The following is a 144,179-nucleotide window of genomic DNA, read 5'->3' as shown; positions in this document are numbered from 1 at the left end:
AAAACTATCAAAGTTGTCACTTTTCTGCACTTAAATCAATTGACTCAATGTCTTGGGGTAAAAACTAAATTAATCTAAAAACTTCATTTTATTCAGACACGTATGCCCATTATTCACTACCTGCCATTTCAATTCGAGAAGCACCAGCTTCTCTGCTGATTCGGGGATGATGTTATAGGTAAATGAATTGTTTACCCATGGACTATCTACTCCCCCTCCCTCCCTTAGCATACGTGCCAATGCCGGTAAAATAAATTTTAAATCATAATTTGAATTATGAATAAAAACTGGAATAAAAAACTGCTGGCTAACGTTTAGGTTGCACGATTGATGTGCTACCCCTTTCCAAAAATTACTACCCCCAGATGATATTTCCTGCCACAAGTGATTTTGGTCTGTGAGTTTCCCCTTCTCCCCTCTTTTTCCTCTAGTCCCTTTCCCCTTATCCCCCTCTTTAAACTCCCCCTTACAAACCCAACATATTTTTTGATTTATAATCGCGAGACGATCCTCTGCAGACAATAACATAGGATAATGTGTATTTCTCAAACGAGAAATAGTGCCATTAGCGGTGCCAATTAATTTAGTCAGTGCCTTGACCATGAACTCACCCTCACTCAAGGTTTCGACTATTTCTAACAGCTGCATAGTGCTAGAACTATCTCTTTGCGCGTGAGCGTAGGAGACTGCAATGGCTCGATGTTCTTTGATTCGATTTGGGAATCGAGGATCGTTCACTTCCACTAGCTTCGCCTCACAATCCAAAGAGATTTTATTGCTCCGGAGGAGGGTATTTTGAAAATTTTTAAAGCGTAAAATGGACCTATCCCCTGAAACCGTTTCAACTGACTGGTAGCCATGCCGTCTAAAATGCTTATATGATCCCGTAGTTTTAAATCGCTACGAAATCGAGACAGGCATGTTCGACAGTAGAAACATACCCCCTGCCCTTTTTACCCTCCCCCAGAACTCTACTGATGTCTGTAATTGATTTAAAATAGCCAATTGCTTTGGGGTCACTAGGTGGTGTGTACAACAACCAAACCCAGTGCTTCACCAATTCAATCGACAGGCTTCTTACTGGGAACACCACCCCCTGCTTTTTAGAGTGAACCTCACCCTCAAATTCAGTTTCATATTATACCACAGTAACGCCGATATTTAAATGGGCATTGGCCCGTTCGAAAATATCAATGGACCTGAGCGTTGTTGGGTATTTTCCCTCAAAACAAGTGGAATCTACAATGGGAAAATCGGACCACTCCTTCCCATGCACAGGCCAATATTCTAATTTTTTCTTTGTAGCAACATCTGCTAGTGGTTCGAAAGCTGAAATGAGGAAAGTGTACTTGAAACATATTTGGCCTGTTTCAAAACGGTTTCGCTGAACACCTTGACATCCTTCTAAATCTGGATTATATTTTAAAACTATTGACCTTTCCCCCGCCCCTCCTTCTCTTAAAATAAAATCTTTTTTAAATTTACAAATATTAACGCTAAAATTTCCAGCAAAAAGAAGTTCATACCCACTCCTATTTTCGCTATAATTTTCGAGATACGTAATAATGTGGTCTATCCAATCCATAAAAACACCCTCAAAATTTTCTAAATGCGGATAGACCACCAACATCTCGGTGTGTACATAATGGTGATAAACTTCGCTTTTTCCCTCATTTAAATAAAACACCTTTAAAACAATTGAAACCTTAATTGAATCACTACCAACCCACAACTGAATTTGGTTTTCTAGCAGTGCACAAATTCTATCTACATATTCATGGACAATTTATATAGGGTCAAACACAAAATTACCCCCCCCCCCCCCATAAGCGAATTAAAAGGATCACAAAAAGTTGCAGAGTAGACAACTATCGTATTTAATATTGAGTTTGAGAGCTGAAAGTCGGGACATGATGTAAATTGGATATTACACTCCCCTCCCCCTCTTGTATATTATAACCACCCCCTCCCCCAAATTGTTCAATAATAGAATTGTTCGAAACCACTTCATTATTTTGAATTGGAAGTATGTTATAAGTGGGGGGAGGGTTACCTGTTAATTCTTGGGTAAAATTCTCCAAAAGCTGTAAGACGTTTGGACTCAAGTCCCCCTGCTCAACTGCGATATTATCTACATTAAAAAATCGCTTAAAAAGTCGTCATTATTATCTGGTATTTCCAGTGAATTCACACTCCATTGTGAATTGTTGGAGAGCTCCAGAGGCGCATCTTCTCCTTCTCCAACTGATGATGAAGGCGACAAGGAATAAGGTACCAATACAACCTATAAAAAGAAAATAGCTTATTTTCAAAGTGTCTAAATCATCCCCATTTTTTAAATTGGATTATTATTTAAAATTCGATTAGTAGAATTTGGTTTACTCTATACATATTCTGAAATTTCCAACTGAATAAAATATAAGATATAAAATATAAGTTTTTGATTTTGTTCGAAAAACCCCTCAAAAAATTTCATATTAATACTCTTTATCTGCTTTGAAAAAAATAGGGGTCTTTACTTGGTAACCTATCCCTTTCAGGCCATATACAACTTTTTCCGATAGAAAATTTTTTTTATAATATATGTAGAAGCAAGATTAAGCATTCGTTAATAAAGCAGTTTATAACGCAAAGATTTTGCTATTTACTATGGGAAATTATGTCCAAGATATAGTGCCTTTTTTGGCTTCGCTATGAGAATTCAGCTGGCTGAATTTATGCAATACTTGACATGATTCAAAATTGAGAACGTTATATTTTATCAGGTTGAAAAATATCTTTGACACGCTTTTACTGTGTTGAAAAATAATGAAAAGAAAGGCCTAAAAAAATTTAAAGAAAAGGCTAACTTCTAAGTCCCTTAAAACTCGGGGAAAACTATAATATTCTAGCGAAAAATAGTATTATTAGTTTCAAATGATGAGATAAAGGCTCTCTAGCAATAAACTAGCAAGTAGTGAAAAATATTATTATGAGGTTGAAAAATAGCAAATATGTCTGCAGTAGGCCGAGAAAATAAGGCGATAGGAGAGATTAAAACAGAGCGGTTTCTTTGACAAGCGAAAAAACTTACATTATATTTAGGTATCTCTGAGGGGAGGGGGCAGTGTAATTTAAAACAAGGGATGGGGGGGAATTATAGCGAAAATAACATTTTAAGTTCTTCGACAAGCTTGTATTAGGTTGAAAAATAGTTTTTTTAGATATTTCTATAGCTTGGTCCTGAATAATAGAAAAAAGTGAAAAGACAAAAGTAAAGAGTAAAAAACTCTCTAACAGCTAAAAATTAGCTTATTCGATTGAAAAAAATTTACTCACGTCTTCAAATTGATCAAACACTTGACAGGAAGCTGGAGGCTTGGACATTACACGATAGGGAGCCATTGGTTGGTCTATGACTTGCCTGGAGGGGCTAACCCTTCTATTTTGCATGGAAGATTGAGCAATTGACGGAGACAGTTTGAGGAGAGTGCACTGACACTTGATGGGGAGCTGATAGTTCAGATATTACATGAGGAGGAGCCTATGTTTGGTCTATGGCTTGTCTAGAAGACCCAGGCATTTTATCTTGTCCTGAAAGCCCTGCTGTATGACTGGGGCTCAAATGAATCATATCATGTCCATCACGATCTTTCGCAGCCGGGCAAGTGATATATCAGGCTCTAGCAGCCGAGGCTGTAACTTAACGAGGTAGCATTTAGGCATGATGAAGAAGGGCTTGCATAGATTAGGTATCAAATTCACTGGCTTGTGCAGCGGGGTTATCCTTCCTTGTGACCCATTGTGTTTTTAGTTTTCGACCAGACTGAGTAGGGGCTGTAACTGATAGGACTGCCTAATCCTCTCTTTCTCTCTTTGACGGAGGGGACATGCATTCTTCAAAATTGCCCCTAAAAAGAAGAAAAAATTTAGTCTGAAAAAATGATCCCCTTTTTTACAGAAGAAAAACTAGTACCCTCCGCCCCTAACCATAATTTTGTCTCAAAGAAGCCTCTCCCACTTTTCAGCAAAGCAAAAAGTAAAATTTTGCGAGAAATATGCTAGGCTTAGAAATCAAACGTTTTTATTACACAACTTCTGAAAAAATAAATCTTGACAATCAGTAGTCTGTAGCCTTAGGGTAGAAAACAATGCTTCTATTTTTACCATTTATAAAAAAAATTATATTATTTTCCTGTCTATAGGGTTTAAAATAGAAAAAAAAATGCTTGTTAACAAACAGCTTATAGGCCTAAAATTTGCGATCATAGGTAAAACTCCTATTCAATTTACGCATAATATAGTCATACCCCTCACACCTAACCACAGTGTTGCGTGTCGGAATGAGCACATTAGTTTTCATGTCAAAGGGTGTACATGTCTGCACAAAGAGTTCCCCCTCCCCGTACTTTTCAAGCGAAGAAAAAGTTTGTTTTCTCCTTGCAACGAAGCTGTTGGAATCGAGACATTGCCCCTCTCCCCTTTTACATAATGTCCTAAAAATATTTGTTGGACCTTAATTTTGGAAATAACTCGTTTCCCTCTTCCTTTTACATAATTTCCATGTCCTAAATATCTATATTAATTTTGCAGACATTTTGTTCCCATCTTTCAGACAACATAGAATTACGCAAAGCATTGAAACCACACAAGTTTAATTAACAGTAATCTCTTTCCACGCGAAGGTTGTCAATGAAGCTCCCCTCTTGTAAAAGGATTAAAGCCTTAATCACACACGGTTTTGTCTATACCGCAAAGAAAGCACATTCCATTTTGATGATTTTAAATGCATGATGGGAAAATGGCATTTTTGAGTAAAAGAATTATTTCTAATGAATGAATTAAAGTCGTAAACAAGGGGGGAAGGGAGGATGGGATTTACGTAATGAAAAAAGAGCGTATTTTACGCTTTCTGTTTAGTATAAACAACACATAGTGCAGTTCATATTGTGGGGGTTAGGGGGGGGTATACCCTGAATTTGAATTTACTGGAGTGGAACTATGTAAAATGATTTTATTTGGAAATAAACTAAGAAAATTTACTAAACAGAACTCACGTTATAAATCTGTGCAGCCAGAGTTTCCAAATCAATAATATCCGATGTATTCTCCATGATGTCTTAAAACTTTATGATAGTTTAATCATAACGCAAGTTCGTTATACACAAAATGTCAAGGGCGAATTGTGATGTAATGGGAAACCTTACATAACTTCCCTGATTGGCTTAGAAAAAGACGCGTGGTCCTGTTCCCGTTAGACTCGAACAATAATTCACCGTCTTTGCTTATGTAACCAATTTCTCAGAAATCCAGTTCCCCTCAAGTCAATCAATACATCTCTTCCCGTCAATGCGCATGTGTAAACTTCTCCCCGGAGTCATTACACCTAGAAAAAATAAATAAATCGACCTTGAAAAGGGGGGGGGGCATTGACCCCATTAGACTCGATCAATAATCCTTGAATAAATTATGTTAGCTTGGCGTTAGACTCAATTGTAGATGGCAGCACATGTTTTCGCGTCGGAGATATTAAAGCTTCCCTACTGATTTATCCTGCACCCCCCCCCCCAAAGGCGGGTTAAACAAAAAACCTAAAAAAAGTATTAAAAAATTGGGTACTTACGCATTATGCGGGCAGTGCATAATTTACAAGTCGGACAAATATTTTTGGGGAGAGGAAGGGGGTGGTGGTACAAACCACTAACCCTCCCCCCTGGATACTGCCTTGCCGAAGGAAACAAATTTGTTATTGTACAAGGAAACCAGTCACAAAAACCTGTCAAATAGACAATATGCAAGAGACAACCATACATAATAAATGACTGCAAAGCCGTGGTTTCGTATGTTTCGCAATTAAGTGGTTCTGCCTCTTCTAAACAAGATGGTATTTTCTCTGTGCTTCACCTAAACATTCAGGGACTTTGTTCCTCTTTTGATGAGCTGAAACGGATCGTCAGTGGGGGAACTCCGGATGTTATTGGTTTATGTGAATCTTTCCTGGATTCAAAAAAGGATATGCTTTTAGATATCCAAAGATTTAGGATGGAGAGGATGAACCGGAAACAGATGGCGAAAGGTGGCCTTGCCCTGTATATTGCTGATCATCTTATACATGATTTCCGAAGTGATTTAAGTAGAAATGAGGAAGGAATCTTCTAGTCCCTTTTTAGTAACATTAAGTCAGTTTGTAACGATTTAGCAGTCAGTTTGGTTTACAGATCCCCTTGTGGATCTACTTCTTCTTTTATGAAAACTCTAGAAGAGGTTTTGGACCTAGTCCAAAAGCATTCTTGCAAACTAATCCTTATGGGGGATTTCATCCTTAACCTGTTGGATCAAAATTCTGCTTCGGCTGCAGATTTTTTGTCAATGATGCTTTCTGCGGGAACTCTACCTTCAGTTTGTATACCAACCCGAGTTACTGAGACGCATGCATCACTTATTGATAGTATTTTTTCGTCACTAGATGTCTTAGATAATTCGGTGATCGTTAGTGATATTTCTTATCATTTCCCTGCTATTTCACGATATAGGACTGCTAATCGATCGCAGCGTGAAGCTTCGCCATCTAATCTCCCATTTTTCCGTTTTGGTGTCAGTGATATCAGTCTACTTAAATCTCGTTTGACTGATCAGTCATGGGATAGTTTGGATTCTGAATCTGATTTTAACCACTCTTTTGATTTCTTTTATGATTCAGTAAAAGATGGTATCCTAGAAGTTTGCCACCGGAATGCAAAGCCTCATACCTCGAAAAGGAGAGTACTGCTGAATCCGCGGATGACTCCAGGTCTCCATAAAAGCTGGAAAAGGAAAAATTATCTGTGGAAACTATACAAGGCTTCGTCATCTGCTTCTCATCATCAGCGGTTCAAGGCTTATAGGAATATATTTAAGTATCTGTGTCGGAAGGCTAAGTCTCAGTATTATCACAAGAAATATTCTGAGAACAGAACAGATGTCGGGGAGACATGGATAATTATCAATTCTGTACTTAAACCTACTACCCGTCCAACATCAGTTCCTAAAAGGCTGATAGTTTGCTGTCAAATTTTCTAAGGTGATAAGATTATTCAGCTAGACCTTACTTCTTCATTTGCTAATATAGTATAAACGACTGCTTCATCTGTGAGCTATAGAACTCCTCGTTGCGATTTCATAGCCTATCTTGGACCCCCATGTTTAAAGTCAATGGTCTTGAACCCTGTTTCTGAGTTTGAGGTAGCTCAGATCGTAAATGCACTTAAAGGTTCATCGTCTTCAGGGCCAGACAGAATTCCTACAAGGGTTATCCGTGCCGTTCTTCCTGCTATTATGTCACCATTGACTAAGCTTGTCAATCTGTCTTTCGTGAATGGAATTTTCCCTAAATCACTCAAGCGAGCTAAGGCTATAGTGCTGTATAAAGGTGGGTCCCGGAGTGATCCTGCTAATTATAGGCCAATTTCTCTTCTATCTGTTTTCAGCAAAATTTTTGAGAAGGCTATGCTATCCAGGCTTCTTAGTTTTCTGGATGTCAAAAAATTTTTCCATGATTTCCAGTTCGGATTCCGAGCGAATCACTCTACAGAGCATGCTTGTGCATCTCTCTTGAATCTCATTCATTCGGCAATAGATTTGGGTCTTATCCCGGCAGCTTTATTTTTGGATGTTCGTAAAGCTTTTGATTCTTTGACTCGTCAGATTCTTCTTTGGAAACTATCGCATATTGGTATAAGATCAAATGCTTTCCCTTGGTTTGAATCATATCTTTCTGGTAGACTTATTTCAATTGATCCGCTTTTCCAGAGACCTTCTGAAGTAGAATATGGTGTCCCCCAGGGATCTGTTCTTGGCCCCGTTTTATTTCTGATTTATGTCAATGATCTTATTTCAGCAGTCAAGAACACCAGTCCTCTAGTATGCTGCAATCTTTGTCATCCGGATGTTCCTTTGTTTCCCAATGCTACTTCTAATGAAGATTGCCTCGTTGCTTTTGCTGACGACAGCACTCTTGGGACTTTAGGGAGGACGGAATGTGATGTCAGATCTAATCTGGTGGCAATATTTGAGAGAGTAATTTCATGGTTTGAGGCGAATTGCTTGGCCTTGAATGTTACCAAGTCACATTTTCTTATTTTTTCTTGAATTGGTGTAGCTTTCCCTCAACTGACACAGCTTCAGGTGTCACAAGGCTCCTTGTGTAGACCAAAGAATAGGTTGGTCCGGTATCTTGGTATCCTGCTTGATGAAAATCTTTCGTTTAGACACAATACAGCCATGATTGGGGTTAAAGTTTCACAGAGTTTGGGGGTTATTTGAAAACTCAAACACACATTTCCTGGATCTATTCTAAAGCTTCTTTTTTTCTGCCTTGTCCAGTCATATGTCTCTTATTGCCCCATAGTATGGATGTCTACTTTTCCTTCTACACTGCGGTCGCTTTCCGGCAAGTATGATAAAAAACGGCGTCTGGTTATTGACACCAACTGTTCTTCACCAACACCGCTTCTAAATCTACAGTCTATCTACATTCTTTCTTGTGCTTCTTTTGTTTTTCATCAGCTTCATGGCAATTTTCCAAAATCTCTTCAAAAAACTCCTCAGTTTATTTCTGATTCAGCTCCATATAACCTTCGTTTGTCACATAATATCTGCATTCCTCCTACTCCCACTGTGCGGTCAGATTTCAATCCCCTCATCGCTTGTCATCAAGTTTGGAACTCCCTGCCTTCTTCAGTACAGAAATGCCACTCGTTTGGCACTTTCAAGAGGATTCTTAAGGATCATTTAGTTAAGAATCAAACTGAATATTTTTTTTTTTTTAATTTTTTTTTTATTTTTTTTTTTTTTTTTTTTTTTTTGGAGTTGATGTCCCCTGAATGTTTTGTTTTGTTTTATGGTGGTCTTTTCTGCGCTGTGACTCCCAGACCTCAGGTATGACTATCAATAGTTATTGCTGAAACTTGTATAGTTCACTAAGGAGTAGCATTCATGAAGACAGGTTAAATTTTATTGCTTTCGCACCATTTTATTACAGTCCAATAATTATAAGCCTTATGACTGAATTAACCCATAAACCTCAATTTTGCTACCTAGCCTCAGAAATAAGCAGAGTTGATTGAATTGAAATTTAGATAGTTTTAAATACAAGCTAAAAGGGCTGTACATGGCTTAAGTTTTGATTTTTTAATATTTTGGATAAGAGTTATGAATAATATCGTAACAGCTATTATGATGTTGGTTTTACCTGACAATACACATAACTCTGTTTCGACGATAGGGATTCGCTTATAGTAATAATAATATTTTTTTTTTTTTTTTTTTTTTTTTTTTTTTTTTTGTGAGTTTATTTAATATAATTAATAAATTTAGTTTATTTATTCTAATTTTTTCTATAGTTTCCAGTTTATCTATATTTTCTTTTCTTCTCCTTCATATGTGAGTAAGTGATCATTTTAAATTTTCTTTTGTTTTTTATCTCTGAGTATGTAATTCATATGTCGTCCCTCTGTACAGGCCAATGAGCCTTTGAGGGATTAATAACATGTAATATTATATGTGTATTTAATGAAGAATAAAACTTATCTTACTTATCTTATCTTATCTCATTGAGTTACAATATTTAAATGATTGTTTTTTGGGGTTTAAGGGGGAGGTAGATAGGTTAGGTTAAGTTACGTACTCACGTATGCTTTATCCTGCATACCCCCCCCCCTCCCTAATGTGCGTAAAGAGCCTAAATTGTGGGAAGAGCGATGCGTTGAGGAGGGGACAGCCCCTTTCATATACAGAGTAATTTCTGTTTGTTTTAAGTTTTAACGTTGTTCCTTACTTTCAGTTAAAAAAAACTTGTTTTTTTTTTAATTTATTGAGAGGGCGACCAGAGAAATGTAAATTCACAAGGGGTCAGAACGTAAAACTTACACCATCAAATGTGATCAGGACAATTTTTAGCGCCCAAAACAAGGGTACTAAAAAAACATTTGAAGTAACGATTATCAAAAGTGAAGAATAAAAAAAAATATTTTGATTAATAGATGCGCGATAATGAGGTTTAGAAGGAAACGAAATTACAGAATACATAAATAATGTGGTTAGAAGATAAGCAACAGCGAGAATTTCAAGCAACAGGAAGAATCAGAACATGTGAAAAATGAAAGGAAAGACAAAATGATTGTCTGGTTAACAGGCATGGAAAATCGAGTATCAGAACATGTCAAAAATGAAAGTGAAGAGCAAAGTTTGCACCTTTAGAGGACAAGTAAAAGCAATAATGAGAACAAGTCCAAAATAAAAATAAGTAAGTATATGTAAGTATGACGGCACTAGACCCTTAGGGCCCAAACGAGCAGTCCTGATCTCTGTTTTGTAATATAACATAACAATAACAATAAATTATTTTTGGTACTTTTTTAAATAGTATCTCGTTACTATATAATATAAGCTAATAACTATATTTTGGGTCAAAATCTAAAATCTTTAGATTTTTGGTCAACTCCCAATAAGTTACTAAGAATTAAATGCCTTGTTACTAGACTATACAAAATATCAAACAGTTTGTGGTAACAAACTTACAGATCATTACCAAGACCTGTTTGATCTGATCTGTTCGGTAAGGAGCGACATGGCTCAATAGTCACCAAAACTTAAAAAAATTGGATTTTGATACCAATAGATATATCAAAAGAATCGTTTTTTTATGCTGGTAAATTTAAATATAGATAAATTTAATTATATAAATGTATTGCTTTACTTAAACACAAAATAATATGAGTTTTGGTACAGTAAAAGCATAACAACAATTCATTTTAGAATTGTAGCTTATTTATTTTTTTCTTGTTTAATTTTGTGTTACCACAGCATGATTGCTCAATTCAATGCCCAGCTGTTATGTTGGTTTTAAAAAGGACCAAATAAAATTAGTTTGAATAAACGTAAAAATTAAATCGCACCTGTTGGCATTAGGATTAGTGCTACATACTAGCTTTATAATTTGTATCATAGCTTGAAATTCACAAATAATCATATTTTCAGAGTTCATATTATGTCTTATTTGATCTTCATTTCCAGTACTACTAAAGTATATTTCTTACATTTGAAGATTGTTTATTAATCACTATTGATATTATAGCTTATGGTACTATTGAATATTATTCCAAAATGCTACCTGATAAATCAATCCAATAATCTGTATGCTGTTCAATGACTTTGCAGTTATTAAAAAAATATTTAATTCTACGCTTATGTTTTTAAGATAATTTTAATTGTATATGGAAAGTTACTGATGTCATAGCTGGTGTAAGACTATGAAAAGCTTTATAGATTAGTTTATTGCTGTCAGGCTTCATACTCACTTTCACTCCCAAATCAATATTCCAGTTTTTAATACTTGGTTTTTGTGTTTTCAGTAAAGCGCTAGTTTTCTATAATCCTAGAAAACATAATTATTTAAGGAAACATAATTATTTGGTTTATTTGTACTAGTTTGATTGATATATATTAAATAGGCTGTGAAGCAATAATTTTTGTCCGTTTTAAGTTTCAACTTTTCTCTTTACTTCCTTAAAAAAATTTTTTTTTAGATTAATTAATATTAGGACTACAAACCAGTCAACTAGTCAAATCAGAAGCTAGTCAAACGTTAGAGAGGGCCTGGTTTGTTAAATTTTTACTTACTGACCAAGTTAAGAAATTACTGGCCAATTTAAGTTTCAATCTCCCCTCCTCGTCAGCAACTGCACCCCAAATATGCTTGTTTTGCATCAATGTCAAAGTTTTTTTTACTTTGGCATTCTTCAAGACAAATATTGAGCTTTCTACTGAAAAAAGGCGCCTTTTATTATTTCTTTGCTTTCAATCTTGTATATACGTGACTGAAATATAGCCCCTTATAGAAGAGAATACTCCGTAATCCTTCGTCCTGATGTCTTAATTTAGCTTAAATTCATTCTTATTATCGGAATTCAATCGAAATTAAGTGCACATGCCCCATCAATATTGATCAAACATGTCACTTCAATACGGCAAAAATTAAGAAAAAAAAGAATCAAATTGCGACTTCTCAAACAGAAACAGCTGTCAAAAGCAACTAAGAATTCTCTTCTCAAAGGATTTGCTAACCAAAACTATGGTCATCACTCAAAGCTTGATTCACAAAGACAGACAGCATGGAAACAAAAGTATTTTGCATAAACTAGCCTACTAATTAGATGTCTAGACATTGCAATACAGAAAGGCTGTACCCATGATTTTTTCTCCGAAGGGAGTTTTAATCAACTTTATTTTTTTTGGGTGGGGGGGGGGGGTTACACAAAAAACGCATGCAAAATTTGTTTATATCCATTTTTGTTACGTTTTCACGAGTCAGACAAATACTTTGGAGAGGGGGGGTCAACCTACTACTTCAAACCCCCTAACCCCGCCCAGCCTCTGGGTACGGCCTTGCAAAACGGTACTTGCAAACTCATTGCTGCAGTTTGAAGAAATACAATTTTTTTTTCGGTAGTGAAGAATGAAAATGCAAAAATAGGTGAAATAAATTAAAAATTTTGAAAGCATTATTAATGATTTTTAGGATTCTATGAGAAGGGCATACTCTTGTCAACTTGTAGAAATATTGGTACTGGTGCATTATGTGGGCACTGCTAAAGAAGTCAAGTTTGGTTCATGCTAATGAGATAAAATAAAATAGGATGAATATGCAAGAGTTTGTAAACAAATTTTGGCTATATATTTGCACATTAGGGAGGGGGGGGGGTAAATCATACTATATATTAAATACGTAAACAAACCTAACCTAGGTACCTCCCCCCTTAAACCCCAAAAAACAATCATTTAAATATTGTAACTCAATGAGAAACCACGGCTTTGCAGTCATTTATTATCTATAGCGGTCTCTTGCAAATAGCTTATTTGACAGGTTTTTTTTACTGGTTTCTTTGTACAATAAAAAATTTGTTTCCTTGGGCAAGGCAGTCCCCAGGGGGGGGGGGGGGGTTAGAGGTTTGAGCCACCACCCCCTTCCTCCCCCAAAAAAATATTTATCTGACTCGTAAATTATGCAGTGCCTGCATAATGTGTAAGTACCCAATTTTTTAATGCTTTTTTTTTAGGTTTTTTTGTTTAACCCCCCTGGGGGGTGCAGGATAAAGCATACATTAGAGTAGAAATGGGGGTCCGACTCCGATCAGTACAAAATTCGGTTATCAAAAGAACGTATCTCGTGACAGTACACCAAATAAGGGCATAGCCTCCATAGGGAGAAAGATTGCGTAATCGGTCAATGACCTCTTTTTCCAAGGTCGATTTATTTGATGTTTCTATGTGTAATAACTCCGGGACGAAGGTTTCACATGCGCATTGAATTCTAACGGGAACAATGTTATTGATCTAGGACTCGAGGGGGAAGTGAATTTCCGAGAACGTGATTGCGTAATCGATCGTGAATGTCATGGTGTCCAGAAATAGTATTTGTTGTTGTTGATCTCACCAAATGTTAAGACTTTCCCGGAAATAGTTAGATCACTTGTTTCCTTCTCAGCCAATCAGCGAGTCGGATACATCCTCCTTCTCAACCAATCAGAGGGCTGGTTACATATTATCGGCGGAGGGAATATAAAGAAAGGGTTTTTTGCTATAGTTTTATTAGTCAGTGAATAGAATTCAAAGGAGTGAGAAGAAGAACAGTGTTGACTTTACTCATTTGGATTTATATTTGTGATGGCGATGAGTTGAATATTTACACTATTAGAAGTTGATAGTGGAGTTGCTGATAATAGTACAAGAGCACCAAACATTGCGGTGGAAATTACTAAAGGATCGCGGCTTTGTCTGGAATGGGATGCAGTATATGCAAGATATGTGATATCCTTGAGCAAATTTAAAATGGAGGATCAATTATGTTTCGCCGCTAAAGTTGATATAGCACATATGAATAGACTTCAATGTGCTTTAAGTGCATTGGTGAAACATATTGAAGACAATAAACAGTATCGTTAATTGTACATGCTCTGTATTATTGATGTTGTTGTTGTAATTATTCAATAAAATTGTTTCGAAATCGAAAATGTTCCCTTTCTTTTCTGGTTAGGGCTAACGAATCAGGATCAGTCTAGAGTCAGCAGTCAGAGTGAAAGGATTGAAAAATGAATGAATTTGAGAAAGAGAGAATTAGATCAAATCTAGTATTTATGGAAAAACATTTGATTTTGGATGATGTTTTTCTCGAGTTATCTCTTAAACGTAGGACATTCTCTTGTCAGGTAACTCTTGACAATATAATGAGGAGTGATTCTCACCAATTGGACTATTGTATGAAACTTTTAAAATGTGATTCAAATGCTTATACTCAATTTTATTGATATATTAATTGGAACAAGGCAGAATCATATTGTGGATATACTTTTGAAAACATTGCCAATGGATTCAATGTAGATGGCTCCCCCATCATTCGAAAGAGGTAACGTTAGAGAGTTACTCCTCTCTCCCACATTTCCCTCTCGTGGAATTTATCGAGCGAAGAGGATCAGTTTCGTTTTAGCTGTGAGTGAGTTGACATCGGAAACCGAAAAATGTTCTATATATGTCCATTGTGCATGTACTCTATTGGCAGTTGGAATCAATGTGAGAATTGTACAATTATTGATTACTATAGTGAAAAGTGTAAATTATGTAATCCTTGTAAATTACATAGAGGCTATGCAGTACAAATTAAAGGATGTAATTCATGTCTTGAGGAGGTGCGTGACTCTCATCCTAGAGGGCACCTGTGCTCCAATTGTCACTATGATAAATGTGATCAGTGGGAGAATACTTACCCCGCTATGATTGGAAAGAATCCCAAACGTGATTTTAGTTTATTTCTACGAGATTGGTATCGTCGCGGATTTAAATTATTCTGGGAAGAAGAATCTGGTCTACGATTCAACTGTTGGGGTAACAAGACAATCTGGTTTCTACGTCATCACTGTGACGACACTGCCTACTATGACTATAAACCAAGTGATTTTTATTTGGCAGTTACCGAATGTGATTCACCACTTGAAAACAATGTATGTGATATTGCTTAAAATAGACAGATTTAAACTCTTGAATTTCATAATATGAATTCAAATAGTATAATTGAATATAAAAAGAGATATGACAAGAGTGAAGTTACATTGTTCTGTAGAAAATGTGACACTGAAATTGCACCCAATCATGATCAGTATATAATGGATCCAAATGATTTACCAGTATCAGCGGCTCGCGATAGTTACCTATGCATTGAAGATGAAGAAATATAAAAGTGGATGTTTAAAGATAATGTTGTATTTATATACATTTTATTTATAAACAAATTCACATACATTTTTAAAGCACTTTACTTTTAGGGCACTGAAATCAATACTATATAGGTCTGAGAGGATATTTTCCACTAGAAAGTCGTTCAGACGTGGATTGTCACCATAAATGTGGAGAAACTGCTTGTAAGTATAGCCATGACATCGGAACACAAAATATAGTAGTGCATGGAAGCCACAGCTTTTAGTCGTTAGATTCTGCACCCTCTTCCGATTTTGAATAATAGTTTTCCCACTGCTCTCAATATAGTTGCTGTTGAGAGGCGTATAGATTGTATAGGGTAGACCAAGAGAATCAAAAAATTCAATCGTCTTCATTGTTAGAAAGATGCACGGCCAATGACCCGTCAGCACAGTCGACGGACTGCTATTAACAATAATCAAGGTATTGTTGACGCTTTGAATTTTCCCAAGAAAGTCCGAGGGCAGACAATAGGATTTGTACTGGGACATGTAGGGGTTCATATTAAATACATTGATTATTTGACTGGTGTTCATGGCGCCAAGTCTAGCAGAACACTGCCTTCGGGAGTGATTTCCCAATAGGTTTCATATTGGTTTAGTGAGATTAGTGCAATACTCTCAGCCAATGGGTCGGTAAATGTACACTCTAAACGCACTCTCCCCGTACGTACTATACTCATATCCTGTGTACCCGACAAATCCAGTACAATGATACCATGTGTTTTAGCAAACATATCTCCATTTATACCATTTTCAAATACTTGTGAATAGTGATATAGGGTTTTCATGGTCAGCTGATTCAACGTTATATAGTATTTGTCAACGGATTTATTGGAGGGTGGTAAACCAATTACTTTGCATAACAGAAATTAATATCCACACATCTTGAAGGGCTATGGGAAGATTTTCCATATTCCTATCACAGTATCGATTATCCCAAATGCCAACGCACATTTCGAAGGGATATTACAATTTAGCAGGTATAAGTTAGTGAAGCTACGTGGCCACCGTGTGCTCTTTCGCTGATTGGTGATTGTATGAGGAACAAGTAGTTTAATATTGTTGCCATTGGCTCTCAGTTTTTCCACGGCCAATGCAACAGAACTCATGACCTGTTGTTTGCGTACATGTAGTATTGCCGAGGTGAGGGAGAGACTTACATTGGGATTGCCAGCAAGTTCTTTTCTCAATATGAAATTGGAGGATGCAAGCGTCAATTTTATATCCACTTTAACGTTGGGCGGCAGCCATTGGAGTATATTAAATATTTCATGATATATTTTTCCAACTAGATGTAATTCCCTAGTTGTAGCATTTTTAAGCGCATCAATACTATCAGTATTAGTAATATGTTCATATCCATTGGAGGCACCTCTCAATTCCTTGTATGACTTGGGCTTAGTCAACACGAATTGAATATAGCTCGCATAGTTGGAGAGATTATTGCTTGTGCTCACCAGCGTGCCATTGATTTAGACACTGATTTGACGAAATAAATTATGTAGTATACAATTTCCATAGGATATCCCATCGGCTCGAATTGGCATTGTATTATCGGATTTCCGGACTTTCATTTGCAAATATGTAAATGTGGACGATAAATATATAAAGTAGTCTTCATTGGAATAAATTTGAAAGTGGATATTATTAGAGAGGGGTTGTAGTGGATAAAATTGTTCATAGTATCCATGTTTGACACTCACATCAAAATTTTCGTCATTGAATAGATTCAGTGAGGCGGTGATTGAATGTTGAGAATCCTTATGTGGCAGGTAGGACATCTTAGGAGAAGAAATCTAGTTTCGATCTAGCAATTTTCTTCCTGGGGCTCCTGGTTACACTACGTGTCGGTTTTTTCCTTCTTTTCTTTGACAAAAGGGATGTCTTATGTTTCTGTCCTGAGTAGAGACTGATGAGTGATGCGCTGTTTCTTGACCTTTTTAAACCTTTACCATTCTGTTTTAATTTCTTGCCAAGGGTTCGCGCACTGGACCTAAGATTTTCCGAAGCACTTTTTTAAAATCCTTGCCAGAGCCCCAATCGTATAGTGTAGAGGGTGCAAAATCTGTCGCAGCCGGTACAAGATATTTTCTAGCCAGTGGTAGTGAAGAGCGAAACAGCTTAGCATACCAACTGCCAAGACCGAAGCCAGACATTGACGAGCGACCCTTGTAATAGTACATTCCATTGCCCTGTTGTCTTGGGCCAAGAGTATTAACATAGCAGTCAATATCAGGACAAGTGAATACCACTTTTTTATTAGACATCTTGCTGTTGAACGATGGGTCGAAAATGGCATGTAATCACAGCCAAACCTTTTGAAATTGCTATTGGATCACCCAATTCGGTTCTTAGTGTTAACTGACAGAGTTCCAAATAGGAAGTGTTTACGGGAATATACTGAAGATGCTTTATATTGTAGTGGTGACTATGTTCTTGATTGGTTTTTCGTTCAAGAACTGGTAGGAGGGGAACATTTGAATTACCAACCCGAGATGTTTCCACAAATGAAGCGTAGAGAACTATACAGGTGTCTGTGGAGAAGGCAGGCGGGTAGTCAGCGAAAATGAAATTAGTGTTTCCGGCACTTTTACCATTGATTATATTGAGCTTAAAGCCAAGAACATCCTTTAGGTTATCGTTGAGAATAACCTTTTCGCTGTCAATAGGTAAACTAATGTATGTCTTGCCTTCCTCTGTTGAATAGCTGAAATGAAAAACTCCTTTTTTACATGCAGCAATTCTTTTATTGATAGTACGACATAAATCATTCATAGAGATGAGCTCCTCGTAGGGTAATTCAATATAAGAATAATCCAACCAATTGATTTTTTGAATTTGCTTTTGATCACCTGGTGGTGGCGGCCAATCATAGGGTCTAATTTTTATTTCATATTTACGATCCTTTCTCAGGATGTCATAGGTATTTTTGAGAATACAGTCGACAAGAGCCACTTCATACTTTCCGTCGAATTTGATGGTGGGGGAGAGTTTCGTCCAAAAATCACTTGTTCTATTCAGATCATTGTAGAGAGGATCAGAAACGTTGGACATGAAAGTCACATAGAAATCATTGGGCATTGTCAATATCTTCAGCACTGACCCAAGAATCAAAATCTGAGTTGTATCCTAGCAAGCGAACAAGCAACTGTTTCTTACCAAGGCGTGTACGACTCTTTAATATCTTTTCAATTTGATAAATTTCACTAGTGTTTCTAACTTTTTGCAGTTCATATTCATAAAAACCACCGAGAATCTCATCATCTTTGGTGTCTCGCAGTTGATAAGTTATGGGTATGGTGTCCAGGATTTTGGACACTTTAAAAAGTTCGGTGCTCCACAAATAATTCCCCTTTTCAAAAATATTGGTGGTTCTATTAATTCGAAGAGTATCACCAACATTGAATTTCTTCTTGTTTTTCTATTTTTCACCCTTGAAATATTGCTTTAGAAAAGCATCAAATGTATTTTCATTATAGTGAACATCCAGGGGTTAAGAGTTGGACCGACATCGCTGTGTTTCTTGGTTATATGTCTGCATGATTTTATCTAAATCATGAATAAAAGCTGGTGTATTTTTCAATGTGCAATATCTTGAAATTAATAGACGAATCGTTCTTATTAATCGTTCAGCCAATGCAGCCTTTATCGGGCTGTGACTATGATAGAGTGTTGTATTATATTTCAAAAGAACCTTTTGCACATGTGGATTAACAAATTCACTGCCACGATCCGATTGAATTTTTCTATACGAATCCTGTTCAAGAATACTTTCAATGGCCCGAGCAAATTCAACACCTCTCTGTGATTGTAACGGAATGGCATAGGCATAGCGACTAAAGACACTGATTGCCACTAGAATATATTTGTAGGGTGCATTGTGACGTTGTTGAAGTGCGTCTAAAGTTAAAAGATCCGTTTGCATTATATGCAGAGGGAAAAAGGCTTTAGTTTGTCGATATTGTTTACTGCGAAGCCTTTGATTTCGATGTAGTGTGTAACTCGGTTCATTTTCTAGATACTCTTTTGCATTTTCCAATATGGTGGTGCCGGAGACTTTGGAAAGCGTTTTGGGGGAACTTAAACTTCCCGCTTCGCCAATATTTTCATAGACACCTTTCAAAACTTCATCCATTTTGAGTGTAAACACATAGTGTAATGTCCACTCCCCTTGTGCAAACTGAAGGGTGAATCAATTCGTCCTCACTTTCGACTAGCAACCACAGTTGTTGTAAAATCACCTCCGCTGATAGTATCTTCAAATACTGAATCTTCTTCTTTTTTGAATGGTGTTGTTGGAGGACTATATTGTTTAAGTTTCTTTAGAATTTGACTATTTACAGCAAAAATCTTGGGAAATTTTGATACATAGAGAAAGGTATATAGATTATCGTCAATGGATATAAGTACTTTACGATTAGTCAACATATCACAAATTAAATCAACTATATTATAAATTTTTACATGAATTATAATTAGTTTCACTTTTCTCTCGACTTTAAATTGATCGCCAGTTTCCAACATGAGATAAGATAATATTCTTTTCCTCTGTTTTTGATAGGTGAATGGCAAAAGGCTTCCAATTTTCGATACAGTTGAATTCAATTCCTTTTCCTTTGATTGCAGTGCTGCGGAATCTTGTGGAGATGATTCTTGTTTAGAGGGATCGGTGACGGTGGGTCTTTCATGACAAGGTTTAAGCTTGTCCAAACGTCGCAATGCATCATGGAGTAAAAGCAGTTTTTTATCATCGGCAATATTCTCTTCATTAATGAATTTGCTTAGATTGTCTTCAAAATGTTCGACGGGCGAGAGGACAAGTTCAAATGGTGTCAATTTATAGGGTTTTTCCATTCTCACTATAGAAAACTGTTTACAAGTCCTGCAATTATCGGTAGTAAAATTGTGAAAAAGCTACCGCCTGCTTGAAGGAGCCGTGTTGTTTTAAATTTTTCCCTTGTTTTTACAAGCCAAGGCACGTACAGTGGAACGATGTTGCTTTGTCTGTTGTCTAAAACCTTCTGGCAGTTGAACATTGCCCTCAGTTAAATTTAAACAAAGTTCAGATATTAGATTAATGAAATCGCTGTCAATACAATGTTTGAGTATAGCCTTCCTAAGCAATTGTTTTGAAGTGCTTAAAACGGAAAACAGATGCCGTTGTTCGTGTAGTTTCTTCAGTGTCATAATGACGATTAATAGTCCTTTCTACTATTCACAGGAAGATATACTGTAATTTCATTGTTGAAAATGTCGGTGACTACACGAAGATCATCGGGCGTGCTATTATTAATATCCAGCAAATTTTAACGGTTGGGTTTGCTAGTCGCCTTTTTTTTCGGTTAAAAAAGAAATTTTGGGGGGCCGGGGTTTTTCGTATTATTTTTTTTTATTCGCTAGATAGAAACCCGCACGACTCGATAGATAATATAGACGGTGCAATTCAAAGCAAGGGTTCGCATACATTTGCTCTGATGAAACAGATTGTGTAGAACCAGAGTAACGGAAATGTGTTCATGATGGGAGCTAACGGTGAACAGTTGTAGCATTTCCTGTGAGAACTGTTCAAAGGATTCAGCCAAATCATCAATAATCAGCCACGAGTTCGATTCCATACTATTGAAAACATCAAGTCCCCGTATGATTTGTATTCGTATACATTTGGCAATCGCTTTTATTTGGCCATAGGACTCCTGCCAGAGGCTCTATCAATCGTAGATTTTTTTCGGCTTTTTAAAAAACATATTATCGCAATTACGAATTATTTTATCTAAAAGTGATGTTTTTAAAAACATTGAGGGGTCACACAGAAATGATCTGAAGGGTTTTTTAAATTGATACATGCTGTTGACAACAGTCGGACTACAACTAACTGTAAATCATATGTGCTCAATGAATAAGTAGTAATTTTCCCCATAGATCTATCTATTCAAGAACAACAAAAACAATATTTCATGGTAGCATTTATTTCGGCACTGCATGAAAACAAATAATTGCATTCAACATGAACAATGATAAAAATAATAACACTTGTTCAACAAGAACAATTGACAAAATTCTATGGTCAACATGAAAACTCTATTTGTTCAACATGAACTGCAATGATAACACTTTATAAATAAGCACTTATTGTCTTTAAACACCTTTATGTACAATAAAAAACACTTTTTGTCCATCATCAACAACACTTTTCTGTACAACACTTTTGTCTTTAAACACTTTTCTGTACAATACTTTTTGTACAACAGAAAATACACACACTCAGGGAACTAGTAGCACAGTTGAACTTGATTACGGTGAATTTACAGGTGTGTGGGTCCCCCCTCCCCCGGGGGGCCGCGGGGCCGCAGGCTGGCCGGCCGCGGACGGGGACCCCCCACCCCCCTGGGTGGCCGCGGGAAGGCCCCCCCCCCGGGAACCGCGGAGGAAAAACAATAGTTGTCGTCACTGCTACTACAGGTTGGGTTAGTGATGGTTAGATGAGGTTGAGTTAAGGTGGTTAGATTGGGTCAGCTTAGTTAATTTATGTACAGGTTGAGTGGTGGTTAGTCAGATTAGGTTAATTTATCCAGACCAAGTGGATTGCGATAGTCTATGCATTCAACTCGATCTGAAAGACGGTAGCGACCATGAGGTAGGAAAGTCGCACCATTCTAGAGCATATAGACTTTGTCGGATATACATGACAGTGCATTTTTTTCTCCTCTCATAATATAATGTCTATACTGTAGAGAGCCACTTTCAAGCACTTGTGCTCTCGGCACTAGGCTACTTTCTACACACTCTCTGTACACGCTCATGTTAAAATTGCTCTTTAAAAAATGTGTAGGCACCCCTTTACACGCCTTATTTTCTTCCCCACTATGAGTTTCCACTCAATAGACTTGGGGACCCGGGAACACCCTCCTGGACATTAACTCGCTCCCCGTCTCTTATTTTAATTTTAATAGTTGGTTGGGGGCTTGACGTTTCACCAGCTCGGGGTAGAGGTTTGGATTCCAGTTGGTGAAATCCATTCGCGAGCTGATATACACCCCCTTTTCTAAATCACCCAATAAATCTTCAGTCCCATTTACCTTTAACAGCAGAGAATCTGTATCACCATAGTAAACTTGAACCTCCCCTCCCGTGGCCATTGCACCTTGCACACATTGTAAAAGAACGACAACATGAGCTTTTTTGAAATTTCTAGTACTGAACTGCCGCCTGCAATATTCTTGTTCAGTACTACATTTCGCTTTCGCCTGTGTAGAAGAACCATGCCGGCCTCTATGCTCGTGAATGATGTAAAATTGGGGTCGGCAATAATTCGTGCACACTCTAGAGGGTCAGTCACGACGTCGCAGCGAGATCTATTACGAACGCTTTCACACATTTTGCCAAACGCCTATTTTAGGATGAGCTTATACATTTCCTTCTCCACCTTTGAATTTGCCTTAGAGCGTTTATCGACAAAGGTGTTGATAAATGTTTTCAAGTAGGGTCGCTGATTGAACTGCAGGACCCTGTGTATTTTGGTGATTTTGAAACCATTGCTCACCATCCAGTGCAAAAGCACATGGTGAACAACGATATTCTCTTTAGGGTCCAAATCAGCAATCAGTTTCTGTTTAGAGGGAGTCCAGTGCATCCCCATATCCTCAACCAATGAACGATTGTAGGGGCTCAGAGAGTCCCTGCTCACCGGCCGATTGATACAGGGAAAGACAAAATCTTTGACTGAGTCGTGAAGCGCCAGCGGAATGTGACCGTCAACTTCAAAGAACCATCCTTGTGGCCCATTGTCCTCGACGGTGGTAATGTCGAGGAACTCACAAGGATTCTCAAGCCATTGATAGTTCCCACACGGCAAAGAGTAGTGTGACATTGCCGAGGGGTACAATGAGTTCATGTCCAAGAACACTGCATTTGACTTTGCACCGCTGCAGTGTCCGCTAGGATCGGTTGATAAGACACGGTCCCCAGGAAAAACATACCCTCCCCTCATTGAACCTTCTACAAACAGGTGCTGATCTACATCGGTGATTAGGCCTAGTTCCTCCCTGATAATTTTTAAAATTAAATCCATCACTAAATGAGGTGTATAAAAATAGTAGACTATATCGAACCCGAACTCTGAATAGTTATGGTCCGTGTTCTTGCAGAATATATCTAGCAGAGTTAAAAAATCACTGGACAAGCAGAGTCTAAAATCATCCCACCCATTTTTACAACTCCCCTTGGACCACACCTTCTTGGCAAACTCATACTCCTCGGCTGTGCATTCACTGTTGGTCAGTGAATTGTAAAAAGCTTCAATTGGAGGTAGTTTCTCCTCACTTAAGCGTGCGCCAGAACAGTAACAATCGTATGCATATTTACCTTTGCAGGTCAACAGGTCATACATTTCACTGTCTGGAGAGTGCTGTTTAAGCAAGGAAAAGCTATCAAAATTGTCGCTTTTTTGCACTTGAATCAGTTGACTCAATGCCTTGGGGAAAAAACTAAAGGAATCTAAAAACCTGATTTTATTCCAGCACATATGCCCATTATCCACTGCCTGCCATTTCAGCTCGAGAAGCAATAACTTCTCAGCTGATTTGGGAATTATGTTGTAGATAAATGAACTATTTACCCATGGACAATCTACTCCCCCTCCCTCCCTCTGCATACGTGCCAGTGCCGGTAAAATAAATTTTAAATCATAATTGGAATTATGAATAAAAGCAGGGATAAAAAACTGTTGGCTAACATTTAAATGACACGATTGATGCGGACCTCCCCTGCAATTACTACCCCCCGAGGATGTTTCCTGCCACAAATGATCATGATCTCTAACTTCCCTCCTCCCCCCTATTTGCCCGTTAGCATCCGTCTCCCCCTCTACACACTCCCCCGGACAAACCCCACATATTTTTTGATTTTTAATCGCGAGACGATCCTCTGCAGACAGCACCATTGGATAATGGGTATTTCTCAAACAAGAAATAGCACCATTAGCCGTGCCAATCAGTTTAGTCAGTGCCTTCACCATGCACTCCCCCTCATCCTATGTTTCAACTATTTCTAAAAACCGCCGGATGTTAGAATTATCTCTTTGCGAGTGGGCATAGGACACTGCAATAGCCTGGTGTTCTTTGACTCGGTTTGGAAATTGGGGGTCATTCACCTCCACCAGCTTAGCCTCACAATCTAAAGATATTTTGTTGCACTGGAGAAGGGTATTTTGAAAATTTTTGAAACGTAGAATTGCCCTATCCCCTGAAACCGTTTCCACTGTCTGGTAGCCGTGCTGGCTACAATGCCTCATATGACCCCATAGTTTTATATCACTACGGACTTATGAAAAGCATGTTGGACAGTAGAAACGTTCCCCCCTGGTCTTACCCTCCCCCCGGCCTCGACGCATGTCAGTGATAGGGGCAAAATGACCGATTGCGTTCGGTTGACTAGGTGGCATGTAGAGCAACCAAACCCAGTGTTTAACCAAATGAACTGAGGGACCCCGTACGGGGAAAACCACCCCCTTCCTTTTAGAGCGAGCTCCATCTTCAAATTCTGTTTCGTATTGTACCACAGTAACGCCGATATTCAAGTGGGCATTAGCCCTTTCAAACATGTCAATAGATCTTAGCGTTACTGGGTATTTTCCTTCTAAGCAAGGAAAATCTACAACTGGGAAATCGGACCCATCCTTCTCATGTACAGCCCAGTGATCTAAATTCTTCTAAGTAGCGTCCCGAGCTAGAGGCTCGAATGCTGATATGAGGAAAGCATACCTGAAACACTTTTGATCTGTTTCAAAACAGATCTTCTGGACACCTTGACAACCTACTAGATCTGGATTATATTTTAATTCAATTGCCCCTGGTCCACTCCCACCTCTTAAAATAAAATCTTTCTTAAATTTACAAATATTAACACTTAAATTTTCAACAAAAAGAACTAGAGATCCACTACCGTTTTCATTATAGTTCTTGAGATGCGTTATAATTTGATCCACCAAATCTAAGAAAATTCCCTCAAAATTTTCCAAATTCGAATAAACCAAACGCATCTCGGAATGTATAAAATGATAATAAACCTCGCTTTTTCCCTCATTTAAATAAAAAACCTTTAAAACAATGGAGACCTTAATTGACTCCCTACCCCCCCCCCACAATTTAATTTGATTCTCCAGAAGTGCACGAATTTAGTCTACATATGAATGCACAATGTCTACAGGGTCAAAAACAATTTTCCCCCCCATAAGTGTATTAAAGGGGTCTCCAACCGTTACAGTGAAAACAACTATACTATATAAAATTATGTTGGATAGTTGACAATCTGGGAAAGTTGTACCCTCCTCCCCCTCTTGGTTATTATCCCCACCCCCCCGCTGGTTCGTAATAACGGGTTTCTGCAACTCGTCAGTTGGTTTACGTTTCCATATTTTTGGATAGGATGCTGGAGGGTTCAATGTTAATTCCCGGGTAAAATCGGCTAAACTTTGCAAGTTATTCTTGACAAAGTATCAATGCTCAAAAACGATACGATAAACATTAAAAAGAAAATCGTTAATAAAACCATCAATATTAAAAGGAACTTCAATGCTATCGTCCCATAGTGAATTGTTGGGGGGCTTCACATGTGCTTCCTCTCCTTCTCCAACTGACGAGCAGGGGGGAGATGGTGAGTATGGAACCAATGCAATCTATAAATGAAAAAATAGCTTATTTTCAAAGTGTTCAAATCACCCCTACTGTTTTTAAAATTTGGATTATTATTGCTTAATAACATTTGGTTAATTCAACTGAAAGTTCCAACTTAACGACAATCACGATATGACATAGAAGCGCTCCCCGTGGTGCTTTTCGGAGCCACAGCGCATCCCTGTGGCGCTTCTCGGGGCCCGCATCGCACCCCTGTGGCGCTTCCCTGACCCGTGGCGCTTCTTGGGCCCGCGGCGCTTCCCCCGGCGCTTCCCGGACCCATCGGCTCCGCGGCTCCCTGGCCATTTATATAATGTCCTCCAAAAACCGTATTGTTAGACTACATAAGTCCAAGTTTCTCTCTAATTCCGTTCTACAGGTTCGGTGAACTCCTCATTAGCTCACAATTATTGTAGGCCACCGCGCGAGTGGTTGAAATGAAAAGCCTGAACTTCAGACGAGGAAACAGTACAATTAAATGCTGTAAACCGTTAACTCAGTATATCGTCAACAATGTTTCCCCATCACTAAAATATTGCCAAGGGTTTGTAAGCTATTTTCAGTGCAAATTAGAACGTCAATATGTACAATAGATAAAGGAATAATCTCTCTTAAAACTATGTGAAGAATAGCATTCACGGAGTTTCAAAGGTACCTAAAAATATTCGCTTATGAGATAGCGGCGAAGAGATAGGGGGAATGCATAGAAAATAGCAAAGATTAGAAAAAATAGCATTTTGAGTTTCAAAGGCAGTGATTATTAATAGAAATTACCTAAAAATATTCGCTTATGAAATATCGAAGCGATAGCAAAGATTAGAAAAAGAGCGGTTTCTTTGCAAAAAAATTACATTTAGATATGTAATAGGGGTTAATATCTCACAGAGATAAGTTTATATTGGGATTGAAAAAGACTGAAAAATGAAGAAATAGAAAGGTAGGAAAAATGCTTACATTTGCATGATCCCTCTGGGCTTGGGCACCCGAAGGACCAGGTAGTGCATGCTGGAGGGTGGACGGGGCGACGTCGCTATGTTCTTGTGCGACTGGGCCGGCTATTTCACGATCTTGCATAGATGAGCCGGCAGGGTTCACCATATTATAAGAAGCCGCCCATTCTCTCTTTAACTTTCTGCCAGGCTGCATTGGGGCTGGCACTGATGGGGCTGCTCACCCTCTCTGGCTTTCTTGGAAGGAGGGGGCACGCATTCTTCATAATTTGCCTTAAAAAGAAGAGGAAAAATTAGTATCAAAATAATTTGCCCCTTTTTTACAGAAAGAAAGTTAGTATCCCTCATCCATATAATTTTGTTTAGAAAAGTATCGCATTTTAGTAAAGCAAAAAGTAAAAATTTCGCGAGAAATATATTAGGCTTAGAAATCAAACGTTTTTATTAGACAATCAGTAGTCTATAGCCATAGGATAGGAATCATTGTTTCTAATTTTAGCATTTAGAAAAATATTAAATTTTCCGGTCTATATGCTTTAAATTAGATCGTTAACCCATCGACCTTTAGGCCAATATTATGCAAACATAGGTTAAAATACTATTCAATTTATACATAATATTTGCTTCATGCAACTCACAAAGACTTTTCTAGCCCTGCACTGTTTGTTTTCATTTTACACTGATGGCGGTAGAATTGAAGGCATTGCCCTCCCTCTATTTGCCTTAAAATGAAGAGAAAAAATTAGTATCAAAATAATTTGCTCTTTTTTTTTTAAAGAAAGAAAGTTAGTACCCTCATCCATATAATTTTGTTTAGAAAAGCATTTATCTCTTTTCACTAAAGCAAGAAGTAAAAATTTCGCGAGAAATATATTAGGCTTAGAAATCAAAAGTTTTTATTAGACAATCAGTAGTCTATAGCCATAGGATAGGAATCATTGTTTCTATTTTTACCATTTAGAAAAATATTAAATTTTCCGGTCTATAGGCTTTAAATTAGATCGTTAACCCATCGACCTGTAGGCCAATATTTTGCAAACATAGGTTAAAATGCTATTCAATTTATACATAATATTAGCTTCATGCAACTCACAAAGACTTTTCTAGCCCTGCACTGTTTGTTTTCGCTTTACAATGATGGCGATAGAATAGAGGCATGGCCCCCTCCCCCTTTCGTCAATGTCCTAAATATATTGTTAGACCTTAATTTGAAAATAACGAGATTTCATCGGCTCTCTGACAAATACAAGGTTAATATACAGCAATCTCTTTTTGCTTAAAACTGTTTTAATTTGACGGAAGAATAGTTCCATTGACTTGACCGCGTTTGTAAACAAAACCGGAAAAAGGGTGACAGCTAATTATAGGCCTCACATTGGAGTCGTGTTTCAAAACCAGAGCGAGCTAATAACAACAGTGACGGAAGTTAGTAGACACTTTAAATCACAATAGAGAAAGGCTATAATTTAACGAAAAGATTATTATTTCCATTTGCGAGAATTTGGTTGTAAAACAGGGGGGGGGGTTAGGGTAAAAAGAATATATTTACGTTTTCCTAGTGAGTATAATGATGTTTGTATGGTTTGGGGGGGGGGGGGTTTGGTAAAGGAATATATTTACGTTTTAGCTGAATATACTGGTGGATGTCCAAGGAAAATAATTTTGAAAATAAAACGGAACTTACATGGTAAATTGTAGTTGCCAAGGTTTCTAATTCATCAATATTATCCATTGTTATATCAACTATGTCAAAATACTTTCTGATAATTTAATCACATTGCATGTCCGTTATATACAAAATCTCAAGGGCGAATTGTTATGTAATGGGGATATTATATGTAATCAGGCCTCTGATTGGCTGAGAAGGAGGATGTATCTGACTCGCTGATTGGCTGAGAAGGAAACACGTGATCTAACTGTTTCCGGGAAACTCATAACATTTGGCTAGAGCAACAACAACAAATACTATTTCTGGACACCATGACATTCGCGATCGATTACGCAATCAAGTTCTCGGAAATTCACTTCCCCCTCGAGTCCTAGATCAATAACATTGTTCCCGTTAGAATTCAATGCGCATGTGCAACCTTCGTCCCGGAGTTATTACACATAGAAACATCAAATAAATCGACCTTGGAAAAAGAGGTCATTGACCGATTACGCAATCTTTCTCCCTATGGAGGCTATGCCCTTATTTGGTGTACTGTCACGAGATACGTTCTTTTGATAACCGAATTTTGTACTGATCGGAGTCGGACCCCCATTTCTACTCATAAGTACGCAACTTAGCATAACTTATCTACATTTCCCCTCCCCCCCTTAAACCCCAAAAAACAATCATTTAAATATTGTAACTCAATGAGAAACCATGGCTTTGCAGTCATTTATTGGTACTGGTACATTTTGCGGACACTTCTATATACTGCCAAAGAAGTCAAGTTAGGTTAGTGCTAATAAAATATAATAGGATGAATATATAAAAGTTTATGGGTTATAAGGGGGGAAAGGTACCAAGGTTAGGTTAAGTTGCATATTTAATATATAGCATGATTTACCCCCCCCTTCTAAAAGTTGACAAAAGTATTTGACAAGTTGACGTTCTGACCCCTTGTGAATTTACATTTCTCTGGTCGTCCTCTCAATAAATAAAAAAAAAAACAAGTTTTTTTTAACTGAAAGTAAGGAACAACGTTAAAACTTAAAACGAACAGAAATTACTCCGTATATGAAAGGGGCTGTCTCAACGCCTCGCTCTTTCGACAATTTAGGCTCTTTACGCACATTAAGGGGGGGGGGTTGCAGGATAAAGCATACATAAGTACGCAACTAAACCTAACCTATCTACCTTCCCCCCCCCCTTTAAACCCCAAAAAACAATCATACTATATATCATACTATATATTAAATACGTAAATCATACTATATATTAAATACGTAAACAAACCTAACCTAGGTACCTCCCCCCTTAAACCCCAAAAAACAATCATTTAAATATTGTAACTCAATGAGAAACCACGGCTTTGCAAGCATTTATTATCTATAGCGGTCTCTTGCAAATAGCCTATTTGACAGGTTTTTTTGTGACTGTTTCCTTGTACAATAACAAATTTGTTTCCTTAGGCAAGGCAGTACCCAGGGGGGGGGTTAGGTGTTTGAGCCGCCACCACAGTTCCTCCCCAACAAAAATATTTATCTGACTTTTAAATTATGCAGTGCCCAAATAATGCGTAAGTACCCAATTTTTTAATGTTTTTTTTAGTTTTTTTTGTTTAACCCCCCCCCCCCCCCCAGAAAAAACAGAAATCCCATCCTTTATGGAAGTTTACTCAAAAATATCCAGCCCCCTAGTACAACTTAACTCCTGCAGAAAATTCCCTTTGGAGAATTTATTCCTTGGAAAACTCCCATGGCAAATTTTTCCCGTGAAAAATCTCCTTTCCTACAGAGTTATTCTAGACAACTTCAACCCAGTAGAAATTTTCACCAAGACAATTCCCCTCATCATTGTTGCAATGGTAGCTGTAACCTAGTAAAGAGCAAACAACTGAATTTGAAAAAAAACTTACTACTGGAAAAAAGTTGACATGGGACATTGATTCAGGAATGGTAACTATTATTTTGATTTGTTTTAAAAGCAAAATTTTATTCCGAAAAGAAGTTTATTGTGATTTCTATAACAAAGCATAAAACATCAAAAATAATGTCAGATAAATATGAAAAATGTACCATTGAAATCTTGCATAGTTGAAAACATTGTACAGGGGAATACCAGTTCCCCTCATTCAGTGGCAGATCCAGCGGGGAGGAGATGAAGGGGCACACGCCCCCCCCCCTAGTGTAGCCTAAAGTAGTGTCATTTACTTAATTAACTCAAGTTTGCGTTAATTAAACTTACTCCTGACGCAAGTTTATCGGATCAACCTATTTTGCGCCCCATAATTTTTTTTTATTGAATCCACATATTTTAGCCCCCCCCCCCCAAAAAAAAAAAAATCCTTGATCCGCACCTGCCTACATTGAATAACAAGGATAATCCCTTTCCTCAATAATTCCAATCTGAATAATTATCTTCTCGGAAAATCAAATTTATTAAATCAATAAGCCTTTAAAAATTTAATGTTTCATTTGCGAAATGGTGAATTAACAACCAATAGCTATTTTGGCTGCTTGTACTACTACTTCTATTGGCATTGTCGCTACTACTACCATTGCTACCACTATAATTAAAGCAAAGGGTATTGAGGTGAACTTTAAAGATTGTTGTGGGGATTTAGAACTAAAAACAAATCTCTGCACAAGGCTGTCAGAATGCATATCTGCCACATTTCAGGAAATGATGTTCCTGATTTTCAACTGACCAAAAGGCAACTACAGTTACAGCTGCTACAACTACTATTGCTACAACTTCTGCTACTGCTACTATTACATAAACTATTGCTTTTAAGGCTAAAGGTGTCAATGTGAAATTTTCATTTTAACACCTTTAGCCTTGAAATTAAAAAGAAATATTGAGAGAGAAGTGTAACTAAATCAAAACACACTATGTGGATACAAGCCATCAAAAAGCTATATCAGTATCTCAAAACAACTTAAAATATTAAATTGAAACTTTAGAACATGTTGAAGTGACAAAAAAAACGCTCTTTGTGCATATTACTATTACTACTACTAGTGCAACTGCCACTAAGATCAAGCGCATTAAGATAAACAATTCATGGAATAATGAGAGGGAAGTGGACCTAAATCAAAACACACTCTTTTCAGGCAGATTGTTCAAAGGGTGTATCTGCAATGTCTTAGGAATGATTGAGAATATTAAGTTGAAACTAACAGGCTTTGTCAAGAAGATACTATGTGCATGCTACTTATACTACTGCTTCTATTGGTACTGTTACTACTACTACCAATACCCTTGTTACCACTATGACTAAAGCAAAGGGTGTTGGGGTGAACTTTAAAGATTGTTGAGGGGATTCAGAACTAAATCAATACAATAATCGGTCAAAAGACTGTCAGATGGCATATCTGCCAGTCTCAGAAAATGATGTTCTGGATGTTCAACTGACCAAAAGGTAGCTACTGTTACAGCTGCTACAATATCTATACAAATACTATTGCTACAGCCTCTTTTGCTACTACTGCTGCTACTTTTGCTAGTAGCTACTATTGTATAAACTACTGCTTTTAACGCACAAAATCCAGATCTCCTTAAAATGACTTGTTTTTTCCAAGTTTATAAAACTACGCCCGGCTGACTACCCATGCGGGAAAAAGGTAGGAGGAGTAATAATTTTGGCAAAGGATTCCATGTATCCGACCCTTATCCATGTGCCAGGACTGGGTGATTACGATGAAATCAATTGGATATCTACTAAGCCCAAATTTCTGCCTTGGCCTTAAACTACTTTAATCATTTGCTCATTTTATTATTCAACCAGACAGATTGCTTGTTCTCATCGTAATTTTCATGATATTCTAAAGCAAGTCTTACTTAGTGATGACAATGTATCTAAAGGCTGATATTTTTATAGTAGGAGACGCGAAATTACTAAGTTTTAATTATCTGTGCAAAGATCAGAAGCTTAAGCAAATTGTTAACTGGATCTGCCACAAACCTTTACCAGAATCAGTCAGAGTGTAAAATTTTCAGACCAAGCGTCGGAGATGCGAAAATCTTCGAAACTGGTGGACGAAGACGATTTTCGAAAAAGTCAGATTTTTATGTACCTTAAATTTTCGTTAGAGACTAATTCACCCTCTCCAACCTCAATCCAAGCTGCTGTAATGGTCTGATGTATGTAGGGATGTTAAATCTAACCCCTAAACCACTTCCTAAGTTCGGAATGTCTTTTCAGGACGGCATTATTTACAATAAAAAAATTCACCCTCAACCTTAACCTAAAACAATTCAAATTTTTGAAAGAGCTAGATCGCAAACTTTTCGGATTTGGAACCAGCACATATTTTTTTGTCGGGTAGCGAAAAAATCATTTGAATAACGATTTTTTTAGATCAAACCCCATTTTTACTAGACTATATATGAAGATAAAGTTTTCATTAAAAGCTTGGGAGGAGGAGTAGAAAGACGGAGGATTTGAAGCTGCATTATTGTGGCATCATGAATGTGAAAATAGCATTCATTTATGCCATAGGGGCGGGGGGGTGGTGGTGGTGGTGGTAGTAGACTTCATTTGCAAAAAAAGGAATGTTATATTTGTGTTCAAGATATTATGCTGGCACTCTATATTATGCTTGCCGCAATTTAAATAATATTCGTTGCTGTACTGATAATGTGTTCTTAAATTTTAGAAAAAGGTGACCGAATTGAAGCAACGAATCTTCGGGCACCAGTTGTCCCAGTTTTATCCCAAAATTTCATAAAGCACTGGTACCCCCAACAAGAGCCATCTATTGCTACGCCGGTGATTTTTAACAGCACTTTTTCTAGGGAGCTGTTTTTCCATACAGGCCCCTATGGCTCTCAGAAAAGTATTTGTCGGGTAAGTCACATCGCTTTCTACACCAGGTCAATACATTGTCTTGGTGCTGTAACTAAATATAACTATAATACGGTCTTTTAGTTAGCTTATTCAAAAAATAAGGAATTATGAACTAGTTCTTCATGTATGTTTACCTTGGTAATTTCACAACTTAATCATTAAATGATGTCATATTAATTTTTTCCTTCTTTTGCGTTAAAAGATTAATCAATTATCTTAAATATTCCAAGCCGGAAACACTAGCGGATAGGTTTTCACAAATATTAAGCGAATCTCTGGCATCAGTGAAACCAGCTCAGAAAAAGAAAGATAGTTTTTATGACGAAGAATGTAAATTCAGCAGCGTTAATCTTGATAAAATATTACACAATGTAAAGAATGCACTGGATGATGAATCAAAAATCGAAGCACTAACAGGATGCTGTTTAATACGTAAAGATCACAAAAAAATTAATAAAAAGGAAAGCTGTAAAAGAAAAGAAAAAGCCACTCTTTTCAAGTGCTTTAGAGAAAATAACAGTAGGGAGTTCTGGAGAATGTTAAAAAGAAATAGGTTAAAAGACCTACAGTCAGAGGAGCCCACCCCCGAAACTTGGCCTGATTACTTCAAACAACTACAAGAATATACCCAGGATAGCAACATACAACTCCAGGAGGCATTAGGTCTAGATAACCGTGAAGGAGCATCATTCCCACTGAACCAGGAAGATTACGTGTTATGCAACCCAATCACTCCGGAAGAAATTAAAGATTAACATAACAAAATACAAGGTGATTCAGCTCCCGGGCTCGGTGGAATTCCTATGAAGACCTTCAAAGCATTTAGAACTGTTCTTTTACCTGTTTTCGCCTCATTATTCAACCTCATTACTTGAAGAAGGAGTAGCCAATTACCTGGAAAACCTCACTTATTTTCCCACTTTATAAGAAAGGTAATCCTGGTACACATGATAACTATAGACCAATAAGCCTCCTAAACAGTGCTGGAAAAGTTCTAGAAAAAATTATAGATAAAAGGCTGGGAATGTGGATAGAAGCGAAAAATCTTGCAAGAAAAACAAGGTGGGTTCAGACCAGGCTGTTCTACAGTTGATAAGAGTTTTTGTTATTAATGCTCTTGCAGAAAAATATTGTAAAGGTAAAGGAAAGTTATATGTGGCCCTAATTGATTTGAAATCAGCATTGGATTGCGTAGATCGTGTTTTATTGTTTAATGTTTTGTTAAATCTAGGCCTAACAATCCCTTTTATAAAAATTCTATTATGTGTGTATTCATTGAATAAAAGTTTTGTGAAAGTTGTTAGGAAGGAAATATCTGCCATTTTTCTCGAAAAGGGGCGTGCGCTAAGGAAGTGCACTTTCGTCAAAATGATTTGCTATGTTTTTTAATGATATTGTTCTTTATTTCCCACAATGATGGGCACCTACTCTCCGACAGAGAAATCTGATTATGTATATGCTACTATTTGCAGACGACATTTTATTACTGGCAAAGACAAAGAATGACTTACAGACTTTCTTGAATCTCCTTGAAAAATATTTGCAAGAGAAAGAACTAGAGGCGAATGTCACAAAATCCCAAATAATCATTTTTAGCAGAAAACCCTTGGAAACCGTGCCACAATTTTTATTGAATGGAAAAATACTGGAAGTGGTGGAAAAATGCAAATACTTAGGTTTCATCGTTTGTCGAAATGGAAAATGGACGAGTCATATTACAACAATGGCAAAGAAAGGAAGAAATGCATTATTTTTGGAATATATAGAAGCACACTAACATCAGAAATAAGTGAATTAAGTCTCCACAAATATGTATTTAATACTAAAATTATGCCTATCCTACATTATGGATCAGAAATTTGGGCTTCAGCTTCAATATTATAAACGAGTTTTTGGCTTACAGAATACAACACATACGTTAGCATTAAAAGGTGATCTTGGTATATTTAACCTTAGATTGAAAAGATACACCCCAGGCAACCAGGTTTGGTTACCTGATAATACGAGCTAGACTCTCAGCCGGGCATACCCATATTGTAGTTGTATTAGTTTGTAAGCAAAAGAAGCTGAACCTCAACCCAAATCATCAAATTTTGGTTAAGACTCCTTAAACTTCCCCAACCTAGACTTGCTCAAGTAGCATATTAAGATCGTCTCCTTCAGTGTAGGAAAACATCATGGACAGCACAAATCAAAAGGATATTAGATGAGAATAAATTTTCAAGTTCGCGGGAGAAAGGAAAAGGGCCAGAAGATCATGAAAGTTCTTCAAGGAATTTAGTGCAAGACTTGAAGACCAAGAAGTGCAACTATGGCAATCAGCTGTGGATAAATCTCCGACTCTTACGTCGTATAGAGAAGTAAAAGAGAATTTTGGACAAGTTTTATTTTAAGCTGGGGTTGCACATTAAATATCTGAGGATTTGGATTTAGATTCGAGCTAATTGTCTTCCAATTTATGGTAAGGTTGTAAGGAAAATGAGGGAAGTTCCGGAGGCCGAGTGTAATTGCTTGAGATGTGGGGAAAATGATTATGGGTAGGGCCATTTTCTCCTCCAGTGTAAGCAGCTTTCTCATTTAAGGGGATCAATTATCCAAGAAGGGGAAGAAAGGCTGCTTCGTGGGTTAATGAGGCCTGGGTCTCCTTGTTATATTGTGGTAGTAGGAAATTTTGTATTGAAGGGGAGGATGTCAAATGGAGTGTAATTTATCTTTGGTATCTGGCTTTTTTGTATATGGCTTTATCAATCATAATTATAGGGGTCAACGCGGTTATTTTCAAATTATCACTTTTATCAATGCTATCTTGCATAATTTATATATTTTTATAGAGTATTGCCAAACAAGATGCCCTCTTTTATCACAAATTTTTCAATTGATTGCCAAAAAAATCCTAATTAGCGAGAGATTAAAGCTATCGAGTGTCAAATTATCGAGAGAAACTATTCTAAATGGCTCCTGATATATAATATTTATCTTTTCTGAAAACATTGCTCTGAGAGGAGGAACTCGGTAATTACTTTATCAATGGGTTTCATATATAATTCAGTATAAATGGGTAGGATGCCTAAATGCGTATAATTTTTCAGGTTTTTCAAATAATAGGTTTTTCTGTTTTGCCAGGAGTTAATGTCCGGGATCACTCTTGATTGGTCACATGACACACGTAAAGACTTCTAAAGATCTTTTATATTAGCCAATCTGTATGCTTGAAAGCAATTGCCTTGTTCTTTAATTGAATATAAAAATTTCTTCTTTTTACAAATGCCTTTTATTAAAAGCCTTGTATAAAAGGTAAATGTAAAACATTTACATTTTATGATGACTTTGTTTCTGTCATATTCTAATTGCTAGGCATATTATGGATTTTGTATTATGAGGCAAAGAGGCACGGCGTTAGATTTTAAATATTTTGTAACTTTCAAAATCACAACTTGGAGTGCCTGGAAGTAGAAAATAAGGTTGGTTTATAGCACAAAGAAGTACATTTTTAGCCATAAGTAATAATGATTCAACACTTCCCTTGAAGAAAAATTCTCTTTTTTACGCTGAATTGATAGCTACACTATAATAGTGAAGATACAAAACTGAAGTTGTAGCTTTGAAATTCTGTTGTTGACAAAACCGAAAAATTTGGCCTTAACTAGGCAATATAAATTCTGTTTTTATCTCATTTTTTCCTTTTTTTTATAAATTCTTTTCTTCTCATGGTATATCTTTTCATATATCGATACTGTTGAAAATTTAGCATATTACGTTATTTAATATTTGCTCATTGAACTTTTTTATACACTCTTTTTTTGCAAAGATCGTTATTTGCATTACTGTATGATTTGAAATTTTTCGCCTATGTTCAAGAAATCGTTTTTTTAGGGTGATTCTGGAGGACCCCTCATGGTCCTTTCGCATGATACGTTTATACAGATTACAGTTATATCGGCACAGCTTTGTCAAGATATAAAAGCATGCTGTAAGAGACAGTTGCCGCCGTACCCAGACAAACACACGAACATAAGTACGGTGATAGAGGTAAGACAAATAGAGGTAAGGCCATAGAGGTTAAGACAAATATCCAAATCATCTGGAGTTGTTTTGTTTTCTAGAACAAAAGCATAATATAAAAAAAAATCAGTAACAGTAAGCTTGCATCTCATGAGAAAAAGTATCAAATTTAAATAAAACCTTTCTGTTTATGCTCCATGGCTAGAATAACATAAGTAAGGTTTTTATGGGAAGGGTTGTCGAATAACCTCCGGAGGGGGCTCATTCAATCGGAAATCGAACAACACAGTGCCCTTTTTAAGATTTTAACCTCTCAATTTTGAAAGTTTTTTTTAATAGATTTTAAATAGAATACAAATGACTTGTTTTTAGGAAAAACCAAGGCACAACCACACATGATACTGATACTTGAAACTAGTCGCATTTGTAAGTAGTTGCTGTTACAGTCGTGGGTATTCGCAGTTGTGCATTGTCATGGTCGAAAGCTGTCTAAGCCACAAGTATTGCAAGTATTCACCGTTGCAAGTAATATTTGTCCCACTCGCCATTTGTCGCCGTTCCAATTACAATAGCATTAGAAGTGGCTTTGAAACTGTTCAGCTAATAGCCTTAGCGATTCCTAAAATGTTGCAGATTCGGATACGATTGGATTCACATAGCATCTTTTGATTTAGTTCAGTATACTCCTGAAGATTTCATGAAGTTTCAGCACGAGATAAGGCCAAAATCTTAAGTTAGGACACCAACCTTCCATGCACGTGGTTCTAAAGGTGCCTAAAAACGTTTTTCTTTTTAATTAGCTTGAAACTTTTATGCCTCATTGTCAGGGCTAAGGATGCTACAGATGTTTGGTGGAATGGCAGTGTTTTGGGACCCAGAAAGAGGCCCTAAACAGTTTACACGCCGTGAGCAACGTAGATGACCTACATGACCAGACAACCGTCGAGGCTGCCCTCAGCGATCACATCAGCACTTGCCACCCGCACCAATGATTCCGAAGATGACGTAATTGACACAAGCTAATGATTTGTGCCTACTAGGGATTCCTGGTTCATGGGGATCCTTGCAGTCCCCAATCCTAACCACGGAAGTGGTTCAGCAGTTACCCGGTCCTCTCGGACAGGGAGGACACGCTAATTCTTCCGGTTTAGCGCGCGTGTTGTCCAGGACATCTAAAGCCATTACAGACCTGTTATTGCTCACTCTCATATGGCTAGACGCCGCTTGTCCCTCTAAGAAGAGCGATCCACCACTAGGATCCATTGTCTATTTAGCAGGCCAGAGTCTCGTTCGTTATCGGAATTAACTATACAAATCGCTCTACCAACTAAGAACGGCCATGCATCACCACCCACTGAATCAAGAAAGAGCTCTCAATCTGTCAATCCTTCCAGTGTCCGGGCCCGGTGAGGTTTCCCATATTGAGTCAAATTAAGCCGCAGGCTCCACTCCTGATCGTGCCCTTCCGTCAATTCCTTTAAGTTTTAGCTTTGCAACCACACTTCCCCCGGAACCCAAACACTTTGGTTTCCCGGAAGCTGCCAACGAAGTTATTCAAGTAAAGTCCGCGGATCGCTGGTTGGGATCGTTTATGGTTAGAACTATCGTGGCATCTGATCGCCTTCAAACCTCTAACTTTCGTTCTTGATTAATGAAAACATTATTGACAAATGTTTTCGCAGTTGTTCGTTTTGCGACAGTCCAAAAATTTCACCTCTAGTGTCGCAGTACGAATGCCCCTGTCTGTCTCTGTTAACCATTACCTCAAGTCCAGAAAACCAACATAATAAGACCGAGGTTCTATTCCATCATTCTAAGCTGTGATATTCAGGTGCAGTGCACCTGCTTTGAGCAATCTAATTTGTTCAAAGTAAACGTATTGGCCACCCAGGACACTCAGCTAAGAGCACCCTGAACGATCAAATGAATTGTCTAATCGCGTCAGTGACCACCGTGAGGTGGCACCACCCGACCGAGACCCATCTCAAACTACGAGATTTTTAACTGCAGTAACTTTAATATACGCTATTGGAAATCATTCAACCTAACAAAATAAAACAGAGGAAACAAAAAAAAACATCAACCGAAGGTAGAAGACCAAAAGGATGTGGAAGGGGTATTTTTAGAAGGTTATTCATCTTATAAATAAAAGGATAAGAACATGGGGGGGGGGATTTCTTTTACATATTTGGGAATGGGTTGTGTAATGGGTTCTGTTTGAAGGGGGGGCTGTTTGAAGAGGAGTTTTTAACGAAATTTTGTCAGAAATTAAAGAGTTGTTTTTAGAAAAATATCCCGTATTTTTTAACACTTCGTATTAGGACAACGGATAACTTATCTACGGATAAGTTTATATATGTTCTTATAGCTCCATTGCTTTCCAGATAAAATTTTGAATTTTGTGCAGAATGAAGAAATAATTAATATAGAAATGGTGCTTGAAATCCTTGATACCACTTTATGGTGTTCATTTTTTTCAAAGGCAAGCCCCCGAAGCCGTGCGGAAATAAAAATCGGAGGCGGCAAAAGAAAGCAAGCAAGATATTGTAATGATAATACGGATCATAAAAAAAAGCAAAAAGGCAATGAATAGGTACTATTTGAAAGATGATTGGAGAGAGACTAGGTGGAGAGAAGCAGATTGTAAGGGTACAATTATACAACCAAAAAATTTGGGCTTGTATGGTGGAAGCGGCGGACATGGACTAGATTGGGACCGATGTGAAAATGCATATATTGTTGCGATGTGTGTTGTGCATGGTTAGCAGTTGAGCAACGGTTTAACCATTCACAACCTAAAACTTCTGTTAGCCACTGCTAAGGTGAGAGAGGAATTCGGGACAATTTTTTGGGTTGCCCATCTGCCCAGTCTCGGGCAGGTGACCTAAAACTTGAAAAATTGAAATTTGCGCAGATTGCGGGGCCGAGCATAGGCATTGTATTGGTAATATTTGGAAAATGATTGGAGAGAGACTAGGCAAAGAGAAGCACAATGTAAGGGTACAATTATAGAACGCAAAAAATTGGGCTTGTATGATGGAAGCGGCAAATATGGGCTAGAGTGGGACCCCATGGGAAAATGAAAAAATATTGCTGGTATGTGTGTAGCGATCAGCCAAATGTTGTAACTGACTACTAATTGAGGGCAGTGCATGTTAAATCATACATATGAGCTATTGCGATCCCCTTTTCTGAAAATTCTAGAGTTTGGGCTTGTCTTGATGGTCCTGGCCCTGCCTGAGTGAGCGCGATATATTGCCTTCTACATTTCTCACGATCATAATTGCCATCCACTATGTTGTCCATTAATCCGATCACTATTGTATCACAATTACTCCTTATTTAGTTTGGTGTCAATCCAAGCGAAAGCAAACGTCTATTGATGTTACTCTTGGTCAATCGTGGCGAAGGGATGCTTCTATCTCACTTTAGCTCGAAGCGTAGCTAAGGCGCTACTTTTGGAGTAGAATTTACTGATAAATGAGTCGGAATCACTTGAAATTAAGTTGGAGTCAGGTGTATAAGCTAATAAACCTCGACTTGGGAAACAACGGAACTTGGGATGCTCAGGACTTTTATTACAAAAGTGTTGGGATTGTCTCCTCGACCTCTTGTCCCAGAAAAATGGTTATTTTCCCCTTGGTAGTGACGAAAGACAGGTCTGTATTTACTGTTACAAGGAATTATCAGAGTCACTGTTTAGGACATAAGGTTTTTTCATTTTATTTATTATATTTTTTTCTGATTAAAATTTATTAGTTATAACCTAAAATTTAAATACAATAATAACACTGAAGTGGATAAATTTATTGCTAAACTCTCTTAATGGAACACTGCTATATATTTTGTAAATTTTCTAAATATATTGTAATATTTGTTAAATATATGTTAAAACTCTCTTAAATATTTTAGTTGAGCTAGGTGAATGAAAGTGTCATTAGATTTTCAGGATTTAAGATTAAGCTGATTCTTGAATATTTCCTTTGGCTCTTCTACCTTCTTCAAAATATCAAAGAAATTCTATCCGGAAAACAGTTATTTACCCCTAATGCCTTGAAAAGTCAGAGCTGGGCCTTACAAAGTGAAGCGAATTACAGTTGGCCGACCCAAGTTTTTACAAATGGAATTAAAAATTCACTGGCCAAAAACCCCCAAGTTCGAAAAAACAAATCTTGAGATATTGAATAATAAAATATATATACCTGGTACACTTTTGAGGGTAAGGAAGATATAGAAGCGATGTTAGGCATCTAGAAAATAGACCGAGTCGACAGCTTCGATTAACTCAGCTCGAGTAGGTCATGTTTTACAGATGAAGGATAATCCACCAAAAACCTGGGATGCTACACCAATAATACACCAAGAACCTGGGATAATACACCAATGATACGCCAAAAACCACTGCAACTGAGGCCAAATAAAAAGCAGGAAGTCCTCGAATGAGCCAAACTCATAAGAAAAGATAAAAAGAAAGCAAAAACTCATGTTTTTGAGTAAAGAATGAAGTTATGGTCAGAATGGGTAGGAGGAGGAGCAAGTGCTTATCCCTGAGCCTCCGGTGGCTTGGAGATATGACGAAAAGTTGTTAGTAATATCAGTAAGGGGTTACCTAACCTGAGGGAATCAATATATCTAGCATATTTACTTTTCCCAAGATCCCAAATCCCAGGACTGAAATTCCAAGCACTTTAAAATATCCCAAAAAATGACAGGCCTTGCGCAAACAGCTGTCATTCCATCTGCCCAGCAAACAGCTGTCTTTAAAGTGCTTGAAATGTCAATAAAAAACTTAGTTTCTAAATATTCATCTATCAGTGTTTCCGCTACCCCGTAGAATCTATTTCATATGACATTTGGTTACCGCAGCCGAAACGCGACGTACATTTTGGTAACGGTGTTATAATTTTTGTTTGTGTTGTTGTTTTCTTTGCTTGTTTTACTTTGTTATATTAGTTTTCGTTATTACTGTGCTAAAAAATAAATGATGAGCTCTTATTGATCAGTTTGCCCTTATAATAATATAGTTTACTTTAATGATATACCGATCCTAGCCGAGTGGTTAGCGCGCTGAAGTTGTAATCCTTTGTCCTAACGATTGGGGTTCGATTCCTGGTGTCGCCAGCTATTAGGTTTATGACGGGGGTCAGTGGTGTGACTCTGTAAGCTCAGCTAGATTCGATCCAGCTCTAAATGGGTACCTGGAGAAACTTGGGGGAAATAAGCAGGAAGGGTGTGCGAAAGCACAGGATGGCTGCCCCTCCTCCCCTCCCATTGTACTTCCTGGTTGAAGGGCCATGAAATGGAGATCAGTACCACCTTTAAGGACTGTAAAAGTTCAATGCTGCATTACTTTACTTATTACTCAATAATATACCCTTATTGATCAGTTTATAACAGTTGCGCGTAGCATAGAGAAAAGATTAGTAAAGGGAATATACAAGTCAACAGCAATTATTAATTAATTAACACTTTAATTAAAAGCAGTAAATTATACGTACAAAACTTTCTTCCGTTATATTTAGAAAAACGTCATCTTTAAACGATAACACTGTTCCTTTACAGGAAATTTTGGCATTTTGTTTTACCGTTTAAAAGGTACGATGCTAACACAAAAGGAGACAACTTTTTGTGGTAAAAAAAACTTACTAATATTGATGATTGCAGTGAAATGATGGGAGTCACGCAAATTACTCTGTAAGCAGCGTTAATCTCGCCGAGGGTCAATTGACTGCATCGCGGTTCTGCTCTACCAAGTGAATTAATCCGATTAGTTTCACTTTCGCTTACCATCATCCATAGTTACATGAACTTAATTATGTTGAAGTTCACCTTAATTCATGTTGAAAAGCAACTAATTCTATGTACAAAATTTGGTCCTTCTTGTGGTCTTTCTTTAACAAAAAAAACAAACCCTCTTGTCACTATTTACACTTAATCTATAAAAATGGCACAGACAAAAAAAAAGCCAACATATTTTCGATACATACATGCAAAAGTTGATGATGGCAGTGAAATGGTGGGAGTTATGCAAATTAACCTGCAAGTATTGCTAATCTCGCCTAAGGCTAGTTCACCAACTTACAGTTGCTCATTGCCAGGTGAATTAATTCCTATTATTCTCCCTGTCCCTTACTATTGCTCTAGTTACTTAAACTTGATTATTAATTCATGTCGAAAAGTAACAAATTGTATGGAAAAAATCTTTAGTCTTTCGTTAACGAAAAAAAACTCTTATCGTTGTTTACTGTTAAATGTGTAAGAAATAGCGCAGGAAAAAAATGGAAATGGAAAAAATCAATGATGAGGGAGATTTTTATTAAATATATATATATACATACAAAAAAATATATATATATATATATATATATATATATATATATATATATATATATATATATATATATATATATATATATATATATATATATATATATATATATATATATATATATATATATATATATATATATATATATATATATATATATATATATATATATATATATATATATATATATATATATATATATATATATATATATATATATATATATATATATATATATATATATATATATATATATATATATATATATATATATTCTGAATTGGTAACGACCGAGGAGAAGTTGGCAACTTCGTCTTTAAGCAATGGGGATGGAGGTTGAGTCTATTCGGCGTTTGACAGCTTTGTACTATGATTGGTTTATTATATTTGCTGTGACTTTAAAGCTCTTAATATGCAAAGACGTTTTCCTCTTGTAAGAATTTGAAAGTATTTTTTACTGTATTTTAGGGACAAGCCACAGATATACAGATACAGGCTGAAGGAATCATGAAGCTGAAGAAGCAGATTAATAATTTATATGTCAAGCACACTGGACTCTCACTGGAGCGGATTGGTGAGTTTTCTCTCTCCCTCTGTCTCTCTTTCTCTGTCGCTCTCTCTTTTTCTCCCTTTATCTCTCTGCCTTTCTGTACATCTTTCTCTTTCTTTTTTTATTCTTTTTCACAACTAAATCTAGATTCTTAGAAACTTTCTTCCCGGGTGGAGTAACAAGAGCTTAATTTTTTCATAATAAATAAGGGCAAATGGAATAATCTTGTGCTTGAAAATTGATAAATTTCCAGATTTTTCCGAAAATATTGCTTTAACCTTAAGCAAATCAGCAAAAATTCAAAGACATGTTCAGAGTAACGAATTATTTTCAAACAAATTTTACAATTTTTCTAATTAATTTTGACTCAATTAATTTTGGCAAATTAATTTTAGATCTGAATCAATATCCTCTTTTGATTCAAACGTGAAAGTGTTTCAGAAGAAGGAAACGTTTATTGCTGTTTAGTTCTTATCTGTTTACTTACCTCTATTTGTGGTCATTCAAGCTGACTTAATTTGTCGCTTATTTTAGGCATGTCGTTAAAGTCTGTCGGTCTGTTAAAAGCAGGGGGCGGGTCCAGAATTTTCTGTAGCGGGGGGTGGCGCATAATAGGTTGCTCCGATAAACTTGTGAACAAAGAAATACCAGCAATTTAATGGGAACCTCATCAATTATACATCGTAGGTAGGTAGTGGAAATGGTCGTAAATTTAATCTAAACCTGGCGAGTGTTAGAGTTCTAATAAATTTGTTGAAATTAAATTGATATAAAATATTGAAACAAAAATAGTAAGTTATAAAAACCACCCACCATAAAAAAAATAAAAAGCTGTTCACCCTCTACAGAAAAATAGGATATTTAATATTTTCTGTATAATTTTTAGCCTTTACACTTCTGACCACTATAGCGAGTGAGTTAAGCTTTGTATTATCAAAAAAAAAAAAAAAAAAAAAAAACTGGTCTTGAACCATTCTTTAGAGTAAAACATTCTTTGTGACTATTTGTGTAGGTCAAACCATTTAGCATGTCGCCTAACTATATCGCATCGCTTAGTAATTATGATGGTAACGTAGAGCAGGAAATGAGGATTAAGATAGAATCTTTTTCTTCAATGCAAGCATCTTGTTTAATATTTTCAGCACTAAAGATTAACTGCTTTGTCCAGAAAAGATGAGAATTTGCTACATATTGGCTCAATCTTAGATTTCAAAGTTTGAAGATCATGTGTGGAATCTAAATTCTGAGGCAGGAGCACATTTATTGAATAATATGTCATTGACACGTCGGAAAATCTTTCTATTTTGTTAGAAATACTGTAATCTAGTACTGGAATAAAAACAGCTCTTTTCTAATAAAGGAAAACATTGTCTTGGTCGTCTTGTGAGACAGTGGGGTAATTTGATCCATAAGTTTGTTTTTTGCCATTCTAGGAATGTAAACAGTCACGTCCATAGCTTTCTCTGCACTTTCAAATATAATCTGGGAAACCTCATCACACTTTTCCCTCTTTTTATTTAAAGGTTTTAGGGTTTCGGATATTTTTTCTGTGGCTGAAAATAAATCTAATGTTTCAGTCTGAAGCAACCTGTTTAGTGCTAGAGTTGTGTCAGTTATATCACTCAGACAGTAAACAATAATAATAAGGTCGTCGGTTAAAATTGCATGCAGCAAGCAATTAGTCAATGAGCAACCGTTACGCGGTGAAGACACGCTTCTAAGTGCTTCAACTATTTTTGGCACAACATCCCTGAATCGCAATATACTTCGTGACGAGCAACCTTGTACATGATGACGTGAAACATTTTTAAGGACAAAATTTCGCTTTGCCGATGTACTAAAAGAAACTTACAACTTCTTTAATACTACCTACAGCATTACTCATATATTAGCTTTTATAGCACTTGGGAATTGATAGGCTAAGAGCATGATTTTAGCATCCACGGAGGCTGCATCTTTTAGCAACTTTTAGGATCCCTGATACTGCTCCTCGCATTTCAGAAACGTTGAGGCCGCATTCAGCGCAGCTTATCCTAACATAATTGTCAACGACTAGTCCAATGTCTTTCATTAGCTTGAGCACAGACTTGCCTAAAATTTCAAAATTTCCAATATTCGGCTATTTGGTTCATGTTCAGTTATACCCTTATAATTCGTTTAGTGAAAGTCCATAATCCAACAATTATGCCTGATGCCTGAGCATCGGTCAAACCATTCAAGGCTATAAGCATCCGTGATTTAAGCAGTGGAAGAGTGCTAAATTGCGATCCATGTTACAATGAAAAAATATTGTTGGTATGTGTGGCGCTATAGCAACAGTCTAACCATTCACTGTATGTGTGTGTGGAATATCTGCCGCTGAGTGTATGGTATGAGATGAGATGGCTAGTGGATTTCATCCATTCAGGCTGCTTCACTGAGACCCCTTGCACCAAAAATGTCTAAATGTTGTTAATGCTTAATTAAAAATTTGCATCCTTAACCCCTGATGATAATCCACAGACCTTATATGAGGGGGTCACTATTGAAAACAAAATTGAGCGTGATTGATAAAAGTGGTGGATATGGGCTAGGCAAGATCCATGTCAAAATGAATCTATTGTTGGTATTAGTGTAGCACGTGGTAGCATCACTTCCGCAATGGTCTTACTATTCACGGCCTTAAGCATCCGTGCACCTGTGTAGCTGTACTCAGTGGATGTGTGTTGAATTTGAAACATCTAAAAAGGGAAGTGGACTAGCATGCGAGTGAAGACCCAAGGAGAGAGAGAGCCCATGTGCCCTACATTTTTTACTAGGGCTTGTATGGTATGTTTTGGTCTGTTTGTTGTTATGGCAAGGCTTACATTAGTTACACCAATTGGTCAGTCAGACTTTGACAGATCAAATCTGTCGCTTCTATCTTGTATTTGGAAGTCAAGTGAAATTTTGACTCCAATATATGTCTTAAATTGTCGTCGAATCTCATAAAGATGAGAGGGCTTGTTGATTTCAACCATTCAGGCTGCTCCATTGAGACCCCAATTCTGAAAATGTCCAAATTTTGTTCATTAATTAATTAATAATTTGTATCCTAAACCCCTGATGATAATCCACAGACCTTATATGAGGGGGTCACTATAGAAAAAAAAAATTGAGCGAGATTGATGAAAGCGGCTGACATGGGCTAGGCGAGATCCATGTCAAAATGAATTTTGTTTTTAATTTGAGTAATGCTTTTAATTGTGTTAATAATAAATTATTTTGTTTTGTATGAGAGTATCTAAATCTATGGTAATTATGAAATTATTTCAAAATGAACCATATATAACCCCAGGGCATAGTTCAAAATCCTTGCTCTGAGAGCTGGGGGTGATCTTCCTCAAAGACATAATTTCCGGATCCTTCAACTATGCTGAACAAAATGGCTATCTCTAAATTTTGACTGGATGTGTTTGGGGAAATGATGGGTGTGGTACGGAGTATGTTTGCCCCTAAATCAATTTTGACTATTAAAAAAGGCACTAGCCCTTTTAATTTTCAATCGAATGAACCCTTTTTGAAGTTTCTACGACTACTCCTTGTATGCGAAATATTCTGGTCTAAACAAAAAATAACATATTGTGCCCACACCGCTCTTTACTTAGGCAGAACTATTGCACTGCCTATGATACTAATATCAGCATGCCAAGTCAAGGACAGATCCAGAGCAAAATCTTGCAGGGATAAGACAATGTGACATAGCCGCCAATAATTAACCAATTGAAAAGTTTGTTTATAAAAAGAATAAAAAAGAGACAAAAAACATTGAATAAGGGTGCCAGAACAATCTTAGGGGCCTGGGGCTCCCCCATACCCCTGAATCTGTCAGTGGATCAGAGTTGCCACCTAATTATTGAGAAAGGTTCGTGTAGGCTCACTTTGTAAAAAAAAACTTCACTTTGGCCACTGGGTCACATTTAAGCCAAGATTTTTGTCAGATTGAACTTTCCTCACCTATATGCACGATAATTTATGGTCATTTTAAGTTTGAATGTTGCTCTTTACTTTTGTTTGAAAAAAACTTGTTATTTTATTGAATCCCATATATCTATGTGCGTAGTCATAAAAAATCCTTGTTTTTGTTATTATGGGTAATTTTCACAATGGACGATTTTAAGAAACGACCCAGCCTTTTTCACTGGATTCCGATTAATTGATCATTCTTCAGGGTTTGGTCTGTTTTGGTGGGCGTTTTCGGGCTAAGAAATCTCTTCTTAGTTAATTTATCTTGTATGGATTGCCTCCAATAGAAGTATAACATTTGTAGGCATTAATATATACTGAGTCAGAGCCAATAGACTTTACATCATGGATCCCACAGCCCACAGCAGGAAGGCAAGCAGGGGGCCGTGCCCCTTGAATATTTGGGACTATAAAGTAAATATGAGAAAATGAAAGGAAAGAGAGCATAGTAGTGAAAAACTATGAAAAAATGTGTTGGCTCATAGTTAGCTGCCCACCAATAGATATTGATCCTTTACAGTTGAGAAATGTGAGTTATAATCTGTGGCCTATTGACCCCCTTTTAGTTTTTTACAAGTAATTTTTTTAATATGATTTGATTGGAGTAAAAAAAGAAAAGAAATTCTTCATTGTAGCAAATGCTAGGTAAATTGCGATCCTTATCAACAACAAAGCACCAGAACCAATATATTATTAACATTAATCAAAGAATTAGCATTTTCTGGTGACTAATTAAAATAAAACTGTTTCCGCAAAATAAGTTTTTCAAGGAAAAGTAAAGATGACCATTAAATTGTAAGGAAAATTCTAATTAATCTTGCAACCCCATCTAACATTTGTAATTAATACAAAAATATTGTTAGCTGACATTCATAGATAGATTTATCAAAAAATTCTGTCTGTAAAAAAAGGAGTTGGAGCAAATTGAGTTCCGAAGCACAATGTGCGAACAAATAATTACTATAAGTTTCAATAAGTGCTTTTGAACACAATTCAATAAATGCAATTGCTGACTAAAATCCAAAAGCTACTAAAACCAGCTGCGATAACCTTAATGGACGCTAGACTGGTTGGTAGGTCGGCATAGCCAGTGGGAAACCACAGTATCTTTGCCATGGGGAAGCCCTATTGTGTTCATTTTCTAAGAAGCTGCAAAACTAATCTTCGCTAGTACTGACAATCTGGGATGCCAAGTGGACACTTTTAGTGGCTTTTGGACACTTTTTCACTCTGAGGGACACCGGGACACTATTGGGTCAAAAAAGGCAGCTTTTTAAAAAAAGGACACTTTTTGGACATTTTTCCAAATCAAAAACCAAATGTTTTTATTTTCTTCTTTTTTCATAAATACGACTTCTTTTAGCATGTACTTTACTTTTAAGCATTAGTAACGTCTTGGGGATTTTTCTTAGATGTTTTTGCGCCGTGCGCGAACACTATTTATCAACCGAATAGGACCTAAAGTCTTAACCAATGTGGTATTCTAGAACTATCGAATCCATCTTTTTCTTCTATCTTACAGTTGACGTTTGTCATCAAGTCGGTCAACTTCAAGGACCCACCTACTGCTGGTAGCAAAGTCACCAAGGCCACTGAGAAGGCTGGAAAGAAGAAGTGAATGGCCATTCCCTGCTGGCGCGTTTTGCGTAAATCCCTGTGGCGTGTATACGTGTGCATATGGCTATTATTACACTGCTGTCATAGAAAGAAGGAGTTTCACAGAAAAGCTGTGTTGCGGGTCAATTTTATTTATAGCCGCTAGCGAATGTTTCTGTTTTATATTCTATACTTTCAGCTGTGATTTTTTGTCAAACGCTGGTCACCAGTTTCTATTGAGTATAACTCAAGTGAATTTATTTCAATCAGCCTTGACTTCTCACTCTTTTAGTTCTCGAAAACGTCATTTTTGCTCAGGGCTACTTCTAAATGTTCAGAAAACAACAAGATAGAGGAGTTGTTAAACAATTTTAACCACTTTACCAACCAGTTGGCACAGCGGTTAAGGTGATCGACGTCTTTTGTTTAACTATAAGACCATGTAGGTCAAAATAGACATTTCGTAGCTACTGCCGTTCGGACCATGTCGCACCCAAAAATCTTTAATAGGTACCGAAGATCAACGACTCGCATCTTTTTCGCATAACTTGTGAAAATGCCGAATTGAAAATGAATCTCTATGATTGGTTCTTTACTTTTCGACTATGATAGGTAGCGGTATCAATAATCGAAATGAAATTTCGCTCTGTTGACATTCTCATGACGATTTTTTTCTGCCATCTCTTCAAATTGAACTAGCACTAAACTTAATTTATTGGTAGCGTTAATGTCAAAGCTGAAAATACCTGCAGAACTCATACAGGTAACAGACCACTAGGTAGCAGAACTAAGAAGGACGAATTTCACAGGTTTTCGGCACTTTTTTCACAGGTTTTGAAAATTCATAGTGACTTACTTTGACTTATGTCTCCTGGCGGCCGCTGCTCGTCGTAGAGAGTGACGTCTGCCTCCTCCATCTACTTCGGTCCACGGCAAGCGTTTGCACTTCGCTCAACCTGATATTTGCCATCGTCAGGAACTCGAACAGGCTGTCAGACCATCGTTTCTTCGGTCGGCCGTGAGGTCGCTTCCAACCGGCTTTGACCGGGTCGAAGTCATGGATCGTTTTCGCAGGTATATGTGGAGGCATTCGAAGTAGGTGTCCGAACCATCGTAGTGTTCGCTCGGCTGCTTGGGTTGAAAACCGAAACTGCTTGGTGAGCTGCAGCAGCTTCTCATTGCTGACAAAGTCGAACCACCGTAGACTTTCGATCCTCCTCAGGCTCTTCGACTGAAAGACATCAATTGCCTTGAGGGTTGCGGCTGAAGCTTGCCACGTTTCAGCTCCATAGAGCATCACAGAGCCGACGAGGGCGTTGAAAATCCGTAGCTTCGTTGTGCGACTGATGTTTGGTTTTCGCCAGAGGTGACGGTTCAGTCTACCCATGGCAGAAGACGCTTTGGATATTCTCGCTTGTAGTTCAGAAAGAAGCGAGCCATCTGAAGAAATTATGGAGCCCAGGTAGGTGAACCTTTGGACAACTTCGATGCTAGTGGTGCTATCCAGGCTAACTAAAGGATTGGCAGCAGGATAGGATGGGTCAATGGCCATAATTTTCGTTTTAGTCCAGTTTATCTGCAGTCCTACTTTTGCAGCCTCTTCTCGTAGGATTCGAAGCGCTTCCAGCAACTGCTCCATGGAGTCCGCCAGAATGGCCTGGTCATCAGCAAAATCAGCGTCTGGTATGACACGATCTCCAAACTTGAGTCCAAAGCTGAGACGTGAAGTAGTCCTTGTCATAATGTAGTCTATGATGACATTGAAAAGATCTGGGGCAACTGCACTTCCTTGGCGCACTCCTGTCATGATTTGGAAGAACGGGCTGCGGCGGCCGTTCACTTGAACACAGCTCTCCGTCCCATGGTGTAGAGCTTTGAAGAGTCTGCAGTATTTCTCAGGGAGGCCGGTCGATTCTAGAATCCGCCAAAGAGCTTCTCGGTCCACTGAGTCCAATGCAGCATGGAAGTCGATGAAGGTAAAAAAAGCTTTTTGTCAGAACTCCGTGGCTTTTTCTATGATTTGTCAGATCGTAAAAATCTGCTCGATGGTTGAACGGTCCGAAATGAAACCAGCTTGCTCCGGTCGCCGGATTTTACGAATGATATTTCGACATCGATCTAGCAGGACCATTGAGAAAAGTTTTCCCGGGACAGACAGTAGGGTTATTCCACGGTAGTTCAAGCAGTCGCTTCTAGAACCTTTCCCTTTCCATAAAGGGATAATGACACCCTTCCGCCAATCTTCGGGAATTATCTCGGTTTTCCAGATTGTAGAGAACAGGGTGTGGAGAAACAGGAGCATAACAGGACCTGCATATATTAGCAGCTCCGCACTCAGGCCACAGGTACCGGAAGCTTTATTGTTCTTGAGCCTTTTTACTGCATTTCCAATTTCTGATGGGCTGAAAGGCTCGTCTGGAGGAGCATCTGTTTCGGATCTTGGACTGCCAGGTTGGCTGGGACTATCAGTAGGAAGCATAGATGGGCTAGTGTTATTCAGGAGTGAGCAGAAGTGGTCCTTCCACCTCTCGAGACAAGAACCCTCATCAGAGAGAAGTGTCCCATCCCTGGATAGGACGAGTCCCAATGCTGGTGTTTTATTTTCTGTGAGATTGCGGAGGTGCTTGAACAGGCTACCCATGCCTTTCTTTTTTGCTGCTAGTTCGATTTCATCGGCTTTCCTTGCAACAAACTGAGTTCAGTCTCGGTGAATAAGTCTGTTCCGCACTCCATTGAGCCTTCGATAGGTGGCCATGTCCCCAAGAAGTCTTGCCCTCTGCCTTTGCTCTATGACCTGCAGTGTTTCGTCAGTTAGCCATGATTTCTTCGGGAAACTCCGCTTGCTAAGCGGCAGATATGCTGCTTCGCTGGTCAGTGATTTAAAATACTTCCAGGCGTCTTCACTCTTGTTGAGTGTGCCCAGGAGCTCAAAGCGATTTGATATCTCAACACTATACTTCTGGCAAATATATGGCTCCTTTAGTTTCCCAATATCCACTGCTACTGGTTTTCTTTCCGATCCCTGTGCATGGAGGAGAAGCTAAACATCAGCACACACAAGCCTGTGATCTGCATTTCCGAGCTCTGCTGATCTGTAAGTTCTGCAGTTCTTCAGCGATGATCTCCAGCGTTTAGAAATAATGACGTAGTCAATCAGCTTCTTTGTGCGACCGTCGCTACTATACCACGTGTACTGGTGGATAGTCTTACGTTGAAAGTAGGTGTTTGCGATCACAAGTTAATGGGATCGGCACAGTTCGAGTAGGCGAAGGCCGTTATCGTTCAGTGGGTCGGGGGATACAGGTCCAATTGTGCCACGCCAAACACCCATATCATCTCGCACTGTAGCATTGAAGTCACCGAGGAGAACAGTGACATCGTGGGGGAAAACTGTTGACAGACATCTGGACAGAGCAGAGTAGAACTCTTCCTTGGTTACGTTGTCGGAATCTTTGGTCGGGGCATAGCATACAAAAATTGTCATCTTGCCATGCTTGTGCCCAAAGCGGGCCTTCATTATTCTGTCCAATACAGCTTCGTGCAAGAGTAAGGCCTTTCTTGCAAGGCCGTTTAGCGCGAGGCCAACACTATTTCTTCTCATGCTCCCTCCAGACCAGACTAACGAGTGATTATCGCCTATTCGCTCTTCTCCACTTCCAGTAAGACGGGTTTCTGTGAGACCTGCAATCGCCACTTTATTCTTACGAAGTTCTTGAGAAAGTAAGTTCTTTGATGCATGTGCATTCAGGGTCAAAACATTCCAGGTGGCTATTCGAAGCCCCCTTTGGTCTAGAAGGTTCAGTTTGTCAGTCTTTGTGACGTCGTCAGCATGTCCGTTGATGCGCGTAGGTCGAGATCTTAAAAGGAGGTCCAGATCCGAGGCTATGTAGTCACTTTGCGTAGCACTTGATTTTAAGGTGGAGGGTCGCTAGCCCAACCGACCCTAGGCCTGGAATCTGATTAGAGCTAGGTTTAACCTAGACACTGATATTCCCGGGGTGGGCTCCACCCGCCACATGAGGTTGCAGCAACCCTGATCGGAGTGTTTAGTTAGGGGATGACCCCATATCCAGAGGCACGTGGTCAGCAGACAAGGTCTGCATCATTCCGGACGAACTCCATTCGTTAAATTCTGGCTAATTTTCTAGGACACTAAAGGTGTCCTTTTTTGGCTGATTTGGAAAATTTTGTTCTTAAAAGTTTTGGCAATACTACTGAAAGTGGCTTATGTTTTGGCATCAATATTTAAAATGATATCATCTGCTGGATTTCTTTCTTTTATTGGACTGCTTGGCCTTTTACATTCGGCTTATTCTGCTGCCCAACGTACGTAAACAATTTAATGTGGAAAATAATTTCTTTACTATAGACAGGTTTAATATGGATTAGCCTAGTGTAGATGACTAATATCTAGCTTAGCATAAGCTAGTAGCCTAGGCTAGCCTTGCTAATTGTCTGGTAGAACCAGCTGGTTAAGAAATCAAATTTTTTGGGTAAAGTTCTACGAAATCATATTATTGAGTAAGGACTAAAGTGAATACACCATTAGATGCCTTTTTTATGCTGATTACAAATATAATAAGCATTTCTATTGGAAATGAATTTCAGCCCCCCCCCCTATATAGGCTATAACCTAACCTCAACCCTGAATTGGCATATATAGGGGGGGGCTGGAAATTCATTTCTGATAGAAATGCTTATTATATTTGTAATCAGCATAAAAAAAGGCATCAAATGGTGTATTCACTTTAGTCCTAACTCAATAATATGATTTCATAGAACTTTACCATGTGTTATAAATAAAAATTAAAAAATAGTCTATTATGCTTAGTAAAGGTGTTTTTGAAACTAAGTAGCCTAAATGATATTTTCAAGGATTTTCCAAAATTAATTCAGCTGGTCCCCAAAGTTTCACTCAATTTCACCAAATGTTGTATTCATGGTAAAATTCTACTTTGGTTACTTTTAGCTATCTTGGAAAGGGGTTGGGTTAGGAAAATGAAACTTTCAGGGATGGATGTACATGCTAAGGTATGTCCTGGGAAGGTACTTTGAAGTACCTACCTCCACTCACCCCCCCCTCTATATAATGGTAAATTACTGCACATTACTAGTTGTTATTAAGCAGGAGAATCTTCGTGACAGATGCGCCAGTCTGCACTCCACCCACACAATCTCATGGCTCGAATCATTGGGGCTACTTAACAGTTTTGATGGTAGGTCTTCACATATATAAAGTCCTACGCCACCTCCTCGTTGGTCAATGCCTTGGTCACATTGAGTGTTGAGGTAGTTTCTGTAACCTTTAATCTGTGCAGTCTCCTCTGTAATGTCCCAACACTTGCTGATAATTGCAATGGGTACGTTATTCTGCTTAATTAACACTTCCAGCTTGTCCATTTTATTGTTCAAAGATTGAGCATTACACATTAGCATATTCGGAAGTTTGTATTTTGCTGAGAATTGCTCTGGACGCAAATTTGGAGGAGTAGGTTCTGAAGCACTGCAGTTAACATTCTCTTTAAACCAGGGAACAAGTAGGGGTGGAGTATCGTGAGGAGGAGCGCAACGGATTACGACTAGGTTACTTGTCCTTGTCAGCTGATCCTTTGTCTTTCTCCTGCGAGAGATATGCACCGGGATTCTCATTTGGCATTTCCCTTTTCCTCCTTGTTTGCCACAATGGGTTCACTTATTCAAGCAGTCCGATAAGCAAGAGCACTCTGGTGGCTCTAAGTAGCGAGCTATCTCAGTGCGCACTGGTGGTTTCTTTAAGAGTCCAAATAGCCACAAGTTACAAAAAGTAGATGGTGTCAATGATAAATCCAGTGATTGAATCTTCATTAGGGTCGGTTTTTTGTATTTAATTTGCATGATGACTGCACTAGGCAAAGTCAGGAACAGCAAGTCTTTGGTTACTTTCAATCCAGATAAAAATAGCACTGGACTAGCTAAACTAAGAAGTCGGAGGTAGCTTTTTCAAAGCGCTCTCACCGCCATCTACATCAAGGAAACATCAGGAAAACCTCAGGAGCAAGAGATCACCGGGAGCAAGGGAAGCATTGAGACCTGCTCACCTGTTCCCTGCAATTTAAGGCTAATTAACCGGCAGGTACCAATATGGCGCTTCCGGCAGGCTCTCTCCCCTCTTCTGCTTGGTTCCAAGCAATCCACGCATGATCCACAAGACTTCACTAATTCAGAAGAAACATAAACATATACACATGCCGATTTTAACCTTTTTTCCGCGCCCAAAAACCAAACTCACAAACAAGAATGGCAACGCTGCATGGCCAAAAATCACGCAATCAGCGCGTGCGCATCCAATAGACACACCTGGTTCCTAGTATATGGCTCTTCTTAACTGGAAAAAAATATTCACTTACTTGGAAAGTCACAATTATAAATCAGGTATCAAAATTTATCCCAAAAAAATATCCAAATCTTATTCAAAACTATTAAAATGACAAAATATATTTTCATTAGTTATTTCACCTATGGTTGCCACCATGGGTAGTATAGGATGACCATGGGTTGCCACCTAGTAATATAGGATGAAATATGAGCTAAAACAACTAGTAATGTGCAGTAATTTACTATTATATAGAGGGGGGATGAGTGGAGGTAGGTACTTCAAAATACCTTCCCAGGACATACCTTAGCATGTACATCCATCCCTGAAAGTTTCATATTCCTAACCCAAACCCTTTCCAAGATAGCCAAAAGTAATTAAAGTAGAATTTTACTGTATTCACATCCATCATATTCACCAGGCTGTTTGCTATAATGCCTGCTTGAACTTACTTGTAATGTATAAATCAGAACCTTGTTCAGTTTACTTTACTAGCTAAATAATACTAGATTTTGCCATTTCTTGTAATTCTTTGTTAACTTTGAACTTTTTTCTTGTGACAGATGGTTCATTAAAGAGTTGACTACAAAACTAATATTAAGAATCCTTTGTTCTTAGATATCTACAAATACTTTATGGCAAGAAACTCAAACTCAACAGTGCATTCTTGGACTTAAAAGATAGAGATGCAACATTTTGGCTAGTAACACCCCTGAGTGAAACATTCCATGGTTAAAGACTTGCCTCTTTTAAAATATGATTATTTATTTAGGGTTTTCCAGATTGAATGATGCAACTGTTTATTAAAATCACTCACTCAGAGGCTGTATTTTTGATGCTGGAGTTTACTTGTTGTCTTGTACAAGGTAACAAGAGGTGTAAGTTTTTTTTAAAAATTGGTTGATTTCTTGTTAGTCTAGATGATTTTGGTCTACCTCATTGTTTGACATTTTCAGGCCTCACCTTCCTAAACCTGATGGTCTGTTCCTATTTCTTTTATGGCTCATATTTTAACAACTTCAAATTTTCTCCCAAACTTTCCATTCTGTTTGCAAAAGTATAAAACTGTCTCAGTTCACTTTCTGGCAAATAAAATACTAAAAGCCAAACAAGTAGTCTTGTTACTTAACCAATCTTCATTAAATCAAGTGTGACTCAGATAGAGTCATCCCCCTATAATAATAATAATATAATGAAAAACAAATAGGCCACAGGGCCTCTACAAAAATCTTTTAAATTGAAAAAAATTGTAGGCACTTTTACTGTAGCATTTGTCCAGTTCCTGCTTGAACAAGTTTAATGAGTTGGCATTGATGACTTCAAAGGGGAGTTTGCTCCAGTGTTGTGTTACTCAATTCTTGAACGCCCAATGGCTGATGTCCTTTTGGAACCTCTCCTCTTGAAGCTTGAAGTTGTGACCAAGAAGGTTTGTGTAGCTGAAGCTGAGAACATTGGTAGCCTGGATGTTTTTGTAGGCGGCGTAGCAAAGCTTGTATACCTCAATGAGGTCTTCACGGTGCAGTCAGGTTTCTCGGTGCAGTCAGGTGACTGCAGTCAGGTGAAGGAAGTTTGAGCTTGCAGAGCCTATCTTTTTAAGGTAAATTTCTCAAAGTCGGACAGAACTTTGTTATTCGTCTTTGAACTTTTCGAGAGCTTTGATGTCTTTGTTGCAAAAGGGACGTGTAGTGCAATGACCATATTCAAGGATTGACAGTACCAAAGCTTTGTAGAGAAGGCAAAGGGTCTTATCATTTCCAAAAGTGAAGTTGCGCCTTAAAACTCCTGCAACACGATTTGCTTTCCCAATAATGCTATTGTAGTGGGCCTGGAAGTCGAGGTTGCTGTCAATGACAACTCCTAAGTCACGCTCCTCCTGGCATGATGTGATCAGTAAGTTTACTAGTCTATACTGATGCGGGATAGTAGGTTTTTTTATCGTTATCTTATTACTATCGTCAGTATTGATTTCTACCAGCAGATTGTAAATTATATTATTGAGTTGGTTAAGGTGTTCTTGCAGACTGTGCATTGACAACAGTTTTGGTTACTTTATACAGCTTGGTGTCATCTGCGTACAGTAGAACCTTAGAGTTGATTCCTTCTACTAGATCATTGAGATACAGGATAAATAAGAGAGGGCCAAGGACCAAGCCCTGGGGAACACCGCTGATCACCTCTACTTCAAGTGTGCTTGAAACTCTGTCTACTGATACTGTTTGAGATGTTCCAATAAGAAACTGCTCAATCCAATCAACTGTGATTCCCAGACCAAGGTTGCAGAGTTTATATAAAAGGCAACAATGAGGTACTTTGTCAAAGGTCTTTTTAAGGTCTATGTAAATGACATCGACTTGATAACCCTTATCTGCGTGCATTTTCCAGTTTTCCACCGCTATAAGAAGCTGTGACTCTGCAGACCTTCTCTTCAAGAACCCAAATTGCTTGCTAGTGATTATCTTTCTTTTGCTCATATGCTCAAGGATGTGGTCAGATATGATATATTCCAGTATTTTTCCAGATACTTTTTCCAGATACTAGGGAGTTCATTCAACTGTAAGGATTTTTGAAAAGTCATCAGTAGGGGCTCTGCAATTAGATCTGTGGTTTCTTTTAACACTCTGGGATGAAGTCCGTCCGTATTTTAACACTCTGGGACGTAGTCAGATACTTTGTTCTATATTTAAGATCCCATCCCTAAGATTGGGCAGAAGTTCTCCAGTCTTAAAGTGTATGGCTGACTAGGTTCTACAGTTGACTATCAGTACATTCTAATTGGTGGTTTTGTGTATGAATAAAATATTCAAGCCAATTTTATCCTTATTATTAGAATCACATTTAGCCTACTTAACGAAATATTGAAAAATTCAATACCTTAATAAAACAATCCACTTCATTACCTTAAATTGCAGCTTGGAGCAAAATTAAGGATTATTGTCCTTGTAATGCTCTGTTATGACCTCTATGGGTTGTTTGCTAAATTTGGGTTGAAGACTCAGTAGCTTCCCAGTGGTACAGGAACTCTTGCTGTAGCCATTCTTTGTCTAGATTTTTCATGAATGCACCTGTTGAATCAGCAGCCACTGTATCTTTGGAGAGTAGATTCCACAAGTTTGTTACTTGTTGGCTGAACAAATGGCTTCTTTCTTGGACTAAGGAGTGTTTCTTGAAGATGTTTTTGGAATGACCTCTAGTCAAAGAATGTTCTGGGGGGGGGGTAAGGAGATGAGGGAGAACATTTTTGGAAATAATTTTGTGGGCCATTATCATGTCACCATGTTTGCTCTGGTATGCAAGAGTAGGAAGCTTCAAGTGATGTAAATGCTCTTTGTATGGCATTTGTTTGTTCTTTGTTGAACTCTTTCTAGAATTTCTTTGTCCTTCTTGAAATAGAGTGACACCAGGGATATTCCAACCTCTAGGCGCAGGCAACTAGTGCCTTGTAGAGCTTCATAAACATACTTGGGCATCTGCTAGAGATAATTCTTTTGATCATTCTGAGAGATAGGAGGGCAGACAACAATACAAATTTTGCATGAGTGCTGAACTTTAGTTCAGCATGACCAAGATCTCTTTCTTAAGAAACTACAAAAAGGGGTTACCTTTGAGATGGTAATGCTGATGTGTGTTATGATTGCCAAAGTGGATTACATGGCATTTGTCAGCATTGAGCAAGAGGAGCCATGTATCAGCCCAAGTCCCAAGAACATCAAGATCCCTTTGAATAGATTGCTGGTCAGAGGGTGTGAATCATAAGCATAAAGAGTGAGGAGGTTTGAGAGAAGATTGGGTGCATCATTTATATATTAGTTGAAGAGACTTGGCCCAAGAATGGTCCCCTGGGGAATGCTGCTTAAAACAGTTGTAGACAAGGAGAAATGAGGGACAACTTGAGAGTTGTGAACTTTTACAACTTGTGATCTTTTTGAAAGAACACTCTGTATACACTTGACAATAACATTATCAACAGCTGCTGCTTTTTGTTTGGTGATGAGGAATTCATGCCAAACCCTGTCAAATGCTTTTAAGAGGTCCAGGAGCACCATGTTGACAGGTAAATAATTATCCAATAATGATTTAATATACTTGTATTTGTGTATTAGATTAGTATCAATAGATCTTAAGGATCTGAAGCCATGTTGGTTGGAAGTGAGGATGTTGCCAATTTCCAAGTGCTGAATTAGAGCTCTATTGATAAATCTCTCAAGCACCTTTACAACTGCAGAAGTGATGCTAATAGGACAGTAATTTTCTGCATGATCTTTGGGGCCTTTTTTGTGGATTGGTGTTATATAGGACTTTTTTTAATCCGACGCAGTTCTCCATTTTGTAGGGACAGCTGGAAGAGTGTACACAAGAGAGGACTGAAAACAATTCAGCATTCCTTGAAAAGCCTTGGGTGTATTCCATCTGATTTTTTGGATTTATTAACATCAAGTTTTTCCAGGCTATTTAAGACCATATCTTTGGTAATTGATAATTTTGGCATTGGATGCCATATTAAGTTTGATGGTGCTGCAGGCATATTTGAACAAGATTGGATGGTGAAGGCAGAGGCAAACTGGGTATTCAATTCATTAGCCTTGTCTATTGGTGATGAGTGGGTTATGTCATTGTGTTTGAGGTCAGGAATGATGTGATAGTTAGGAATCTTGGCAGAAACGTGTCTCCAGCAAGTTTGGGATTTGCCTTGATATCTGTGGCAAGCTTCTCCTTATGTTGAGACTTCACTTTCTTAACTACATTGGAGGCAAGATTCCAAGCTTTTGCATACCTTATACAATTTTCCTGAGTTTTTTCCTTGTTGTACCCTTTCCAGGCTCTGGCTTTCCTGTTGATTGTTCTTTTTGTATCCTTTGTGAGGAATGGAAGTGTTTTTGGCAGAAGACATGGGAGTGCTTTTTTTAGTTGATAGGAGGGCTTCTTTAACATTTGTCCATGATATATTAATATCAGAAATAATTATTTTTGACCTAATTAGAAATAATTAGTTATTGAGGCTAGTTCCTTCTGTATTGCTTGATAGTCAATAAAAGTTTGATTACAAACATTAGTTTGCACATGTCTGTTCAAGGACAACACAGAGAGGATGACTGAGTGGTTGCTGTTGCCAACTGGAGGAAGAAATTCATTTCTGATAAGGGAATCTGGATTGCTCAAAAGTACAAGATCCAACAAGGAATGATTCTGGTTGCCACAATGCCTTGTCAGCTTGTTAACCATTTGGTGAAGAAAGTTGTCAGATGAGCAAGACACAAATGGTGAATCTCCATTACTAGATACTACATGACCTAGATCATCAACCCACTTGATTAATGGGAAGTTGAAATCACCAATAATTATCAAATCAGATGATACCATAGATGCCATTTCATCAATGATAGTTTTCAGAAGTATTTCACAATCATCAAGACTGGGTGCACTAGGGCTTCTATATACCAACCCAATACAGATTTTTTATTTTCTTGGAGTAATATCAAGCCATAAATTTTCCACCCAGGGTACATTGAAAATTGAATGGTTAATAAGACTAACGCAGCAACCTTATTATTGCTAGAGATAACATGCAAGGTATTATTATTTCAAGGCTTTCGTGACAGGTCGTCTAGTGGCAGAGGTCCTGTAACTGCAACTGTGTTTGACAAAGGCTGGCAGATGTTAATTCAGAGATGGCACTGAGGAAGCTTGATTTGCTCAAACTATTACATGAAAAGAAAAGTTCACTAAGTTCATTTTCAGTTGATACACTAGTATTAACACTTGAAGTTCTACAAAGCAAAGATGATAACTGCAAGAAATCAGGGCTTTTTCAGGAGGTGATGGACAAACCGTTATATCTCCATATTTGTGGTATAGTAGAGATTTTATCTTAAATTGACCAACAAGATAAGCTAGTGTTGAACCTCCCATAGAGAATCTTGTTTTACAGTGATTTAGCTGTTGAAGTGGTGGTGATGGTAAACTGAAATTAAATAGGCCTATACCATTTGATTTCATATTCAACAATCTTTCAAAATATAGAATAACTGCTGTTGCAATTGTATATCAGCCCTCACCTTCAAAAGACCAGGTATGAAAATTTGTGTTTTTCAAAGTGGCTTTTTTGGCCTTATATACAAACTATTGATTAGAAATAAGCACAAAAATAGTGATAAACCCACAAAATCAGCAAATTTTGTATATAGCCTATCTGGCCTCAAGGGGCTAGGATACAGTTGACAGAGCTATGATTTTATATCACATCTTTTGCTGCGATTTTCTGGAACTTTTTTGTAATGAATAGAAGATATCAGATAACAATAGCATCCACCCTTTTCTCCTTCAGTATGGTGATGCCTCTACTTAAAGATGAATCTATTGGATAGTATTTGTTTGAATTCATAGCTTATGCTTTTTTATTTTACAGATAAGTCATATTTGAGGCTGGTTCAGAAAGATGCCCAGTATCTTCCAAGTGATGTAAGTGTTGTTAATTGTATGGCATTGGCAAAAAAAGATATTGTAAGCAATCAGTGGTCAATATTTATGGAATGGGTTAGCAAGGGTATATCCAGATTTTTTTTTGGAGGGGGCAGGGTATTTTTCTTCAGTGGTTATTTTTACCCATCAAAAATTTGTTTGTATGTATTTTTATTATGTTTTTACAAGTTGGACAACAATTTTAGGGGGGGGGGGGTCAAACCCTGTAACCTCCCTCCCAGATAAGGCCTTTGGGATTAGTATTTTTTTGGATTTGTGTGAGAATTCAGAAGCAGGCATCTACTTCATAGACTATTTAAAGCAAAGTAAATAAATTTTGTTGCATGAAAAGCCAAGTATACAACAAATATAACATATTTGTATATATATGCAATATATAACAAAAGAGAAATTTCATTTTTAAATAATTGACTTGATGCCATCCTGAGAAATCATCCCAGATGTTGACACTTGCAAAACATTCATCATTCATTGCTTTCACCATCCATATCTCATCAAATCAAACCCACACTTTTAATATACTTCATTTCTCAACTCTCTCAATTTTATACACTCATTCATCACATGACCCACACTCTCACCCATACTTCCACACATTTAACAAAAGTAAAGGACCAATTTGCCCTCACCTCCGCCCTAAATACTTCCTTCTTACCCCAAGTGGTAGATTGCTCCTCTTTAGTTACAATTCCTCATTTTTGAATTCTTCTTCAACAAAACCCCTTTGCTCCATTGCTCCTTCACTGACATATAGAGGCACAGGGAATCAGAAAGACTTCTTTCATGCTTATAAGCCTGTATCTCTTGGTTTTATAAAACACCACTGATCGTTTTTGCAACGTCTTTATCAACACCTAATTCAATATTCTACATTTTACCCGCTCCACCATCTTGTAAAATCCTTCTTACTTGGTATGGCCATGAACGTGGACATTCACCTCTAAGAGCTTCTAAATTAGCAGATTTAAGTAGCCACATTTGTGGCATCTTCATTATACTCTCCCAAAACTTAACCATATTCACTAGTCTACAACTTCTTAGTAAAAGAACTCTAAATCTCCTCTAACTACTAATCTATTCATGTTACTATTAACACCTAGCCATCTCTTATAATATCCCAGTTGTATCCTTTCTAACTTATCACTTGTGGAATCCACTAACTTCTGATGCATTGTGCATCAACAATACCCTCTTATTCCAAAAAATATTTTTCTGTATCCTAATATCTCTTATATCCCTTATTTGGCTCCTTAAAACTAATTTCGGACATGCCCTACCAATTTTCTCATTACATTCTATATGCCTACTTTATATTTTACCCTTTGCTTTTAACATCAATAACTTGTGACCTGAATCTGCAACTAAAACTATATCATCTGCAAAGAGGAGCATGCTTAACCTTGACACATCCAATGTCAACATTGGGGCTATCTTCTCATCCTTAAACTTTTCCATATTATTTATATCAAAATAACGTATTTAATACTAAACAACTTATGCAATAGGATACACCCCTGTTTTACTCCTGTGCTACATTGTACTACCATAGACAAATTCCTACCAACCTTAACTTCTAATTTTGTTGCCCTATAAATTTCTACTAAAATAGCTACAAAACAATTGGATGACCTATTGAATAGACACTATAAGTAGCTCTCTATCTAAATTGTCAAATGTGCCTTCCAAGTTCACAAATGCTTCACACAAATGAGCTTTTCTGGGCCTCCTATATTTATTCACTAAAACTTTTAATGCAAAATGTGGTCTACAGATCTATACACGAAAAATCAAGCAAGAAAAACAGGTTTTAATTTTGATAAAGCAGTGAATAAATACAATCAAATAAACACTTAATTAAACAAACACACTCTGAATATTTTGGCCCCACGTCTGGGAGCCTTTCTCAACAGAAAAAAGAAGAAAATGAAACAAAAAATGTTCGTTTTTAAAATTTAACTTACATCAAAATAAAACATACTAAACAGACAAAGAGAAAGAAAAAACAAAAGAAAAGAAATATAAATAAATAAGTAGGAATCAAAACTCACATATTAAATAACACTTCCTTGCACTGGCGTATAAACAAAATTGAATTTCTATAATGATACACTTGTTGTCCAAAATTAAAACCCGTTTTTCTTGCTTAATTTTTCGTAAATGGAAAAGTATTATGGTCTAAAAAATTATCTACAGATCTATATCCTTCTCTGAAAAATGCTTGAACCTTACTAAGCACCTCCTTCCAATATAACCATCTTTCCAACCTACTATCTACTACCTTACAAAATAATGTTGCTAAACCATCACCTAGATGGATCTCTATAATTACCATGGTCACTTTAATCTCTCTTCCTATATAATGGAATCATCACTGACGGAATCCACTTCTGTGGCCAAATCCTTACCTGCAAAATAACTGTGGAGAGTAAGGGGGTGATTTGAAGCATATATGCTCTTCCCTGTTCACACATTTTTGTTGATATACCACCAGGACCAAGTACCAATGTTCCTTTCATCTTTTTCAATGAAGTCCACACTTCCTTTGGATCCACTGGGTCTATCAAGCCATAATGCTCTTCTTGCAAGGGAAACAGATTGGACTCCTAAGTTGATCTGACTATTATCCTAGTGGACTCCTCGTCCTCTATTGCTTTTCTATTCTGGCCACAAAGTTGCTGGTGGGAAAAATTCCTCTTGATATGGTTGTATTATCCCTTAATTCCCTGCCAAAGCAGTTTTATCCTTACTCAATTACTCTCCTTCTCTTTCTCTACTTTTTTCATCAAGTTTTTATATTCTTTACAAAGTCTATAGTACACTAAAAACCAATCTTCCTCAGGGAACAATTGTTGTTCAATATTCTGGAATGCTGCAATCACTTCCATTCCCTTAGTTAAGCAGTCCCTATTAAAAAGTGCTTGGTTTTTGCTGTTTTCTTCTCATCCATGCTTCCCTCACTACTGAACATAGAATATCTATACCTTTATCAATTTCACCCTTATGTACTATTTCATTACATTTTTCCAACTCCTTTTATGCTTTTTCTTCATTAATAATCTCAATAAATCACACTTCATCTGCATCCTTTGCTCTTAACTGAGACAGAACCCCTAACCTTTCATCTTCACTATTTAACATAATTCCGTTTTTCCTATTTCTAAATTTGCTAAATTCTATTATTTCTAATGAAGTTTCAATTGGAAAGTGATTTGACACTGCCACAATCCAAAACTCCGAAACACCCACATGGCAGGAAGAGAGACAACTCTACCAAAATATAGTCTACCACAGTTGGAACAATACCTGAAAACCATGTTAACTCGCACACATTTTTATCCTCCCGACTCTTCTATTTAAAACCACTAAATTTTACATCCCACAAAAATCCAATAGCAACAAACCCCATTTATGTATCTTCCTAGCATGGTCCTTACTTGCTCTAACCTCCACTCCATCTTGATTAGCATCACAATTATGGACCTCATCCTCTTTGTAATTTGGTAGAAAACAATCCTTACCACAAAACTTGTCTATTTTATTACTTTTGTGGGTATTAAAGTCCCCTAGAAACACAAATTTATGATTAACGAACATTTGCTTGTAATAATGCGTCTCCTCATTTAAAAGTTCCCATGTATCTTCACTACTACTATAACTACTGTTTTCTGGTGGTATATAACTCCACAAAAAACAAAACAACTCTTTCTTACTGACACTTTTATCCAAACAATATTTTCAGACATCAATTCCAACTGGATATGTTTGTCCAAAAAATCACAATTTATTAGCACTCATCCTCTACCTTAAATCCGATTGTTTCCACTTCTCTTCCTCAAAACATCATATGACACAAATCTCTTACCATAAAATGGCTTTTACCTCTAAGTTTCAACAAGACACACTAAATCCCATTCCCCCACACTAAATAAATTTTAAGTTTAAAATCATCATATCCGTGCATGCTCAAATGAGCTAACCTTACTTTACATTGCTCATAGCCCTTATTATCCTATGACACTTAATCATTATTACGAGCTTGCGGCCCTTTGTTGAACTCCAATCGGAAGATATTCTTGCCCTTTGAAAACAAAGACCGTGGCTTCAAACCTTCTCTTTATTGCTTACCTCCCCAATATCTTCATGATATCCTAGCAACCCACTCCTTTGCCTATTTCTCCCTGTATTGGCATGAGTGTAAGATGTCTCAGGTTTATTGAAATCATTAGGTGGGCTAGCCATCTCATCACACATATGTTGTCTTGACTGAACTTCAATAACTGTCCCAGGCATGACTAATCTTGACCCTTCTTTACTGACTGAACTTGAATTGTCCATCTCTTCATGCCCCTTTGTATATTGTGATTTAAGTCATAATTCCGATGGTCATGGGTTCTCATTTGCTCTACTGCTATAACATTTCATTGTTCTTGATCAATTTCTTTCACTTTACCTAATTATCTATTGTATACAAGTATCTTATCCTCTACAAAAAGTCTCACACCATTCAGCTTTGCTTTTGAATGACCTTATGTACATGCAGTTTCCAAAACTGGTGTCAACTTAATATGTGTCAACAACTCTGATGAGGTGTAATCTAGAGATACTGATAGATTTGCCCTTTTGAAAAGTGCAGCCAAAGTAAATACAGATTTTTTTAATTCAAAAGATGCCAATTTAATTGCAACTGGTCTGACTTTCTGGTTTGAAGGTATTTTGTTTAAACTTATAAGAATGTTCTCTTTTAGACTAGAACCCCTTATCCATGGGTAGAACAATATCATTTTCCCCCTTTTTTGATCCGCATCAATGCTACCCATTATCTTTCTATTCTTTGTAACTTCCATTTTCAGCTCATGAACTTCTGCCTGGTTTCCTTTAAATCTGTTAATGGATTTATGTTGAGTCTATTCATTTGATAGTAATTACTAACTACTTAAAATAGGAAGCCATACCTGTTTGAGAGTCTATTATTTTATCCATGCTGACTCAAAGCTTGCAGTTAGATAAGCCACCGTTAATAATGCCACATCTAACAGCAATTGCTACTCAGGAAAACCCAAAGACTAATCAACTTCTTGGCAAAATCCACAGGATCTATATTTCACAATCAGAATGAAATGAATGCCAATTTATATGTTCACAACTTTAGTTTTATATATATATATATATATATATATATATATATATATATATATATATATAAATATATATATATATATATATATATATATATATATATATATATATATATATATATATATATATATATATATATATATATATATATATATATATATATATATATATATATATATATATATATATATATATATATATATATATATATATATATATATATATATATATATATATATATATATATAAGGTGGTTGGGCAACAGGACTTGAAAGGTACAATGTTACAAATTTTAATCAAACTAATTAATTAATCAAATTAATAAAGGAATATGTACAAGTTTCTATAACTGACCTAGAGACAAGGTGAAAATAACACACAGTTCCTTTTTATATGCTTTTTCAAATATGTGAATTGTTTCAGTTATAAGTGCAACCCCCCCCCCCTTCCCCACATGAAGGTCCCATATTTAGCCCTAATATTTTTTTTTTTTACATTAATCAACTCATACCTTCTTGCTCTTTTATTAAACTGACCATCTTCTCAGTTTGTAATTTAATTAGTATGTAATTTAGCGCATAAGTTACCAATATATTATTTGAAGTGATTTTAAAAAGCTCATAATAATGGATAGAAACAGGGGAGGGTGTATTTGCGAGTAAATTGATTATTATATTTGGAAAGAGCGTGCAAAAAGGAATCAAAAAGTATTTCCACCTCGTGTCAAACTAATAGGACCAGAAACTAAATTTTATCAAGGCTGCAACCATCTTCAAACCGTTGCTTTGTTTGCACTGAGTCAGCTGTGTAGGTTTTTCAGGTTGGTCTTCAAGGAAAGAAACTACTCCCATCCAGTGTTTTTTAGCAAAATCCCAAAGCTATGTTTGCTTTTTAAACCTTAATCCTTATCAATGTTTCTAACCGCTTTTGTTGTTGGCAATTCCATTTTGTTTTCACCACATGCAGATGATGTAATCCTGTGTGTGAAAGTAGTAATTTTTATCCCTTTAAGAGCCATGTTAAAGCACCAAAGCTCTGATTCCACGTCAGTTTTTCATTTTAACTGATTTGCTAAGGATAAAGAAAAACTTTAACTTAAAACTGATGTAGATCATGTCCTTAAATAGTACAGATTTATTTTATTTATAAGGATATGTTTTGTTAACAAAACGTTAAGTTTTGTTAGTGTAAAAAGTTGATTAAGAACATTGATTTTTCAGATGAAAACTCAAACTTGCTAATCAGAAACTTCTAGTATTTCTTATAGGATGTCAATATTTCCTTCTTATTCATATTGACTTACCTGATATTGACAATTGGCTTTTGCTGCTCCTTAACTATTGAAGTATGCTGTATTTTATGGTGTTGCGGGAGCACCACTTATGTGTTGTCCTGTATTTTTTTATGGTGCTGATCTGGGCTTATGGTCTAGGTTGTGGTTTATGGCATGATTTGGCTTTTTGGATTCAAAGATTACTAATTTAGAATGGATGGACCTTGGGCTGGGTTGATCAATATTACATTATATTCTAGAAAGCTGCCCATGCTAAAGCACCAAAGCTTGGATTTTCCTTCAGATTTTTTTTTCTTTGATTTACCAAGGGTAAAGAAAAACCAAAAACTTAGAAATTAAAACTGATTTAGATAATCCTCTTAGATAGTTCAGATTTCTGAGGCCCTGTAATTCACAGCCACTTTTTTTATGATGATATTTCGTTCTTTATTACACTTATTTGATCACAGCATGACTACTGCAGTATCCTCTATTTTTTAGTGTTGCAGGAGCAGCCCTTAGGTTTTGTACTTTTTTACAGTGGTACTTTTTTTATAGTGGTGATTGAAGTTTATTTCAAGATTTGGAAGTTGTTAATTTTAAAAGTATGGACCTAAGGCTGCACTGATGAACAGTGCGTTATACTTAGAAAGCTGCACATAGTTCTTGTCTGGAGCAAAAAAGGACAGTTTTTCATTGTCCTTGAGCTAAAGCTACATTGCGTCATATGCAGCTGTATTTTGTAGTCTATTTCAAAGCAGACTATCTGAAGTTGCTCTTCCAAACATTTGTTTCTGTGAACAATATTTCTTCTTTCAAGTTAAAAGCTTGATTCAAACTGGCAGGCAATAGTTTTAAACGGAAGTAATACTAAACTAAAAAGTGCTTTAGATTCATAGCTGCTGTCTGACCCAGTCAATAATAGCCTTCTGAGCATTTTTACTGTTGGTCTGAGAGTACTGGTATCTATATTGCTATTGATATCTGTTTTTGTTGATTTTTTCCTTTGATTCAATAAATTTGGAATTATGGAAGAGGAAAGATTTCACAAGTGTGGTGACTGTAGTGGTTCTCTTATTTTTAAAGAAATTGGAGTTTACCCTTGGCTTTCTTAGTAGTAAGTTTATAATAATAGTAGTATTAACTTATAAAAGACTACTTTGGTGTGTTTGTACAATGAAAAGAGTGGTCAAACCAGTCACAGTGTTGCACCCAGATGCGGCAAAGCTGTGAATTGACCTGCCACTGACCTTGACAACCAGCTATTGTCCCCTAGAGATTTGCCCTGAACAGATTTTTGAAAATCAGATGTTTATTTTTTCTTAATTCTTTTTTTAATACTGAACAATACTCCTTGATAAGCTGATGAAAAAATCTGTTTCCTTTTTTTTGTATTAAAATTTGTCCATGTGATACAACATTTCAAGAATTTGAAAAGATTGATAGCTTTGTTGCAGAGGTGCACATTATTGGATGTATAATGGGGGCCTGTGGTTCCTTTAAAATCCACCAACTTTTTACCTGGCCCATTAAACCCCCTCCCCTCCCGCAATAACTTTTTAAAATTTCACTGTAGGCATTGGTAGGCATTTTATATTTTTTTTTTTTTAAAGCAACAATTATGTAAGGATTACACAATCTTTATAATTGCAGGACTGGTATGGGCCTTTGGGTCCTGGCCAACTTTTTAGTAAAAATATAGGTATTTGGTGCCTTGTTCCCACTGGAACAATGTTACATGTACAAAATCGGGAGGGGGCGGGGCCAAAGGGTCTCACTTTGTCCTCTATTGCTATACAGACTATAAATTTTCGCTTTATTTTGGCTTCAGAAAGCTGTAACATGTCCACATTTATGCTCAAATCTATCTATTCAGCCTCTATTTCGAAATGGAGTGTTTGCATAATTGGGTATTTTTAATATTTTCTTCTGTTTTTTCAACGATTGTAGTCATGATGGTCATCTTGAAGTCCTGGTACAACGTAATATGAAACTGCGAGGCACAAAGGGTGTTTTAAGGTGTCGCTGGGTGCCCTCCCTGTAATTTTATCACTTTAAAAGGGCACGAGGTCTCATAATCTATGATCAAGTGAGCCCTCTCCCAACATTCTATGATGATAATTCGTCCTGTATGATGAGGCCAAGAAAAATGCCATAATGGTGTATGAGAGACACATTGCTCTTTTCTTAGTGTTTTGACTGATATAAGATCGCTTTCTTCTCTGTGAGAATAAATAATGAGAACAAGATCGAAGTATTCTTCAGTTTAATCCTCTATTGGTGGAAGGATGTACGAATCTAATTTATTTTGTCCTAATGATTGGTCCTAATGATTTTATATGAATTATTGGCATTAAAGCTGATCTTTTTAGGGTTCTAAAGTTCTTGCCTGAACGGAAAAACTAAAATTGAAGAAATAAGGACATCTATAAAAAAAAAGTGAGGCTTTGTTTGTTTTAATGGCTAAAAACTGTGTGTTTCTATTTACCCCTCCCCCTTTTTTTGTAAAAACTAATCCTAATAAAAAAAAAACATTATTCGTATTGAAATTTTCCTATTTTTGACCTCTAGAAAGAATCAATGGAAGTTATATCTTGAGAAAATGCACTGCCAACATTATAAGAATAAGAATAGTAAGCATACGTACTTACAAACACAAAAATGAGAATTATCCCCACCCAAAGATATATATTGAGAGCCTCCCTTCCAACTCCTTAAAAAATCTTGATCTAGAATTGATTTTTTGTTCCCAGTTCTTCCCCTTCCCATGAATAGTCCTTTGACTAATTGACAAAATAGAGCCATTTACCATATACAGTGCTTCTAGTTTATTTTTGCCTGGAATGTGTTTTACCTCTGGACTCATAATGCAGTAAAGATTCCACATGATCATGTTCAACAATTATACGAAGTACCTGGGGTCATACATATATGCCATGGGCGGGGGAGGCTTTGACCTTATCCCATTAATTTTTGGATTATTGTAGCATTATAATTATCCTTTTCTTGTGTTTTCCTAAGCCCTGACCCTCCCCCCCCCAAATGAAATGTGTGTATGTGTTTGGTTCTTCCTATCAAATGATTGGTCTGACATTGTGATATTGAATTTCAGATATTGTTGCAGACACTTTTGAGTCTGATGCTAGCAGTTATTGGGCTTCTACAATCTTATGGAGATTTGAAAGAAATTAGGTCAACTGCTGAGTACTCTCACAAGTAAGACTCCATTTCTTAAGTTATAAAACTTTATTTACTCCTAATTATTGGTTTAGCTTTCGAATATTGTTTCGTTTTATTGTTTTATATCGAACAGATGTGATGGGGATGGGGTATGTGCTATTGAAAACACATTGAAGTAAAGGACTGGGGAAGTAAATGCACATATTTTTTTTTCGTCTGATTGGAATTCAGTTGTTTGGCTCTAAATCCGCAGTCTGCAATACCAACAAAGACATCCTAAAGATTGTATTCTAGCCAAACTACTACTAATACTAAAAACTCACTGCAGCAACAAGCCGTCTGATGCCAACTCAGCTAAGCACGCTCCTCCTTCATCCGAATCTGTTCAAAGCCTCCCTCTCTACATCCTCCCAAGAAGTTATTATTTCCCTTAAATCTTCCCTTATGACATCCTCCTATGACTTTTGTGGAAAACCTGCCTTTCGTTTGGTCCTAAAAGGTTGGCCGACAAGGACGATCTTTGGAAATCTGTTATCCTCTATCTGCAGATCGTGTCCTAGCCATTTCAACCTTTTTCTCGTTATAGCCCTGGGAAGCGAGATTGAGCTACATTTTTCGTACAGCTTACTGTTTGAGATATGTTCAGTCTGTCGTGTAGCCTATCTAAAACAATCCGTAGACAATTTTTCTGGAAAACGTCTAATAAATCCTTCTCCGTCTTTTGAAGCGTTCACGCTTCAGAACCATATTTGGCCACTGTCATCACTGTAGCTTCCAATATTCTAATCTTGGTTCGCAGACCTATCTTCCTATTCGTCTCTATCTTCCTATTCCAACCGAATACAGCAAATAATGCTCAACTTTTAACGGAAGAACAGATTGAGACGAGAAATTTTCTAGAAAGACAGTCAGTGTCAATTTGTAATTATTATTCTAAGGCTCACTCATATATTGATATTAATAAAATTTCAGTTTACAATAATAGAAATTGTAGGAGAGGGAAAATTTGAGCAATTTTATAGCTGCACTATAATAAAATTTTCTGCTCTCTATATTTCGACTATCTTTTTATACTCCTAAACGTGCAAAATTTGAGTAAGGATTGCGTAAATCCATTCCTTCCAGAAAGTGTTTTAAAACATAGATTTGGTTGGCCGCGATGATCCAAAAAATGTTGCATGACATGTTTCAAGAAGCTTATTTAGAAATCTGGACCCCTAACTTGTGTAAAATCTTTCAGTTAATCAAAGTGTTTTAAATGAGTTAAAATCAATTGTATTAATAATTGATTAAATTAAAATTAATTTAATGAATTAAACCCGTATTTTTCTTATTTCATTTGGTTTTCAAGCTTTGTTTTTTTTCAAATTTTTTTATAGAGTCTTTCCCCCAATAATATAGCTAGAACTTGGAGTCTACAAAGCCAAAATCATTTTTGTTGAATCTTGAGTGCCTAAAAAACCTTATTTCTACGAATTACCATATCCAAGGGTTTTATTTCCTGTATAAGTTCTTACTCTGTTATTGCTCTGCAGTTCTATGGTTTAATTTTTGCACAAAACGGGAATTTTGTTATCATTCGGTAAGAGCTTTATTGAGTTTCAGCTTTATCCAACTACCGAGTTATATTTTTGAAATTTGCTTTGTATTCTTTAAATTTATATACGGCAGAAGTATGTGAAAATTGTAAATTTTTAAAATAATTGGGCAATTTTAGGCAATTCTCTGAGAAAGAGCCTGAGTAATATCGTAATTTTGGCTCAATAATAGATAGATCTGAAACTAATTAATTTAATAATATATGTAGATTGTCCTTTTGTTGCAAGCTACAGCTGTGGGCTTGTCGCAAAATTGGATGCCTCACAGGGAACATAAACCATAATTATGTTAACCAAAATATTTTGGTTTTAAGTTTGAGTTTCTTAAGGTTAGATTAAGTATACGTTTAATCTAATTAAGTTTAACCAACATAAACCCTATATAAGCCGATCCCTGATGTCTCTGAAACAAATTCATTGGTGGGATGAAGAATAAATAGATTGACACAATCTCTTTGCTCCAGCTTGATTTTCACCAAATAGTCAGTTGGCGGATGATCGGTATTTTCGTTTTTAGTGTTTGTCTGTGTGTTTTATTTTTCTCCTGTTTTGCTTTTGTATCTTTTTATTGTTTTTTTTCTGTATTTTGCTCGTTTTTGTTTAGTTCTCTCTTCCTTGGTTGCCACCCACAGGGTCTTGCGGAGAAGGGGGAGAGGCATTTGATATTTTCTTTTTTTTATAATAAATCTTATCTTACTGTAGAGATTTGTTGTGACTAAGTAGGCTACTGGTTGAAATTGGAAAGTCAAAAACCCTAAATACATTTCTCACTTTTTCTGCTCTCTTTCAGAATTCAAGTTCTGTCCCATAATGTTTTTTTTTATTATTTATTTATTTATTTTTATTGCTACAGAAAATTCTATGCAGTAATTATGTGTAATAAAAACTATTCGTTTTAAATTATCTTCCTGTTCTTTTCTATTGGCCTGTAATCAGAGGTTTAGTTTCATATCGACAAGGTGTCAGTGGTGTCAGTTGGGGGGGGGGGGTTTAAGGTATGTGTCCCCCTATATATTTTTTCCCCAACTCCCCTCATATTTTTGAAAAATACCTTTTTTAGTGTAATTTAGTTGAAAAATTGATAAAATCGACAAATCCCCCCCGCCATAGATTTTGAAAAATATATTTTGCCTCCCTCTAAATTTTTGTGTATTGACGCCACTGCAAGGCGTATTGTAAACTGATTAGAAAGGAAACTTGTTGATTGGTTTGCAAAAAAGAAAACAATTAATGCCATGAGGCATTTATTAGCAAGACTCTAAAGCTCTATCTATGTACCGTACCAGTAGCGTGCGAGTAGCTTCACTTGGTAGAAAATTCCACTGACAACATTCTGTTCTGGGGGGTCTCATTTTATTTCCAGGGATGTTAAGTCTCAACTCTTGAGTCAGTTTTTAAGTTAATTAACTCCCAAGTCAACTTCGAAGTTGAACGATCATGGGTTACTCAGAGTTAGGTGTGGAATGAAATGCAATACCAGCACGTTATAGAGTATGTTTTGCAAAACTAAACAGGAAAGATGCAGTTTGGACAACTAGAATGGCTGAACTAGTTGTTCACGATGTTCATGTAAAGCATGAAGATATGCTTGAAGATTTTGTTTCTTTTTTCTTCTTTTTTTTTTCTTGCTCGAAACTTTTTGACCATTCCAAACGTTGTTCTTCTTTTTTATGTAGGGAGGTAAGTGGACCTCAATGAAGGTCCTTCCAACCTCTTTTCACTAAGCTATTATGGTTGGTATGTACTCTCGGATATTTAGTAGATTGTCTTGTTCTGTAGAACGTTAATCATTTCTATAAAGCGAAAAAATGATAATTTTGGGCGTCAAAAATTTGTTTCTTTATGGAACTCTTAATATAAATAGGCAATGGAAAATATCAGACCAGTTCACCTGTAACGTTTCTCGCCAGCCCCTTTTTGCAACTACTGGGAGTTTGTTGTTTGGTGTAGATAGGGTGTGTTCTATGCATGGATAACGACAGCCTTCTGAACAGGGGCGGATCCAGGATTTTTTTTAGGGGGGCGCAAAATAGGTTGGTCCGATAAACTTTCGTTAGGAGTAAGTTTAATTAACGCAAGCTTGCGTTAATCAAGTAAATTACACTACTTAAGACGACGAGGAGGGGCGCCCCCTCGCCCTCCCCCGGATCCGCCACTGCTTCTGAATGCAGCTTTTCGCTGCAGTCCAGTCGGTTATCGTCGTATACACATATCCAGGAACACCGCAGAATTAACCAGTCGCATCTGAGAAACCTTCATTCGTCCAAATAGGAATGAGGAGATATCTTAGCTTCACTAACCCTCTTGATCATTTTAGCTCTGTGCTTGTTGGGGTATCCCAAATGGCTTGGACCGCTTCCACTGGTCTCCTGCTTCTCAGTGTTTGCTCAATGTGTTCTAAATTTGTCGTGGAGGGGGTATTTTGTATTAAAAATGATGCGTGGTAACATACTTGATCTTCGTGAACGACTGTGTCTTGTTGTTCTATTTGCAACAGGGTATACTTAGTTGGCAATTTGATTGAGCTCTAGTTATGTTTACTGACATTGCCTCTACTATATCTTGCAAAAGTCAACATTTAAGTGATTAAAAAATTACAACATTACAAAAAGTTACGTCACAAAAATTATGTGTGGGGCCACTTTTTTAATGATCCACTGAAAAGGTTAAAGGATACTTTGATCAAAATTGAAGCAGGACTTAGCTAGCTCACTTCTTTTTTTTATCAGGGCCATTTAGTTCTTGTTCGTGTGTGATTTTTGTTTGCTCGAGTGTAATTTTTGTGTTCGTTCGTTAGCCATCATTTCTTTCATTCTTCTTGATTTTAGTGAACATTTCCCATGCTTGTAATTTTTTTCATCTAGGACATGGGAAGTTGTTGGAAATCGTCCATCGTTTTACACATTTAAAGATGGACTGACTAGCAGTGTTGTCAAATCTAAGAATGCAAAGGCAGCTTTAGAATCATCTACGTGAAGTTAGTTTCTATTGATGTTTTGTATTCTATTCAGTATATTTCTTTTTTTGATGTGAAAATTTTATAACTGTTTCTTCTTCTTCTAGTAACGTTTTTATTATATGTTTCCTCCTTAGGGGAACACTTTAATCACCAAAGGGTAATTACAATTTCTGCAGATTGCAATTATAAATCTCCAAAATCTGGATATTTCTGGAATTACAAACTTTAGCTATCTTTAGTCGCATTGCAAGAACGTTTTCACTTTTATTGTTGATATCTAGTTTTGCTCCATATACAACTAATATATCGAAGTGCCCAATTTTGCTTAGACCAGTAAATTTTAGGATTTTTATTGAGATCGGTTCTTTTGGAAGATTTGAACTAGAAAGCTATGAACTTGACCTCGTATAACGTGACCTCGAACTAATATACTAGTTTAACGTTACATCGAACTAGTATAGGGTGACGTCGTTTTGAAGTAAAGTACATAAGTTTTTTTTTAATTATTCTTTGATATTGAGGTAATAAAATACTTTAATTAGAAAATCCTGAATAAAATGAAAAAATTGGCTTTGCCTGAAAATGGGGCCCAAGAACAAAAAAACTGAAACTAAATTTAGCAGTATTGATTCATGACTCCAGTAAAGGACGCAACATATTTTTTTTTCTCCGATCAGCTTAAAGGGTATGGAGACAGAGCCAAGGAGACCCCATGAAAACAAAAGGAGAAGCAGAAAAAATGGTTGAATTTGTATGTGACGCTCGAAAATAGGCGAAATTTTTTCCCTGATTGGCTTTATTTTTTTCCAATCGACTGGCATTAATATATAATACTGTAACATCTTTCTACCCACCTAATGGAGACAAACGGATAGACGTTTCATTTAGAAAAATACAGTTCACACAAAAGAGTACTGAATAATTATTACCGAACTAACCTGTTAACTTAGAACAATACATTGACTTTTATACTTTTTGACATGACGTTAATACTTTTTTTAAGACAACTTAAAAAAAAACAGAAGATAATCAAACTAAGACAGTATGATAAGCATGAAGACATCGTAAGTATTCACGCTGTCACCAATTTTTTAAAACCTCAAAAACTTCAGGTATTGGATTTCTACCTCAAAAACTGTATTTATGGAACCCAAAGTTCACCAAAAAATTATTAATAGATAAACTCCCAATTTGGTGCTCTTGAGATACACAGCTTTCAATGGCATGTTCAAATCAAAGTGTAGCGTGACAAGCGCAAGAAAGGCCACATCTTTGAACTTAAACACTGGGACGAAGGCATGTTGATTCAGTTTCCCTTATGAGGGAGTGGGAATCATCTTTGAGGAACCTCTGGTCGGCCCAGCTAGAAAGGTGGCGGGATCATAGTCACCTGTAAGAATTTATCGTTTCATTCGCCTCGAGGGTTTTCCATGGTGGCAGTGAGTTCGTTAGAGATCAAGACTTCCCGCTGACAAAATCCAAGAAACTCATTCTTTTAGGATAGAAAAACAGACGCATTTGTAATTGTGTAGGTTAAATGGACTAAGTTTTTTTTTACTAAGCGAGAAACTAAATTTTCATCAATTCAATTATTTTTAATGGAAAAATCATATTATTTATATGTGCTTTTATTTGCAATATAAAGACAAAAGGTAGGTTCGAATAAAGAATAAACTATGCAAAATTTACTCAGAGCACACGTTATTATTTGCTACCATAGAAAATAAAAAAAATTGCAAATTTGTCACCTGTATGATAGACAATCTTACTCCTGGTACCCCCAAAATTTATTTTAAAAATAATTCTACAAAGCTGCAGCCAATTAAATATTTTGTATCTAATTTTGCCTAAAAATCTAAGCTGTAATCCATTGTAGTTCTTCAGTAGAAAACTAAGAAAAAATTACAGATGCTCTAACAATTACCACCTAATAGAACTATTTTAATTAAAAAAAAGAAACTAATTTCAAAGATAGTTGCCAAAAACAAATTCCAAACAAAAGCTAAGAACGGTTTTAAAACCTAAAACGAGCAAAAATAAAGTAATAAAAAAGAATTCCTTGAAGGTTGAAATGAAAAAAATAAATTCAGGACAAGTTTTGTTTTCAATAAAGCGAAGATGACACTCAAACTTTTAGATTGTTTAAAGGTGTGATAGTCACTCTGTCATCTGTATTTATTTTCTGTTCGTCTTATGTTTTATTAATATGCATTCGTTGCAATTTTTGTTCATCTTAAGTTGGATTTGTTATACTACTATGTTTTAGCTTGTTCTGGGTTTTAATATAGCTCCTTAATTTTTTTTAAACACTTTTTTAAGTAGTTATAGCTCAAAACAGGATGTACAAATTATATTTTCAGGAATAAAGAGAATAGAAGACTTAATCAACGCGGATCGTTAAACCTGTAACATTTGTAGTATAGTGGAGCTCCTTAGTCGTTCCCCATAGACCCCGGCACCGTGCCGGCGGATCGACCGAACGCCGTCGACAAGAGGCCCGGTCGAACGCCGCCGAAGTGTCGCAACGCCGCAGGCGCGCCGCCGCCGGCAAAGGCGGCGGCGTTCGGTTGACTTTAATTTAATTTTGAGGCAATTTTTTATTGCGTCAACCACAAAGTCTGAGCTTTTCCTTCTCATGTGATTAGTATTTCAATTTTCCTGATTAGAAATCAAGCAGGGCTTGCACTATCCCCGAATTTTTGAGTATTGCCCCGAAAATCTATACGTCACCCCGAAAAAAAATTTGGTTCCCTGAATCCTTGAATCTCGCCCTATCACGATGTTACTCCTAACGATTTATCACCAGTGACTGTCCCTGCTAAAAATTACTTTGCATACCATATTTCTTCACTACTCTCTTGTTCGCTAACGTTTGTCTCTTGTTCTTTTGCATAAAAACCAGACAAACGCAATATGCAATTGCTTTGCAAACACTGCAATATACACAGTTCTTCATATGTTGACAAAAAAAGTATCGTCTTTAAGAAATGAGTCTTTATGAACTTAAATCATTTCGAATCCAGTTTCCCACTTGCAATTCCTTACATCATTCGTAGTCAAGAATTTTATTTTCAATTTCAATAGAATTATAGAACGCAACATTCACTACAGTTTGATTTTGAAATTGATAGCAGAAAGATCGTTTCTACAGCTGAATTGTAAGTTGGGAGATTTTTTTTTTTCTGTTGCTGTTCTTAGATAAGATTTTCTTAATTTTTAATACTCCATTGTTGAATGCTTGATAGATTAAAGAAAACACAATCTTCTTTATTAAAATATTTTACCCCCCCCCAAAAAAAAAACCTTCTACTTAGAATAAATTTAGCTATAGACATAGCTAGTTACAAGGGTGGGGAATTACAGATTGAAATGGACTTTAACCCAAAAACATGATTCATAAAAAAATTGTAAACTATTCCCAATAGGGGGGGGGGATAGGGAGCTATCATTTTTAAACGACAATACCTCATTTTTTATATTGAAAGCAGGGATGCCAAAAAATACTATCAAATTCCCTGGGAAACCATTGAAATATTTTGATAGACCCAGGGCCCCCCATTGGGACTTGTTCATTGCCTTGGGTATTTTGCGATTTCTCATAGGCTACTGGCCTAATTTGACTTTTGTGTGTGCTCCCTTTTAATTAGATTCTTTGGATCTTATTGAATGCCACGGCGAATCTATGACTCAGTTTTCCAATAGTTTGAGGTATATCTGAATAATTTCGCCTTTTTTTTGTTGTCTTCGTACCCCTTTGCTCATACCCTTAATTTTTTTCAAGGAACACTAAGCTATTTAACGTTATTTCGTGTGTTTGTTTGAACCATATAGTGACCTAGTTAATTATGAAATAATTTTTTTTTATTTAAAGCAAAGGCGGCATCCTATCAGGGTGGTATCCAGGAGGGGGGGTTGGGATCTATCATATTTAATTGATAATACCTCGATTTTTTTTTGGAAAGCAGGGATGCCAATAAGTTAATTTGTTTTTTTTTATTTAAAGCAGAGATGGTATCCTATCAAGATGCTGGTATCCTAAGGGGGGGGGGGCATAGAGAGTTATTATATTTAAGTGATAGTACCTTGATATTTTTTATTGAAAGCAGGGATGCCAAAAAGTTATTTTTTTTTAAATTAAAGTGAAGACGGTATTCTATCAAGGGGGTATCCAGAGGGGGGAGGGTGATAGGGAGATATTATATTTAAATGATAGTATGTCAAATTTATTTATTTTTTAAAGCAGGGATGCCAAAAAGTCATTTTTTTTTTATTTAAAGCAGAGAAGGTACCCTATCAAGGTGCATGGTATCCAAGGGGGGAGGGGGGGGTAGGGAAGTATTATATTTAAATGATAATATCTTGAATTTTTTTATTGAAAGCAGGGATACCGAAAAGTTTTTTTTTTAATTTAAAGCAGAGACGGTATCCTATCAAGATGGTATCCAGAGGGGGGGGGCATAGGAAGTTATTATATTTAAGTGATAGTACTTTGATTTTTTTTAATTGAAAGCAGGGATGCCAAAAATTTATATTTTTTTTAATTTAAAGAAGAGACGGTTTCCTATCAAGGTGGTGTCCAGAGGGGGGGGGCGTAGGGAATTATTATCTTAAAAAAATAATATCTTGAATTCTATTATTAAAAGCAGCATCATTCCATACAAAGGGGATACGTGGATTTTTATTCATGACAATAATAACCACATCCCGTAGTTAGAATAGATTTCCAGGATTGACTGACGGATTTTTTTTCGACCAGTTGACCCCTAGATTTTTTGTCCCTCCACACTATCTTGAAATATACCTTTTTTTTTGCACATACCAATATTTGGATTTTCATTAGCATACCAGCTTACCCGTCACGCGTTGCCACGATCTTAAAAGAAAGGAAATTCAATGAGAATACCCCTAAGGAAAATTTCTACACGTTCACTGTCTTAGTTAATAGTTTCTAACGTCATAATGTTTTCATTTTAGTTTAATTATAATTGAGAAACATATTCGAATCATACAAGATTACGTTGGATTGCTATGCATGCTCTTCAAAAAATGTTCAATGTTCTGATATTGTCCATTATATAAATTCATTTAAGTTCAACCTAGATAATTGGTTGAGACTGACACATTGATTGGAAACTAATTTCCATTTTCCTTCCAGTACCGAGGTGGGTCATCCACATTTCGTCATTGGGAACTGCTGTTTGATTATTTTTTAAGGTGAAATTTTAAGTTATCCTATTCAAAATGATTATAAATGATTGTGGAAAAAATTGGTAGGACAGGTTGATGTGTGTTTGTGTTTTATATCTATTTCTGCTTGCAATTGTATGTTCTTTTGTGTATTGTAAATATTGTTTTATGTTTTATGTATGGTATATTTCGACAGCTGGATAATGTTTTGAAACATGAATCAACACATGTAAATTAAAGAAGGAAGACGCCAAGCAAAAATACTCTGTACAACATCTTTGTCCAATCCCTATGATAATTTATAAATTAACAGGATTTTCGTGAGTTATACTTGCTGTATTTTTTCTTTAAATTGTTATTAAAACCCGTTTTCAATACAAGGAAGACTTTTTAGGAATCTAAAAGAGCAAAAAAAAAACGATGAATATCAAAGTCGCCCATTTCAGCTGTTTTTAAAGGTGACAAAGCAGATATTGGCAAATGGCATTATGAAAAAATTAAGCTTTTAAGTTCAAACTCATATTCAAAGTTTTTACCCAGATAACTGACGAATTTTGTGATACGGTATTTGAAGTTTTGTATGCAATGATGCTCGATGAAAAAAAACTACTAATTTTGATAATTATTTATGTTAAGAATACATAGCTAATATATACTTCAACTAGTATGCAAGGGTTCTGAAACACCACAGCCATTTTGTCTCTACCGGATTTCTACTTCTCTTGATAAATAACAAAGAAGACCAGTTTCCAGCCAGCGACTTGTGAAGTTTTGAACTCATGAATAGGCTCGAATCGGTTGTAAATTTAAGCTGTGATTTGAGAAAGACAGATGAAAACATTAATGTTTGCGGTCAACATTGATCGCGCCGGCGTCGCGCCGCCAACGTCTTACCGGCGACGTCGTGTGGTACGCTGTTTTTGGTCCCGCCGCCGCCGGTCTTCCCTCATCGGCGTGGCACCGTGGTCTAGTTCCCCATATGCATTGACATTAATAAAGGTCTGTCCCATCTAATTGTGATCTTATACTGTCATTCTAGATGGCGTGTTATTTGACAAAACCAAGCAGTAATTTTGAATTGGAAACAGTGTGACGGTAACTTTTTGGTTTTCTTTACTGATTAGGTTTGGCTTATCGGTTGGTTTTAAGTGGTTTTAAGATTTAATCCACTTTTACTTAAAAGGAATATTTATTACCTAATAAATCGAGTTCAAATAATCAACCACAGTAGCCTTGGCTAATTTTATGGTTTTAATAAATCTCAAGCTTAGGAAAGGTCAGAAAGTGTAAAACTGGTTAATGCTGCATGAGGTAACTCCCGAAAATAAAACAGTAAATTTTCGGAATTTCATATTATTGACTTACGAATAAAGTAAACATACTACTTGATGCCTTTTTTTGGGCTCTTTATGAATATAATAGCCTAATTATTTTTGTTGGAAATGAATTTTACCCCCACCCCTTTATATCCCAATTCAGGTTATATATCTAAACACTAGGAGGAGGGGGGGGGGTAAAGTTTAAATTTAGTTCTCATTTGCACCAGAAATAGACTGGTAAATATCTACCAAATCATATTAGGCTATTGAGTTAGGACTAAAGTGAATACACCATTTGATGCCTTTTTTTTTGCTGATTACAAATATAATAAGCATTTCTATCGGAAATGAATTTCAGCCCCCCCCCCTATATATGCCAATTCAGGGTTAGGATAGGTGGTAAAGTTCTACCAAATCATATTATTGACTTACGCCTAAAGTGAATATACCACTTGATGCCTTTTTTATGCTGATTACAAATATAGTAATCATTTCTATCAGAAATGAATTTCAGCCCCCCCCCTATATATGCCAATTCAGGGTATATATTTTTACATTTGGGGGGTGGGGGCAAATTTTGTTTCTGATGTAAATAAGAGGTAAGTTTAAACTTTACCCCCACCCCCACCCCTAATGTAGAAATATATACCCTGAATTGGCATATATAGGGGGGGGCTGAAATTCATTTCTGATAGAAATGATTATTATATTTGTAATCAGCATAAAAAAAGGCATCGAATGGTGTATTCACTTTATTTCTAACTCAATACTATGATTTAGTAGAACTTTACTGGTTAGGTTAGGTATATATAGGGGGGGGGGGCTGAAATTCATTTCCAAGAGAAATGCTTATTATATTTGTAATCAGCTTAAAAAAATGCATTGAATGGTGTATTCTCATTATTCCTAACTCAATAATATTATTTGGTAGATATTTACCAATAGACTTTACCCCCCCTCCCCATAATGTGCAAATATAGCCTATACCTAAAATTGGTATATATAGGGGTGGGGGTAAAATTCATTTCTGACAAAAATGATTGTTATATTTGGAAAGAGCATAAAATAAGGCATCAAGTAGTATGTTTACTTTATTTGTAAGTCAATAATATAACTGCCAAAAATTTACCTAAAACACTTTAATAGTAAAAGAATTGGGCCCTTTAGTGGCAATAATATGAACAATCACTCAAATTGCCTTTCTTGGCTCTTTCCAAATATAGGGCTATTTGACTAAGCTAATAGTTACTGTGAAAATTTTATAAATAAATAGGGGTAAATACTCAAATGTCTCCTATCATTTCCATCATTAAGCTAGGAAGAAGGCAAAAACATCACTTGATACATTTTTTAGCTCTTTCCAAATAAACTGATTGCTTTTATTGCAAATTATAGGCCCTATTTTGACCTTGTAACAGATCCCTGAAGGTGGCACTTACACATATTTTTGCCACTAGAAGTGAGGGCATAAATTTACATCCACTTCAGGTCATAAGGAGACATGTTAAGAAAACAATCCTTACTTCATAATATGCTTAATAATCCTAGTTAACATATTACCCAAGGGGAGCACCTTTATCCTCACTATTTTACTTCTTTTGTAGACTAGGCTAATGTTATGGTTTTAAATAAATCTGAAGCTTAGGAAAGGTCATAATTTAGGCCTACTCACAAACTGTAAAACTGGTTAATGCTGCATGAGGTAACTCCCAAGAATAAAACACTTTAGTAAGTAAAAGAATTGTGCCATTTAGTGGCAATAATATGAAAAATCACTGAATTTGCCTTTCTCTGCTTTTTCCAAATATAGGGCTATTTGACTAAGCTAATAGTTACTGTGAAAATTTTATAAATAAATAGGGGTAAATACTCAAATGTCTCCTATCATTTCCATCATTAAGCTAGGAAGAAGGCAAAAACATCACTTGGTGCATTTTTATGTTGTTTCCAAATAAACTGTTTCCCAAAAATAAAACACAGTAAATTTTCGAAAGTTCATATTATTGACTTATGAATAAAGTAAACATACTACTTGATGCCTTTTTTGGGCTCTTTATGAATATAATAGCCTAATTATTTTTGTTGGAAATGAATTTGACCCCCACCCCTATATATCCCGATTCAGGTTATATATCTAAACACTAGGGTGGGGGTGGGGAGGTAAAGTTTAAATTTAGTTCTCATTTGCAGCAGAAATAGACTGGTAAATACCTACCAAATCATATTAGGCTGTTGAGTTAGGACTAAAGTGAATACATCATTTGATGCCTTTTTTTTTGCTTGTTAAGAATATAATAAGCATTTCAATTGGAAATGAATTTCAGCCCCCCCCCCCCCTATATATGCCAATTCAGGGTTAGGTTAGGTTAGGTGGTAAAGTTCTACCAAATCATATTATTGACTTACGCATAAAGTGAATATACCATTTGATGCCTTTTTTTATGCTGATTACAAATATAGTAATCATTTCTATCGGAAATGAATTTCAGCCCCCCCCCCTTATATGCCAATTCAGGGTATACATTTCTACATTAGGGGGTGGGGGCAAATTTTGTTTGTGATGTAAATGGGAGGTAAGTTTAAACTTTACCCCCACCCCCGCTAATGTAGAAATATATACCCAGAATTGGCATGTATCGGGGGAGGGAGGGCTAAAATTCATTTCCGATAGAAATTATTATTATATTTGTAATCAGCATAAAAAAAAAGGCATCAAATGGTGTATTCACTTTCTTTCTAACTCAATACTATGATTTAGTAGAACTTTACTGGTTAGGTTAGGTTGGGTTAGGTATAGGGGAGGGGGCTGATATTCATTTCCAATAAAAATGCTTATTATATTTGTAATCAGCTTAAAAAAATGTATTGAATTGTGTATTCACATTATTCCTAACTCAATAATATGATTTGGTAGATATTTACCAATAGACTTTACCCCCCCCCCCATAATGTGCAAATATAGCCTATACCTAAAATTGGTATATATAGGGGTGGGGGTAAAATTCATTTCTGACAAAAATGATTGTTATATTTGGAAAGAGCATAAAATAAGGCATCAAGTAGTATGTTTACTTTATTTGTAAGTCAATAATATAACTGCCAAAAATTTACCTAAAACACTTTAATAGTAAAAGAATTGGGCCATTTAGTTACAATAATATGAACAATCACTCAAATTGCCTTTCTTGGCTCTTTCCAAATATAGGGCTATTTGACTAAGCTAATAGTTACTGTGAAAATTTTATAAATAAATAGGGGTAAATACTCAAATGTCTCCTATCATTTCCATCATTAAGCTAGGAAGAAGGCAAAAACATCACTTGATACATTTTTTAGCTCTTTCCAAATAAACTGATTGCTTTTATTGCAAATTATAGGCCCTATTTTGACCTTGTAACAGATCCCTGAAGGTGGCACTTACACATAATTTTTGCCACTAGAAGTGAGGGCATAAATTTACATCCACTTCAGGTCATAAGGAGACATGTTAAGAAAACAATCCTTACTTCATAATATGCTTAATAATCCTAGTTAACATATTACCCAAGGGGAGCACCTTTATCCTCACTATTTTACTTCTTTTGTAGCCTAGGCTAATGTTATGGTTTTAAATAAATCTGAAGCTTAGGAAAGGTCATAATTTAGGCCTACTCACAAACTGTAAAACTGGTTAATGCTGCATGAGGTAACTCCCAAGAATAAAACACTTTAGTAAGTAAAAGAATTGTGCCATTTAGTGGCAATAATATGAAAAATCACTGAATTTGCCTTTCTCTGCTTTTTCCAAATATAGGCCTAGTTGACTAGGCTGATAGTTTCTGTGAAAATTTAATAAACAAATAGGGGTAAATATTCAAATGTCTCCTACCATTTCCATCATTAAGCTAGGAAGAAGGCAAAAACATCACTTGGTGCATTTTTATGTTGTTTCCAAATAAACTGATTGCTTTTATTGCAAATTATGGGCCTTATTTTGACACTGTAAATGGATCCCTAAAGGTGGCTCTTGTAGCCTACATATTTTTGAACTTCTGATTTCAAAGAATCCCCTTTTATTTCAAGGAAATTCAAGGTAACCCACCAAAAATTAGGGATGGTTGAAGCACTGTCCTCAAGAGCTACTGGTTATGGTGTCTGACTAGTCCTGATGTTATGGGCTCAAGTTCTGCTGCATGCGTTTTATTTGTAAATATGAATGTATAACAAAGATAACTTTTCATTTAGATCAGTTGATAACCAGTTAGTTGATCCAGCATTCTGGAATATTAATTTTAAAAGTTCTTAAGAATATACTGCTTGCAAGTGTTCCAAAAAAAAGGATAATAATAGGACAAATATAAAACAACGTTACAAACATGATAACATTCCAATTATTAAAGGGGAGAGCTATGCTCCTTTGTAGCTGCTATGGTAGGTGGTAGCTTTTTTTTTAAATATTAATTTGTTGTCTTGTAGCTTTTTTTGAAAGTTCAGCAAGACTAGTTTCCTTTTAAGGACATCCTTTTACTGACTGCAGGTCAAGTAGCAGCTTTTCACTGATTTTGAATGTTTTGGAAAAGTTTTTTTTTCAAATTTAGACTCTGTCTCTATATAATGTTGCCCCTCAAAAATGAATTCCTACCTAAGTACCAGCTATAAACAAGCAGTATTATGGATTCTTTTCATCTAAGCAAACAAATTTTTAGCATTAGACTATCTTTGACATTATATAAAATTATTCAAAGGTCCAATCACTTAAATCCAAAAATAAAAAAAATGGAGATAATTAAAAAAACAGAAACATAGCTGGTGTTAAGCCTCATTGACAAAAGCTCTAGGCGTGTCTGACTATGTGTTTTGGTGTATAGAAAAGGATGAAGAATATTTTGGTAAGGATTTTTTTAATATTAAAAAAATACCACCTCTTAGTGATCACAAATTTTACTTTCAAATTGCATCTTTTTATAACTTTAGATGCCACCTACTCTTTTTTCTAATATTAATTAACAGCCAAACTAGACACACTTCAAGTCTCCATATCCTACCAAAAAACTTTTCAGTAAAAAATCTACTCTGGAAAAGGGTGTCCTCGCCCAACAGGGAGCACTTCATATGGTAGCTATTTCACACCTCAAAACTTTTCTGGATAGTGGCCCTATGGCGGCCCCCTTAAAAGCAAATGATAATATAAAAATTAATTCAAGTCAAACTACTTATAATTATTACAGTGAAACAAAATCTAAAATTATCTATTGTTAATGGCCTTTAAAAAACTCTAGTTTTTTGTTTCAAAATTTGTCTTGTAATTTTTTGTAGGTCAGTGTTATGTTTAAGGAATATACTTACTGACATAAAGACTCAAGAGTTAGGGAAACACTTTGATGCTAATGTTCCACAATGTAAAGTAAACTTAATGATTTGGTGTCTCAACAAATTGGCTGATAAATCGCTTTAACACATACATGTGTAGCTCATATCAATTACTTAAGCTTATTGCAGAAGTTTCTGGACCTGACCCAAAAATTTGCACCAGCCTGGAGCCACAGTATTACACAACTTAAGAAGGGCTTATCATTTGTAATGACTGTATATCTGATAAATGATGCTAAGCCTTTGAAGGAATATTGCAAGGATGTTTTTGACATATAAAACGCATAGAATAACAAATAGTGGAGGCTATTTGATTATTCAATACTTTGAAACACTTCAGATAGAATACTATATTCCAATGAGTGAATAGAGAGCATTAACACGCTTATGGGAGTATACAATAAGTTTTCTTAGCTCTTCACTGGAATTTTTTGAATTAATGGTTTTTTATTAAAGTTCAAAAGTTTTAAAGATTAGGAAGATGAGTTTGTGGATTAAGATTGGAATATTGGTAGAGACACTATGACAGTGGTCAATTATGGCTCTGAAACTTGGTTGTTTTGAAAGACTTGGGAAGATTTGTCAAATCTCTACAGGGTCTCCCATTTTCTAGGTCTCTAATGAAAAAATGGTTAAATGAAGGTTAGGCTGGGTCTTCACAAATGGATGTCAAGAGAGCCAAAGATTATGGTTTTTCACCATTCATCTAGTACCCAATGGGAAGCGGGTGTCTGCCTAAATGGGGCAGAAAGAGGTCACTAAGAAGGGTGTAAAGGAACTTGGAACTTCATTGAAGAAGGTGAAGCTTTCAATAGGTTGGAATTGAGGAGGACTGTGTGAAGCTGTGTTAGTCCTAGGTGGCTTGATGCTGCAATGAGTTTTTAATAGTAGCAGAAGTTTTCAAATCAACTTTCAAATATCTTAGTAAAATATAAGCTATTGATCTGGTGAAATTTTTGATGCACCATCTATTGATTTGTGATGTACCACTTGATGCCATGTGTAAGTTAATACACCAGTTACCGCTTAGTGAAATTCAACAAGCCTAGAAAGGTTCAAATTGTGCCAGGGTTCTTGCGTTGAACTGGGATGTTAGTATTTCAGTCTTTGTGCAATAGTTTCAAAAATTTAAACTTGGAAACTGTTTTTTTCTTTTTTTTTGTTACTAAGAAATCTGATTCCAACTCTTTTTTTTTTCTTAAATGGCTAAGGCTAAATGGTTTACTTTAAAATAATAAGGACAGCGTAATAAAAATATTTTTTTTTGTCCCTTGGGTCCATCTCTGTTCTATGCATGCCTAAAACTACAATTTTCTAAGTCTTTTCTTCTTATTATTTGAAAACTATGAAGTTCTTAGCGTGATACCACATTTCTGTAAGCGTTGCCATGTTCAACCATGAAAATAAATAAGTAAACTAACTAGCTAAATTTCACAATATTTTTTACCTGTAAAGATCCAAGCAACAACAATATATGGACTTCCAAAGACAACCAAACCTTCAAAGGAAGATGATATGTTATTAAGCAATTTGCTGTCATGTGTTTTTAGCTTGTTTTTTGTTGATTTTTAGCCCATGTTTGACACCTGGTGCTATCAGAAACTGTACAACTGCATATAAAGGTCTTTTCCATTAAAAGTTGAATTTTCAAGTTTTTCCTAATTTTTCAAGATAGCCTATACATATAGTTGAAAAGTTTATAATTATCCTGTTAAAAAAAATCAGATTTTATTTCCGCTGTCCTTGGTACTATATGTCTAAGCCTATCTACAACAGTTAACTTTGAGTAAGTCTTGACTGTTCCAGAAACCTGATGTTAAACTCAGAAGTTTCTGGTAAAAAATACAACTGTTGTAATGATGATAGTTACACAATATTGAGTTATCTGAGCAACTCCTATTTTGAAAAGTCATTCAGAGTAACTTGCTTATTGATATATTATACTTTAAGTAACCCACATGTACTTGAATGAGTACCTTGTGATAGTAAAAAGGAAAGGAAATGGAAAAAGCAGATTATTTGAACATGATTCTACTTCTATTACTACTGCTAACAACTAATTGTAGCATCAAACTTATTCCAACACAGCAGCTACAGATGTTCCTCTTCCACTCCAATCCGTTCAAACTATCATTCTTTATCACCTACTGTGAAGTTACAGTTTCCTTTCAATCCTTCCTTGGGGTTTTTTTTTTCTGAATAGGGTATTTTCATCCTGTTCTGCAATGCCCTAATTTCTTGTGGCTTCAAGTAAGTGGGCAAGAAGCACAGTCTTTGGCAATCTGTCATCCTTCATCTGTAAAATGTGGCTTAGCCATCTTCAAAGTTTTTTGTTACTGGCCTAGAAAATGAAAAGCCTCAGAAAAAAAATTAGCAAATCTTCCTCAGCCTTTCAGAGCCTCTATGTTCCTGAACCATATTTGACCACAATCTTTAAAGTAGCTTCCAATATTTCTTCTTCTTCTTCTTCTTCAATTATAGGCTTCGGATGAATCCATTTAACCTTTTTCGTATTGTATGATTATGTCAGGGGTGTCCTGGGAAATCAAATATAGAGATTAGACTATTATTATTCAATAATGGGCTTTATACATCATTGATGAAACCACCTATATTTAGGCAGTTAAAGACAGCTTTGAACAATTCAGTATCATCAGTTGAAGAGTGTCTCCTTTGTGTTAGTTGGTCAATATTAGGGGTTAGCTTTAGGCGCTTGAATATAGCAGATAAAGTTAGCCATTCTTTTTTATGGTTGAGAGTTGCCACAGGGCAACCAAAAAGAACATGGTTGATGGTCTCATCATAGGTTTGACATAGGCGGCAAAGAGGGATCAGTACTGTTGGAATGGTGGTGTTTTGATAGTGATAAGTTTGGCTTTTAAGGCCAGTAGCATTTGATCGTATTATGTGGTACATCTTTGAGTCTTTCCGGCATGTAAATGGAGAAAGGTTTGGTGGACATTGGTTTGCTAGATAAATTTTTAGGCGCCAATGGTTTACATCTCTTACTGGGATAGGTCTTCCAGAAATTATTTCAAGCTGAAGGGCAGATTTAGCTATTTCATCTGCCTTGTGGTTCCCTTTTATACCCATGTGACTTGGGATGTACTGGAATTTTGTGGATATACCTTGTTTAAGTAGTTGGTTCAATAGTACAAGAGTGGTGGAGGTATCATTGTCTGGGTAATCTGAATGTTCTGGTGATATTGAGGCAAGGGCTGATTTTGAGTCTGAATAAATTATAAGCGGGGTGTTTCTTGGGGGGTTTGGCATCTTTATAATGGTTTCCAGTGCAATGTTGATGGCAGCTATTTCAGCTGTCATGATACTCACATCATTTTGGAGCCTTTCAGCAGCTGCTATACCTAAAGATGGGAAGTGAACTCCACAGGCAGTCCTGGAATCTGTTTTTGAGCCATCCACAAAAATTGGGAGGTGGTGGATATATCTCTGAGACTCAAATTCATGAAATAATGATTTTACATAGGCAAGGGAAAGGTCGGTTTTAATAGCTGGCGCAAACAAAAGGTTCACTTCTGGGTAGTGGTTAGCCCAGGAGGGTATCCGGGGGTATATTTGAAATAAAGAAGATGCAGGTATGGGGTAGGTCATTTACGTGGTTGCAAAGTCCCGTGCAAGGCCCCTAAAAGCTACAGGGTTTCTTAGCCAGTCATGTAATCTATGGGACCTGTTACCTTCAATTTTTGTAAAGTAGCGTGCAAGTAGGATGTCTCTACGCATGGGAATAGAGGTGAGACCACTTTCACTGAGGAGGACGTTGGTTTTGGTGTGATTCCTGAGGCCAAGTGTAGCACGGATCATAGTATTCTGGACGGTCTCCAGACTGCATAGTAGGGTATTTTAGCATGAGCCATATACAATTAGTCCATAATCAATCTGAGATCTAATATAAGTCTTAGAGAAATTTATTAGATTTTTTTCATGGCAACCCCAAGGCGTATTGAGTATCCTTTTTAAGAGACGCATTTTTCTGAAGCATTTTAGTCTCACATGTACAATGTGGAGCCTGAAAGTGAGTTTTTGATCTAAAGTGAGGCCAAGATATATGGTGTGTTGTTGCTCTTGGATGACAACACCATTTAGGGTTAGTAGGGCAGATTGGGGATTTCTCCTGTTATGAAATTGTACTATAGCTGATTTGGATGGGGCGGTGGGTAGGCATGAATTGTTGGAGAAACATTCAAAGGCATAAAGCGACTTTTGTAACTTGGATTGGGCTAGTTCAAAATCATTTGAGGTAGACCATAGGACTATATCATCTGCAAACTGAATGTTTGTTTGGGGTAGGTTAAGATCCCATAAATATAGTGAAAACAGGAGACAGCTGAGGACAGCACCTTGGGGAAGGCCTTTGGAGACATACTTTTTAGAAGTGATGTAGGAATTTACTTGGACAACAAAAGAGCATTCAGATAGGTAACTTTTAAAGAAATTCACTACAGGTATTGGAAAACCCATTTTTGATAATTTTTGCAGTAGGAGTGGATGTTGGATATTATCATATGCGTTTTGGAAGTCCAAGAAGGCTGCAACTAGGATTTGGTTGCCTTTCAGACACTCAGATATGGCGTTGGTTAGGCGAACAAATGCATCAATGGAAGAATAATATTTCCTATATGCTGTTTGGGTATGTGGGATGAGGTGGTTAGACTCAGCAAACCAATACAATCGGGAGTGGATTATCTTCTCATATAACTTTCCCAGAACTGGGGTAATGATAATGGGTCTGAAGGAGTTGGGGTCCTCTTTGGGTTTATTTTGTTTTAATATGGGGATGATGAGTGATGTTTTCCAAGCAGATGGGAAGAAGGAGTTGCTCCAGGCATTGTTGAAGAGAGATAAGAGTACTTTTTTAAACTCTATTGGAAGGTGTTGGAGTAAAGATGGATGGATCTGGTCATGGCTGCAAGTTGTTTTGGGTTTGATTGAATTGATTGCTTTATTCAGCTCAATCATTGTAAAATCTTGGAGTAGATACTGGGACCCAGGCACGTCAAAATGGGGGGTTAAGCTGATCTGAGGTGGATTATGAGGGGTGTTTTTGAATTTCTTCTCATAAAAATCTGCTAAAAATTTAGGCTTTTCTTCGTTGGTTTCCAGCTGCTGACCATTTAGAGTTAGCTGGTAATGGAAGGGGTTCTGTGTGGAGAATTTGCCACACATCTTGTCTAGGAATTTGTGAATCTTTGACTCTTGCGTTTTGTGGGACACAGATAAGAGAAAGTTTTTGCAAGCCTCTTCTTTTGCAAGTTTAATTGTTCTCTTAAGTTTTGCCTCTGCTTGTAGCTTTGCAATATATTTTCAAGTGGATGGATTTCTCTTGAAGGATCTGATGGCATTCCTTTTATTGTGACAAGCCTCTTGGCAAGAGGATGTCCACCATGGCTTAGGGGGTTTGTTATTTTTCAGTGTTTTAGGGCATTGGGACTGGGGTATTGTAAGTTTTGCAGCATCAAGAAGTAGTGATGTGAGATTTTTGGAGAGTTGGTTTGGGTCAGTGGAGAGTGAAGAGTAGTCATGGTTTGAGAGAATGTGGGAGAAGTTTGGCCAGTCTGCTTTTTGCCACACATAGTGGGAAATGAAATGATTAATGATGGCTGGGTCACCAATTTTTGTGCATATGGCAAAATGGTCACTTAGGAGGTTGTCTATTCTGTTGACAGTAGTTTTATTTATTAAACTTGATGAAACTAAGTGAAGATCAATAGTTGAATAACTCCCACTTCTTTTGCTGAAGTAGGTATTTAGGTGTCTAGGAGTCGCTAGTACTATATTTGTAAAATTGGTGAGGAATTCCTCTATGTATTTTACAGCAATATTTTTAGGTGAAGAAACCCAGATAGAACTATGGGCATTTAAGTACCCAACAACCACAAGATTTTAATTTGATAAATTATTATAAATAAAATTGAAAAAATCATGTCCATTGTTATTGCCATTTGGGTTATATAAATTAATAACAGTGACCTCCATGTTTGCCAGCCACAACTTTACACCAATTGCATCAATGTCATGACTGAAATCAGGGAGGCTTATATCACAGAATTTGAGGTGAGATCGTACAAGGATGGCAACTCCACCACCAATTCTATTGGAAGATCTGTCTTTTCTTAGGACATCATAACCAGGAATTTTTAGATTAACTGATGAGTTTAAATGGGTTTCTTGAAGGCATAGTATGTCTATGTTGTGTGAAGAAGTATACTTAAGAAGGTCAGTGATTTTATAGTCATTTAATGATATTTTACTTTTAGTTTGCAACTTATCTTCTTGTTCTTCCAAACTTATTTCAACTGCAAGAAGGCACCCAGTGCCTTAGCTATCTTATTTACCCATAAATTATTTAAAAACTAATTTTAGCATAGGTTATTCATTTACGAGTTTTTAATCTCTCCATGGTATATTCCTTTTTCAATGCATTACACTCTCTCTTTAACCCTTTGATGTTCCAATTAACGCGTGGTAGAGTAGGTATTGCTGAGACTCTTATTTTTTCGAAATAAAAGTAAGAAGACCGAATTTAATTAATTTCAATGTTTAGAAAAGCTGTAGATGTGATTCTTAATCAAATTAAATAAAAAATCAACAGGTTTCTTCAAATGAAAGTAAGGAGCAACAATTAAGCTTAGAACGAACAGAAATAATTCCGTATATGAGTGGGGTTGCCCCTACTTTAATATCTTGTTCGTTACGCTAAAGTTTCTTAGAACTTTAAAAAAGTTTCTTATTCTAATTAAATGTTCTTAAAGAATTGGAACAAGAAGTCAAACTTTAGTTTGCCTATCACTGTTGCTCCTTACTTTCATTTGAAGAAACCTGTTGATTTTTTTATTTAATTTGATCAAGAGTCACATCTACAGCTTTTCTAAACATTCAAACTAATTAAATTCGGTTTTCTTACTTTTATTTATCTTCTTATTACTTTTATTCATCTGTGTTCACACACAGAATTTGCCGAAGGCGAAAATTTCGGGAGAAATTTTGCAAAATCGGCCGAAATTTAGCAAAATTCATGATTTCTGCAGAAAATTCGGCATAAATCAGGTACCAATTCGGTAAAATTTACGAAGATCGTCCCGCCCCCCCCAATAAAATGAGCCTCAGGACGCCCCTGTTGGGCACACAAAATATACTCAAGAATTACCGAAAGTGAAGCATGCAGTGGCATAGCTAAGGGCGCGGCTGCCCTCGGGCACAGCCTCTGAAGGGGCGTTATTTCTGCTTTGTTTCATTTGCAGTCCAATTCTGTCCACTAACCATTGACAGTGCTGAAAAATGGCAAAATTAAAATATTGGCAATTATATAATTATCGAAAAATTATGATAATAGATCCATTCATGGGGATTAGATGGCTATGAAATATCAACTAGCACTAGATTTTTAATCGAATGGTATGTTTTATTTTAGTTTAAGCCTACTTGTATACACATACAGAAAACAAATAGTAGATAAGGAACAATGTGTCACTTTAAGGGCCCAAATTTGAACTGACAATGATAACATTTAGATGTTTTGAAAGACTGTTGAATGGCAATTGAAGTGGTACATTCATCTTTTAGCTAAGAAATTAACTGAAATTAAAAAAAGAATCACCACAGTTAATTGTATTACGTAATGCACTCCTTACCAGCAGGCTCTCATTTCACCAGCACCCATCTTTGTGTAGTAAATCTACAGCAAGTTCAGCAGAGCTCAGTGTCCCACCCCCCTTTAGAGGTTAGTACTTCCCCCTTTGAAGGGGGAAGTAGTAAGGAATGTACTTTCATAGGCCACGATTTGACCCATTCCTGAAAGTTTTGTTTTCCACCTAGCTTAACCCTACTTTCTAAGGTAGTAGTAGATCAGATAGAGTTAGGTAGAATCACATAAAATAGAAAAACATCATATAGAAGTTTACCTTTACCTACGCTGCATCCATAGCACAACACGTTTAACTTGTTTGCCTTATAAATTATTCAGATTTGCCAGGCGTCATGCAAATTTCAGAAGAAATTTTGCAAAATCGGCCGAAATTTAGCAAAATTCTTGATTTTTTGCAGAAAATTTGGCATATTTCAGGTAGCAATTCAGTAAAATTTACGAAGATCGTCCACCCCCCCCTAATAAAATGAGCCCCAGGACGCCCCTGATGGGCACACAAAATATACTCAAGAATTACCGAGAGTGAAGCATGCAGTGGCGTAGCTAAGGTTGCGGCTGCCCTTGGGCACAGCCTCTGAATGGGTGTTATTTCTGTTTTGTCTCATTTGCAGTCCAATTCTGTCCACTAACTATTGACAGTGCTGAAAAATGGCAAAATTAAAATATTGGCAATTATATAATTATGGAAAAATTATGATAATAGATCCATTCATGGGGATTAGATGGCTATGAAATATCAACTAGCACTAGATTTTTAATCAAATGGTATGTTTTATTTTAGTTTAAGCCTACTTGTATACACATACAGAAAACAAATAGTAGATAAGGAACAATGTGTCACTTTAAGGGTCCAAATTTGAACTGACAATGATAACATTTAGATGTTTTGAAAGACTGTTGAATTGCAATTGAAGTGGTACATTCATCTTTTAGCTGAGAAATTAACTGAAATTAAAAAAAAAATCATCACAGTTAATTGTATTACGTAATGCACTCCTTACCAGCAGGCTCTCATTTCACCAGCACCCATCTTTGTGTAGTAAATCTACAGCAAGTTCAGCAGAGGTCAGTGTCCCGCCCCCCTTTAGAGGTTAGTACTCTCCCTTTGAAGGGGGAAGTAGTAAGGAATGTACTTTCATAGGCCACAATTTAGACCCTTGACCTATTCCTGAAAGTTTTGTTTTCCACCTACCTTAACCCTACTTTCTAAGGTAGTAGTAGGTCAGATAGAATTAGGTAGAATCACATAAAATAGAAAAACATCATATAGAAGTTTACCTTTACCTATGCTGCATCCATATCACAACACGTTTAACTTGTTTGCATTATAAATTATTCAGATTTGCCAGGCCTCATGCACTAATCTATTTATGCAAGTTGTAGCATAAAGTTTTGGTTAAAAATAAAAATACTTAACACCACGTGTAACATAGCTAAAAGTAAGAATGATTATGATTATAATTGTTTGAACACCACCTTTTTATTTCATTTTACAATTTGTAATTTTAAATAAACAGAACTTTTCAAAAAAATATAGATGCCAAAATAGGGTATGAAGAAGGGTGTTCAAGTATATACCTCTACTGCTTCCTTCTTAGGGAAAGTACATTGCTCTTTTGCAATGAACCATATGCTTTCAGAGAACCATATGCTAGGGTTTTGAGTGTTTTCTATTGTCAGGACTGACACTGTTGGAGCTAGAGTACAAATATTCATCATGTTTTTTCTCCTCTGAACAGATGAATAAGAATATTGAAGACAATATCAGTAAAGTTTTCAACACAATTCTCTTGTATTTCTGGTAAGGATAGTTGCCTAATCTATCTACAAAATGATCAGTGATACCATGGAAGTAGTTACCACCAAATTGAGTAGTCAGAGTTGTTGAATTTATTCCCAAAAGTTCATTGCTCAGTCTAAAAATCAGAAAATAAACACCTTTGGTCAGAGAAGTAAGATCTTGATAGTTTTATTATAAATAAAACATGCCTTCCAACTTCTCTGCAATCAAATTCCTGTAAATGTAGGAAATTATTATTTTATGCAAATAAATTCTCAGCAATGGATCAACAGTCTAAATTAGAACCCAGGTAGGAATTTCTAGTTTCTCTTCTTCTGTTAAACCTTCATTCTTTTCCTTGGATTTACAAATTTGAAAGATTCTAAAATATAGGTGTATAGTCAACATGACTTGAATTTGAAGTTCAACCTTGACCTGCAAATTAAGTTCGATTGCACTTAATCCGGTTTCTATTTCACTTTCTAAAGATCTCTATTTCTTGTACATATTTTTACAGAAGGAACTATTTTTAGAGGAGGAATGGGGGCAAATAAACAAAATTTCCTTACAATTTAGCTCAAGTGCTTGAAGCAACCTTTCCAATGTTAGATGAGGGAAAAACAGACTCCAATGGTGCTTACACAAGAGGGTTTGAATCTATTCTAGAAGAACAAAAATATATAAAGGCACAAAATTTGATTTCATATTCTGAAAAATATGATGTTTTTCCAGCTAAAAAGTATTTTTTTAATTGGCCCCCCCCCGCGATTTAAATTTTGTTGTACACACTGATTTTGGTACTACTATTTTTAATTGCAATAATACCCATGTTAAGGGTCGAAGATCCAATTTTTTCAGCTTTTGTCTTTTTCGGCTTGGGCCAAAAGAGTATGGTAATTGACAAGAGAAGAAACCATGGCACCTTAACATGGTTTTAATATATAGCCTAGATACCTTTAAAATTGAAAATTTTCCTTTTAAATTATTGGAATATTGCAACGAAAAAAAATCTTGTGATTAAAGTATGTGATTTTTTAATTTTTTTTTTTGTAGACATAGCCTACTTAAATAGCCTCTCCAATTAGTTTCTTATGCTTTTTGCTTGGACTTTGAATATCAGCACATTAATTGGTCTATCTCAAGGGTAGTGCATTTCTTTTACCAAAAATTCCATATTTTTAGATATGGCATTGTTGAGAAAAATTTTTCAGTCATGTCTTACTGGAAGCCTAAACCGACACTTATCCCGTTCACCAGCCTCTATGTTTATGGTACCAATTGTAATTGAGCAAACAGGAAGAGGGGAAAGAGCCTATGATATATACTCACGATTATTGAAGGAGCGAATCATTTGTGTCATGGGTCCTGTAAGTATTTCGAAACACTTGTACATAGAGAGAGAGAGTACTAGAATTCGCTCCTCCTACTCTCTCCACTCCTTTTGAACCTTGTAAATATAACCCGACATGACCTTGCTATTGCTTGCTTGTTGGCATCTGGGACCTTTGACCCTTTTATGGATTTATGGGGGGGGGGGGGGTGAAGGCTCTTGTAAACAAAGTTTGATGCCACCACCCTTTGCTTGCTTTATGGGCTGTGGTTGGCAGCTTCGATTTTCAGCCCTTGTATGCTTGACTATATTGATGACTAATTTTTAGTTTGTATCGTATCCTAATGTGCTTTCTCGTAATTATCAGATGAAACCTAAAACAAGGAAAAATTAAAATGACAAGTTAAATTAAAATTAAAAGAAACAAAACTTATCACAAGTAAGACTGGGACTATGGTTCTTTTAAACCATTTAAAGGCTATAATTTCACTACAAGTCTTTACTGCAGGTTATGATAGACCTCTGTTAACTCCTTAAATTATTTTTTTTATAATTAGAATAAATGGATCTGACATCTATCCATGAATTTTTAACAAGGGGGAGGCCAAACTCCATAAAAATGTGAAGAATAGATGAAATACTAGGAAAATATAATAAATCAACAGTCTTAAAAATATCAACATTTTGGGAGTGGGGGGGGGTAGTGACACAAAGCCCCCACCCCTACTCACGTTTCTGAAATATATATGTATATCAGCAATTTTCTTTTAAAATTGTATTTATATTATTATGCTAACCATCCATTTTTATGTTTTATAATTAGTTAAAGAAGTATACATGTGGTTTTTCTGATTAAAGAAAGAAAAATCTATTGAGATTGAAAATAGATCAACATATGTCCTCTATCACCAGTAAATCTCAAATTTTTTATTATTAAAAAAGTAGTCAAATAATATTCATAAATGATTCCCAAAAGGCTCAAATAAGTATCTAGATATTAAATAAAAAAGTATTCAACTGGGTAATTAAAGTCATATCTGTGCACAACCACGCTGCTGAGACCTTTTTTGAAGTACCCTCTCCTTCGAGCAGGGGCGTCGTTTTTTGGTTGTTTTTTTTTTTTGGGGGGGGGGGGGGCAGTTGCCCCCCCAGTAATTTGGAGAAAAAATACTGTATAGCCTATGCCCCTTGACTATCCAAATATGGACCCCTCCCCCCCCCCAAATAAAAAGTGCTGGAGCTACACTCCTGTCTTCAGGTACCATAATAAATCTTATTATCTCCCCCCACACTCTGGGGCTGGATCTGTGGAAATGCATGCATTTGAATACTTTTTAAGCACTGCCTGTTATAAGCCCACCTTAAACTATGTAAATGCTGTTAAAATGAATAACAGGGGGAAAATAGTCCAGATAAATGCAAAAGAACTGGGTGGGGGAAGTCCAGAGGCCACAAAAACTGACCCTGTTTATAGTGCTGTTTCTCAGTGCAATAATTTTGTTTTTCTAGATTCAAGATGAAATGTCAAGTCTAGTTGTTGCACAGCTGCTTTTTCTACAGTCTGAAAGCAGCAAAAAGCCAATTCACATGTATATCAACAGGTATTTTCATTTATTTGTTATTGTCATTTAATGCAGGGTTTTTATATTTGTTGTTCATATATATAGCTAAGTGTAATCACATGCGGTGTAATTAAGGTATCTATCACCATCTATCTATATCGTTTTAGTTTATAGGTGAAATTAAAGAGGAAAAAGAACTTTTGAGTCCACTTACAAACAACAATTTCGGACCCTCGTGTATCTGCCAATAAATGAGCCTGTTATTGACTTACAATGCTTGTTTAAGCATGACTTGAGACGCGGTAATTGTCTACCCAGTAGCGTTGGCTTAGTAAAGAGTAATGTTTATCCCATGTTTTTCACTTCTTGACCTTATATTGAATGGAAAATTGTAGAAGGTTGACAGAGCTTTGATCATAAATGCTGGGAACGAACTTCAGAGTGAAGAAACGGATCAGGTAATGCTCAGCCCCTATTTTTGTGCGCTTAGAGCACCATTGGTCCCACGTAGTATCGTATCAGAATTTCAAGATGGTTATTTAATCAGAATGTCTGAGAAGCCCAAAAAATACATTTGCGACGTGATAGGCATCATTCTGGGGCCAAAGGTCCTAAATTCTATGAATTAATCTATTTGAAAAGTGAGATTCCATAGGTATACGTTATAACAGGGGTAGGTCAACTCTTGTTGAAATCAGTCTCAAGACTCGAAATCAACATACTCGGAAAAAAATCTCGGGTTTATTATTTATATAGTCAGAGGACTGTAAGTGAAGTCCTAAGGCTGAAACCCTTTCATCAAACCAGGTTTTCCATTAGAATTGAAAAAAACTTGACTTGCAAATTTATTTCCTTTTACTTTGTAATGTATAGTGCTCAATCTAACAAACATAACGCATTTCATTAAAACTGAGTTATATTACGCTTCTACTTTTGACAATTCGTTTTTAAAATAAATTAAATAAAAATAACAAGTTTTTTTAACTGAAAGTAAGGAGCCACATTAAATTTAAAACGAACAGAAATTATTCTATATATGAAAGGGGCTGTCCCCTCGTCAATGCCTCGCTCTTTATGCTAAAGTTCGACTCTGTCTCACAACTTTATTTTTTTAAACAATAAAAAACTTTAGCATAAAGAGCGATCCAATGAGAAGGGGACAGCATCTTTCATATGCGGAATAATTTCTGTTCGTTTTAATTTTTAAGGTCGCTCCTTACTTTCAGTTAAAAAAACTTGTTTTTTAATTTAGTTTACGAGTGCTTTTAAGTTAATTCACCTTTTATTTTGGCTCACCGTACAAGAATCATCAAATTGAAATTTGTATATTAAATTTACTTTTTTTTTGGCTAAATGGCTTTATCGAAATTTTGTTCTGACGTAACTTACGAATTAAGCTACGTAACGAACTTCTATATTCGTATGTTTTTATCACGTAAATTAGGGAGTTCGCCCCCTAGTCAGTATCTCGCCCTTTACGCTAAAGTTTGAATTTTGTTCAAATCACTAACCCCTGAATCACTAAGGCCGGTTAATTAGAATAGATAGCTCTTTTGAAAGTACTAAAATAAAACTTTAGCGTAACGAGCGAGGTATTGATTTTGGGGCGAACCCCCTCATAATTTCTGTTTCTTTTAAGTTATAATGTTGCTCCTTACTTTCAGTTGAAAAAACTTGTTTTTTTATTTAAATTCGGATCGTTTTTTTAAATAATGCTGGGAAATCCGGCGCCCCCTTCATAGAAGTGTCCCTTCCCCCAAGAAAACATCCTGCATGGAAAGATATTCCCCCGTAACCCCCTACTCCAACCCCCCACCCCCAGCAAAAATCCCTCCTTAAAACGTCTGTATAATTCCCAATAACCAATACTATATGTAAACAATGGGCAAAGTTCATAACTTGCAGCCTTTCCCCCGGGAACTGTGGGGGTTTAAGTCATCCTCATAGATATATTTATTAGATTTTCGACTATGCTGAACAAAATGGCTATCTCAAAATTTTGATTGGGTGACTTCAGGACAAAAATGAGCGTGGGAGGGGGCCGAGTGGCCCTCTAATTTTTTGGTCACTTAAAAAGGGCATTAAAACTTTTAATTTCCGTTCGATTGAGCCCTATCACGATATTATAAGACTACTAGATCGATACGATCACCCCTGGGAAAAAACAACAACAAATAAACACGCATACGTGATCTTTCTTCTGGCAAAAAATACAAAATTCCGTATTTTTGCAGATAGGAGCTTGAAACTGCTCTAGTAGGGTTCTCTGATACGTAGAATCTGATGGTGTGATTTTCAATAAAGTTCTAGGACTTTTAGGGGTTCTTTCCCCCTTTTCTCGAAAATAAGGCAAATTTTCTCAGGTGCCTATTTTTTAATGGGTAAGACTGAATTTGATGGCACTTATATATTTGAAATCAGCATAAAAATTTGATTCTTTTGATGTATCTATTGGTATCAATATTTTGTTTCTTAGAGTTTCCGTTACTGTTGAGCCCGGTCGCTACTTACTTACAGTTCGTTACCACGAACTGTTTGATTGCTCAAGGTCAGATATTTGATACTGCTGTTTATGGTCTTCAGCCACCCTAATCTGTAACACTCTTTATTCCCTCCCATGAAGACCATACATGAAGATCCTGTTCTTCAGTAGGCCATGCTAGATTGTCAAAATGTATGATTATCCGTTTAGGATTCTTCATGCACGAAACGGGATTTAGCCTGGCAAAGCTTTCTTTTGTTAATAAAAAGTGTAATCAAACCATATTAGTTATGTGATAAATGGTGATTCAGACTCTACAACTAAAACTATACTTAGACAAGAACAGTTATAGATACAAAAATTTTCTATTCAGCCTCGGCAAAGCTGTAACAGGTTAGTGCTGTTTATTCCATTGAATTCAATGTTAAGCCAAAAAAAACCTCTTTAATGACTCATTCCTCATGCCCTGGTATAGAAACTGTAACTTTATCTTTGGCTTTGAGTAGTTGTTGTGCTCTAGCTGTGTACTTACGGGTTTTCATTTTTAGGGTACCGTACTTTAGCCAGGAACCTAGCACAAGGTATTAGGATATTCTCTGGTTGCCTTGTGGCAAGCTTTAATAGACTGTTTCATTGACCCTGTTTGTTTCTATATGCAATTTCCTCACAGAAAAAGAAGAACAATGTAAGAAGCAACCAATTATAAATTATGGTATGAAAATAACCATTGCTCATGCTCTGGTATGAAAACTGTAAACCATATAATCTCTGAGACCCCACTGGCTAAGCATGACATGTCGAAGAACAAGCGAGAATTGGACACTGTTTCTTCTTCTTCGACTATTCTTCTTCTTGTTTTGCACACTATTCTTCATTTACTACTGGCCGGAAATATCCTCGTTTTTATATGCTGCATAAAATTTACGTTTTGAAGCTGTAACCATTGTCCTTAAACGCCTTTATTTAGCTTTGTCAGCTTATGGGATCAAATCTTCAAGGAAAATAGACACCGTTTACATCTATGGCAGTCATCGTGTACTAGTAAGTACTGTGCTATTGATTGTTTGAAATAGAGGTGGGCGTGGTCTCGCATAAAGTTTTAGAAGTGAGATTTCGTCAGCATGAAGGTATGAATCGTGTTAAATTGTTTTGCGTAAATGGTTTACTAATACTAAGAAAAGTAAAATAGAAATTTTAAGAGCCGTTTCATCTCCAAATGCAGTAAAAAGTAAAAAGCAAGATTGTTTCAGAGAAAGTAAAAATTAGACTAAAAGTTAAAGTGCGACGCAGTCATGGCGTATTTCATTACTGTTCAAGGACAAATTTCAATGTCTCCAGGAAGCAGGAAATACTATTTTTTTTCTATTTTTCACTGGATTTGCAGATAAAAGCAGTTCTAAATAGCTTGTCTTGATATTTCATATTGGTTGTAAGTAAATGGCCGGGACGAAATATCGGTCCCAGATCATATTTCCTGCAATAGTTGTGAGTGTTTCCAGTAACAAGGTGGCCTCAAAAATAACTTACCAATATGATTGGTAAGTGTCCTCAACTCCCAGCCAATCATTAATCTTAGCACTGAAAACAATTGCATTACCTTTTACAACAGGTACCTAGAGCCTGAGGCCAAGCGAGTATTTTCTCATTATATATACAGTCATTAGGTTTAATTCAAGTAGTGATGAATTTTATACTTTGTTTTTGGTAAGTCTACTTAGCTTTTTCTCACGACGGGGATATCAACTTGAAACCTTCAGGATTTTTTTGACGGAGTATAAGAAGATTTAGAATTTTCTGTTGTGGGGAAGAAGGAAAAAATTATTTTGCCATTACAAAAGAGTGTGTTGTACTTTTTTTGTGTATATCATTCTATAGCCTCAGCTGCTAGTAAAATATATTGTCTCTCGAACAAGGGTAAATAAAGAATCAAACCTCCAGTGATGTATCCAACTCTACTAAACGATATAGCATGGCGTCTAGCCTTAGAAGGTAAATTTAACTTATCGCCCATTTAATGCCGGGTTTATTTTCAGTTTAAGGAATTTAGGCGTAACCCAAGACTCAAGTCTATTTCAACTACAAATATTGTTGCACAACACTTGAGCAATTAGAGCAAAATAAATTCCAACAGTTGGGATCTGGGTTTCTAATGAATATGTGATTTCGTTTTGGGAAACCTGACTGATGTAGTTAAAGACGAACCAACAGTAAACTAACTCAACAGACTCAAGTCTCTTCCATCTATAAATTTTGTTGCGTCATCTTGACTCTCTGCTCAAGCATCATGATATGTTCGATAATGAAGTGACATCAAAATTTGTGAATGTCTAAAGTATAAAAGCGAATTTATGCCAATTGGTAATACTTTCCGGCCAAACGTTATCTTATGGGTAAAATTCACATAAAAAAAAATACAGAAAAGACGCTTAAATCGGAGGAGGAAAGAGAAATACTAATTATTTTTACATTTTATGATTGGTTGATGTTGCTTTTCCTATAGCCTCCTTTGTCTGCACATTTTGGTCGTGGGATTGTGATTAATATTGTTGGTTTTTTTTTCTCATATTATCACAATAGCAAATACCTGACTTCAGATTTAGTTATATTGTTACAGCTATCGTCTTGGCAATAGCTCTTTTGTATTCTTTTTTTTTTCAAAGACAAATAGACTGTAAGACTGTAATTTCTAGGATTGTATTATATTTATTGTAATTACAACCAAATGAAAAAAAATTCATAAAAATACACCGACCATTATTAACTTGCTATGTCAATAATGCCAATCTGGAAATAAGAAAAGGAAAAGCAAACAAAGTACAATATGCTATTTTTCACCTCTTAGCCTCCTGGACTAGGATCGCAGGAATATTCATTGGAAAAAATGTCCTCAATCTGCCTAGTGATGCGGTTACTCTGGCTGGCCTTCCCAAAGTGCAAGTGCGCTTAAGTAAGTCTCCAGATTTGGTGAATGTCCGGCTTCATGATAAACTATAAACTTGGTTTAACTTCAGGCCATCACTTTTCCAAAAGGAAACAGAATGCGTAATATAACAGTATGCGCATGTTTTTACCGTGGGACGTCTAACTGAAAAATGTTTCGTAAAATGCTCAGTTTCATGTCATTCCTTTTCCTCTTTCCCAAGGTTGATCTTAAACGCGTACAGTGCTCATGAAATAAAACAAAGATAAACTCCGCGGCTTTCTTCGTTGACTTTAAAGCAGGTAACGAAATTGAGCGTAGATTGAACAGTGAATAGCTTAACTTGCAATAAGGTAGAAAAAAGTTTCAAATTGTAAATTTCCGTATTCAAACTGCACAACCGAACTTATAGATCTAAGAAAAATTCTTATGTGCTTTTGATGTTGAAGAGCAAGAGCAAATAATGAAACCGTTTATGCTTTTGTTATAAATGCTTCTAAGACTTTTGTAACAGCCATTCACTCGCAGGCTACAATGCCTCTCCTAAAGTGCGGGACGAAGCTATTCATCTGCATCTCTCTATGGCAATGGTATCGAGTGTTGGTAGCGGTACCGACTATTATAGATATGAGTGAAGAATCTCTGTAGAAGTTGAATTTGTATACTGTGACTTGTTAAACCGCCCTGTTAAGGAGATGCTTAAGCCTTGTAAAATTCAACAGTTCAATCTTTCTGTTCAAACACTTCAAGATACCGTTGTTCATTATTGAGACACCAGTTGCCGCAAGTCATCTCTTGTACGCGGTTGATATTATACTCCTGTCTGAAGAGTAGTCACTATAGGTCGCTATTGACAATTTTTGTGCTAGTTTACTTGTAATAGATTATCAGTTTCTTCTGTAAAATTAATTTCTTGTCGCCAGCCTGCATATTCTAAAATATCGACAGGGCCTGAAATTGTTTCTGCTTCCAAGTCTCTTTATTACCTTCGGTTTCTGTATGGTGTATTAGTTTGAGCAACAGGATTGCTCTTGTCAACGCTTTAAGGGAGAGATTGAACTAGTTCTGTAGAATTTTCTCCATAGTAAAGGGTCATATTGCTAAGAAAACCCTCAGCCACCTTTAATTTCAATTTTCTTGTATCATTTTTGTTCTTGTTCGTATATATTCAGATTTTAATATGTTTGTTACTCCTAAATTTGTGTAGAATAATTTTTTTGTTCTTGATTCGATGTCCAAATTTGGCTCATTGTAGCTTGTGGTTGTCATTTACAATTAATGATGTATCTCGCGGTGTCTTGGCCAGAACAGTTATTAAAGACTGTACTCGGAACAATTTTAAATTCAGACTGCATGATTCTTTTCTGCTTGAACAGTTTTTTTTCGCTATTTCTTAATTAGTCCTCTTATTTTTAAGCCCTGGCGGAAGTGTAACCGCTGGACTAGGGATATACGATACAATGCAATACATACTACCACCAGTGGCTACGTGGTGCGTGGGGCAGGCCTGTAGTATGGCAAGCCTTCTGTTAGCTGCTGGATCTCCTGGAATGCGATATGCTTTGCCAAATTCACGGATAATGGTCCATCAGCCATCTGGAGGAGCGTCTGTAAGTATAGATCGACGACAATACCGCATCGTACCTTCACATATGAGAATATGAGTCCCCTGAGGGTTTATTTTTATAGTTTTTTTCTCATATTTATGACATTCGTAGTTACCTGGATTCCGCTTTAGTGGCATTGTTACAGTTATCATCGTCACGTAAACTATTTTGTCTTCTTTTTCTCTAAGATTAATTAAAAAAAAACACCGAAAAATAAGTTTTTCAAAGAAAAGTAAAGGTCATTTTAAACTTAAGATCAGCAGATACAAATACCTGTTAAGATTCAAACCCAGAATGACCAGAAATTACTATTAAAGAATAAATGAAACCCAAAACGAACAGAAATTAAATAAACAATCATAGCAATAAAACATACAACAAGTAATAATATAAATCAATAAGTAAATCCTAAAGCGTGTAATGTTTAAATTGAATATGCAAATCAAGCTTAAACGAAAAAAAAATTTTGCTATTGAGGTATAAAGGAAATTCAAAACGAACAGAAATTGAATAAACAAACATAAAATAGATATTAATGTAAAGGAATAAATAAATCTTAAAACGAGCGAAACTAAAAATGAATATTCAAATTAAGGTTGAAACGAACAAAAATCACTGCGAACAAGAGTTTGGACATCACCTACTTCTCTTACTATACAAGTCTAAAACCCACTGCGTCATTGGCACTTTACTGAAAACCAATTCTATTACAAATAATTTCTTTTTGTACTTAATATTGAAAATAAACATTAAAATGACAGTAAAATTTTGAACTGATGAGCTTTCAGCAATTGATGTCTTTATACACCAAATATTCAGTTTAATTTATTAGCTCTTTCTAAAATTGTTCAAGACGAATATAGTTTCACTACAAACAAGAGTTTGGATACTGCCCCTTACTTAACAGTAAAAACCTAAAGCCTACTGCGTCATTGGCGCCTCACTAAAAACGAATCATATTACAAATATTTTCTTTCCCAGTTCTTACAGCCTTGAAAATGAAAATAAAATTACATTGAAATAAAATCTTTAACTAATTAATCTTTCAACAATTAATATCATTATATATCAAATATTCAATTTGATTTTGTTTATACTTTCCAAGACTGTTCAAGACACATATGGTTTTCAGTAAAGCGCCAGTGACGCAGTGGGTTTTAGGCTTTTACAGTGAGAGAAGGAGGCAAAACCCAAACTCTTGTTTGTAGTTATTTTTGTTCGTTTCAAGCTTGATTTGCATATTCAATTTAAGTTTCACTCGTTTTAAGATTTATTTATTCATTTATATTGGTATTTAATGTATGTTTGTTTGCATTGATTGTTTATTTTATTTCTGTTCGTTTTGAGTTTCATCATACTTCAATAGCAAAATATTTCTTTTTCATTTTAAGCTTGATTTGCATGTTCAATTTTAGCATTACTCACTTTAAGATTTATTTATTCATTTATATTATTACTTGTTGTATGTTTTTTTGCTATGATTATTTATTTAATTTCTGTTCGTTTTGGGTTTCATTTATTCTTTAATAGTAATTTCTGGTCGTTTTGAGATTGAATTTGAACAGGTATTTTTATCTGCTGATCTTAAGCTTAAAATGGCCTTTACTTTTCTTTGAAAAACGACTTTTTCGGAAAGTTTTTTTAAATTAATTTTTGTTTATTTTTGATTGCAAAAATTTTCAAGTTTTTCAAAATTCCTTATTTGAGAATCATTTTTTCAAATGATTTATTGCAATTCAATGAAATGAAAAAATTATTTTTTCAAAATCAAATGTTCATCAAAGTAAAAAAATGGGTTTTGTCAACCTCGGAGTTTCTAGTATCTGATGTTTGAACTATTTTGAACAAAATGGCTATCTAAAAATTCTTATCCGATGGTTTGGGGAAAAAAAGGCGGGGGGGAGGGCTAGTTGACCTTTGATCTCTTTTGACTCTTTAAAAGTGAACTAGAACTTTCTATTTTCAATCAAATGAGGCCTCTGATGTTTATACGAGCATCCTTTCGATAAGAACCATATATGCCCCCAGGGCATAACTTACAACACCTGTCCCCGGGCCCTGGGGGGGTTGTGTTGACCCCGGAATTTTAATATCTGATGTTTGAACTATTTTTGACAAAATGGTCACCTCAAAATTTTTATCGGATGAGTTTGGGGAAGACAAAAGGGTGGAGGGGCTGGTTACCCTCTGATCTCTTTTGAATCTGAGAAAGTGAACTAGAACTTTTATTTTCCAATCAAATGAGCCCTCTCTGAAGTTTATATGAACATCCCAAAAGGGCGTGGGGGGCTAGGGGCCCTCAGATCTCTTTTGATTCTTAAAAACTGAACTAGAACTTTCAATTTCCATTCAAATGAGCCCTCTCTGAAGTTTATATAAGCCTCTTTTCCAAGAACCATATATGCGCCACAGGGCATAGCTTGCAACGCCTGTCCCCGGACCCCGTAGGGATGTGTTGACATCGGATTTTTTTTTTATCCGACCTTTCAACTATTTTGTAACAAAATGGCTATTTCAAAATTTTTATCGGATGCATTTGGGCGAAAAGGGGCGTGGGGGGATAGTTGCCCTCTGATCTCTTTTGACTCTTAAAAAGTGAACTAGAATTTTCAATTCCCAATCAAATGAGCCCTGTCTGAAGTTTATACGAGCATACCTTCCATAACAGCTATATATGCCCCCCCCCAGGAATAACTTACAATGCCTACCCTGAGCCCTGAAGGATTGTGTTGACCCCGACTCTCTCGAAATTGGGCCCTGAATGACTCCAAAAATGGCTCTCTCAAAATTGTTATTGGATTGGTTTGAGGAAAGTAGGGCGTGGAGAGGCGGGGCTAGTTGCCCTCCGTTCTCTTTTGACTCTTAAAAAGTGAACGAGAACTTTCAATTTCCAATCAATTGAACCCTCTCCCAAGTTTATACGAGCATCCCTTCCATAAGAACCATATACGCCCCCAGAGCAACACCTTGCCCCCGGGCCCTGGGGGGTCCGACACAGGAGTTTTTATTATCTGACCTTTCAAATACTTTTAACAAAATGGCTATCTCAAAATTTTCATCAGATAGGTTTGGAAGAGACGACTTGGGGGGGGGGCTAGCTGCCCTAGGATCTCTTTCGACTCTCAAAAATTGACTTAGAACTTTCAATTTCCAATCAAATGAACCTTATCCGAGGTTTGTGCGAGCATCCTTTCTGTAAGAACCATATATGCCCCCAAGGCATAACTTACAAGGCCTGCACCTGGGCCCTGGGGGTTTTGTCGACACCTGAGTTTTGGTTATCTGACTTTTGAACTATTTTTAACAAAATGGCTATCTCAGAATTGTTATCGGATACATCTTTGGAAAAAAGGGCATGGGGGGGGGCCAGTTGCCCTACAATCGTTTTTTACTTTCAAAAACTGAACTAGAACTTTCAATTTCCAATCAAATGACCCCCCTCTGAAGTTTTAAGAGCATCCCTTCCAAAAGAACCATATACTCCGCAGGGCATAACTTACAACGCCTGCCCTCGGGCCCTGGGGGGTTGTGTCGACCCTAGAGTTTTCGTTGTATGATCTTTGAACTATTTTAAAGAAAGGCTATCTCAAAGTTCTTATCGGATTGGTTTGAGGAGAAAGGGGCGTGGAGAGGGAGCTAATTGCCCTCCAACCTCTTTTGACTCTTAAAAGTGAACTAAGAATTTCAATTTCCAATCAAATGAGCCCTCTTTGAAGTTTATGCGAGCATCCCTTCCATAAGAGCCACGCCTGCCCCTGGGCCCTGGGGGATTGTGTCTGAGTTTTTGTTATCTGACTTTTGAACTATTTTTAACAAAAAGGGGCGTGGGGGGCTAGTTGCCTTCCATCTCTTTTGACTCTGAAAACTGAACTAGAACTTTCAATTTCTAATCAAATGAGCCCTCTCTGAAGTTTTTACGAGCATCCCTTCCATAAGAACCACATATTCCCCCAGGGCATAACTTACAACGCCTTCCTTTGGGCCCTTGGGGATTGTGTCGACCCTGGACTTTTCGTTATATGATCTTTGAACTATTTAAAAAATGGCTGTCTCAAATTTCTTATGGGATGGGTTTGAGGAAAAAAGGGCGTGGCGGGGGGGGGGCTAGTTGCTCTCTTACCTCTTTCGGCTCACTTTTAATTTTCAATTAAATGAGCCCTCTTTGAAGTTAAGCGAGCATCCCTTCCATAAGAACCATATATGCCCCCAAAGTATAATTTACACCGCCTGCCCCCGGGCCCTGGGGGGTGGGGGGGGGGGAGTGTTGTGTCGACACTGGAGTTTTGTTTTATGATCTTTGAACTATTTTTAACAAAATGGATATCTCAAAATTTTTTTCGGATGCATTTGGTAAAAAAAAGACATGGGGGGGCTGGTTACCCTCCGATCTCTTTTTACTCTTAAAAAGTGAACTCGAACCTTCAACTTCCAATAAAATAAGCCCTTTCTGAAGCCTGTACAAGCTTCCCTTCCACAAGAACCACATATGCCCCCAGGGTATATCTTACAACGCCTGTCCCAGGGCTCTTTGGGGTTGAGTTGACACTGCAGTTTTTGTTATGTGATCTCTGAAGTATTTTTAACAAAATGGCTATCTCAAAATTTTAATTGGATGCATTTGAGAAAAAAGGCGGGGGGGGGGGCTAGTTACCCTCCGATCACTTTTGACTCTTATAAAGGGCACTAGAACTCTCGATTTATAATCGGATGAGCCCTCTTTGAAGTTCATTGGACGACTCCCTCCATATGAAGTGCCTCTGGGAAAAAAAGAAATGATAAAAAATAATACAACATTGGAGCCGTGTGGCCTTTACTATAGGCAACGCTATAGCGTCGCCTCTGACAAGTGGGCAAATATGTGAGAGGACGAATCCTCCTCTCACATATGAGAGGAGGATTGGTCCAAGTCCCCCCCCCCCCCCCGTCAAGGTAATTTAATGAATGTGACGTGAGTAGAAAAAAGTAACCCCTAGTTAAAATAGTGCCTTGTCGGTTACAGTTGGTTTAAAATTTAGCATAAATCAAGAAGAACCATTTTGCTTCGGGACAGTAAAAACAGGAGAAATACAAAGTCTTTCCTTTGTTCTGAACTCGGCACTTTAAAAATAAGACCTTTATGCACTTCGTTTCTTATAACCTGTGGTTCTTCAAAAGTAAACCCTGTGTTCTTTATTTTTAAAACTTGCAATGATGTTTTTTCACATTCAGTCTTATAGCCTGAAACTACAATATTCCAATCCCTGGTTATTGACTGCCGTTTTTATACAAACCTACAAATTCTCCTCGTTTCAAAGTTATCAGCCAAATGTTGTAACTGACTAGTAATTGAGGGCAGTGTATGTTAAATAATACATATCAGCTATTGCGATCCCCTTTTCTGAAAATTCTAGAGTTTGGGCTTGTCTTGACGGTCCTGGCCCTGCCTGAGTGAACGCGATATATTGCCTTCTACATTTCTCACGATCATAATTGCCATCCACTATGTTGTCCATTAATCCGATCACTATTGTATCACAATTACTCATTATTTAGTTTGGTGTCAATTCAAGCGAAAGCAAACGTCAACTGATGTTACTCTTGGTCAATCGAGGCGAAGGGATGCTTCTATCTCACTTTAACTCGAAGCGTAGCTAATGCGCTACTTTTGGAGTAGAATTTACTGATAAATGAGTCGGAACCACTTGAAATTAAGTCGGAGTCAGGTATATAAGTTAATAAACCTCGACTTGGGAAACGACGGAACTTGGGATGCTGATGACTTTTATAACTAAAGTGTTTGGATTGTCTCCTCGACCTCTTGTCCCAGAAAAATGGTTATTTTCCCCTTGGTAGTGACGAAAGGCCGGTCTGTATTTACTGTTACAAGGAATTATCAGAGTCACTGTTTAGGACATAAGGTTTTATCATTTTATTTATTATATTTTTTCTGATTAAAATTTATTAGTTATAACCTAAAATTTAAATACAATAATATCACTGAAGTGGATAAATTTATTGCTAAACTCTGTTAATGGAACACTGCTAAATATTTTGTAAATTTTCTAAATATATTGTAATATTTGTTAAATATATGTTAAAACTCTCTTAAATATTTTAGTTGAGCTAGGTGAATGAAAGTGTCATTAGATTTTCAGGATTTAAGATTAAGCTGATTCTTGAATATTTCCTTTGGCTCTTCTACCTTCTTCAAAATATCAAAGAAATTCTGTCCGGGGAACAATTATTTACCCCTAATGCCTTGAAAAATCAGAGCTGGGCCTTAAAAAGTGAAGCGAATTACAGTTGGCCGACCCAAGTTTTTACAAATGGAATTAAAAATTCACTGGCCAAAAACCCCCAAGTTCGAAAAAACAAATCTTGAGATATTGAATAATAAAATATATATACCTGGTATACTTTTGAGAGTATACTTCTATGGAAGACATAGAAGTGATGTTAGGCATCTAGAAAATAGACCGAGTCGACAGCTTCGATAACCTCAACTAGAGTAGGTCAGGTTTTACAGCTGAAGGATAATACACCAAAAACCTGGGATAATACACCAATAATACACCAAGAACCTGGGATAATACACCAATGATACGCCAAAAACCACTGCAGCTGAGGCCAAACAAAAAGCAGGAAGTCCTCGAATGAGCCAAGCTCATAAGAAAAGATAAAAAGAAAGCAAAAACTCATGTTTTTGAGTAAAGAATGAAGTTATGGTCAGAATTTGTAGGAGGAGGAGCAAGCCCTTATCCCTGATCCTCCGGTGGCTTGGAGATGTGACGAAAAGTCGTTAGTAATATCAGTAAGGAGTTACCTAACCTGAGGGAATCAATATATCTAGCATATTTACCTTTCCAAAGATCCCAAATCCCAGGACTGAAATTCCAAGCACTTTAAAATATCCCAAAAAATGACAGGCCTTGCGCAAACAGCTGTCATTCCATCTGCCCAGCAAACAGCTGTCTTTAAAGTGCTTGAAATGTCAATAAGAAACTTAGTTTCTAAATATTCATCTATCAGTGTTTCCGCTACCCCGTAGAATCTATTTCATATGACATTTGGCTACCGCAGTCGAAACGCGACGTACTTTTTGGTAACGGTGTTATAATTTTTGTTTGTGCCGTTGTTTTCTTTGCTTGTTTTACTTCGTTATATTAGTTTTTGTTATTAGTGTGCTAAAAACTAAATGACGAGCTCTTATTGATCAGTTTGCCCTTATAATAATATAGTTTACTCTAATGATATACCCATCCTAGCCGAGTGGTTAGCGCGCTGAAGTTGTAATCCTTTGTCCTAAGGGTTGGGGTTCGATTCCTGGTGTCGCCGGCTATTAGGTTTATGACGGGGGTCAAGGGTGTGACTCTGTAAGCTCAGCTAGAGTCGATCCAGCTCTAAATGGGTACGTGGAGAAACTAGGGAGAAATAAGCAGGAAGGGTGTGCGAAAGCACAGGATGGCTGCCCCTCCTCCCCTCCCATTGTATTTCCTGGCTGAAGGGCCATGACATGGAGATCAGTACCGCCTTTAAGGACTAAAAGTTCAATGCTTTATTACTTTACTTATTACTCAATAATATACCCTTACTGATCAGTTTATAACAGTTGCGCGTAACATAGAAAAAAGATTAGCAAAGGGAATATACAAGTCAACAGCAATTATTAATTAATTAACACTTTAATTAAAAGCAGTAAATTATACGTACAAAATTTTCTTTCGTTATGTGTAGAAAAACGTCATCTTTAAACGATAACACTGTTTCTTTACAGGAAATTTTGGTATTTTGTTTTACCGTTTAAAGGTACGATGCTAACACAAAAGGAGACAACTTTTTGTGGTAAAAAAAAAACTTGCTAATATTGATGATTGCAGTGAAATGATGGGAGTCATGCAAATTAATCTGTAAGCAGCGTTAATCTCGCCGAGGGTTGACTGCATCGCGGTTCTGCTCTGTCAAGTGGATTAATCCAATTAGTTTCCCTTTCGCTTACCATCATCCTTAGTTACATAAACTTAATTATGTTGAAGTTCACCTTAATTCATGTTGAAAAGCAACTAATTTTATGTACAAAATTTGGTCCTTCTTGTGGTCTTTCTTTAACGAAAAGCAAACCCTCTTGTCGCTATTTACACTTAATCTATAAAAATGGCGCAGACAAAAAAAAAGCCAACATATTTTCGATACATACATGCAAAAGTTGATGATGGCAGTGAAATAGTGGGAGTTATGCAAAATAACCTGTAACTAGTGCTAATCTCGTCTAAGGCTAGTTCACCAACTTGCAGTTGCTCATTGCCAGGTGAATTCATTCCTATTAGTCTTCTTGTCCCTTACTATTGCTCTAGTTACTTAAACTTGATTATTAATTCACGTCGAAAAGTAACAAATTGTATGGAAAAAATCTTTAGTCTTTCGTTAACGAAAAAAAAAACTCTTATCGTTGTTTACCGTTAAATGTGTAAGAAATAGCGCAGGAAAAAAATGGAAATGGAAAAAATCAATGATGATGGAGATTTTGATTATATATATATATATATATATATATATATATATATATATATATATATATATATATATATATATATATATATATATATATATATATATATATATATATATATATATATATATATATATATATATATATATATATATATATATATATATATATATATATATATATATATATATATATATATGTTTCTTTTGTTTTAAACGGAAACGCATTAAATGTGGGAATGCAAACGGAAATGTGGTGTAAAAGATTACTTATTTAGAAGAATTACAAATAATTATTTGATATCAGTTATCCTAAGAATCCTCAAGTCATGCCAAAATTACACGGTAGATGTAGCTATACCTGAACACAGGGGAGGAGGGGTATGAGGAAAACTTTTTCCCGATATGGGTGCGAAAGAACTCTCCCCTTAAAAACTGGAGAAATAATTGTGAAAATGCACACTTTTAATGATCTGATCTGACCCCCCCCCCCCTCAGGGGGCTATCTGTGTGTACCCCGTGAAGCAGCTAGTAAACGGTGTTTTTCATGTCTTTTTGGATATTTTTGGATGTCCCTGGATGTCTTTTTAGATGTCCATGTCTCTTGAGATAACGATATATGTAGATGTCCTTGTAATTGTCGTCTGAATTGGTAACGACCGAGGAGAAGTTGGCAACTGCGTCTTTAAGCAATGGGGATGGAGGTTGAGTCTATTCGGCGTTTGACAGCTTGTACTATGATTGGTTTATTATATTTGCTGTGACTTTAAAGCTCTTAATATGCAAAGACGTTTTCCTGTTGTAAAAATTTGAAAGTCTTTTTACTGTATTTTAGGGACAAGCCACAGATATACAGATACAGGCTGAAGAAATCATAAAGCTGAAGAAGCAGATTAATAATTTGTATGTCAAGCACACTGGACTCTCACTGGAGCGGATTGGTGAGTTTTCTCTCTCCCTCTGTCTCTCTTTCTCTGTCGCTCTCTCTTTCTCTCCCTATATCTCTCTACCTTTCTGTACATCTTTCTCTTTCTTTTTTTATTCTTTTTCCCAACTAAATCTAGATTCTTAGAAACTTTCTTCCCGGGTGGAGTAACAAGAGCTTAATTTTTTCATAATAAATTAGGGCAAATGGAATAGTCTCTGAAAATAGTTTCCGAAAATATTGCTTTAACTTTAAGCAAATCAGCAAAAATTCTAAGACATGTACAGATTAACGAATTATTTTCAAACAAATTTTACAATTTTTGAAATTAATTTTGACTCAATTAATTTTGGCAAATTAATTTTAGATCTGAATCAATATCCTCTTTTGATTCAAACGTGAAAGTGTTTCAGAAGAAGGAAACGTTTATTGCTGTTTAGTTCTTACCTGTTTACTTACCTCTATTTGTGGTCATTCAAGCTGACTTAATTTGTCGCTTATTTTAGGCATGTCGTTAAAGTCTGTCGGTCTGTTAAAAGCAGGGGGCGGGTCCAGAATTTTCTGTAGCGGGGGTTGGCGCATAATAGGTTGCTCCGATAAACTTGCGAACAAAGACATACCAGCAATTTAAAGGGAGCCTCATCAACTATGCGTCGTAGGTAGGTAGTGGAAATGGTCGTAAATTTAATACAAAATCTGGTGAGGGCTAGAGTTCTAATAAATCTATTGAAATTAAAATGATGTAAAATATTGATACAAAAAATAGTAAGTTGTAAAAACCACCACACCATAAAAAATATAAAAAGCTGTTCACCCTCTACAGAAAAATAGGATATTTAATATTTTCTGTATAATTTTTAGCCTTTACACTTCTGACCACTATAGCGAGTGAGTTAAGCTTTGTATTATCAAAAAAAAAAAAACTGGTCTTGAACCATTCTTTAGAGTAAAACATTCTTTGTGACTATTTGTGTAGGTCAAACCATTTAGCATGTCGCCTAACTATATCGCATCGCTTAGTAATTATGATGGTAACGTAGAGCAGGAAATGAGGATTAAGATAGAATCTTTTTCTTCAATGCAAGCATCTTGTTTAATATTTTCAGCACTAAAGATTAACTGCTTTGTCCAGAAAAGATGAGAATTTGCAACATATTGGCTCAATCTTAGATTTCAAAGTTTGAAGATCATGTGTGGAATCTAAATTCTGGGGCAGGAGCACATTTATTGAATAATATGTCATTGACACATCGGAAAATCTGTCGATTTTGTTAGAAATACTGTAATCTAGTACTGGAATAAAAACAGCTCTTTTCTAATAAAGGAAAACATTGTCTTGGTCGTCTTGTGAGACAGTGGGGTAATTTGATCCATAAGTTTGTTTTTTGCCATTCTTGGAATGTAAACAGTTGTCCAAAGCTTCCATGGGTTTCTCTGCAGTTTCAAATATAATCTGGAAAACCTCATCACACTTTTCCCTCTTTTTATTTAAAAGCTTTAGGGTTTCGGATATTTTCTCTGTGGCTGAAAATAAATCTAATGTTTCAGTCTGAAGCAACCTGTTTAGTGCTAGAGTTGTGTCAGTTATATTACTCAGACAGTAAACAATAATAATAAAGTCGTAGGTTAAAATTGCATGCAGCAAGCAATTGTCAATGAGCAACTGTTACGCGGTGAAGACACACTTCTAAGTGCTTCAACTATTTTTGGCATAACATCTCTGAATCGCAATATACTTCGTGACGAGCAACCTTGTACATGATGACCTGAAACATTTTTAAGGACGAAATTTCGTTTTGCCGATGTACTAAAAGAAACTTGCAACTTCTTTAATGCAACTTCTACCTACAGCATTACTCATATATTAGCTTTTATAGCACTTGGGAATTGATAGGCTAAGAGCATGATTTTAGCATCCACGGAGGCTGCTTCTTTTAGCAACTTTTAGGATCCCTGATACTGCTCCTCGCATTTCAGAAATGTTGAGGCCGCATCCAGCGCAGCTTATTCTAACATAATTGTCAACGATTAGTCCAATGTCCAATATTCGGCTATTTGGTTCATGTTCAGTTATGCCCTTATAGTTTGTGTAGTGAAGGTCCATAATCCAACAAAGTCTTCTACACTACTGCTGTCATAAACATAGTGAAGAGAAAGACTAAGTTGTGAGGTATGTGACGCATCCATGGTCGTCAAATATTGACTTACTTGACTTAAAGCTCTTGCTCGGGACTGTCGCCAGCGTAGAGGGAACGAGACGTCTCCAGAGTGGCCTGTTTCGGGCGAGGGTAGGAGCTTCACTGGGGTCATTGCCCCACGCTGTGAGTCGATCGCGGATGATATCCGCCTATCTCATACGTAGTCTACCTCTGGGGCGTTTCCAGCCGTTTGTAGTTGGATCGAAGTCAAATATAAGTCGGACAGGTGTTTCAGGGGGTAGACGAAGTAAATGACCGTGCCAACACAGCGAGCGGGACTCAAGCTGTTCGGACAAGGATGTTAATTTAAAGGACCGGAGGATATCCATGTTCGATACCCTGTCGAGCCACCTAACGTGTTTGATTTTGCGGAGGTGTTTTGTCTGGACAGCATCTACCTTCATTATCTGTGACTGAGTCAAAGGCCAAGGGTCTGACGTATAGAATACGACACTTGCTACCGAGGCAGAGTAGATACGAGCTTTCGTGAGACGGCATATCTGGGGTTTGGGGAATATTGTTCTCAGTAGGCGGCCGAAAACGGCGTTCGCCTTTGCCACCCTTGCTGATATCTCTGCATCTAGATTTCCGTTTGAACAAGCAATTGAACCAAGATAGGTGAACTGCTTGACTGTCTTCAGTATTTTGGCGACATACTCCTATAGTTGTCAGATGGCTGCATGGTGCCTTGTCCACAGGCAGTATTTTGATCTTGGTCCAGTTTACATTTAAACCAAGTTTTCCTGCAGCAGGTGCTAGCGTTTCCAGGACAGTTTTAATGTCATCAAGATTTTCGCATACCGATGCAACATCGTCAGCGAATTTAACATCTGACAGAACTCTTCCAGCAAAATCAATGCCAAACGGATGCGCCGTCATTATTTTGTTGAGAACATGGTCCATGACACAGTTGAAGAGTTCGGGAGCAGCATTGCAGCCTTGCCGAACACCGTTTTTAATTTGAAAATGTGATGAGAGCTGGCCATTTGCAATGACAAAAATTTCTGTCTTATTGTATAGTTCTTTGAACAGATTGACAATTTTCTTAGATACACCAGCAGATTGAAGGATCAGCCACAGTGACTGTCTGTCGACAGTGGCGAAAGCAGATCGAAAATTGACGAAGGCATTGTATGCCTTCCCTTTATATTCTCGAGTTTTCTCTATCAGCTGTCTAATTGTATGGATTTGTTCAGTAGTGGACCTACTCGGCATCAATCCAGCTTGCTAATGGCGAAGAAGGGGATGGAGGTACTTTGTTGCCGGCTTGAAGAGCAGCGTGGCGAAGAGTTTGCCGTGTACCGAGAGCAGAGTTATTCCACGATAGTTATTATATTCTGCTTTACTTCCTTTCCTCTTGTATACTAGCATGAGTAAGCTTGTCTTCCAGTCTGACGGGATTATTTCAGAGCACTAAAGAGTAGTAAACAGTTCTTGTAGCTAGAGAATCATGGATGGATCGCCATTTTAAGAAGTTCTGATGTCAGGCCACATACTCCCGGCGCATTGTTATTCTTCAGCTTACGTACTGCTGCTTTAATTTTTTTCTACTGTAAATTCAGTGCCATCGGGGACAGGTGTAGCATTCTCAGCCGCAGCAGTAATCTGGTCGTCAATTTGGTCAGGTGGGACTGAGTTTAGTAGCTTCTCGAAGTGGTGTTCCCACTGGCGAAGGCACTGTGATTGGTCGTAAATATTTTCGCCGCTGGCGTTACGGAGATACGATGTATTTTGAGTGTATTGACCTGAGAGCTCACGGAGGATCTTATATGTGGCTCCAATGTCCTATTTTTGGCGGCCTCTTGGAGCTCGTCTGCTTTTTCAGAGGCAACGCTGTAGCGTTGCCTATAGTAAAAGCCATACGGCTCCAATGTTTTATTATTATTAATTTTTTTTTCCCAGAGGCACTTCATACGGAAGGGGTCGTCGTAAAAACGTCAAAGGGGGCTCAGTCGATTGGAAATCGAGAGTTCTAGTGCTCTTTTTAATAGTCGAAAATGATTGGAGGGCAACTAGCCTCCCCCCCCACGCCCATCATTTCCCCAAAGACATCCATTCAACATTTTGAGATAGCCATTTCGTTCAGCGTAGTTGATTTCCAGATAGAAAATATCTTTTTGAGGTGGATACTCCTCCACAATCCTCAGGGCAAGGGTTTTAAGTTATGCCCTGGGGGCATATAAGGTTGTTATACAAGGCGTTGTCGTAGAAAATTCAAAACAGGCTCATTCGACTGGAAATTAAAGAGCTAGTGCCCTTTTTAATAGTCGAAAGTGATTGGAGTGTAACTAGCCCCCTCCCCTCCCCCCCCCCCGCTCATCATTTCCCCAAACACATCCAATCAAAATTTTCAGATAGCCATTTTTGTTAAGCGTAGCTGATTTCCAGATAGAAAATATATTTTTGAGAAGGACACTCCCCCTAACCCTCAGGGCAAGGGTTTTAAGTTATGCCCTGGGGGCATATAAGGTTTTATAGAAGGCGTAGTCGTAGAAACTTCAAAAGGGCTCATTAGATTGGAAATCAAAGGGCTAGTGCCCTTTTTAATAGTCGAAAGTGATTGGAGGGCAACTAGCCCCCCCCCCACGCCCATCTTTTTCCCGAACACATCCAATCAAAATTTTGAGAAAGCCATTTTGTTCAGCGTACTTGATTTCAAGATAAAAATTGTGTTTTTGAGGAGGACACTCTGTCACAACCCTCAGGGTAAGGGTTTTAAGTTATGCCCTGGGGGCATATAAGGTTTTTATAGAAGGCGTTGTCGTAGAAACTTCAAAATAGGCTCATTCGATTGGAAATTCAAAGGGATAGTGCCCTTTTTAATAGTCAAAAGTGATTGGAGGGCAACTAGCCCCCCCCCATACGCCCATCATTCCCCCAAACACATCCAATCAAAATTTTGAGATAGCAATTTTTGTTAAGTGTAGCCTTATTCCAGATAGACAATACATTTTGAGGAGTAGAATACACAAAGATAATCACTATTAGGGTTTTAAGTCTGGCCCTGGGGACTTATAAAGTTTTTATAGAAGGTGGTGCTATAAAAATGTAAAAACATGCTCTCATAATTAAACATTTACGGGCTAGTGTCCTTTTTAAGAATTGTATGGCTTGGGAGGTCTACTCGCCCCCCTCCCCCCCCCACGCCCATCATGCACTCAAGCAACTCCGATAAAATTATAGAGATAGTCATTTTGTTCAACACAATGGATATCCAGTTATACACAGTATTTGCGTAGTGGACAACTCCTCACAACTCTCGGGACCAGGGTTTTAAGTATTGCGCTAGGTAAACATAAGGTTTTTATAGAAGGCGTTGTCATAGAAACTTCAAAACAGGCTCTTTCGATTGGAAATTAAAGGGGTAGGGCCCTTTTTAATATTCGAAAATGATTGGAGGGCAACTAGCCCCCCTTCCACGCCCACCATTCCCCCAAAAACATTCAATCAAAATTTTGAGATAGCCATTTTGTTCAGCGTAGTTGATTTCCAGATAGAAAATATGTTTTTGAAGAGGATAATCCCCCACAACCCTCGGGGCAAGGGTTTTAAGTTATGCCGTGGGGACATATAAGGTTTTTATAGAAGGCGTTGTAGTAGCAACTTCAAAACATGCTCATTCGATTGGAAATGAAAGGGCTAGTGCCCTTTTTAATAGTCGAAAGTGATTGGAGTGTAACTAGCCCCCCCCCCCCCCCCGCCCATCATTTCCCCAAACACATCCAATTAAAATTTTGAGATAACCATTTTTGTTCAGCGTAGTTGATTTCCAGATTGAAAATATATTTTTAAGGAGGACACTCCCCCACAACCCTCAGGGCACGGGTTTTAAGTTATGCCCTGGGGGCATATAAGGTTTTTATAGAAGGCATTGTCGGAGAAACTTCAAAACAGGCTCATTCGATTGGAAATAAAGGGCTAGTGCCATTTTTAATAGTCGAAAGTGGTGGGAGGGCAACTAGACCCCCCCATGCCCATCATTTCCCCAAACACATCCAATCAAACTTTTTAGATAGTCATTTTGTTCAGTGTAGCTGATTTCCAGATAGAATATATGTTTTTGAGGAGGACGCGCCCCCACAACCAATAGGGCAAGGGTTTTAAGTTATACCCTGGGGGTATATAAGGTTTTTATAGAAGGCGTTGTCGTAGAAACTTCAAAACAGGCTCATTTGATTGGAAATCGAGAGTTCTAGTGCCCTTTTTAATAGTCGAAAATGATTGGAGGGCAACTAGCCCCCCCCCATGCCCATCATTCCCCCAAAGACATCCAATCAAAATTTTGAGATAGTCATTTTGTTCAGCGTAGTTGATTGCCAGATAGAAAATATGTTTTGAGGAGGACACTCCCCCACAACCCTCATGGCAAGGGTTTTAAGTTATGCCCTGGGGGCTTATGAGGTTTTTATAGAAGGCGTTGTCGTAGAAACTATAAAACAGGCTCATTTGATTGGAAATCGAGAGTTCTAGTGCCCTTTTTAATAGTCGAAAATGACTGGAGGGCAACTAGCCCCCCCCCACGCCCATTATTCCCCCAATGACATCCAATCAAAATTTTGAGATAGCCATTTTGTTCAGCTTAGTTGATTTCCAAATATAAAATATATTTTTGCGTGGTACACTCCCCCACAACCCTCGGGGCAAAGGTTTTAAGATATGCCCAGGGGGTATATAAGGTTTTTATAGAGGGCGTTGTTATAGAAACTTCAAAACAGGATCATTCAATTGGAAATCGAGAGTTCTAGTTCCCTTTTTAATAGTCGAAAATGATTGGAGGGCAACTCGCCGCCCCCCCCCCACGCCCATCATTCCCCCAAAGACATCCAATCAACATTTTGAGATAGCCATTTTGTGGGGATACTCTCCCACAACCCTCAGGGCAAGGGTTTTAAGTTATGCCCTGGGGGCATATAAAGTTTTTATAGAGGGTGTTGTCGTAGAAACTTAAAAACATGCTCATTCGATTGGAAATTAAAGGGCTAGTGCCCTTTTTAATAGTCGAAAGTTATTGGAGTGTAACTAGCCCCCCGTCCCCCCCCCCCCACGCCCATCATTCCCCGAAACACATCCAATCAAAATTTTCCGATAGCCATTTTGTTCAGCGTAGTTGATTTTCAGATAGAAAATATATTTTTGAGGAGGACACTCCCCCAAAACCCTCAGGGCAAGGGTTTTAAGTTATGCCCTGGGGGCATATAAGGTTTTTATAGAAGGCGTTGTCGTAGAAACTTCAAAACATGCTCATTCGATTGGAAATTAAAGGGCTAGTGCCCTTTTTAATAGTCGAAAGTGATAGGAGTGTAACTAGCCCCCTTCCCCCACCCCCCGCTCATCATTTCCCCAAACACATCCAATCAAAATTTTGAGATAGCCATGTTGTTCAGCCTACTTGATTTCCAGATACAAATTATGATTTTGAGGAGGACATTCCCCCACAGCCCTCAGGGCAAGGGTTGTAAGTTATGCCTTGGGGGCATATAAGGTTTTTATTGAAGGCGTTGTCATAGAAACTTCGAAAAAGGCTTATTCGATCGGAAATTCATAGGGATAGTGCCCTTTTTAATAGTTAAAAGTGATTGGAGGGCAACTAGCCCCCCTCTACGGCCAGCATTCCCCCAAACATATCCAATCAAAACTTTGAGATAGCCATTTTTGTTCAGCGTAGTTGATTTCCAGTTTAAAAATATATTTTTGAGGTGGATAGTCCCCCACAACCCTTAGGGCAAAGGTTTTAAGTTATGCCCTGGGGGCTTATAAGGTTTTTGTAGAACGCGTTGTCATAGAAACTTCACAACAGGCACATTCGATTGGAAATTAAAGGGTTAGTGCCCTTTTTAATAGTCGAAGGTTATTGGAGGGGAACTAGCCCCCCACGCCCATCATTTCCCCAGACACATCCAATCAAACTTTTGAGATAGCCATTTTGTTCTGCGTAGTTGATTTCCAGATAGAAAACATGTTTTTGAGGAGGATACTCCCCCACAACCCTCAGGGCAAGAGTTTTAAGTTATACCCTGGGGGCATATAAGGTTTTTATAGACGGCGTTGTCATAGAAACTTCAAAACAGGCACATTCAATTGGAAATCGAGAGTTCTAGTGCTCTTTTTAATAGTCGAAAATGATTGGAGGGCAACTAGCCTCCACCCACCCGCACATTAGTCTACAAAAGACATCAAATAAAACATTGCAGATAGTCGTTTTGTTCTGCTTGTTCGGTTTCCTGATAGATAATATGCTTTTGAGGAGGATGCTCCCCCACAACCCTAAGTGACAGGGGGTTGTGTTATACTCTGGGAGCATGTAAGGTTTTTATAGAAGGCGCTGTCGTAGAAACTTCAAAACAGGCTCATTCGACTGGAAATTAAAGAGCTAGTGCCCTTTTTAATAGTCGAAAGTGATTGGAGTGTAACTAGCCCCCCTAGAAACTTCAAAACAGGCATATTCAATTGGAAATTCAAAGGGCTAGTGCCCTTTTTAATAGTCGAAAGTGATTGGAGGGCAACTAGCCTCCTCCCCCCCCACACGCCCATTATTCCCCCAAACACATCCAATCAAAATTTTTGAGATAGCCATTTTGTTCAGCGTAATTTATTTCCAGATAGAAAATATGTTTTTGAGGAGAACAATCCCCCACAACCCTCAGGGCAAGGGTTTTAAGTTATGCCCTGGGGGCATATAAGGTTTTTATAGAAGGCGGTGTCGGTAGAAACTTAAAAAAAAGCTCATTCGATTGGAAATTCCGAGGGCTAGTGCCCTTTATAATAGTCGAAAGTGATTTGAGGGCAACTAACCCCCCTCTCACGCCCACCTTTACCCCTAACATATCCAATGAAAATTTTAAGACATCTAATTTATTAAACGTAGTTTTAAGTTCTGGAGATTAGGTCTTTAAGGATTACAACTCCCCCAAAGCCCTCAGGGAAATGGTTGTAATTTAAGGATTCTCCGAATTCTTCCTAATCTTTCTTATGGAAGGGATGCTCGTATAAACTTTAGAGAGGGCTCATTTGATTGAAAATTGAAAGTTCTTGTTCACTTTTTCAGAGTCAAAAGAGATGGAAGGGCAACTAGCCCCTCTACCTCCTCCATGCCCTAAATGCATCAGATAAAAATTTTGAGATAGACGTTTTGTTAAAATAGTTCAGAGTTCTGATAACAAAAAACTCCGGTGTCGACACAGCCCACCAGGGCCCAGGGGTAGGCATTTTAAGTAATGTCCTGGGGCATAACTTATTAAGGGGGGTTTATAACTTATGGGAAGGGGTTTTGTATGGGAAGAACACAAAGGAAATCTATTATAATTATCCAATTATAAGGTTAAAATACATACTCTGTGATAGATGCGAAATTGCTTTGGCGCACAAATTCCCATTAAGGTCAATTCCAAACAGTTGTGATCCCTTTGTGTCAGCAAGTGAAATGGTCTAAACCTCCTTATTGGAGCTATTTTTTCAATCCATTCATTGTTGTCAATCGCTGTCCACAAGTTATGCAAGCTGTCTATTTTTCATATATAAGGTTTCCATCAAAGATGTAATCGTATAGACTTTGAAAAAAGCCTCATTCTTTTTCAATTTAATGTTCTATATCTGTTTTTTAAATTAAATAATCATCGGACATTAAGCAACCCCCCCCCCCATGCCATAAAAACTTGAAAATTTTTGCAGTCAGAAACGAACAAAAATTAATTAAAAAGACTTCCCGAAAAATATGTTTTTCAAAGAAAACTAAAGGCCATTTTAAACTTAAGCTCAGGAGATACAAATACATGTTAAAATTCAAACTCAAAACGACCAGAAATTACTATTAAAGAATAAATGAAACCCAAAACGAACAGAAATTAAATAAACAATCAAAGCAAAAAACATACAACGAGCAATATTATAAATGAATGAATAGATCTTAAAGCGAGTAATGTTTAGATTGAATATGAAAATCAAGCTTAAAACGAAAACAAATATTTTGCTATTAAAGTATAAATGAAAATTTAAACGAACAGAAATTGAATAACAATCAATGCGAACAAACATACAATATATATTAATGTAAATGAACAAAACAATCTTAAAACGAGTGAAACTTAAATTGAATATGCAAATCCAGTTTGAATCGAATAAAAATAACTGCAAACAAGAGTTTGGGTATCGTCTCACTGCAGAAGCCTAAAACCTACTGCGTCATTAGCGCTTTACTGAAAACGAATTATATTACAAAGGTTTTCTTTTGTACTTAATATTGAAAATAAATATTAAAATTACAGTAAAATTTTGAACTGATGAGCTTTTAGCAATTAATATCATTATGCATCAAATATTCAGTTTAATTTATTACTTTCTTTTCAAGAATGGTCTAGACAAATATAGTTTCACTACAAGCAAAATTTGAATACTGTCCCCTTCTTTAACTGTAAAAGCCTTCTGCGTCATTGGTGCTTCACTGACAACGAATGACTCGTATATTAAAAATTTATTATTTTCCAGTTCTTACAGCATTGAAAATGAAAATAAAAATTACAGTGAAAAAAAATCTTGAACTGATGGATCTGTCAACAATTAATATCATTATATATCTAATATTCAATTTGATTTTGTTTATACTTTCCAAGACTGTTCAAGACTCATATAGTTTTGCCATTTTTTTTAACTCTGCCATTTTTTGTAACTAATCGTGTTAGTTTGTTATGAAAACATTCTATGGCTTCTAGGCATTTCTATTTGAGCGGAAAACTGCACCTCAAACTTTGTGGAACATGACTTTTCTTGCATGAAACACCAAAATATAATAAAATGTCAAGTTTCGGAGTGTTCCACCACTCGCAAGCAAGTGTCATTGGTATTTTTGAATCCCCATGGTCGATTTAGGGGATGGAGGGTAGGCTAATTCTCGTAGCAGCCCCATTCCGTCGTGGTATGGTTCACATTGTCAACACTTGGCGTCCGGACTATCATATAATCTACCAAGCATACAACTACCCCAAATCAGTATCAATAAATAAATGAAACCCAAAACGAACAAAAATTAAAATAAATATTAGAGTCAAACTCGAAACGAGCATAAATTAATGTGAGTAGGGTTCAAAACCCCTATGCTTTCTAAAAGCCAGAATATAATTTGTACTTCACTGAAAAAAAAATTCAAATGAGTTTACTGAAAAAAATGTGCTTTGTCAATTTAATATACATATGCTGATATTTATTCCCTAAAATATTAATTAATTTTTGATTTCTTAAAGCTACAAAAGTGAAAATATTTGAAACAATTGTTTTCAGTAAATTGCCAATGACGCAGTAGGTTTTAGGTTTCTGCAGTGAGACGATAGCCAAACTCTTGCTTGTAGTTATTTTTATTCGATTAAAACTTGATTTGAATATTCAATTTACGTTTCACTTGTTTTAAGATTTATTTACTCATTTACATTAACATATATTGTATGTTTGTTCGCATTGATTGTTATTTAATTTCTGTTCGTTTTAAGTTTCATTTATACTTTAATAGCAAAATATTTGTTTTCGTTTTAAGCTTGATTTTCATATTCAATCTAAACATTACTCGCTTTAAGATCTATTTATTCATTTTTATTATCACTTGTTGTATGTTTTTGCTATGATTGTTTTTTAAAATACTGTTCGTTCTGGGTTTCATTTATTCTTTAATAGTAATTTCTGGTCGTTTGAGTTTGAATTTTAACAGCTATTTGTATCTACTGAGCTTAAGTTTAAAATGGTCTTTACTTTTCTTTGAAAAACTTATTTTTCGGAAAGTTTTTTTTATTAATTGTCAATAAAGATCTTGCGGTCTTTGTGCAGCATGACGTTACACTCCTTAATTGCCTGTACGCTGTCATGTCTCTGCGAAGGTGGGCTTCCCGTCTGCGATCAATAATAACGAGGTACTCGTTGCTGATCTAGTCTCTTTTCTTTTGCTGCTTCATTCCAGCAACGCTAGTTGCAGCTGCAATATCATTCTCTTTGAAGACCTTCCATACACCTTCACTATCATTGCCCTGCGTAAGAACTTCGAATCTGTTGGATATTTCGACTTGATACTGCTTGGCCAAAGCGGGGTCTTGCTGGACACGGCAGGTATCAATCTTCCGAAGTGTCTGGTTGGTTTTTGTAGCTTTTAGGTGAAGCCTAATTTTGGCTGCAACAAGACGATTGTCGGTGTTCCCAAGTTCGGTGCCTCGGTAGATGCGAGAATTCTGCACAGACGACAGCCATCGCCGGTGTATGATGATGTAGTCGAGCATCATTTTCGCTGATCCATCATTGCCATACCAGGTGTACTTGGATATGTTGGGTCTCTGAAACCGTGTGTTAGCAATGGTAAGATTGGGGAGAAACAGCACTTCAACATTCTCTCTCAGTTGTCGTTTAGGCTATCTACTGTTACGGGTCCAAAAGCAAAATTTGACTGGCCAGACTTGTTTGAAATGCTAGTATTCATATCTCCTAGCAGGACGAGGTAGTCATGGGGAGGTACTGACGAGAGCTCAGAACTTAAAAGGGTATAGAAGTCATCCTTGTCTTCTTCCTCGGCTTCATTTGTGGGGGCGTAACAGGTAATGATGGTTATTTTTCCATGTTAACATCGATGCCTTCCCAAGGCCAGAACATAATTTGCACTTTACTGAAAAAAATATAAATGTTTTCACTTTTATAACTTTAATATATCAAATAAAATTAACATTTTGATTACCAAATATCAGTATATGTATATTAAACTGACAATGCACATTCATTTGTATTTTTTTCAGTAAATTGCAAATTATGTTCTGGCCTTAGGGAAGGAATAGGGGTTTTGAGCCCAACTTATGTTAATTTCTGCTCGTTTTGAGTTTGACTCGGTTATTTATTTTAATTTCTGTTCGTTTTATTTTAATTTCTGTTTCGTTCGTTTAATCTTAAGGCGACAGTTAGTTTTTAAACATAAAGGCAAATGGGAGGGTGGGCATGGGAGGGAGATTAGTTTCTCTCCAATCATTTTCGACTATTAAAAAGGACATCAGCCCTTTCTATTTTCAATCGAAAGAGCCCTTTTCGAAGTTCCTACTACAACTCCTTCGATACGAAGTGCCCTGGTCTAAACAACAACAACAACAAAAAAATAATACAATATACCCGCATCGATCTTTACTGTAAAAATGTCAAGCCTTCCAATCACTTTCGACTATTAAAAAGGGCACAAGGCCTTTCGATTTCCAATCGAATGAGCCCTTTTTGAGTTTCTACGACAACGCTTTCTATAAACACCTTATATGCCCCCAGTGCATAAATTACAACCTTTACCCTAAGGGCTGTGAGGGTGGTTGTCATTCTCTAAGACCTAATTTCCAGAACTTTCAACTGCGTTAAACAAAATGGCTATCTCAACATTTTGATTAGATGTGTCTGGGAAATTGGTGGGAGTGAGAGGGGCGTTCGTTGCTCTCCCATCACTTTCAACTATTAAAAAAGGCACCAGCCCTTTCAATTTCCAATCAAATGAGCCCTTTTCTAGTTTCTATGACAACGCTTTCAATAAAAACCTTATGTGCCCCCAGGACATAACCTGCGCCCATTTCCCTGAGGGCTTGTGGGGAGGGGGGGGGGGGTTGTCATCCTCAAAGACCTAATTTCCAGAACTTTCTGCAACGTTGAACAAAATAGTTATCTGGAAATTTTGATTAGATTTGGTTGGGGATATGGTGGGCGTGAGAGAGGGGTTAGTTACCCTCCAATCACTCTTGATTATTATAAAGTGCACTAGCATTCTCAATTTCCAACTTAATCAACCCCTTTTGAAGTTTTTACGACAACTGTAACTATAAAAACCTTGTATGCCCCAAGCGTATAACTTACGACCTTTGCCCTGGGGGCTCTGGGAGGTTTGTCATCCCTAAATACATAATTTCCAGAACTTTCAACTACGTTGAACAAAATGGCTATCTCTAAACTTTGATTTAATGTATTTGGGGAAATGGTCGTCGTGAGAGGGGGGTTAATTACTCTTCACTCTCTTCCGACTATTAAAAAAGGCAATTTCAATTTCCAATCGATCCCTTTTTGAAAATTTCTACAGCAAATTTCTTTATAAACCTAATATGCCCCCAGGGCATAACTTACAACCATTACACTGAGGGTTCTGATGGGTTATCATCCTAAAAGACCTAATTTCCAGAACTTTCGACTACATTGAACAAAATGGATATCTCCATATTTTGATTAGCTATATCTGGGGAAATGGTGGGCGTGAGAGGGGGGTTAGTTACCCTTCAATCACTTTCGGCTGTAAAAAGGGCACTAACCCTTTCAATCTTTAATTGAATGAGCCCTTTTTGAAGTTTCTACAACATCGCTTTCTGTAAAAACCTTATATGCCCCCAGGGCATAACTTACTAACCTTGCCCTGAGGGCTATGGGGGTGGAGATGTTGTCATCCTTCAATACCGTATTTCTAAAACTTTCAACTGCGTTGATTGAAATGGGTATAAAAAAATATTGATTGGATGTGCTTGGGGAAAAGGTGGGCGAGACAGGGGGGTTAGTTGCCCTCAAATCACTTTCAAGACTATTAAAAAGGGCACTAGCCCTTTTAGTTTCCAATCGAATGAGCCCTTCTTCAAGTTTCTACGACAAAGATTTCAATAAAAACTTATATGCATCCAGGGCATAACTTATAACCCTTGCCCTGAAGACTGTGGCGGAAGTGTTCTAATCAAAGGTATAATTTCCTGAACTTTAAACTGCGTGAAAAAAAATGGCTATCTCAAAATTTCGATTGGATATTTTTGGGAAAATGGTGGGCATAGAAGGGGTGTTAGTTGCCTTCCAATCACTTTCGACTATTAAAAAGGGCACTAGCCATTTCAATTTCCAATCGATTGAGCCCTTTTTGAAGTTTCTACGACAACGCGTTCTATAGAAACCTTATATGCCCCAAGGGCATAATTTACAACCGTTGCTTTGAGGGCTGTGGGGGGGGGGTTGTAATCCTCAGAGACCTAATTTCCAGAACATTCAACTACGTTGAAAAAAATGGCTATCTTGAAATTTCGATTGGATGTTTTTGGGGAAATGGTGGGCGTGGAAGGGGTGTTAGTTGCCTTTCAATCACTTTCGACTATTAAACAGGCCACTAGCCCTTTCGATATCTAATCAAATGAGCCCTTTTTGAAGTTTTTACGACAACGCGTTTTATAAAAACCTTAAATGCCCCAGGGCATTACTTACAACCCTTGCCCTGAGGGCTGTGGAACAAAAAAGCTATATCAAAATTTTGATTGGATGAGTTTGGGGAAATGGTGGGCGTGGAAGGGGTGTTAATTACCCTTCGATCACTTTCGAATAATTAATAAGGCAGTATGACTTTCGGTTTCCAATTGAATGAGCCATGTTCGAAGTTTCTACCAAAATGAGTTCTTTAAAGACCTTATATGCCCCAGGGCATAACCTACAACCCTTGCCCTGAGGGCTGGGGGGGGGGGGTTTCATCCACAAATACCAAATTTTAAGAACTTTTAACTGCCTGGAATAAAATGACTATCTTAAAATTTTGATTGTATGTGTTTTAGGGAAAAGGTGGGCATGACAGGGGGGATTGTTGCCCTTCAATAACTTTTAACTACTAAAAAGGGTACTATCCCTTTTGAATTTCCAATCGAATGAGGCTTTTTTGAAGTTTCTACGACAACGCCTTCTATAATAACCTTATATGCCCCCAGGGCATAACTTACAACTCTTGCCTTGTGGGTTGTAGGGGAGTGTCCTCCGCAAAACATAATTTCTATCTGGGAATCAACTACGCTGAACAGAATGGCTATCTCAAAATTTTGATTGGATGTGTTTCGGGAAATGGTGGACGTGGAAGGGGTGTTAGTTGCCTTCCATTCACTTTCGACTATTAAAAAGGGCACAACCCACTCCGATTTCCAATTGCATGAGCCCTTTTCGAAGTTTCTACGACAAGTTCTTCGATACGAAGTGCCCTGGTCTAAAGGAAAAAAATAATAAACAATAGATTGTGCCAACATCGTTCTTATATGCCCCCAGAGCATAACTTACAACCCTTGCCCTGAGGGTTGTTGGGGAGTGATCTCCTCAAAAACATATTTTCTGTCTGGAAATCAACTACGCTGAACTAATTGTCTATCTCAAAATTTTTATTGGATGTCTTTCGGGAAATGGTGGGCGTGGAAGGGGTGTTAGTTGCCTTACAATCACTTTCGACTATTAAAAAGGGCACAAGCCACTCATATTTCCAATTGAATGAGCCCTTTTCGAAGTTTCTACGACAACTTCTTCAATACGAAGTGCCCTGGTCTAAAGGAAAAAATAAATAATACATTGTGCCGACATCATTCTTATATGCCCTCATGGCATGACTTAAAACCCTTGCCCTGAGGGTTGTTGGGGAGTGACCTCCTCTAAAATATATTTTTTATCTGGAAATCAACTACGCTGAACAAAATGGCTATCTCAAAACTTTGATTGGATATGTTTGGGGAATGATGGGCGTGGGTGGAAGGCTAGTTGCCCTCCAATCACTTTCGACTATTAAAAAGGGCACTAGCCACTCCAATTTCCAATCTAATGAGCCCTTTTCGAAGTTTCTGCGACAACTCCTTCGATACGAAGTGCCCTAGTCTAAGACCAAGAAAAAAAACAATACCTTGTGCCAACATCGTACTTTACTTAGGCAGCGCTATTGCGCTGTCTATGATCTTACTATCAGGGTGTTTGAAAATGTGGCCAAACCCTTTCAGTCGCTCCTTTTTAACTATCTCCTAAGCCTAGTTTACGGTTGCCGAATTTCTTTTCGGGTCATAAATTTGACACCACGTTCACTTCTATGAATATTTAGCTAACTTTTATTATAGTTATAAGATTTATTTTTTCTAGTTATTCTGATAAATACCTTTTTTATAATCTACTTCACCTGACGAAATTTTTCCGGACTTTCTGACGAATTTCTGAATTCCTGACGGAAATTTCCAGATTTATGTTGCCTGTAAATTTGTTATTGTTTGGTTTTGCCTCCGTTTTTTTTTATTGTTATTAAATAAAAAAAACAAGTTTTTTTAACTGAAAGTAATGAGCGTCATTAAAACTTAAAACGAACAGAAATTTTTCCGTATATGAAAGGGGTTGTCCCCTCCTCAACGCCTCGCTCTTTACGCTAAAGTTTTTATTGTTTTAAACAATAGAGTTGCGAGGAAGAGTCAACCTTTAGCGTAAAGAGCGAGGCGTTGAGGAGGGGAATAATTTCTGTTTGTTTTAAGTTTTAATGTAGCTCCTTACTTTCAGTTAAAAAAAAACTTGTTTTTGTTATTGATTTTCTGAACATTTTTTAATTAATTCAGATTTTGATTTTGGCTCACCGTACATGAATAATTAAAACGAAATGTGCATATTAATTTTACTTTTTTTGGTTAAATGGCTTTCTCGAAAGTTGTTTAATTTTATTTACGAACTTTTTTATTAGTAATAAATATACGTAAACTTACGAATTTACTTACGTAACGAACTTCTATATTCATATATTTTTAATATGTATATTTTGGGGTTTGCCTCCTAGTCAATACCTCGCTCTTTACGCTAAAGTTCGAATTTTATTCCAATTCTTTAAAATGTCCCCTTAATCACAAAGGCCGTTAATTAGAATAAATAGCTCTTATGAAAGTACTAAAAAAACCTTTAGCGTAAAGAGCTAGGTATTGAAAAGGGGGGGAACCCAATCATATACTTAATAATTTCTGTTCGTTTTAAGTTTTTATGTTGCTCCTTACTTTCAGTTGGAAAACTTGTTTTTTTTTTAAATTTAATTTCTGATCATTTTTTAAATACTACTACTACTACTACTAACAACTCACCACAGCACCAAGCCGCCTGAGGCCAACACAGCTACGCACGCTCCTCCTCCATCCCAATCTATTCAAAGCCTCCCTTTTTACACCCTCCCACGAAGTTTCCATTTGCTTTAAATCTATCTTTATGACGTTCTTCCACCCCAGACGAGGACGACCTGCTTTCCGTTTAGCCCTAGACGATTGGCCGAAAAGAAAAATATTCGGAAATGTGTCATCCTTCATCCGCACAACGTGCCCTAGCCACCTCAGCCTTTCTTTCATTATAGCCCTAGAGAGCGGAATTGAACCACATTTTTCGTATAGCCTGTTGTTTGAAATACGGTCAGTCAGCCGGGTACCAAGAACTATCCTTAAGCACTTTCTCTGGAAAACATCTAGCAAATCTTCATCCGCTTTTCGGAGCTTCCATGCTTCAGAGACATATTTGATCACTGTAGCTTCTAATACTCTTCTTCTCCTTCTAATATTCTAATCTTGGTTCGCAGACTTGTTTTCCTGTTCTTCCAAGCTTTTATTAACTGGGGAAAACACCCAGGGCTATGGCTATTCTACTTTTAACATCTTCACTGCACCCATTATCTTTACTAATAATACTACCTAGGTAACTGAAGCTTCCCACCTGATCAGTCTTTTCATTACCCAACGTCACCTTTTCATCTTCACTTATTCCTTGTCTTAATGACTTAGTCTTCTCAACTTTAATTTTCAAACGTATTCTAGCACCCTGAACTCGTAAAAACTCTAAAAGTTCATTCATTTTGCTCACACTTTCATCTAGGATGCCTCAATCATCAGCATAATCTAAGTCCATGAGACTTTTTCCTCCCCATTTGATTCCGTGGTCTCCCATTGCCTTTCCTGTGCTCCTTAAGACAAAGTCCGTCAAAATAGTCCATATAAAGGGGGATAGAACACAACCCTGCTTAACTCTTGATTTAATACAAAACCAGCTGCTAACCTAATTTCCTACCTTAACCGCAGCAGTGTTATTCTCTTACATAGCACTAATCACTTTAATGTATTTGTCTGGTATACCATACAAGGATAAAACCTTAACTAAAGCTCTTCTATCAATAGATTCGAACGCTTGCTCATAATCTATAAAACTGAGGACCAAAGGTGTTTGAAAACTCAGGCACTTCTCAATTATTAGCCTAAGATTGAACATTTGGTCGACACATCCTCTACCTTTTCTAAAACCGCACTGTTCTTCTCTTAAAACTTTGTCTACGGCATCTCTCTGTCTAAAAAGCATCATATTACTAAATAATTTATTGCCTACAGAGACCAGACTAATGCCTCGATCATTACCACACTTACTCTTATCACCTTTCTTATAAAGTGGCTTAATTAAGATTTACCTAAAATCGTTAGGTACTTCCCCTTTTTCAAAAATCATATTCATAATCTTCAGTAACTTATTTCTAACCTTAGAACCATCATATTCAAGAAACTCATTTACCACATTATCAGCACCTGGAGCCTTATTATTTTTTAATCCTTTTAGTTCTGTCGCTAATTCCTCCTCACAAAACAAATCTTCCTTCACCTACAAGGTATCACAAACTTTTTCGTTTTCCTCTATATCTTTTCCTGTAACTCTATCTCGGTTAAACAAATTCTCAAAATGTTCGGCCCATCTCTCAATTTGTTAACATGCCAGTACAATATTTTATTATTATGCCGTCTAGCTGCATGTTCCAGATTTTCGGCAATTTTATCCATGGCCTCCACTTCACACCTCCTTAGTTCATATTTCAATGCTTTCTCCACTTTCTTTACATTCCTTTTGTTTTCATATGATCTATCACTTAGATAATTCTTGTACAAGTCCTTTCTCCTTTTTATTAAACATAAAGCTTTTTCACTAATATTCTTAGCTGCAGTTCTAGCTTTCTTCCTTAAGACACCTTCAGCTACTTCACAAATTATTTTTCTAAAATTGTTCCAACCATCTTCCACATTATAAAATTTTAAACTCTCAAGTTTCGTATTCAACTGCTCCTGGAAAGTTTCTCTCAATTTCTCATCCTGGAGTCTACCAACATCATAACTTCCCGGGAGATAGTTAGTTACCCTTCCGATATTTCAGCTTTAAATTAACCCTTGACACTACTAGATGGTGATCTTTACTTTTAATATCAATAACGGCACTCATATATACCCTAGTATCTTGTATTGATCCTGCCAATCTTCGGTTTACTATAACATAATCAATAAGATTTGCTGTCTTACTGTCACGTGAATACCATGTTAACTTATGAGCCATTTTATGACCAAACATCGTATTGGTTATACCCAGATTGTTATACCTACGAAATTGCAAAAGACTGTATCCATTACTCTTTTCTTTTCCTACACCAAATTTACCTAGGCTAGGATACCATATATCCCTCTGTCTACCGACCTGGGCGCTAAAATCTCCCAGTAATAACATCATATTTCTACCTGGGACCGTGTCTATTTGCTCCTGTAGCTGTAAGTAAAATTCATCTGAGTCAATAGTATCTCCGTCAGTAGGTTCTACAGGGGCGTATACTACTATAACTGATACCCTTAGCTTTTTAGTCATAAAACGAGCAATTAGTATTCTATTATTAATACCTTCCAACCCTAAACAGGACTTAGCAGCTTCCTTATTCATCATGAGCCCTACTCTCTCTCTATGTACCCCATCCTTCCTGCCTGAGTAAACAATTTCTATATCACCTAATTTCATGCTTTCTACCCCTGGGATATGAGTTTCTGAAACTCCTAATAAATCCAGTTCGAATCGTCTGAATTCGTCAGTCAAAATGTCCATACGATAGTCATTTTTAACGTCGTAACATTCCAAGTTCCGATTTCCATGTTCTTTACATTATTGAAATTATTTTCGCCTCAGGAAAAGCAATGATCCTGGATACCAGTGCAGGATGGGGATCACATGTCTTCTCAAGTCTACACCGAAGTGCTTAAGCCGGCTGAGAACTAGAAAGTAAAAAGTCTCTGGCACTTCCACGAATGGGGGCTTTGTGCAATCCTGGGCCCATCTTGGTCACAACATGGTTTTCAGCACTTGGCGATGCTCTTCTGTCAACAAGATTCGAAATCTAGCACAGACAATCTCAGTCCTATTACCTCCGACTTCATTATATGTTCATGCCTACAAATATTATGCTACTACGAGGAGGCAGCTCATAATAGATAAATCAGCTAGGAAGAGGTTTTTCAGCCCGCAGACGCCCGTCGAAACATACCAAGCCCAGAAGAATTGTCCATTAGTCAGAATCCCGTGCGAATGGCATGTCGTTTACTAGGCTATAATTTCCTCGAGGGGCGCCACTCCTCAAGTGGGAATATAGTTGACCACAAGATTCCCAGTCTTGCAGGTATTCCGAAAGGGTCGAGGCAGCCCTTTGCAGAGGCTGTTGTCCTTAGATCTGGATCTTACGCCCTGCCGAAGTTGTCCTCCTATAGAGGATCCTCCCGCGATGGTGTTCTGCATCACCATGCAAATTAACCCATTACTGGGAGAAGGTTTGTAACTCATGGGACGTGTGGAAAAAACCAGCGGGCCATTTTTAGTGTACATTTGAGAGGTCTTCTTCCTCCTCCACCTGTATTTATGACCCCGGGCGAGGGTGCCCCAGTTTCTATTATGGACCCATGGAGGTACCCTATATATCTATAGGGCGTTCCTCCATCGCCACCTGGGACCCGCTGAATGGCCTGGGGGAGGCCAGGAACATAAGAATGAATTTAATTAAAAATATTGTGTTTCCTTTAAACATGGAGAATGATATAGTCTTCTGTATGACTTTTTAAACATCAAATTATTATAGAGAAGTATGAATAAAGTTATACAGAAGACTTTTTGGTTAACCTAAACATATTAAATAATGTATATCCAAAACTATACGAATATAGCCAAAAACTAAGAAAAGTGGTTTTCCAAAAGCAATGTCCCTTCCAACATGAAAACTTCCTCCATGGAAAGATCCTCTGACGTAACCCCCGGCCCCCCAATAACCAATACTATATGTAAACATTGGGCAAAGTTCATAACTTGCAACCCTTCCCCCGGGGACTTTGGGGGATTAATTCATCCTAAAAGATATAGTTACTATATTTTTGACCATGCTGAACAAAATGGCTATCTCAAAATTTGATCGGATGACTTTGGGAAAAAATGAGCGTGGGAGGGGGCCTAGTTACCCTCAATTTTTTGGTTCACTTAAAAAGGGCACTAGAACTTTTAATTTCCGTTAAAATGAGCCCTCCTGCGATACTATAGGACTACTGGGTCAATATTATCACCTGGGGAAAAGAAAAAAAAAACAAATAAACACGCATCCGTGATCTGTCTTCTGGCAGAAAATACAAAATTCCGCATTTTTGCATATAGAAGCTTAAAACTTCTATATTAGGGTTCTCTGATACGCTGAATCTAACGATGTGATTTTCATTAAGATTCTATGACTTTTAAGGGGTGTTTTTCCTTATTTTGAAAATAAGGCAAATTTTCTCAGGCTTGTAGCTTTTGATGGATAAGACTAAACTTGATAAACCTTTTATGTTTGAAATCAGCATAAAATCCAATTCTTTTGATGTATTCATTGGTATCAAAATTCCGTTTTTTAGAGTTTTGGTGAGTAATGAGCTGGGTCGCTCCTTACTTACAGTTCGTTATCACGAACTGTTTGATTTCTTTTTTATACGTCATATCTAATGTAGTCAATATAGTCTCAAAGCCTAATTATATTCCTGGCAAAAAAAAAAGATCCAGATATAAGATTAAAAAAAAATCCTCTTACTCGAAAGCTCCATTGTTTTATCTAGTAGACCTTTCTATTTATTCCGGTTAATACCCTCTTTATATTCTGCTAGACCTGATAGAATTTCTCAATAATTTCCGACGAATTTCTGAATTCCCGACGGAACTTTTGTAATTTTGTTCACTATGTTCAAATATAAAAATTTTCTATGAATTATGGGGGATTGTTTTTTTTTTCTTTTTTTTCCAAGCCGGTAAATTCGAGATATTTTGTTTATTTGTTGGAAACTATTTTAGAGGTTTGGAAAGTGGTGGAGGACGAGTAGAGGGGGGACGTAAAGATTTTAGATTGTTGTTTTACGAAGAAACAAAGAACGAAAAAATGAAGAATACCAAAAGACAAAACAAAGCTTTTTTTATACGTTATGTGTACTAGTGTATTCTAAAAACCCATTTAGATTCCTGGCAAAAAAATGATCGAGAAAATAGATTAAAAAAAACTTCCTCTTACACTTAAGCCCTATTGATCTATCTGCAATCGGACTAGGAACACATTTTTAGGCATAGTAACCAATATAAATTAAATTTTTTTTTTAATTTTAATCACCAATGTTTTGAAAAATAGCTACGGAATCTGTTTTGATTCGAGTTATAGAAAGTGAGGAAAAGGGATGACACATTCAATTCCTTACGCTGGTTTTTATTCCAGGCCACCTTTGGATTGGGAGGGAGGGGCTGTTTAAATAAAAAACAAGTGGCCGACTGTATAAAGATTGGTTTAACTCGTGGGAGAAATGCAAAGAAAAGATAAATAAGATAATTTTTATCCCCCAAAAAATATGCAAACAAAATTATAACATAATTATGAAAGAGAGCCGAGACATCCAAATAATAAAACTCATTAAAACTTTATTGCCAAAGTAGATGATGTGTATACACACCTGTTCGTAGTGCTAGCTACCCCTGGCACCAATGTTCGTGGAATGTTATACCGGTAGGGCACAATGCCACTGGCGTGGCAATATACGGGTGTCACCACTTATTGCAGGGGAAAGCCCCGGCCCCAAATTATAATGCTATGCCTGTGTCTACCACACCAGTTCTGCAAATATCGGTTTTGGTACTACCCGATTTATAGTATACCCTGTCCCAGGGTATGATAACGCGATCGAGTGGTCAAATGGCCACTTTCTAAAGCCAAATGTACCCGCCTTGGGTTATGGCTAGAAAATCTCTTTAACTCTCTTCTTGGAGGTAACAAACCTCCCTGTCAATATAATAATGACGGTACCTCGTAGCTCTATTCCTACCCTGCCTGGGTTACGGAAACTAGTATACAGTTTGTAGAAAATACCTTACTTGTATTCTTCCAATCCCCGAATGGGGTCAAAACGCAGACTAAAACAAAATAATATTTTTCACACAACTGTTCATATGGGTGGACTTTCCCTTGGCCCAGCCAATCAGCTACATCCCCATTCAAACCCAATTATACCTCTTAGATTTATCTTTCAATGACACCCAAAACCATGAAGCACGAAAATAGAACTTAATTCAAAGCCTTACTTATTGCAAAACCTCTATTGATTAGCAACGTACTTTAACCTGTAGTTTAAAATTATACTATAAGAAAATGTAATTAAGAAAACGAAAACAGGTCATTTATCTGAAAGAAAAAGAAACAGGGGTGGGACCCCAACAACACCAAATTCTACCATTCCATTGATGGTTAAATTTTTCATTAGAAATTGAAGCTATTTGATCGTATTGAAAGTGGCGTTCATTTTTTTTCGTATTGATTTTTTCATGTATTATTTTTGTGCATGTGTGTTTTATCTAGTTTTTCTTCTGTTTTTTTTTCACAAAGGTTTCCGAACGTGAAGCTGAAATGTTTGGATCCTTTTTGACTTTATTAAAAGTTTTACTGTTATTTATATATTTTTATTTGTTCATAGATAGAAAGACAGCTTGGTCTAAGAAATTATTTAATCTAATATTTGGTCTATTTAAATTTTGATTTTTTTTTTTTCTAGAGTTGAGCATGGAGCGAGACAAGTTTATGAGTCCCGGCGAAGCTCGTGAGTTTGGTATTATTGATAAAATGTTGGAACATCCCCCCAAATATGACAAAAGCAAAGGTGAAAAAGAAATCGAGAAAGAATAGACCACTGGCTGAACAGGATTTTTGTTTTATCGCTTTAATGTATTTTTCAACTGAAATTTTCGATCATGTGAAAACTTTTTGGAAGTAAAAGTATGATTTTCAAAATGATTAAAATTTTGAATTCCTCTTAGTGTGTGTACCTTCTGTGATACCAAACCCAGAATGAATAGTTTCTTTTTTTTTGTCAATGGTAGAAGCCAAAGAATATGGGTAGCCTATTAGAGTGGGAACTGGCGCTAGTGTCGGCAAAAAAAATATCAACGCCATCTACTGTTTGGGACACTTGGCTTTTTCTCAAGCTTTGTAATCGTTTTTTAGTCTGGAATTGAGATCAGGTTTTTATTACTGCTCTAATTTTACCAACTACACAAACTAAATTAATTATTCTTATTATTACACTGAAAAAATACAAAGCGTCACCAAGTGCTAGATGCGTTCAGTTTTTTTTTCCCCGACGCTAGTACCAGTTCCCGCTCTTCTAATATACTCATACTCTGTGGTAGAAGTGATAAATGAAATTAAATAGCCGAGAAAAACGAAGCAGTGTCAGCCAATGGACAGAAAAGAAGCGAAAATAAGCAAATATTCCGACAAGGACCTCCGCCAAGCCGTCTTCAGTGCTCAAAAAAAGAAGAAATACCTAGAATGCACATTACTTGAAACAGTTAAGTTCAGAAAGTAGCAAATGAAGCATTTCTAAATAGAATATCGTATAATTTTGACATCTCATTTCTTTTCTAATATTCTTGTTTTTCTAAAGTCGAGTCTTTGGTATTCGAGTTACTGCTCTACGGGATCTAAAGTGCTCTACGAGTCAGTGCTCAACGGGATCTAAAATCGTGATAGTACTTGCTAATTTCGGAACCCAGAGATATCTGAAGTTGGGATAGCAGCTTTTCAATTTCATTACCCTACGAAATCCAATAAATACAAAAGGACGCATGATAGTATGGGACCATATTCATGTGCCTTGAGTCGATTGTGTAATGTTTAGGTCTTTCGCCCTTCATGAATAAGACCTCACAGGATTATTTCCGCCTCCCTAGCGAAAATCAAAAAGACTATGTCAGCATCTAATCTCTTGTTATGACCACAATTTTTCGCTTTCATGTGAAATCGGGACTTTAATGCTTGTCTCCCAATCACAATTTTTGCCTCATTCAATTAATTTCTATATATATATATATATATATATATATATATATATATATATATATATATATATATATATATATATATATATATATATATATATATATATATATATATATATATATATATATACATTTATATATATGTTTATATATTTATATGTATATATATATATATATATATATATATATATATATATATATATATATATATATATATATATATATATATATATATATATATATATATATATATATATATATGATCTTTATTTCCCCCCTAAAAAGACATAGTGTCACTAGCGGCAGGGACGTCGTTTGCCCCCCTCCCCCCAATATTGTGGAGAAAAAATTATTACTTATCCCATGCCCCATTGCTATCCGGATATGGACCCTTCCCCCCACCCCCCCATTAAAAAGGCTGGAGATTCGTCCCTGACTAGCCGAGTTATAAAAGGAAAGATAGCAACAACAAAAAATCAAATAAGAAATGCACAAATATATACAAGCAGAACAACAAATGGACAATAATGTCGCAAATCATCATTTTCCGTTAAACTCATATAAAACTTTTCTTGTCTTTTCTGAACAAGCATGTTCTTCAGAAAACAAACAGGTATGTGGCTTTTATAA

The 144,179-nt window shown here is 36.8% G+C and overlaps 1 protein-coding gene and 1 pseudogene across 5 annotated transcripts; one reads left to right on the top strand and one right to left on the bottom strand.

The window, feature by feature from the left end:
* Nucleotides 1–38,343: 38,343 nt before the first annotated feature.
* On the bottom strand, nucleotides 38,344–39,434 carry LOC148940205 (small subunit ribosomal RNA; annotated as a pseudogene).
* A 43,648-nt stretch (nucleotides 39,435–83,082) lies between these two features.
* LOC148940204 (uncharacterized) lies at nucleotides 83,083–142,525 on the top strand. Of its 5 annotated transcripts, none has more exons than XM_089105797.1 (6): nucleotides 83,083–83,103; nucleotides 99,302–99,486; nucleotides 100,959–101,050; nucleotides 107,831–108,023; nucleotides 117,340–117,445; nucleotides 142,265–142,525. In XM_089105797.1, the coding sequence occupies exons 2-6, from the start codon at nucleotides 99,304–99,306 to the stop codon at nucleotides 142,393–142,395; spliced, it is 705 nt and encodes a 234-aa protein (XP_088961923.1). In that variant the 5' UTR covers nucleotides 83,083–83,103; nucleotides 99,302–99,303; the 3' UTR covers nucleotides 142,396–142,525. The 5 variants fall into 5 exon arrangements, with proteins under 5 accessions (XP_088961923.1, XP_088961925.1, XP_088961924.1 ...); XM_089105799.1 differs by lacking the exon at nucleotides 83,083–83,103 and adding an exon at nucleotides 83,111–83,132; XM_089105798.1 differs by lacking the exon at nucleotides 83,083–83,103 and adding an exon at nucleotides 83,120–83,145.
* Nucleotides 142,526–144,179: the final 1,654 nt, after the last annotated feature.

Source organism: Artemia sp. Qi Xiang Cuo, chromosome 20 (assembly GCF_049724085.1).
Source record: "Artemia sp. Qi Xiang Cuo chromosome 20, ASM4972408v1, whole genome shotgun sequence".
NCBI classification, from domain to species: Eukaryota; Metazoa; Arthropoda; class Branchiopoda; order Anostraca; family Artemiidae; genus Artemia; species Artemia sp. Qi Xiang Cuo.
Note: the sequence above shows the minus strand (reverse complement) of the source record. Positions and strands in the feature narration are given on the sequence as shown.

What these genes read in the sequence shown, in the direction of transcription:
- LOC148940204 (XM_089105797.1), top strand. Translation starts at nt 99,304, where the DNA reads ATGGCATTGTTGAGAAAAATTTTTCAGTCATGTCTTACTGGAAGCCTA. An exon ending in ATTCACATGTATATCAACAG is followed by an intron (nt 101,051 to 107,830) that starts GTATTTTCATTT and finishes CTTATTTTTAAG; the next exon opens with CCCTGGCGGAAGTGTAACCG. An exon ending in AGCCATCTGGAGGAGCGTCT is followed by an intron (nt 108,024 to 117,339) that starts GTAAGTATAGAT and finishes ACTGTATTTTAG; the next exon opens with GGACAAGCCACAGATATACA.